Genomic DNA, 144179 nt, shown 5'->3' on the forward strand with positions numbered 1-144179 from the left:
CTGTTGCTAGGGGACAAATGGGAGGCCGTGAACGGCAACAGCCCGAGTGGGGATGCGTGTAAGCGGAGGGCGCGAGCTCGAGGCTGGCCTAAAAAGGGTGATGGCTAGTCAGCGGGAGGGGGGAGGGTGTTGGAAGCCCCCCCGTTCAGGCTGATCACATGGAACGTGAGAGGACTGAATGGGCTGGCCAGGAGGGCTCGCGTGTTTGTGCATTTGAAGGAACTGAAGGCGGACGTGGCAATGCTCCAAGAGACACACCTAAAGGTTAAAGGCCAGACGAGATTGAGGAAAGGGTTGGGTTAGCCAAGTGTTCCACTCAGGACTGGACTCAAAGGCCAGGGGTTAGTGATCTTGATCAGCAAACGAGTGGCATTCGAGGCAGGGAGAATCGTGTCAGACAACGGGGGTTGGTACATAATGGTGAGTGGGAAGCTGGAGGGGGTACAAATGGTACTTGTGAACATATATGCTCCGAATTGGAACGACGTGGAATTTATGAGGCGGGTCTTAGGTAAGATCCCAGACTTAGAGTCATATAACCTGATCATGGGAGGGGACTTCAACACAGTCATTGATTCGGAATTGGATCGGTCAAAATCCAGGACAAGGAGGAGGCCGGCTGCGGCAAAGGAATTGAAGGGTTTTATGGAACAGATGGGGGGGGGGGGGGGGGGGGGGGGAATAGACCCATGGAGGTTTGCACGGCCGAGGACGAAGGAGTTTTCCTTTTTTTCACATGTCCACAAGATATACTCTCGCATCGACTTCTTTCTTCTGAGCAGGACGCTAACACCGAAGGTGGTGGATACTAAGTATTCCGCAATTTTAGTGTCGGATCATGCCCGGCCCTGTGTGGATCTGCGGGTTAGTGTGGAGAGAGGGCAACACCCGCTGTGGAGACTGGATGTCGGGTTGCTAGCGGATGAAGCGGTCAGTGGGCGGGTTAACAAGTCCAACCAGAACTACCTGGAAACAAATGATACGGGGGAGGTCTCTGCAGCAATGGTCTGGGAAGCTTTGAAGGCAGTAGTCAGAGGAGAATTAATCTCGATACGGGCCCACAGAGAAAAGGTGGAACGAGCTGAGAGGGATAGAATAGTGGAGGAGATACTCCAGGTGGACAGAAGATACTCAGAGGCCCCGGTCGCAGGGCTACTGAGGGAGCGGCAGAGTTTACAGGTGGACTTTGGGCTGTTGACCACAGGGAAAGCAGTGGAACAGTTGAGGAAGGCAAGGTGGGCGATTTATGAGTACGGGGAAAAGGCAAGCAGAATGTTGGCGCACCAGCTCAGGAAAAGAGAGGCGGCTAGGGAGATAGGTAAAGTTAAGAGTGGAGACGGAAATACTGTCCTGGACCCAGCGGGGTTGAACGAGTAAATTATATGAGTCGGAACCCCCGGCTTGGGTGGAGGGGATGAGGCAATTTCTGGATCAGTTGAGATTCCTGAGGGTGGAGGAGGACCTGGTGGAGGGGCTGGGAGCCCCAATTGAGATTGAGAAAATAATCAAGGGATTGGAGGGCATGCAGTTGGGCAAGGCCCTGGGGCCTGACGGATAGCTGATGGAATTCTATAAGACGTTTTCAGAGATATTGAGCCCACTGTTGGTGAGGATATTTAACAAAGCAAGAGAGAAGGGAGTCCTCCCCTCAACAATGTTGCAGGCCTCGATTTCATTAATCCTGAAATGGGAGAAGGATCCAGAGCAATGCGGGTCATACAGGCCGATTTCTCGACTGAATGTGGATGCCAAACTGTTGACTAAGATACTGGCCACAAGGATAGAGGACTGTGACCCGGGGGTGATAGGGTAAGACCAGACGGGATTTGTTAATGGCAGGCAACTCAAGGCCAATGTTCGAAGACTTCTAAATGTTATGATGATGCCCTCAGAAGGAGAGGAGGCGGAGGTGGTGGTATCGATGGATACGGAGAAGGCTTTTGATTGGGTGGTGTGGAATTACCTGTGGAAGGCGCTGGGAAGGTTTGGGTTTGGTGAGGGCTTTATTGACTGGATGCGGTTGCTCTATCAGGCACCAGTAGCGAGTGTGCGTACGAACCAGCTGACGTCGGTGTATTTTGAACTACACCAAGGGACGAGGCAAGGGGGCCTGCTCTCCCCGTTTCTGTTTGCTCTGCCCATAGAGCCACTGGCAATGGTGTTAAGAGCCTCTAGGAACTGGAAAGGTCTGGTTTGGGGAGGGGGGGGTGGAGCACCGTGTCTCACTCTACGCAGATGACCTGCTCTTGTACATTTTGGACCCGTTGGAAGGGATGGGGAAGTACTGTGAATCTTGGGGGAATTTGGCAATTTTTCGGGGTATAAATTGAACACGGGGAAAAGCGAGTTGTTTGCGATCCAGGCAAGCGGATAGGAGAAGAGACTGGGAGAGCTGCCGCTTAAAATGGTAGGGAAGAGCTTTCGATATCTGGGAGTCCAGGTGGCCCGGAAAAAGGAGGTACTGCGCAAGTTAAACTTATCCCGGTTGGTAGAACAAATGAAAGAGGACTTTAAGAGATGGGACATGCTCCCGCTATCACTAGTGGGGAGGGTACAGACCACGAAAATGACGGTCCTCCCCAGATTTCTGTTTGTCTTTCAGTGCCTCCCCATCTTCAACCCCAAGGCCTTTTCCAAGCGGGTGAATAAGATTATTTCGGGCTTTGCGTGGGCGAGCAAAACCCCACGAGTAAAGAAAATTTTGCTGGAGCGCAGTCGTTGGAGGGTGGGTTGGCGCTGCCGAACTTCTGCAATTACTACTGGGCGGCTAATATAGCCATGATTAGGAAGTGGGTATTGGGGGATGGGTCGGCATGGGAGTGGATGGGGGCGGCGTCATGTAAAGACACCAGTCTGGGAGTGCCTCTGCCGTTCTCACTGGCCTGATACTCCACAAGTCCGGTGGTAGTGGCGGCTCTGAGGGCAATGGAGGAGATATAAGGGAGTGGAGAGAGCATCGATCTGGACCCTGATTTATAATCACCACAGGTTTGTACCGGGTAGGCTAGATGGCGGGTTCCGGGGTTGGCAGAGGGGAGGAATTGGAAGGATGGGGACTCTATTTATAGACGGGAGTTTTCCCAACTTGAAAGCTTTGGAGGATAAATTTAAATTGCCAGCAGGGAATGGTTTTAGGTATTTGCCGGTGCGAGACTTCCTGAGAAAACAGGTGCCGGCCTTTCCGCTGCTGCGGAAATAGGTCGGGGCCTCAGAGTATTTTCTATCGACTTCCAGAATGGAGACCACTAGCTGTTGTGTGGCCACCCTCTCTTCCCTATCTGTGCTTATCGTGTAGGCTATGATCTCTCCTCTGATCAAGGCCTTCAGTGTTTCCCAAAACGTGAAGGGTGAGACCTCCCCATTTTGGTTGTTACTAACGTAATCGCCTATGGCCCACGATATTGTTTGGCAAAAGGCCAGGAGGTATGTGTCTCGCCTCCACGTGGGACGCTGGGCCCGGCTTGACTCCAACCTTGCATCCATACAGTGTGGAGCGTGGTCGGAGATAACGATCGTGGAGTACTCCATTCCCGTTATCCCTGGAAGCACCGGTTTCCCCACTGCAAAGAAGTCGATACGGGTGTATACCTTGTGCACCTGCGAGAAGAACGATAACTCCTTTTCTCCCGGGTGCAGGAACCTCCACGGGTCTTGGGCAACTTTCTTTGAGGCCATGTCCAGGGTTGTGGGAGTGAGGGTGCAGTTGTGCCAAAAAGTGGTGGTCTTCGGTACTTCTGCGGCCGAGGCAGATGCTACCAGCCTCGTGGAGAGGGATGTAGGTGCACCCACATTGCTGTTAGGAGGGGAGTTCCAGGATTTGACCCAGTGAGAGTGAAGGAACCGTGATATATTTCCAAGAAAGGATGGTGAGTGACTTGGAGGGGAACCTCCAGGTGGTGGGGTTCCCAGGTATCTGCTCCCCTTGCGCAATCTAGATGGTAGTGGTTGTGGGTTTGGAAGGTGCTGCCTAAGTAGGTGCTGAGTTCCTGCATTGCATCTACTCCTCTGTATCATTCCAATTTTGGTATATGTGCTGCCGAGGTGAGCACTTTGTAATGCATCTTGTAGATGGTACACACGGCTGCTGCTGTACTTCAGAGGTTGAATGCTTGTAGAGGGGGTGTCAATCAAGCTGGCTGCTTTGTCTTGGATGGCGTTGAGTGTTGTTGGAGTTGTACCCATCCAGGCAAGTGGGGAGTATTCCACCACCATGCTCTCAAGGGCATCTGGGATGGGCAATAAATGCTGGCCTAGCCAGCGACACCCACGATCCTTGAATGAAAAAAACAACAGCCAGGACAATGGTAATTAAAATCATTAGTATAGATGGATTTAAGGAGAAATAAGCAACTGAGGAGAAAGAAGTAGAAGGATATAATGATAGAAGTGCCAACTCTGGTTGGACATATCCTTGGCAATGTCGTCACGTGAACCCTTGCACCAACTGCCCCAACCCTGGGCTTCCATCATTGGTCACCTGACACATCCAAACTCATGGTGCATGGCCAATTGGAAAGCAGTTCATGACTCGATTGGATGATTCTTGACCGTTTTCCCCTTTTCCATATATTTTAAAACTAGTAAACAAAAGTGCACAATGTTAAAAAGGAACAGCACTGAGTTTTCTCCTGGGTTGTCCAGTAGATTTAGCTGTAATTTCTGCAGAGGGCTGGCAAGAGGTTAGTGCAGAGCATAAACACTGACCGGTTTCTGTTCTACGGAATCCTGTGGATTTGTGCATGTGAATGAGAGCTGGAGGGTGAGAGAGTGAGACAGAAATGAACTTATATTTGTAAATGCAACACAGAGTTGTAGAAACAGAATAAAAACTGTGTGAGTGTGGGTGTGTATTTGAGAGTACAGGAAACAAAAGCAAGTGAATCCCGCAGAACAAATTTCACTGTGAGATGTTCCATTTGTTTTAAGGGAGGAAGGCCAATAAAAATCCTGGGTTGAATTTCCCAGCTGATCACACCGGCGGGATATTCCACTTCCATCGACGTTGCACGGGTTTCCTGGCGACGAGGGGTGCAAGCCAACGGGAATTACCGTTGACAATGGTGGGACCGGAATATCGGGGCCGCTGAAGAACATGCGACGAACTGCGTGGTAAATCCCGCTCCCTATAACTGGTAAAAGCAAAGGACAAATGCACAATGGTTAGTCAAGTGCAATGAAATAGTTTAGAAAGATTAACATCCAATTGGAAAGTTAAAACCAAATCCAAAGTTAGAACCAAGTTGCTGCTCCAGAGGTGGAACTTAGGGAGATGTTGAACATGCTGAACAATTGCCTTGCCTCAGTATTTACAATTGAAAAGGGGGATAACTTGCTGGAAGTCCTGAAAAAAAATTAACAGTCGATAGACGATAGGGACTTCATCCAATTAACATAGGTTCAGCATCAGTGACTAGGAAATTAATATAACTAAAGAGTGACAAACCCCAGGACAGACGGTTTCCATCCGAGGGTGTTAAAGGAAGAAGGGGAGCACATTGTCGATGCCCTAACTATAATCTTCCAGAGTTCCCTAGATTCAGATGCAGTCCCTCTGAATTGGAAAATTGCACATGTCCTTCCCCTTTTTAAGAAGGGTGAAAGGGACAAATCAGGGAACTACAGACCTGATCGCCTAACATCAGTGGTGCGGAAATTGCTGGAGTCTATAATCAGGGATGGGGTAACTGAACACCTCGAAGGTTTTTGGTCGATCAGGGAGGGACAGCATGGATTAGTGAAGGGAAAGTCATGTCTGAGTAACCTTTTGGAATTCTTTGAAGAGGTGACTAAGACGGTGGACAGGAGACTGCCTATAGATGTTATTTATATGGACTTCCAGTAGGCATTTGATAAAGTCCCACATAAGCGACTGTTACTGAAGTTGGAAGCTCACAGAGTTGAGGGCAAATTATTGACATGGTTCGAAAATTAGTTGAGCGACAGGTGACAGAGAGTGGGGATAATGGGTAATTACTCTAATTGGCAGGAGGTGACTAGTGGTATACCACAGGGATCTGTGTTGGGGCCTCAGTTATTCACATTATTCATTAATGACTTGGATGATGGCATAGAAAGTCATATATCCAAATTTGTTGATGGTACAAAGTTAGTTAGCATTGTAGTCAGCCTAGGTGGTAGCATAAAATTACAAGGAGATATTGACAGCCTAAGTAAATGGGCAAATCTGTGGCAGGTGGAACGCTAAGGATAGAGCAGAGTACATACTAAATGGAAAGACGTTAGGTATAGTGGGTGTCCAAAGAGACTTGGGAGTTCAGGTGCATAGATCCTTAAAATGCCACAAACATGTGCAGAAAATAATCAAAAAGGCAAATGGAATGCGAGCATTTATATCTAGAGGACTGGAATATACAGACACAGATGTTATGCTGCAGCTATACAAATGCCTGGTTAGACCCCACTTGGAGTCACTGTGAGCAGTTCTGGGCATCACACCTTAGGAAGGATATTTTGGCCCTGGAGGGAGTGCAAAGCAAGTTTACTGAAATGAAACCTGGACTCCTGGGGTTAAGTTAGGAGGAGAGGTTACACAAACAATGCCCATTTTCACTAGAATTTAGAAGGTTAAGGGGTGATCAAAGTGTTTAAGATATTACCAGGGACGGGCAGCACGGTGGCGCAGTGCTGCCTCACAGCGCCGAGGACCCGGGGCCGGGCCATGTGGAGTTTTCACATTCTGACCATGTCTGTGTGGGTCTCACTCTCACAGCCCAAAAAGGTGTGCAGGCTAGATGAATTGGCCACGCTAAATTGCGCCTTAATTGGAAAAAAAAGAATTGGGTACTCTAAATTTATTTTAAAGAAAGATATTAACAGGGAAAGACAGGGTAGTTAAAGATAAACTATTTCCACTAGTTGGAGATTCTAAAACTAGGGGGCATGGTCTCTAAATTAGGCCTGGAATGTTCAGGAGAGATGTTAGGATGCACTTTTTTTGTAAGAGGCACGGAGAGTCCACACCGCGTTGTTTGAAAACAAAAACTTACTTTATTTTATATTTTACTATCATGCACAGCTCCAGTGGTCCCCTACAGGGCCTTCTCTAGTTGGTTCCTTACTGGATGACTCTATTTATACAAAGCAAACATTGTTAAGGATCCCCCACCCCCTTATCGGGGAAGCTCATATTCTGCAAGATTCACGGGGTAGTTAATCATCCCTACCCCGTAAGACCCGTGCGGGTTATAACACACTTTTTCACTCAAGGTGATAGAGGTTTGGAAATCTCTCCCTCCCACACACGGGCAGCATGGTAGCACAGTGGTTAGCACTGTTGCTTCATAGCTCCAGGGTCCCAGGTTCGATTCTCGGCTTGGATCACTGTGTGGAGTCTTCACATTCTCCATGTGTCTGCGTGGGTTTGCTCCGGTTTCCTCCCACAAGTCCTGAAAGATGTGCTGTTAGTGAATTGAACATTCTGAATTCTCCCTCCGAACAGGCGCAGGAATGTGGCATCTAGGGGCTTTTCACGGTAACTTCTTGCAGTGGTAATGTAAGCCTACTTGTGACAATAAATATTATTATTAAACTGCAATTGAAGCTAGAACAGTTAATTTTAAATCCGAGACAGAGACTTTTTTCAGCAAAGATATGAAAGGATATGGGTCAAAGGCAGTTCTATGGAGTTAGGCCACAGATCATTCATGGTCTCATGAAATGGTGGGACAGGCTCGAGGGGCTGAATGGCCTACTTCTGTTCCGGGAATGTTCCTCATAAAGTACATCATTCGACTTTCAGCGATAAACGTGTAGATGCTACGCAATAAATCAAACTGGAGCAATGGCACCATCTGCTGGTGAGCAGATTACTCTGCAGTTTGCACGGCAAAAGCATGTTGTATAATAGTTGATGCCACAGAGAGAATTGTCCTTCTGAAGTTCAGTACTGGGTTTTGCCATGTAGTGAAGAAGCTCAGTTATAACCCTGCACTGCACTGCACTCCAGCAGAGGGTGTCATTGCCTCAGGTCAAGTTATTTTGTTGCATGTATAAATTTCAAAGGGAGCAAAAGCATATACTGCATGGGAAAAGGGTGCCAAATGATTGACAAGTCGACTTGCATGGATTTCCAGAAAGCAATCGATAAGATTCCACAAAGAGACTGCAAAGGGATATAGAAAGGCCACCTAGTGGACAAGAAGGTGGCGGCAGGGATATTACTTGAGAAAATGTGAAATTGTGCATGTGAATGAGAGTTGGAGTATGAGAGCGTGAGACAGTTAGGAAGTTAGATTTGTAAATTTGCTAGGAGGATTAGAAAAGCAGAATATTTTTTAAAAGGTAAGGTGCAAAGAAAAATTGGCTACGTGTTGGGACTTCGATGTCCTTGGTCTTAAATAATAGAAATTGAATGTGCATGCATGTCATGCAATTGGGAAGGCAAATGGTATGTTAGCTCCTTTTGCAAAGGGTCTGAAGTATAAAAGTAAGGATGTCTTGCTGCAGTTACATTGCACTTTGGTGTGACCACATCTGGAGAACTGTGTATAGTTTTCCTTTCGGGGAGGATATACTTGCCTCAATTAAAACTTTTCACCAGTTCTGATGATATGACATTAATTTGGATTGTTGACTCTGTTATTTCTCTGCAGATGCTACCAGGTTATAATATTTTGTTTTTTTTTTATTTTTGCCTCAGAGCAGACATGACAAAAATTCCTTGGATGAGATCTTTGTCCTGTGACGAAATGTTGAATAAAGTGGCCCAAGATTCGTTAATATTTGATGGAATGAAATGAATGGTGGTCTCATTGAAATGCATGAAATTCTTAGAGGGCTTGACGAGTACTTTTGGGAGGCTATTTTCTCCAGTTGGAATATCTATAACCAGAAGTGATAGGCCCCTTTGCAGATGACATTGAAGGTGGTGAGGATGTAAAGTAGTGTGGGGTTGGGGCTCCTGGAAACACAGGTTTCTAATATAAGGTGGATCTAGTTCAGATGAATGTAAATATAGAAGGGGACGCTCACTCATGTGGTTAGTCACACTCTTGTGGCTACACACCTGCCTCACCCTCCACAACGGAGCAGCCACCATGCTGTCCTGCCGGACCCCCCCTCTTCCATTGGTGTCAGGATCATAGAGATGGGATCTCACTGCTGGGCCCCCCTTATCCTGTGGGAAAAATTAGAAGAATGTCAGTTGCCCCAAAAGAACAGGCACAATGCCTACGTAGCTGGTACCCCAGGTATTGACTTTGGCTATTTGAATGTGTGTGGCGTTGGACTGTTCTGGAGCAGGTTCTGCAAGAGATACCACTGGCAAACTCATGCACTTTGATTAAGCTGCATCAATTCCTTCCCTAGGAGATCCTGCAGCCTGACCCCATTGTCACTAATGAATTTGATTGAATTTTTCGAGGAGGTGATTGGGCATGTAGATGAGGGTAGTGCTATTTCATAGAATGTGCAGTGCAGAAGGAGGCCATTTAGCCCATTGAGTCTGCACTGGCCCTTGGAAAGAGCACCCTACCCAAGCTCATGCCTCCATAACTCAGTAACACCACTTAACCTTTTGGACACTAAGTGACAATTTAGCATGGCCAATCCACCGAACCTGCACCTCTTTAGACAGTGGGAGGAAACCGGAGTACCTGGAGGATATCCGAGCAGTCACGGGGAGAAAGTGCAAACTCCACACAGTCACCAGAGGCCGGAATTGAACCTGGGACCCTGGAGCTGTGAGGCAGCAGTGCTAACCACCATGCCACTGTGCCACCCAGTCCATGTGGTTCATATGGATTTCAGCAAAGCCTTTGAAAAGGTCCCACATGGACGACTGGTAAAGCAGGTAAAAGCATGTGGGATACAGGGTAACACGGCAAGTTGGATCAAAAACTGGCTTCATGGTAAAAGACAGAGGGTGGTGGTAGAAAGCTGTTTGGAATAAATGGGTCCTTTTCTGTTTGGCAGCTAGAAACTAGTTGGGTAGCACAGGGATCTGTGCTAGGACACCAACTGTTCACGTTATGTATTGATGATTTGGATGAGGGGACTAAATGTATTATTTCCAAATTTGCAGATGATACAAAGTTGAGCTGTAAGGAGGATGCAGAAATGCTTCAGCGAGATATGGACAGGCTGAGTGAGTGGGTATATGCATAGCAGGTGCAGTATAATGTGGATAAATGTGAGGTTACCTCTTTGGTCGCAAAAATAGGAAGGCAGATTATTATTTGAATGGGTGTAAATTGAGAGAGGTGGATACACAGCGAGACCTTGGTGTCCTCCAACATCAGTCCCTGAAAGTAAGCTCGCACACAGCAGGCAGTAAAGGCAAATGGTATGTGGCCTACATAATGACAGGATTTGAGTTTAGGAATAGGGATATTTTACTGCGATTGTATAGGGCATTGGTGGGGCCACACCTGGAGTATTGTGTGCAGATTTGGTGTCCTTATCTGAGGAAGGATATTTTGCAATGGAGGGAGTGCAGTGAAGGTGAACAGGCTGGTTCCTGGGATGGTGGGACTGTCGAATGAGGAGAGATTAAGTCAGTTAGGATTATATTAATTGGAGTTTAGAAAAGTGAGAGGGGCTTATACAAACGTATAGAATTCTAACATGTTTAGACAGGGTAGATTCAGAATAAATATTCCTGGTGGTGGGGAGTCCAGAACGAAGGGATAAAAACCTTTTAGGACTGAGGTGAGGAGAAATGTTTTCACCCAGAGAGCGATGAATCTGTGGAATTCACAACCACAAAAAGTAGTTGAGGCCAAAGCTTTGTGTAATTTCAAGGAGTTTGATATAGCTCTTGGGACTAAAGGGATCAAGAGATATGGTGGGAAGGCTGGATCAAGGAATTGAATTTGATGATCAGCTACGATCATAATGAATGATGGAGCAGGCTCGATGGGCCGAATGGCCTCCTCCTGCTTCGATTTTCTATGTTTGTTTCTATGCATGTTTGTGTGACTGTAGGCCAGCATCCTGTGGCATACCTTATTCTTCGAGATATAGATAAACGATATGGAAGTGAATGTTGCACATCCATCTCAGATAACTCAAAAAAAAATTGATAATCTGGTGGATCACATTCGTAAAGAAGTAACAATAAGTGATTATTATTATTATTAGATGAGGGATAGGACTTTGGCTTTGGGTGATTAGGATCGTTAGGACAGAATATTGTGTTCTGGATTATAATCGTCATTATAATCTTAATTGTCGTATGGTTGCTGTTTAAATGTTGCGCAGGGTACTGTACGAACATGGGAACAACCGTGGCCGCATTGCGTCCTTGGTACCAGCCTCATAACATGCAGGGAACTGTCATACATCCGTTCCCCTTACATTATAACCCACCCTTCTCTATGGAGGAAACAATAATGTACCAAAAGTGTTATTCAAAAGGAGGGAATTGTGGATGGGAACTTAATGTGAGGATTAGTTGCCCGCTGAGAGAATACATGAATATTAGTTGCTATTAAAGAAAAGAAACTTGCTAAAGTATGATGGGAATGCTTGACTATATTTTGACACTACTTTTGAACAAAACTTAGAAGGTCGGGTAACGTCAACAAAATACTGCTTTGAAACAGTATTTTGGACTTGGCCTTTTTGTGATGATGAGTTGTTTTAGAGTTGTTTTAGCAGGGGCAAGAAATCTATACCAGATAATGATCCAAGAGCATTCTCAAGGTTTGTTTAACATAAACACAGCCAACCAGATGCTGCTAACATCTTTAGTTGTTTATTTCAGACGAGAAAGATGATGGTTTCTGCTGTGTAACTGCAGCCTCTCCACAGTATTGGGTTAATCCTAAAAGGAAGCTCTAAGTCGCTGTCGAATCATTATTTCAGCGACAGATGCTTTATGGCTCTGGAGTTGCGGATGGATTCACTTTGGTGCACCCATGATGCTGAGAAAGTCATGGATAGTACATTCAGTGAGTTGGTCACATCGCAGTTAGAAATTACTGAGGGAGATAGGAAATAGGTGACCACCAGACAGAGGAAGAGTAGGAAGGCAGTGCAGGGGTCCCCTGCGGTCACCTCCCTCCAAAACAGATATACCGTTTTAGATACTGTTGGGGGGAAATGGCTCACCAGGGGAAGGTGGCAGCTGCCAGGTTCATGGCACCATGGCTGACTCTGCTGCGCAGGAGGGCAGGAAAAAGAGTGGCAGAGCTATAGTGATAGAGGACTCAATGGTAAGGGGAATAGACAGGCGTTTCTGCAGACGCAAACCAGACTCCAGGATGGTATGTTGCCTTCCTGATGCAAGAGTCATTGATGTCTCTGAACGGCTGCTGAACATTCTGGAGGGGGAGGGTGAACAGCCTGCTGTTGTGTTGCATATAGGCACCAATGATAAAGGTACAACATTTTATGATGTCCGACAAGCTGATATTAGTGAGTTAGGAGTTAAACTAAAAGATAGGACTTCAAAGGTAGTAATCTCAGGATTGCTACCAATGCCATGTGCTAGTCAGAATAAGAATGCCAGGATAGATAAGATGAATATGTGGCTTGAGAGATGGTGCAAGAGGGAGGGATTCAAATTCCTGGGATATTGGAACCAGTTCTGGGGGAGGTGGGACCAGCACAAACCGGACGGTCTACACCTGGGCAGGACTGGAACCAATGTCCAAGGGGGAGTGTTTGCTCGTGCTGTTGGGGAGGGTTCAAACTAATAAGGCAGGGGGATGGGAACCAATGCAGGAAGTCGGAGGGAAGTAAAGCGGGGACAGAAACAAAAGGCAGTAAGAGGAAAAATGAAAGGCAGAGAAATCAAAGTCAAAGGTCAAAAAGGGCCACAGTACAGAGTACAGAGACTGTGGAGAACTCAGTCAATGGATCCAGTAAGGCTCAGAGAAATAAAATGCAGGGCGAGTGTACAAAACGTGACCGGATAGATGGTCTGAGAAAGAAGGGCAGAGAGCAAGGGAAGTCTAGATTAAACTGCATTTATTTCAATGCAAGAGGCCTGATGGGCAAGGCAGATGAACTCAGGTCATGGATGGGTACATGGGACTGAGATATTATGGCTATTACTGAAACATAGCTCAGGGAAGGGCAGGACTGGCAGCTCAATGTTCCAGGGTACAGATGGTACAGGAAGGATAGACCAGGAGGTAAGAGAGGAGGGGGAGTTATATTTTTGATTAGGGAGAATATCACGGCAATACTGAGAAAGGATATATCTGAGGGTCCGCCGCTGAGTCTATATTGGTAGAACTGAAAAATAAGAAGGGTTATCACTTCGATTGGACTGTTCTATAGGCCCCCAGATAGTCAGTGGGAAATTGAGAAGCAAATATGTAAGGAGATTACAGATAGGTGCTGGAAGCATAGGATGGTAATAGTTGGTGACTTTAACTTTCCCAACATTGACTGTGACAGCCATAGCACTAGGGCTTTGAATGGAGAGAAAATTTGAGTGTATTCAGGAAGAATTCCTCATTCAATATGCGGATGGCCCGACTAGAGAGGGGGCAAAGCTTGACCTCCTCTTGGGGAATAAAGAAGAGAAGATGACGGAAGTGTTAGTGAGCGATCACTTTGGGACTAGTGACCATTCATTAGTTTTAAGATGGAGAATGAAAGGTCTGGCTCAAAAGTTAAAATTCTAAATTAGGGCAAGGCCAATTTTGATGGTATTAGACAGGAACTTTCAAAAGTTGATCGGGAGAGTCTGTTGGTAGGCAAAGGGGTGGCTGGTAAGTGGGAGACTTTTTAAAATGTTTTAACCAGGGTTCAGGGTAAGCACATTACTGTTAGAGTGAAGTGTAAGGCTGGTCGATGCAGGGAACCCTAGATGACTCAGGATATTGAGGCCCTGGTCAAAAAGACGAAGGAGGCATATGACATGCATCAGCAGCTGGGATCAAGTGGATTCCTTGAAGAGTATAGAGGTTGTCGGGGTAGAGTTAAGAGAGAAATAAGGAGGGCAAAAAGGGGACATGAGCTTTGACAGATAAGGCAAAGGCAAAGAGCTTTTACAAATTCATAAAGGTCGAAAGAGTAACTAGGGAGCGAGGAGAGCCTCTTAAGGATCTACAAAGTCATCTATGTGCAAGTCCACAACAGATGGGTGAGGTCGTAAAAGGATATTTCTCATCGGTATTTACTGTTGAGAAAGGCATGGACATTAGGGAATTTGAGGAAATAAATAGTAATGTCTTGAAGAGTGTACATACTGCAGAGATGGAGGTGCTGGAAGTCTTAAAGTGTATCAAGGTAGATAAATCTCGGGACCTGATGAAATGTATCCTAGGATGTTATGGGAGGCTAGGTAGGAAATTGCGGGTCCCCTAGCCAAGATATTTGAATTGTCGACAGCCACAGGTGAGGTGCCTGAAGATTGGAGCGTAGCAAATATTGTGCCTTTGTTTAAGAAGGGCCACAGGGAAAAGCCTGGGAACTACAGACCGGTGAGCCTAATGTCTGGGTAAGTTGTTAGAAGGTATTTTGAGAGACAGGATCTACAGGCATTTAGAGAGGCAAGGACTGATTACGGACAGTCAGCATGGCTTTGTGAGTGAAAAATCATGTCTCACGAACTTGATAGAGTTTTTTGAAGGGGTAACCAAGAAGATAGATGAGGGCAGTGCAGTCGACATTGTCTGCATGGACTTTAGCAAGGCCTTTGACAAAGTACCACATGGTAGGTTGTTGCATAAGGTTAAATCTCACGGGATCCAGGGTGAGGTAGCCAATTGAACACAAAATTGGCATGACGACAGAAGACAAAGGGTGGATGGAGAGGGTTGTTTTTCAATCTGGAGGCCTGTGACCAGCGGTGTGCCTCAGGGATCGGTACTGGGTCCACTGTTATTTGTTACTTATGTTAATGATTTGGATGAGAATGTAGGAGGCATGGTTAGTAAGTTTGCAGATAACACCAAGATTGGTGGCATAGTGGACAGTAAAGAAGGTTATCTAGGGTTACAACGGGATCCTGACCAATTGGGCCAATGGAGCCGGTGAATGGCAGATGGAGTTTAATTTAGATAAATTTGAGGTAATGCATTTTGGTAGATCAAATTGGGGCAGGACCTACACAGTTAATGGTAGGGAGTTGGGGAGCATGATCGAACAAAGAGATCTAGGAGTACACGTTCATAGCTCCTTGAAAGTGGAGTCGCAGGTGGACAGGGTGTTGTAGAAGGCATTTGGGATATGAGGTTTCATTGGTCAGTTGGGATGTCTTGTTGAAGTTGTACAAGATATTAGTAAGGCCATACTTGAAATATAGTGTACAGTTCTGGTCACCCTATTATAGAAAGGATATTATTAAACTACAAAGAGTGCCGAAAAGATTTACTAGAATGCTACTTGGATTTGACGGTTTGAGTTATAAGGAGAGGCTGGATAAACTGGGGCTTTTTTCCCAGGAGTGTAGGAGGCTCAAGGGCGATCTTATAGAGGTCCATAAAATAGATAAGGTAGGTAGTCAACATCTTTTCCCAAACGTAGAGGAGTCTAAAAGAGGGCATAGGTTTAAGGTGAGAGGAGAGAGATACAGAGGTCCAGAGGGGCAATATGTTCACACAGAGGGTGGTGAATGTCTGGAACAAGCTGCCAGAGGCAGTAGTAGAGGCGGGTACAATTTTGTCTTTTAAAAAGATTTAGACAGTTATATGGGTAAGATGGGTAATATAATAATAATCTTTATTGTCACAAGTAGGCTTACATTAACATTGTAATGAAGTTACTGTGAAAAAGCCCTAGTCACCACACTCCGGCGCCTGTTCGGGTACATAGGAGAATTCAGAATTTCCAATTCACCTAACAGCACATCTTTTGGGACTTGTGGGAGGAAACCGGAACTCCGGGAGGAAACCCACGCAGACACTGGGAGAATGTGCAGACTCCGCTCAAACAGTGGCGCAAGCCGGGAATCGAACCTGGGACCGTGGCACTGTGAAGCAACAGTGATAACCACTGTGCTACCGTACAGCCCATAGAGGGACATGGGCCAAATGTGAGCAATTAGGACTAGCTTAGTGGTAAAAACTGGGCGGCATGGACAAGTTGGGACAAAGGACCTGTTTCCATGTTGTAAACCTCTGTGACTCTGAGATTTAGAGGAAATTTGAGGAAAAATGTTTTCATCCAGATGGTGGTGAAAGTCTGGCATGCGTTGCCTGGGAGGGTAGTAGAGGCGGGAAACCTCACAACTTTCGAAACGTATGTGCATGGACACTTGGAATGCCATAACATTCAAGGTTGTGGGCCAAATGCTGGAAAGTGGGATTAGTGTAGATTTGTCGGTGCAGACTTGATGGGCCGAAGGACATCTTCTATACTGTATGACTGTATGACTCTATGATGAGATCCTACTCACTAGCAGTCACATTCTCACACATATCCATTTGCTGATTCGGAAGCAAATTGAGATGTGGGGAACGGAGAAGGCCATTGACACATATGCAGCAGGGCAGTCAGATTCTCCAGACACCCCTACAGCTACTGGCCTCCACTGTGATCCCTCTAACACCATTTCCTCCATTATCTCCGTATCCCTTGATGCCATTAGAAATTTATCATTTTTAGTCTTAAACATGCTCAATGATTGACCTTCAACACCTCTTTGGGGTAGAGAATTCCAAAGATGCATCACCCTCTGAGTGAAAGAATTTTTCCTCATCGCAGTCTTGAATGGCCTGCCTCTGATGAATTAACTCATAGTTCTGAATTTTTAGACATAAATGCTCATGAAGGGCAAATGGGGTCTGTAGAACTGTTTGGCCAAGTTATTTAGGTGTGGGGTGGGGGAGGAGGTGGTGGTGGTTGTGGGGGAGGGTGGTCTGGGGGCGGGGGGTGTGGCTGAAAGTTCATAGTTTGATTTGCAGCTGAAAGATTATTAAAGGCTGTTGTGCAGTTATGAATACAAATATTTGTTTTATAAAAGGTTAGGTACTTGAGGGGTTTTAAACAAATTGAATGGCTTTCATTCACAAGCGTGTATTTTTGTATAGTGAATCTGAGATAGATATCTAGATCTTTATTTAATTTAATCTCAGCATGACCCATGTGGCTGACCATCGAGACACATGGTGGCTGACCATCAGGACCCATGGTGGCTGACCATCGAGACCCATGGTGGCTGACCATCAGGACCCATGCTGGCTGACCATCAGGATCCATGGTGGCTGACCATCGAGACCCATGGTGGCTGACCATCGAGACCCATGGTGGCTGACCATCGAGACCCATGGTGGCTGACCATCGAGACCCATGGTGGCTGACCATCAGGACCCATGGTGGCTGACAGTCGAGACCCATGGTGGCTGACCATCAGGACCCATGGTGGCTGACAGTCGAGACCCATGGTGGATGACCATTAGGACCCACTGTGGCTGACCACCAGGAGCCATTGTGGCTGACCATCAGGATCCATGGTGCCTGACAGTCGAGACCCATGGTGGATGACCATCAGGACCCATGGTGGCTGACAGTCGAGACCCATGGTGGATGACCATCAGGACCCACTGTGGCTGACCACCAGGAGACATTGTGGCTGACCATCAGGACCCATGGTAGCTGACCATTAGGATCCATAGTGGCTAACCATCAGGACCCATGATGGCTGACCATCAGGATCCATGGTGGCTGACCGTCGGGGCCCATGGTGGCTGACCATCAGGATCCATGGTGGCTGACCATCGGGACCCATTGTGGCTGACCATCAGGATCCATGGTCGCTGACCATCAGGACCCATGCTGGCTGACCATCAGGACCCATGGTGGCTGAACATCGGGACCCATGCTGGCTGACCATCGTGGCCCATGCTGGCTGACCATTGGACCCATGGTGGCTGACCATCAGGACCCAAGCTGGCTGACCATCAGGACACATGCTGGCCGATCATCGGGACCCAAGCTGGCTGACCATCAGGACCCATGGTGGCTGGCCATCAGGTCCCATGGTGGCTGACCATCAGGACCCATGCTGGCTGATCATAGGGAACCATGGTGGCTGACCATAAGGACCCATGGTGGCTGGCCATCAGGACCCATGGTGGCTGACCATCAGGACCCATGCTGGATGACCATCAGGACCCATGGTGGGTGACCATCAGGACCCATGGTGGGTGACCATCAGGACCCATGGTGGCTGACCATCAGGACCCATGGTGGCTGACAATCGAGACCCATGGTGGCTGACCATCGAGACCCATGGTGGCTGACCATCGGGACCCATTGTGGCTGATCATCGGCGCCCATGCTGGCTGACCATCAGGACCCATTTTGTCTGACCATTGGGACCCATGCTGGCTGGCAATCGGGACCCATGCTGGCTGACCATCGAGACCCATGGTGGCTGACCATCAGGACCCATTGTGGCTGATCATCGGGACCCATGCTGGCTGACCATCGGGACCCATGGTGGGTGACCATCAGGACCCATGGTGGGTGACCATCAGGACCCATTGTGGCTGACCATCGGGACCCATGGTGGCTGACCAGCGAGACCCATGGTGGCTGACCATCAGGACCCATGGTGGCTGACAATCGAGACCCATGGTGGCTGACCATCAGGACCCATGGTGGCTGTCCATCGGGACACATTGTGGCTGACCATCAGGACCTATGGTGGCTGACCATCAGGATCCATGGTGGCTGACCGTCGGGGCCCATGGTGGCTGACCATCGGGACCCATTGTGGCTGACCATCAGGATCCATGGTGGCTGACCATCAGGACCCATGGTGGCTGACAATCGAGACCCATGGTGGCTGACCATCGAGACCCATGGTGGCTGACCATCGGGACCCATTGTGGCTGATCATCGGCGCCCATGCTGGCTGACCATCAGGACCCATTTTGTCTGATCATTGGGACCCATGCTGGCTGGCAATCGGGACCTATGCTGGCTGACCATCGAGACCCATAGTGGCTGACCATCAGGACCCATTGTGGCTGATCATCGGGACCCATGCTGGCTGACGATCGGGACCCATGGTGGCTGACCATCAGGACCCATGGTGGGTGACCATCAGGACCCATGGTGGGTGACCATCAGGACCCATTGTGGCTGACCATCGGGACCCATGGTGGCTGACCAGCGAGACCCATGGTGGCTGACCATCAGGACCCATGGTGGCTGACAATCGAGACCCATGGTGGCTGACCATCAGGACCCATGGTGGCTGTCCATCGGGACACATTGTGGCTGACCATCAGGACCTATGGTGGCTGACCATCAGGACCCATGCTGGCTGACCATCGGGACCCATGGTGGCTGACCATCGAGACCCATGGTGGCTGACAATCGAGACCCATGGTGGCTGACCATCAGGACCCATGGTGGCTGTCCATCGGGACACATTGTGGCTGACCATCAGGACCTATGGTGGCTGACCATCGGGACACATTGTGGCTGACCATCAGGATCCATGGCGGCTGACCATCAGGACCCATTGTGGCTGATCATCGGGACCCATGCTGGCTGACCATCGGGACCCATGGTGGCTGACCATCAGGACCCATGGTGGGTGACCATCAGGACCCATGGTGGGTGACCATCAGGACCCATGGTGGGTGACCATCAGGACCCATTGTGGCTGACCATCGGGACCCATGGTGGCTGACCATTGAGACCCATGGTGGCTGACCATCAGGACCCATGGTGGCTGACAATCGAGACCCATGGTGGCTGACCATCAGGACCCATGGTGGCTGTCCATTGGGACACATTGTGGCTGACCATCAGGACCTATGGTGGCTGACCATCGGGACACATTGTGGCTGACCATCAGGATCCATGGTGGCTGACCATCGAGACCCATGGTGGCTGACCATCGAGACCCATGGTGGCTGACCATCAGGACCCATGGTGGCTTACCATTGGGTACAATGCTGGCTGACCATCAGGACCCATGGTGGCTGACCATCAGGACCCATGGTGGCTGACCATCAGGACCCATTGTGGCTAACCATCAGGACCCATTGTGGCTGACCATCAGGACCCATTGTGGCTAACCATCAGGACCCATTGTGGCTGACCATGAGGACCCATGGTAGCTGACCATCGGGACCCATGGTGGCTGACCATTCGGACCCATTGTAGCTGACCATCAAGACCCGTGACAGCTGACCATCAGGATCCATGGTGGCTGACCATCAGGACCCATAGTGGCTGACCATCAGGACCCATGCTGGCTGACCATCGGGACCCATGCTGGCTGACCATCGGGACCCGTGCTGGCTGACCATCGGGACCCATGCTGGCTGACCATTGGACCCATGGTGGCTGACCATCAGGACCCAAGCTGGCTGACCATCAGGACACATGCTGGCTGATCATCGGGACCCATGGTGGCTGCCCATCAGGACCCATGGCGGCTGACCATCAGGACCCATGCTGGCTGACCATCGGGACCCATGGTGTCTGACCATCAGGACCCATGCTGGCTGACCATCAGGACCCATTGTGGCTGACCATCGGGACACATGCTGGCTGACCATCAGGACTCAAGCTGGCTGACCATCATGACCCATTGTGGCTGACCATCGGGACACATGCTGGGTGACCATCAGGACCCATGCTGGCTGATCATCGGGACCCATGGTGGCTACCATCAGGACCCATGGTGGCTGACAATCAGGACCCATGGTGGGTGACCATCGAGACCCATGGTGGCCGACCATCAGGACCCATTGTGGCTGACAATCAGGACCCATGGTGGCTGACCATCGGGACCCATTTTGTCTGACCATCGGGACCCATGCTGGCTGACCATCAGGACCCATGCTGGCTGACCATTGAGAACCATTGTGGGTGACCATCAGGACCCACGGTGTGTGACCATCAGGACCCATTGTGGCTAACCATCAGGACCCATTGTGGCTGACCATCAGGACCCATTGTGGCTAACCATCAGGACCCATTGTGGCTGACCATGAGGACCCATGGTAGCTGACCATCGGGACCCATGGTGGCTGACCATTCGGACCCATTGTAGCTGACCATCAAGACCCGTGACAGCTGACCATCAGGATCCATGGTGGCTGACCATCAGGACCCATAGTGGCTGACCATCAGGACCCATGCTGGCTGACCATCGGGACCCATGCTGGCTGACCATCGGGACCCGTGCTGGCTGACCATCGGGACCCATGCTGGCTGACCATTGGACCTATGGTGGCTGACCATCAGGACCCAAGCTGGCTGACCATCAGGACACATGCTGGCTGATCATCGGGACCCATGGTGGCTGCCCATCAGGACCCATGGCGGCTGACCATCAGGACCCATGCTGGCTGACCATCGGGACCCATGGTGTCTGACCATCAGGACCCATGCTGGCTGACCATCAGGACCCATTGTGGCTGACCATCGGGACACATGCTGGCTGACCATCAGGACTCAAGCTGGCTGACCATCATGACCCATTGTGGCTGACCATCGGGACACATGCTGGGTGACCATCAGGACCCATGCTGGCTGATCATCGGGACCCATGGTGGCTACCATCAGGACCCATGGTGGCTGACAATCAGGACCCATGGTGGGTGACCATCGAGACCCATGGTGGCCGACCATCAGGACCCATTGTGGCTGACAATCAGGACCCATGGTGGCTGACCATCGGGACCCATTTTGTCTGACCATCGGGACCCATGCTGGCTGACCATCAGGACCCATGCTGGCTGACCATTGAGAACCATTGTGGGTGACCATCAGGACCCATTGTGGCTGATCATCGGGTCCCAAGCTAGCTAACCATCGGGACCCATGGTGGCTGACCATCAGGACCCATGCTGGCTGACCATCGGGACCCATTTTGTCTGACCATCGGGACCCATGCTGGCTGACCATCAGGACCCATGCTGGCTGACCATCGGGACACATGGTGGCTGACCATCAGGACCCATGCTGGCTGACCATCAGGACCCAAGCTGGCTGACCATCAGGACCCATGCTGGCTGATCATCGGGACCCATGGTGGCTGACCATCAGGACCCACGGTGTGTGACCATCAGGACCCATTGTGACTGACTATTGGGACCCATGATGACTGACCATCGGGACCCATGGTGGCTGACCATCAGGACCCATGGTGGCTGACCATCAGGACCCATGGTGGCTGACCATCGGGACACATTGTGGCTGACCATCAGGACCCATGGTGGCTGACCATCGGGACACATTGTGGCTGACCATCAGGACCTATGGTGGCTGACCATTGGGACACATTGTTGCTGACCATCAGGTTCCATGGTGGCTGACCGTCGAAAACCATGCTGGCTGACATCAGGACCCATGGTGGCTGACCATCAGGACCCATGGTGGCTGACCATCAGTATCCATGGTGGCTGACCATCAGTATCCATGGTGCCTACCAGCAGGACTCAGGGTGGCTTACTGTCGAGACCCATGGTGGCTGACCATCAGGATCCATGGTGGCTGACCATCGGGTACCATGCCGGCTGACCATCAGGACCCATGCTGGCTGACCATCAGGACCCATGCTGGCTGACCATCAGGACCCATGCTGGCTGACCATCAGGACCCATTGTGGCTAACCATCAGGACCCATTGTGGCTGACCATGAGGACCCATGGTAGCTGACCATCAGGATCCATGGTGGCTGACCATCAGGACCCATAGTGGCTGACCATCAGGACCCATAGTGGCTGACCATCAGGACCCATGCTGGCTGACCATCAGGACCCATGCTGGCTGACCATCGGGACCCATGCTGGCTGACCATCAGGACCCAAGCTGGCTAACCATCAGGACCCATGTGGCTGACCATCAGGACCCATGGTGGCTGGCCATCAGGACCCATGTTGGCTGACCATCAGGACCCATGCTGGCTGACCATCAGGACCTATGCTGGCTGACCATCGGACCCATGGTGGCTGACCATCGGGACCCATGGTGGCTGGCCATCAGGACCCATGTAGGCTGACCATCAGGACCCATGCTGGCTGACCATCAGGACCTATGCTGGCTGACCATCGGACCCATGGTGGCTGACCATTGGGACCCATGGTGGCTGACCATCAGGACCCAAGCTGGCTAACCATCAGGACCCATGTGGCTGACCATCAGGACCCATTGTGGCTGACCATCGGGACACATGCTGGCTGACCATTGGGACCCATGGTGGCTGACAATCAGGACCCATGGTGGGTGACCATCGAGACGCATGGTGGCCAACCATCAGGACCCATTGTGGCTGACCATCAGGACCCATGCTGGCTGACCATCAGGACCCATTTTTTCTGACCATCGGGACCCATGCTGGCTGACCATCGGGACCCATGCTGGCTGACCATCGAAACCCATGGTGGCTGACAATCAGGACCCATTGTGGCTGATCATCGGGACCCATGCTGGCTGACCATCGGGACCCATGCTGGCTGACCATCGGTACCCACGGTGGCTGACCATCGAGACCCATGGTGGCTGACCATCAGGACCCATTGTGGCTGACCATCAGGACCCATTGTGGCTGATCATCGGGACCCATGCTGGCTGACCATGGGGACCCATGCAGGCTGACCATCGGGACCCATGGTGGGTGACCATCTGGACCCACTGTGGCTGACCATGGGGACCCATGCAGGCTGACCATCGGGACCCATGGTGAGTGACCATCGGGACCCATGCTGGCTGACCATGGGGACCCATGCTGGCTGACCATCGGGACCCATGGTGGGTGACCTTCAGGACCCATGGTGGGTGAACATCGGGACCCATGCTGGCTGACCATGGGGACCCATGCTGGCTGGCCATCGGGACCCATGGTGGGTGACGTTCAGGACCCATGGTGGGTGACCATCGGGACCCATGCTGGCTGACCATGGGGACCCATGCTGGCTGACCATCGGGACCCATGGTGGGTGACCATCGGGACCCATGCTGGCTGACCATGGGGACCCATGCTGGCTGACCATCGGGACCCATGGTGGGTGACCTTCGCACTATGCCAGCTGACCTTTGCAACATACCATTTTCGCTTACCTTTATTATGACAGGTGAGCCTGCTAAGTCCCCATGATCTCACTCCAACCAGGTTCATAGGAGGAGAGTGCAATCGGTGCAAAGTTCAGCTGGTTCCCATGTACCATCTTCATCTTTGTGAGGATGGAAAATCTAAATTCGTACAGATAGGTCGTTGTGAAGGGTAATAGCAATAAAATGCTTGTTTTACTCAGCACTGGATACTCCTCGGAGGCGCTATTCCAGAATGGTGTCAACCTCATGGACGTTTTTTAATAAAAAGTATTTTTATCCCACAAATTTACAATTTACATGAACCCCACAAAACCGGCTGAGTGGTTGGCTCCTGGGCGACACGGGTTATCCGCTGCAGTTGTGGCTGATGATGCTTATCTGGAGGCCACAGCCTGACGTGGAGACCCGCTACTATGATCCCCATGCCACGACCACTGCCATGATCGAGTGGCGCATAGGCATCCTGAAGATGCGGTTCGGGTGGCCGGACTGCTCTGATCATCTAGCAGCCCGGCAATGCTGTCGGTGCCCACAGCCATGACCCGTTGTGACTGGGCCAAGCGCCGCTGAAATGTTCGGGTGGCCCTGGTACATAGCTGTCTGTGACTGGGCAGCCCTGACCTGTGCCTCAGCCACCATCCCCACTTAGTGCCCCAGCTCTTGGACATCTTGACCCATGGCCGATACATCTGCCGCCAAGGCCTCCACCACAGAAGCCATTCGTGCAGTGTGGGCCTGGGCGGCTCGCATGTTTGGTAAAGCCTCCTGCCCTTGCAGGCAGTTAGACTCCTCTAACTGCAACTGCAGGCATTGGATGATTGCTGACAGCCCCTCATGCAGACCCCAGCTCTGGGGGTGGTGTGGGGCCGAGGGTGGGGGTGAGGGTGGCGTGGGGTGAGGGCGAAGCTGGGGTGGTGGGGGGGGGGGGTGAGCATGAGGGTGAGGGTGGTGTGGAGGTGAGGGTGGTGTGGAGATGATGTGGGATGGTGTTGGGTGGGGGTGACACATGTGTTACGGGGACCTGCAATTCAGCAGGGTCTCACTCCCTTGCCCACGGCTCACCTTTACCCCGGCGATCTCGTCTTTCTCTGGGCCACCGACCATGTCCAGTGCCCTCTGCTCTGCCATGGTCAGGGGGCGCAGGTCCGGGGGTGGTGAGGAGGATTATAGGGGGGGGGGCGCTATCTGGCAGGCCGGTTTCGCATGCGGTTGGCGCCATGTTGTATGGCGCAACCACTGCAGGTTTCCGCTGTGCGCATCCGCGGCCACGGACACGGCAATTCTACATCCGAACCTACAGGTAAAGCCGGGTAATATTGACTAACTGCAGTTTGCATGACGAGGAAAAGTTGCAGCAGGGGGCAGACATTTACCCCGCACCAACACTCAGTACGTTCAAATCAACTTTTTTTTTTTAATAAATGTTTTTTTTATTGAGTTTTCATATTTTATATATGACAAATTACAAGTTATTAGAGAGAGAGAAAAAAAAAGGAAAACACAAAAATTTAACATGAATATTTACAGGTAAGCATCTTCATAACAATAATTGTGGCTGCCCCCTTTAGCCAGCATACATATTTTACATTCCCCAATATGGCCGAGGCACATGTTTATAGGCATTTATTTATAGTTTGGTTTTGGGCCTTGGCTTGCCATCAAACCCCCATACCGAGCCCGTAGCCCCCCCCCCCCCCCCCCCTCCCCCCGGCTACCTTCCCCCGATTCCCGCCCATTTTCCCCTGGTTCTTCGCCACCCGACTATTCTTCCTCATGTACGTTGGCCACAAACAGGTCCCGGAACAGTTGCATGAATGGCTCCCACGTTCTGTGGAAGCCGTCGTCCGACCCTCGGATGGCGAATTTGATTTTCTCCATTTGGAGAGATTCCGAGAGGTCGGACAGCCAGTCTGCAGCTCTGGGTGGTGCTGCTGACCGCCAGCCAAACAGGATTCTACGGCGGGCAATCAGGGAGGCAAAGGCAAGGGCGTCCGCCCTCCTCCCCAGGAATAGATCTGGCTGGTCTGAAACCCCGAAGACCGCCACTATCGGGCATGGCTCCACCCTCATCCCCACCACTTTGGACATCAAAAAGAAAATGCTGTGGAAAAGGAAAAATAAAGTACAAAATAATAATTTTATTCAGTTTCCAGAATGAATACCAGCAACAAGTATACAAATAATATACAAAGTCAAAACAGATATCAAATAATGGGTTTGGTTCAGTTAAAATAATTACAGATCATAATTCCAGAGCTAGAGTGTGAGCCCCAGTTTAAGAGAATATTAGGTGTGGAGAAGGTGGAATAATTGCCTAGTTTAACCTAACTTGCCCTTTGGGAAACTTGCAGGATTGCTCACAATGTTGGTTTTACACTTGCTGAATTTCATTCCCCATTGCAGTCAGTGGAGGGTCATCTTGAGCTGGATGTAAAACTGTTCCATGTGATAAGAACATGAGAACATAAGAACTAGGAGCAGGAGTAGGCCATCTGGCCCCTCAAGCCTGCTCCACCATTCAATGAGATCATGGCTGATCTTTTGTGGACTCAGCTCCACTTTCTGGCCCGAACACCATAACCCTTAATCCCTTTATTCTTCAAAAAACTATCTATCTTTACCTTAAAAACATTTAATGAAGAAGACTCAACTGCTTCACTGGGCAAGGAATTCCATAGATTCACAACCCTTTGGGTGAAGAAGTTTCTCCTAAACTCAGTCCTAAATCTACTTCTCCTTATTTTGAGGCTATGCCCCCTAGTTCTGCTTTCACCTGCCAGTGGAAACAACTTGCCCGCATCTATCCTATCTATTCCCTTCATAATATAATATGTTTCTATAAAATCCCCCCTCATCCTTCTAAATTCCAACGAGTACAGTCCCAGTCTACTCAACCTCTCCTCGTAATCCAACCCCTTCAGCTCTGGGATTAACCTAGTGAATCTCCTCTGCACACCCTCCAGTGTCAGTACGTCCTTTCTCAAGTAAGGAGACCAAAACTGAACACATTACTCCAGGTGTGGCCTCACTAACACCTTATACAATTGCAGCATAACCTGCCTAGTCTTAAACTCCATCCCTCGAGCAATGAAAGACAAAATTCCCTTTACCTTCTTAATCACCTGTTGCACATGTAAACCAACGTTCTGTGACTCATGCACTAGCACACCCAGGTCTCTCTGCTCTTGTGGGTTTCCTATCCAGGGAGTTAGATAAGTATCCCATAAGATTACAAGATAGGTATCCCATAAGATTAAAACAATTGTAACTTTTAATGTACTTCATAAAACCCCTCTCTGATCATTTAACACCATCTAGCTTAAAATAAATGGATTAGAGATTGTATTACAAGAGGAGACAGGGAAAGCCATAGAACCCCTGAGTAGTTACATTTGAAAAACTACATATGAATTTTAAAGTTATAATCAATGGGGAACAATTCCATAACGTCAGTGGGTATCACTCAGTATTGTGTTTACATTTGTGCAGCTGTTGGTGAGTTGGGATGGGTATACAGCATTCCACTGTTATGTTTTAGAGCAGTTGGAATCCCTCAATGTTCATTGGCCTCAGTCCCCAGCAGTAACCAGCTAAAACCCACCAAAATCAAAGCCTCCTAAATCAAAGCCTCCCAAATCAAAGCCTCCTAAATCCATGCCTCCGGAAGAGAGGTCTCCTGAACAGATGGCTCCTAAATCGAGACCTCCTGAATTGAGGCACCCTAAATCAATGCCGCCTGAACACAGGCCTCCTGAATAGGGGTCTCCTAAATTGATGCCTCCTGGATAGAGGCCTCCTGAATAGGGGTCCCCGAAATTGATGCCTCCTGGATAGAGGCCTCCTGAATAGGGGTCTCCGAAATTGATGCCTCCTGGATAGAGGCCTGCTGAATAGGGGTCTCGAAATTGACGCCTCCTGGATAGAGGCCTGCTGAATAGGGGTCTCCGAAATTGAAGCCTCCCGAATCAAGACCTCCTAAATTAATGCCTTCTGAACAGAAGCCTCCTGAATAGGGGTCTCTTGAATTGAGGGCCCCTGAATAGTGGCCTCCTAAATCAAGGCTTCCTGAATAGAGGCCTCCTAAACCGAGGCCTCCTGAATCGATGCCTCCTGAATCGATGCATCCTGAATTGACGCCTCCTGAATCGAGGCCTCCTGAATCGAGGCCGTCTAAATCAAGATCTCCTAAATCACAGTCTTCGCATTCGGAACATATATTCTTGAATATTTTGAAGCAACAGCAACAGCAATTGCGAGCACCAGATTTCTTCTGCCTCTTCTGTTTCCCATCTTTGCCTGCAGCCCTCAACTCATTGTTATTTTGCTTTGGTCTTTCTTCTTGCTGGCTGGTGCTGCCTCCCATATTTACTTAATTTAGCTGGATGAAGATATAAAACAAGGGTAAGTGTTAATAGAGTTATTGATTATATTAAGCTGTGAATTACTTTTCGTTTGACATAAAGTGACTGGGAGGTGAGGAAGGAAGAAGGAAAGGATAGAGAGGAGGTAAGATTAAATGTAAAAATCAACTTGGTAGCTGAGAGAAAGAGCAGTTCTGGTTTTCCTAAATTCTCACTTGATCCTTGCCGATTCAGGAGGAAGCCTGGAGGAGAGGGCCCACAGAATTAGTAGGAGTTGTAAAGAGGTGAGGGATAATGGTCTGAAAGGACTTGACCATTAATTTTCCATGTCTCCAAGGGGTAGGGATGGGGGAGGGAGCAAAGGGTCATGGCCTCAAACCAGAACCACAATGTGGTGGATGAGGCTGGGAAAGCACAGGGGACTGAAATTCCTTTGTGGATCACATTTAGAGACTAGGCCAAGTGCTTTTCAAAGAATTCTCTGTGCCGTGTTATTATTTCAATAAGTAATGAATCTAAAAATGTTAAAAGGTTTACGAACAGCAGCAAATATCAGCATCCAGGGAAATTTGCAGAGGAACATACAAAACTGAGAATCAGGAAAAAACAGTCGTGCCTCCCAGACACAATCAGGATGTGCGAAGCATTGGAATTAAAGAACCTCCTCCCTAAGCAGCCATGACATCACCTGGTGACTAACTTTTCACTTTGCTACTCGATACTGTGTGCCTGCCAGGGAATTTCCTGTGACTGGACAACTTTGTCTCTCCATTCACCTGATCTATCCCAGCAATATTACCTCAGGCCTTTGATCTCCTCCTGGGCCTGTCATCCCTCTCCCTTAGGCTCAGCTTCCCAGTGCCAACCTAACCCAGGGCAGGGGAATTTTATTGACGGCAGGGATACTGGATGAACTATTAGGTTTCTTCAAGGTACCAGTTTGTACCGACAAACATAACTGTGCAAAGTTGATTGAGTCCATCAATCAACTTATAGAAAATTGTAAAAATGCTTTCAAGTTCATGAAAGAAAATGGCACAAATATTAGGAGGCATTAAACACCAAAGGATGCTTTCAAATGCATTTTGGACGTCCAAATGGCTGAGAATAAAATTGGATTGAACATGGTAAGAGGAGTGAAGGATACTATTAATGATTTTTAGACGATAAAAACTAAAATGCTGGTATGATTGGGATCTTGGAAAGTGTGGTTGGGGGAAGATATGACAACTGATGGCATAAATCCTACAAAATTGGTAAATACGTGAAGTTATACAGTACCTCAATCATGAGTTATAGATTGCAGTAGTTTTCCGACAACAAATGTTCAGCTAATTTGTTTATAATTCCCCAGTTTCTCTATCTCAGCTTTCTTCAATAGCAGCAAAAGCTGTGCAGCATACTATTCTAAAGGTGGGATTCGCTATTGGCCGACGCCGAAATCGGGAAAGGCGATTGGGCGGAGAATCGGTTCCAACGCCAAAATCGTGGCAGACGTCCATTTGAAGCCAAATCACGATTCACTGTCACCTCCACAGCGGCATCAATGCATTCCGGAACACATGTACAGTAGACACCATTTGCATGTCATTAGCGGGCTTGAGCGGTATTCTCCAGGGCCTCCGAAATTCTATGCCTCCAATGATGGAGTTTAATGTGGAGAAGTGTGAGGTGATTCACTTTGGAAAGAATAACAGGAATGCGGAATATTTGGCTAATGGTAAAATTCTTGGTAGTGTGGATGAGCAGAGGGATCTCGGTGTCCATGTACATAGATCCCTGAAAGTTGCCACCCAGGTTGATAGGGTTGTGAAGAAGGCCTATGGTGTGTTGGCTTTTATTGGTAGAGGGATTGAGTTCCGGAGCCATGAGGTCATGTTGCAGTTGTACAAAACTCTGGTACGGCCGCATTTGGAGTATTGCGTACAGTTCTGGTCGCCTCATTATAGGAAGGACGTGGAAGCTTTGGAACGGGTGCAGAGGAGATTTACCAGGATGTTGCCTGGTATGGAGGGAAAATCTTATGAGGAAAGGCTGATGGACTTGAGGTTGTTTTCGTTAGAGAGAAGAAGGTTAAGAGGTGACTTAATAGAGGCATACAAAATGATCAGAGGGTTAGATAGGGTGGACAGCGAGAGCCTTCTCCCGCGGATGGAGGTGGCTAGCACGAGGGGACATAGCCTTAAATTGAGGGGTAATAGATATAGGACAGAGGTCAGAGGTGGGTTTTTTACGCAAAGAGTGGTGAGGCCGTGGAATGCCCTACCTGCAACAGTAGTGAACTCGCCAACATTGAGGGCATTTAAAAATTTGTTGGATAAGCATATGGATGATAAGGGCATAGTGTAGGTTAGATGGCCTTTAGTTTTTTTTCCATGTCGGTGCAACATCGAGGGCAGAAGGGCCTGTACTGCGCTGTATCGTTCTATGTTCTATGTTCTAATAGGCCGAGTTCCCAATGCACGGTTAACTTGTGCGTGAAACTGGCGTGGTGGCTGCTGAGGGAGTGAGACAGGAGGTAAGACACGGACGGAGTTGTTGCGGGTTAATGGGCCGGTCTTTGGCCTGGATGGCTGGAGTGGGGATGCCCAGCCAGGGTCGGGGGGCAGATTGGTGGAGCAGGCCGAGTGGCCAGGGTGACCCCCTCACGGGACTGGGATAGTATCCAGGCACAGACCAACATTATGGTGGCCATTTTGCTGCACACCCACTGACCAGCTACCTTGGCCCTGGTTCTACAATCTGACACCGGCCGTATGGGTGCCCCCACCCCCCCATCCCCGCACACCTACCCCTGCCATGTGACCCCCTGCACCAACCCCCTCATCTGGCCGTAACCCACTGGCAGCCCACCCAAGGCAACACTCACAGTAGCCTCTGGTGTCAGGGTTGGGCACCAAAGCCAGAGGTCTGCACGGTTCCGGACACCAACGGGGCCAGGGGTGTGGGAATGGCGAAGGGGGGAATGGACATGCGGGGACGTGTCCCACAGAGCCAACCTGGGCCACCATGTATCCCGGTGGACCTGGTTGGGCCCGGGGTATGTACCACGCTAACATATCGACATTTCACCCACTACAGACAATGGGTATTGGAATACAACCAGCAATGGTGGCCTTCCTGCTGGTCGCCGCAACTCTGGGTGATGCCCTGCAGCTGTACGAATGAGTGCTGCTCGAGGAGTAGGAGGAAGCTGCAGCAGCGAAGTGTGTCTCAGAGGGATAGGTGGCAGCTGCCCAGGATGGAGATCCAGCCGTCCAACAGGCCGAGGAGGAGGAGTTGCCATGGAGGTTCCGCATGAGGCGTCGTGTGTACCGGCCCCGCCTGTCATTCGAGGACCTGCTGGACCGGGCATGCCGTCACAGACCCCAGCTGAGCAGGGAGACTGTGCGACATATCTGCCAGATGATGGCACTACTGGCACCCCGGGTGTATGGGAGAGGACACCTGCTCCCAGTGGCAGTCAAGGTGACAGTGGCCCAAACATTTACATGTCGGGATCCTTCCAGGCGCCAAGTGGAGACCTGTCTGGGAGATCTGGGACGCAGTCAAGGAGGCCTTATATGCACAGGCGGATCAGTACATCTATTTCAATGTGGACTGAGCCCATCAGAATGTCTGGGAAGTGGGGTTCGGCGCCATCGACGCAATGCCTCGGGTCCTGGAAGTGATCAATGGGATGCATGTCCTCCTACGAGCACCAGCTGATGACAGGCCATTCTACAGCAACCAAAAGGGGTTCCACTCAATGAGCGTGCAGCTGAGCTGATATGTGACCATCAGCTGCGCATCATTGACCTCTGCGCCCAATACCCGGGCAATGTGCACGACTCCTTCAGCCTGGCACACTCAACGATTCTTAACATGCTCGTGATACCTGCAAACCCCAGCGTGTTACATATCAGCCGCACTACGAGATGGGGACCTGGGTTGGCAGTAACACCAGGTCGAAGAATGATGACAACCCTCTTTGCGATGAGCTTTGGTGCTCTACATCGTATGACGATGTCTGACTCCTGCCCACAGTAGCACTTTCCACCATCCACCTGGGTCATCCCTGCATGCGAGCTGCTCCCACACGGTCCCATCGAACCCCCGGGGTGATGGTGATGGGGACGGTAGGTGGCGGGGCGGGGGGGGGGGGGGGGGAGTTGGAAGCATGGGCCACCTATAGGATATGCCCATTCCCCCTCCATCCCCCCAACATCCACCCATTTCCCCTCCCCCCGGCCAGCACAGAACAGTCCACCCATCAGACAGAACACCAAAGCAGGTTGTAATGTTGGTAACAGTTGTCCTGGGCCTCGGCCAGCACCTGCACAGAATGCCCCAGGCCTCGGACATGCCGATCCATATTCAAAATTGGTGCCCCCAAAGGCTCCACCCCAGACGCCAGCTGTGCGGAGTTGGCCTGGGTGGCACGCATTGTCGTCACCATCTTCTGCTGCTGTACACAGTTGGACTCCTCCAACTACACCTGCAGGTACTGGATGCTCGTTGACAACCCCTTATACTGTCCCTGGCTCAGCGACTGCATCTCCACAATCAAAGTCCGAGACCCGTCTGGATGGCAGCTAGTTCCGAGGATTGGCCTGCCCTCCGATCATCTGCCCCCTCGGGAGTTCCTCCCTCCCTCTGCTGTGCCAGGAGCCTCTTCACTAACATGGCGAACTGAGGTGAGTGTCTAAGGGATGGTGGAGGGTCTTGGAGACAGCTATGATGGAAGGTCAGTGTCACGCTCCGACCTGAGCTCCGGAGTCTCCTGAGTCTCGGGCGGAGAGCTGTTGTCTGAGTTGCTCCCATCCCTGCTCGGCTCAAGGGGGTGGGGGGGCTCCGGCCCTGGTTGGGGACATCAGATGGACTGGCCCATCACCCGCAGTTCCTGCAAGACACAAGACAAAACGCATGATTCGGCCGCGGGCCGGGGTGGGGGGTGGGGGGGGTGGGGGGGGGGGGGGGGGGGGGTTGGGGAGGGGGGGGGAGGATAGTGGTGGTGTGGGGGTTGTGTAGGGTGAGGGTGTGGGTGAGGGTGAGGTGGTGTGCGAGTGAAGGTGGTGTAGGGTGAGTGTGTGGGTGAGGCGGTGGGTGAGGTGGTGTGGGGGCGAAGGTGGTGTGGGGGTGGTGTAGGGTGTGGGTGAGGGTGTGGGTGAGGTGGTGTGGGAGTGAAGGTGGTGTGGGGGTGAGGGTGTGGGTGAGGGTGTGGGGGTGAAGGTGGTGTGGGGGTGAGGGTGTGGGGGTGAAGGTGGTGTGGGGGTGGTGTAGGGGGAGGGTGTGGGTGAGGGTGTGGGGGGAAGGTGGTGTGAGGGTGTGGGTGAGGGTGTGCGGGTGAAGGTGGTGTGGGTGAAGTGGTGTGGGGGTGGTGTAGGGTGAGGGTGAGGTGGAGTGGGAGTGAAGGTGGTGTGGGGGTGAGGTGGTGTGGGGTGGAGTAGGGTCAGGGTGTGGGTGAGGGTGTGGGTGAGGTGGTGTGGGGGTGAGGGTGTAGGGTGAGGGTATGGGTGAGGTGGTGTGGGATTGAAGGTGGTGTGGGGCTGGTGTAGGGTGAGGGTGTGGGTGAGGGTGTGCGGGTGAAGGTGATGTGGGGGTGGAGTAGGGTGAGGGTGAGGGTGTGTGGGGGTGAAGGTGGTGTGGGTGTGAGGTGGTGTGGGGGTGAGGGTGTAGGGTGAGGGTATGGGTGAGGTGGTGTGGAATTGAAGGTGGTGTGGGTGAGGTGGTGTGGGGGTGGTGTAGGGGGAGGGGGAGGTGGAGTGAGAGTGAAGGTGGTGTGGGGGTGAAGGTGGTGTGGGTGAGGTGGTGTGGGGGTGTTGACACACGAGTCACAGGAAACCACAACTAAGCGGGGTCTCACTTTCTCCCCCGCGGCTGAGCTCCACCTCAGCGACCTGGCTTTCTTCCGGGCCGCCAACCCCATCCAGGGCCCCCTGCTCTGCCCTGATAAGGGGCCGCAGGTTCGAGGGTTCCCCTCCTGTCTTCTCCCGCTCCCGGCGGTCGTGCACGACCTTCTCCTGGGGGGAAACACATAAAACGACAGTGTTTGACAATCCGACGCATGCAACCCAGGGGATGGTAGGTGATGTCCTCAGTGGTCAGGTCACCCAGCCACAGCAGCCGGTGTGGGTACCCGCATGTGGTGCAGGGTGGGAGTTTGGTCGTCTGCTGGGCGGGGGGTGGCAGGGGCACACTGCAGCCGCCCTCGGAGGTCGTGCAGTTTTTTCCGGCACTGTTGGCCCGTCCGGATGGTGTTTCTGGTGGCGCACATGGCCTCAGCCACCTGTGCACAGGCACAACAAACGGCGGCAGCTGGCAGTCTCTTTCCCGGGCCGGGGTACAGGATCATCCGCTGCTCTTCCACTGTGCCCAACAGGATCTCCAGCTTGGCGTCTGTGAACCACGGGGCTGCTCTCCTCACTGCCAACTTGTTGGCTGGGGTGGTGTGGGTCGGGGGAGAATTGTTTATATGTGGCTGTAGCTTGTCAGCATTTGGGTGTCAATCATAAAACTGGTGAATCCAGCAGAGTTTCCCATTAGTATCGATTGCGCTCCACGTGGCGCCAGCTCTAGCCCCTTCACTGTAGCAGGATGGGTCCAGGTGCGGCACCAGTTTTTCTGGCGTAGAAGTCCACGGGTTCTGCGATGGCATCAACACGTAGGGTGGGATTCTCCGTCTGCCGATGCTGAAATTGCGAAATGCGGCTGGGTGGAGAATAGCCTTGATGCCAAAATTGCAGTAGGCACCGGTTTGATGCCAAATCGGGAACCTCTGGCACTCCGAAAATGGCCAAAGTGCATTGCTCGCTGCACAGCGTTTATACACCGTTGGCATATCATTAGTGGGGCTGACGCTCTATTCTCCGGGGCCTCCGCGATTCACTGCTGCTGATGGGCCGAGTTCCCAACGGCGTCATTCACTTGTGGTTTCAAAAATTGTGAACCTGGTATTGTGGCTGCTGAGAGAGAGAGTGAGAGAGGGAAGGAGGAGGTAGGACACGGAATGGAGTGACTGCGGGCTGCCGGCCTGGACACTGGTCATGCTGGCTGTGCTGTCTGGGTGGGGGCCTCCTACCAGGACCGTGCGGGGGGGAAGGGGGGGGGGGGGGACACATGCTGAGCAGCAGGTGCTCCCCCCTCACAGGACTGGGGCTATGCTCAGGCACCGACCGCCATTACTACGGCCACTCACCTCGGCACCTGGTTCTACACAGTGACGCCGGCCGTATGGGTGCGCCCATCTCTGAAACCCTCCCCCCCCGCCATAGCGCACCTCCCCCCAGACCTGAACACCCCGCCAACTGGCCACCACCAACTAGCAGAAGACTCAGGGCCACACCCACGTCAGCCCCCAATGAGGGCAGTGCAAGCCAACCGTATCCCTGGCAGTAGGGACGGGCGCTAGGACCAGGAATCCCACAGTCCCAGACACTGACAGGGCAAGGGTGAGGGGGATGGGGGTGGACATGCAGAGTGGGGGCCTGAAGTGCCACCCGGGGCCACCATGTAGCCCATGGAACCTGATTGGGCACGAGAGTATGCACCATTCTAACATGTTGGCCTTTCACGCCCTGCAGACAATGGCGTTTGAAATTCGACCAGCAATGGTCACCCTGGTGGTTGTCGCAGCTCTACGAGAGGCCCTGCGGGAGTATGCTGAGCTGAGCCGCTGCAATGTCCGAGTGGCTCTGGCAGATGGCTGCCTGTGAGAGGGCAACCCTGTCCTGGGCCTTGGCCTCCGCCTGCGCAGAATTCTCCAGACCCTGGACACTGTGGTCCAGAGCCGAAACCGTAGCCCCCAATGTCTCCATCTCAGACGCCACCCGGGGCACTCTGTGCAGGCGCTGGCCAAGGCCCAGGGCAGGGCTGCCCTATACATAGAACATAGAACATACAGTGCAGCAGGAGGCCATTCGGCCCATTGAGTCTGCACCGACCCACTTAAGCCCTCACTTCCACCCCATCCATGTAATCCAATAAGCGCTCTTAACCTTTTTTTTTTGGGCACTAAGGGCAATTTATCATGGCCAATCCACCTGACCTGCACGTCTTTGGACGACTGTGGAAGGAAACCGGAGCACCCGGAGGAAACCCACGCAGACACGGAGAGAACGTGCAGACTCCACGCAGTCAGTGACCCAGCAGGGAATAGAACCTGGGACCCTGGCGTTGTGAAGCCACAGAGCTATCCACTTGTGCTAACATGCTGTTATCTCAGGCAACCATGTATAAGAGCCACATGGAAATTGCAGTAGCACTCCTGGGCATGGTCCAGTCACAGCAGACCATGGCTGAGGACTTCGGTGGCATTGTCCAGGCACTGGCCGACGTGGCACAGGCACAGAGGGAGGTAGCCCAGTCACAGCGTGATGTGGCACAGTCCCAGACGGAGATGGTCCACTCCCTGTGCTCCATAGCCACGAGCATGCAGACCCTGATCGAGACCAGAGTGGGCCTCCAGGACTGGTAGCACCAGGTGGCGGGGTGCCTCAAGGGATAGCTCCGCTCGCAACCTCATCCCATGGATTACCCCTGGGGCCACTGGGCTCCTCGAGGGAGGAGGAGGTGATGGGGCCCATGCCGGTAACTCCTGCAGGAAAGTTGCCGGAAGACCGCTGCACCTTGGACTCCCCACCCCACCTCCTGTCCCTGGCACATCTGGTGGGCAGTGGGCACAACAGGGTGGCACCACGCCACCTGGGACACCCCGAGCAGCAGCCGGGCCTATCCAGGTTGCCCCAGAATATGGCTGCCAATGGGACCCAGGTCGCAGGGCGGGAATCACAGCAGGCCGCTTCCAGTCCTGATGTAACGTGTGGTGATCTACCTAGACGTTACATTCGGGCCCATGAGGCCAGAAAGTTAGACACCAGTTAGGTTGGCATGGGTGCAAGACATAGTGTAGTGACAGGGGCTAGGGCACGTGTATATATATGTTTGTTCACATTGTACACCTGTTCACACTGATACAATCTGTCTCGGTGCTCTGTCAGATTGGTGTGAGGGATTGGCAGATCTGGGCTGGCCAGATAAGGGCAGCAGGCAAAGTGGGAGGTGGGAATGGGTGGATGTGTTGGGTGGGCTCCCCACCCTTCCCCTCTACTGTCCTCACCGTTGCCACACGAGGGATTTGATGGCACCATGTGATGGAATGGCCAGCTCGCGTGCAGGGATCGCCCAGGTGGATGGTGGAAAGTGCTGCCGTGGGCAGGAGTCAGATGTTGTCAAACGATGTGGAGCACCAGAGTTCATCACAGACCAGTTGTCAACATCCTCTATCCAATGGACGAGACCCGCTGTTACTGCAAATCCAGAGCCCACATCCTCGTAGTGTGGCAGGTATTTATCGCAGAGGGGGTTGTAGGAGGAGGAAGGTGGGGGAGGGTTGTTGGGGTGGGATGAGGTGTCGGTGCCCTTGGCCAGCTTCCCACCCACCCCCTAGTTGGTGAACCTGGAAGCGATCAGAACATCCCATGCATGTTGGTCCTGGTGCACAAGTCGTGCGACCTCCCATGGCTGCCTGGGCACAATGTCCTGTCCATCCTCGCCTTTGCCCACATCCTCCTCATTGGACGAGGCCTGGCATTCATCCTCCACCTCCAGCACATTGTCCCTCTGCTGCACGATGTTGTGGAGGACGCAGCAAGCCGCCACAATGTGGGGGACCCTCCCAGCGCTATACTGGAGGGCCCTTCCAGAGCGGTCCAGGCACCTGAACCGCATCTTCAGGATGCCAAAGCACCGCTCTATGGGCACCTTTGTAGCAGTTCTTGGCATCGGTTGGTGGCCTACTGGTAGGCATTATTAGCCACGGCCGTAGTGGATAACCCCTGTCACCCAGGAGCCAACCGCGGGAAGGGGAAGGTGAGGGGGGTGGGTGGGGGGGGGGGGGGGGGGGGGGAGGGGGAGGTCTCAAAGAGGCCGGAATCGGCCCGTGTGCCAGAATGAAGGTGTGCACATTTCCTGGTTATTGGCACAGACATGCATGATTGTATAGGGAAGCCTGGTACCTGCAGCTGCTCGGAGGGTGACATGCATCCTGTCGATCACCCCTGGATCTGGGGCATGTCGGCGATGGCAGTGAATCCCGATGCCCAGGCAGCCTGGTGGGCTCTGCGCACATTGAAATAGATGTCTTGTGCCTGGGCATATAGGGCCTCCGTGGTGGTGCGATTGCACCCGAATAGTGAGCTCTGTGAGATCCTGGTCAGGTCCCCACTCGGCACCTGGAAGGACCCCGTGGTGTAAACGTTCAGGATGACCATCACCTTGATGGGCACCAGGAGCGGCTGTCCTTCCCCATTCTACCGCGGTGCCAGGTGTGCCATGATTTTGCAGATATGTCGCACTGTCGCCCTGCTCAGCCGCAGTCTTCAACAGCATGCCCAGTCGAGCAGGTCCTCGAATGATAGGCGCTGCTATATTATATGCTATATGAGGTGCCTCCTTCGCTCCTCCTCTTCCTCGATCTGTTGGCAGCCGACTTTCCATCCTCAGCAGCTTCCTCCTGCTCCTCGAGCAGCTCCAGCACATACAGCTGCAGGGCACTGCCAGGGCTGCGGTAACTAACAGGAAGGCCACCATTGTCGGTTAAATTCCATTATCCAGTGTCTGTTGGGGGTGAAACGGCGATATGTTAGCATGCAGCATACTCCTGTGCCCAACCAGGTCCAACGGGCTACATGGGACCCCTGGTTGGCACTTCAGACTCTGCCCCTGCATGTCACCCCCCTCCCTCCCATCTCTGCACCCCTGGCACCGTTGATGCCCAGCACCCATACAGCTAGTGTCACTCTGCAGTACAAAGCTCACAGTGGGTTGTCGGTTAGGTGCCTGGACACCTCACCAGACCCATGGGGGGTCTCCTTGGCCACACAACACATTCGCCTGTCACCCCCCCCCCCCCCCCCTCCGCCTCGGCCCTGGCAGGGCACCCCACCCCCACCCCAACACAGCCAGCCCGGCCAGTGTCTGGCCCGGCAGCCCATAGTCGCAGCTCTGCGTATCCTACCTCCTCCCTCTCCCTCATCAGCCACAACACTGGTTTCACGATTTTTAAAAGCACAAGTGAACCTTGTTGTCAAAATTCTCCCCAGTAGAGGTGGAGAATCGTGGAGGCCCCGGAGAATACCAGCTCGGGCGCACCAATGATACGCCAGTGGTGTTTACTGTGTGTGTGCGTTGTGGAATGCAATAATACCGCTGTTGAGGCACTGGAGAATTGCGACTTGGCATGAAATCGGTGCCCGCTGCGATTTTGGCGTTGCAACCGAGCCTCCGCTCAATCTTGTTACCCGGTTCTGGCATCGCTAACGGACAATCCCGTCCACGGCTTCTGAATCAAAATAACTTTGGAGGATTATAGTGAGGGCAGCTGTAATGTTCTCACCTACTTTCTTTAAATCCTCAGGATAACTATCATTTGGTCCTAGAAACGTGTCCCTCTTTAGCCCCATTATTTTCTTCATTGTTGTTATTTTGCCTACATTAATTCCTGTGATTCAGCCTTGGTTTTGCTGGGAGGTATGACATGCTAACCACATCCTCTACTGTAAACACAGGCACAGAGCAATTCTTTACCATGTCCACTACTTCTTTATTATCATTGACAGTATCCCTGTTGTCAGCCCGAATCACTGGTTTCCTTTGAGGGTGCGACAAAGGAGCTTGAGCAGGGTTGACGGTGGAGGTGATGGTCTTCAATTTCAATCAGGTCTTCAGTTCAACTGGAAAAGTTGGCACTGAAAATAAAGGAAGTGGAAATCAGTGAACATATTTATAGATGGATATGATCAAAGGAACTCAGATGGTGATGGGACAGGAATTGTCATTCGCCTGGGGAATCCACAGTGGGTTTTCACAGGGGTCTGCTTTGAGGCATCTTTTATTTTATGTCTTTACAAATGATCTGGAGCTTGGAGATGCAAACACAATGGCAACACTTTCAGATAATACACAGCAGAATGATTGAGAGGAGGGGAGTGATCATGTAAACTGAGCATGTTCGCACTGGAAATTAAAAGTTTGTGAATTGTATGATTAGAACATAGAACATCTAGTGCAGAAGGAGGCTATTTGGCCCATCGGGTCTGCACCAACCTAGTTTAGCCCTCGCTTCCACCCTATCCCTGGTTTTTGGTTTTAAGGTTCTATAAGCAGTAGATAATGGAGTTGGGATTCACTGAACTGGCTGTTGTTCAGGTCTTGGTTTGTGACAACTGAAAAACTCAGTCAACTTGGGAGGAAATCTTGAGAAAGAGAAGGGGCGGGATTATCCATCGGCCCAAATCAGAAAGGCAGTTTGGTGGAGAATCGCTTTTGACGCCGACATTGTGGCGGACTATTGCAGGTGTCCATATCCCTAATATTAAAGAAGGATAAATATCCGGAGCAGTGTGGATCCTATCGCCGTATATAGCTGCTAAATGTGAACGCCAAATAGTTGGCAAAGATCTTGGCCTCGCGAATTGAGCACTGTGTGGCGGGGGTGATAGGGGAAAACCAGACGGGGTTCGTAAAGGGGAGGCAACTATTGCCGAACATCAGGAGGTTACTAAATGTGATAATGATGCCCCTGGAGGGACAGGACATGAAGGTGGCAGTTGCAATAGATGCATAAAAGGTGTGTTTGATCGGGTGGAATGGGAGTACCTGTGGGAAGTGTTAGGATGGCTTGGGTTTGGGCAGGGGCTTGTAGACTTGGTCCGATTATTGTATAGGGCGCTGGTACTGGGCATGTAGATGAATCGGGTGAGCTTGGGGTACTTCAGGCTACACTGTGGGACAAGGCAGGGGTACTCACTTTCCCCATTGCTTTTTGCCTTGACAGTACAGCCATTGTCAATTGCGCTCAGACCGTCAAGGAGTTGGAGAGGGATTATGCAGGGGGTGTTGAGCACGGGGTTTCGCTATATGTGGAAGACCTGTTCTTTTATATCTTGGAGCCACTGCGAGGCATAGGGGGAATTATGAGTATTTTAGAGGGGTTTGGCTGGTTCTCCAGATATAAGCTAAACATGGGGAAGAGTGAGGTCTTCCTAATTGATGCCGGGAGGCAGGAGAAGAGGTTGAATGAGCTGCCGTTTAGGATGGTGGGGGTGAAGGGCCACACGGTGGTGTATTGGTTAGCATTGCATCCTCACGGCGCTGAGGTCCCCGGTCCGATCCCGGCTCTGGGTCGCGGTCCGTGTGGAGTTTGCACATTCTCCCCGTTTCTGCGTGGGTTTCGCCCCCACAACCCAACGATGTGCAGGGTAGGTGGATTGGGCATGCTAAATTGCCCCTTAATTGGAAAAATGAATTGGGTACTCTAAATTTATTTAAATAAAAAGATGGTGGGGCGAGCTTTAGATATGTGGCCATCTAGGTGGCATGGGGATGGAAACAACTGCACAGATTGAATCTGGCATGGTTGGTGGAACAGATGAGGGGGGATTTCAAGAGGTGGGATGTGCTGTCACTATCGCTGGCAGGGTGGGTGCAGACAGCAAAAATGATGATGCTGCCAAGGCTTTTATTTGTTTTTCAGAACCTCCCAACCTTCGTCCCAAAATCATTCTTTAGGAAAGTTAAGCTTTATTTTGGGGTTTGTGTGTGCGGGGAAAGCCCCACGGGTAAAAAAGGTCCTGTTAGAATGGGGGCGCGAATATTTCTGTGGTAAGGTAGTCGGTCGTAGGGGTGGGATCAAAGTGAAGGTGGATGGAGTCGGCTTCTTGCCGGGGTAAGAGTTTGGGGGCATTGTTGACGGCGCCTCTGCCGTTCTCAGCAGCCAAGTTCTCCACGAGCCCTGTGGTGGTGGCAGCCCTGGAGGTATAGGGACAGTGGCGGCTGCATTTGGGATTGGAAGGTGACTCGTTGTGGCCACCGATTTGCGGGAATCGTAGAATTGCACCGGGGGGGAGGGGGATGGTTGGATGCAGGGTTTCAGGGCTGGCGATGGGTAGGGATCAAGCGGTTTGGGGACCTGGTTGAGAGGGGCAGCTTTTCGGGCTTAGAGGGATGGGAGGAGGAATCTGAGCTGCCCAGTGGGAATGGGTTCCAATACTTACAGGTACAGGACTATGTGAGGAAGCAGGTGCCATCCTTTCCTGATCTGCCGCCCTTGGAATTACAGGATAAGGTGGTATCGAAGGAAGGAGGGGGGAGGGCAAGATGTCCGAGATTTAGAGGGAGCTAATGGACTGGAAGGGAGCCCCGATAGGGGAAGTCAACCAGGAATGGGAGGAGGAACTGGGGAAGGGGAAATGCAAGCTGGGTTGTGGGAGGAGGCTCTGAGGAGGGTGAATGCATCCTTGTCGTGTACAAGGTTTAGCCTTATCCAGTTTAAGGCTGGTTTAAGGTGGTTGATATGGCGATGGCCAGGATGATCAAGTTCTTTGAGGGGACGGAGGACAGGTGTGGGCGGTGCGCAGGGAGGCCTGGGAATCATGTCCACATGTTTTGGGAATGCCCAAAACTGAAGGGATTCTGGCAGTGGTTCGCGGATGTAATGTCCAAGGTGCTGAGGGTGAAGGTGGTCCTGAGTCAAGAAGTAGCGATATTTGGTGTGTTGGACGTCCCGGGAGTCCAGGGGGCGAGAGAGGCCGATGCTTTAGCCTTTGCCTCCCTGGTAGCCCGGAGAAGGATTTTGCTGGAGTGGAGGGACTCGGAGCCACCGAAGCTGGGAGTGTTGGTGAGCGGCCTGGCCGAGTTCATAAAGCTGGAGAAAACCTAATTCACCTTAAAAGGGTCGGTTGATGGGTTTGCCCGGAGATGGAAGCCGTTCATCGACTTCTTCAAGGGAAATTGAGATGTCAGCAGGGCGAGGGAGTTGGGGGGGGGGGGGGGGGGGGTGGATAAAGGGGTTAAAATGGGGAAGGCAGGATTGGAGGAGGGGAGCAGCAGGGGGGTTGGGCTGTTTTGGTGTTTCAAATGAGTAAAACCAGAAATACAAGGAACATTTTTAAAATAGCCTGACAAAGGAAACAAACATATCTGAGTGATGAAAGGCATCCTCAGAATTTTGGAGGTGTGCCATGGAGATTCTGATTGCATTCTCGGTACACATCCTGTGGACATTCGGGCAAACAGCTTAAAGCTAAAGAAGGGCCGGTAAGTTGGTCTACGGGGCACATCTGTGCACTTTACAGTCAAATTAAATAAATAAAGAATGAAAAGGTCAGGTAAACAAGTTACTAAAGGAAAGCGAAAGTGGCAGGAAAGCCACCCTGTACAATCACTGGGAACATAAAGTGTGTGATGGAGTGTTGCGACACCCTAAGCTAGTACGCAGTTAATTCCAGCCCCCGTTTGCCCTGGGGTCACAGCAGAAGTGAATTAACCAATAGTTCTCAGAAAAATACCCAAAGTCTTTGGCCCTTGGCTGCCCAATAATTACAGTCACCAAGTTAGTACATTTAAACACAGTTATTGTTTTTTTTATAAGAACTATAATGTAATATGCTGCAAACATAACTGGTTAACTATTATCTAATACCTCATTCCCATTTTAACTTGCCCCCCACCCTATACACAATAACACACACACACACACACAACAGGAAAACACAGAGGGGTGGAAAGGGGTAAAAATCCAAAGTAAAAGGAAGAAAGAGTCTGTGTTCCAGATGATAATGTTAACACACTTTTCTTCACAGCGAGCCCATGGATTAAAGTCTTTGGTTTGCAGCCTGTAATGATCTTCTCTGTAGATTCATTCATTCAGGTTCTCTGTAGTTAAGAAATACATTATTCACAGCTTTTCCTGGAGAGGCACCTTTTTTTGTTCAAACTTTGCTTTAAGTTTGAGGGTTGGATTCAGGCTTCCGTAGTTTCAGGAGAACAAAATTCTCAAGACATCTGGGCGGAATTTAATGGAACAATTTCTAAGTTCATATGTGGCGGGTTTTGCAGGGAGTTTCCCACCGGTCTGCTGGTCAGTTCCTGGGGGCAATGTGGGCGGGCAGTCCGGGGAGCGCGAGTGGCCGATGTGGGGCACTACTTTGGCAGTCCAGGTCCACAAGCCGAGTCCGCCATGGAGCATGGCGCGGCCACTGCAGACTGGAAGTGCTGGGGGCCGTATCGGCAGCTAGAGCTGCGAGCTCGACGTCGGCTCCCTGCTAGCCCCCAGCAAATCATGGAATCAGTGCCTTTTTGACATCAGTTTTCCTGGCGTAAAAGATCACAGTTTTCACGACGGTGTCAGCACATAATCTCAAAATCAGAGAATCCAGCCTGAAGTTCCTTATCAGCTTATAGGTTTGGGGCCTTCAAGCTGTCAGAAGTATCACCTGCTTGTCTTAACGCCCTGTGATTTCATTTGCAGTGAAGAAATAGCGGAGCCTTTTGATGTACTGCTCAAATCTTCAGCCCCTTGATCAAATGAGCCTAGTTTACCAATGATAGGCATTTTCATTTACGCTTTAGGTGTCATCTTTAATGGTTCCCAACTCTCATTCGTCTTTCTTTTCGAATGCTCCTTGATCCTCCCTAGAATCAGGAAGTTCTGCAGGCTGCGATCGAATCTTTTACCTTGTTGCCAATGCGGTGGCTCGAGACAATACTCTGCAGATTTCCAGTAGTAACAAAGGGGTTTATTAACTAAAGGCAAAAGAAAATATATACAGTGCTCTCAGTGGCTCCATCAGGACTGGAGAACATCTGGCCTCTGCAGCTTTCCAGAGGAAAGTGATGCCGTTTTCCACTGGTTTCCAGCTGTTTGTCACCCCACCCACCCCATCAGCAACATTAAAATCTCCCCCTCCAGGCAAGACATCTTCCAAACCTTTGCTAAAACCAGTGAACATCCAAGAGTGGTATGCATCAGATGGCACATTCAGCATGATCTTGAGATCCCAGTGCAAGTGTGCAGATAGATTTGTTCAACTACGTGTGGAGATGCACGGTAAATTCACACTGAGGAATCGGTCATAGACATGCTCAACTACTTGATAGCAGCACAACGTAAAATGGTTAATATCGCCAGTAGTGTGTGAAAACATTTTAAATCATCAAGGAATTGGCAACTATGCCTTGGAGAAACCAACTTTGAAACCATCAGGGAGGAGGGGCATAGAATTTAAATTCAGAAAATTGAAGACAAGGGAAAACTAACACTTAGCATAAACTATTATCACAGCGGTCTACATCCTACCCCAGGCAGAAGTGAGGAAGGCGCTGGATGAACTGTACACAGTCATAAACAACCATGAAACAGAACACCCGGAGGCTCTGTTCATTGTGGCCGGAGACTTCAACAAAGCCAACCTCAAGAGTGTACTGCCAAAATTCCACCAGCACATCTCCTGTACCACCCGGGGCGACAACACTCTTGACCACTGCTACTCAAAAATCAAGGGCGCCTACCGTTCCATCCCCCGACCGCACTTTGGGAAATCAGACCATAAGACTGTGCTCCTTCTCCCGGCTTACAAGCAGAAACTCAAGCGGGAGAAGCCAGCTAAGAAGGTTGTGCAGTGCTGGTCTGAGGAGACAGAAGAGCTCTTACGTGACTGCTTGGAGACAGTGGACTGGTCCATATTTAAGAACTCAGCGACTAACTTAAATGAGTATGTCACCACCGTCACAGACTTCATCAGCAAATGTGTGGACGACTGCGTGCCAAAGAAAGCAGTACGTACGTTCCCCAACCGGAAACCATGGCTCAACCGCGAGATTGACTCCCTACTGAAGGACAGATCTGGGGCGTTCAAGGCAGACGACCCTGTCCTATACAAGAAATCCAGGTACGACCTCCGCAAAGCCATCCGAGATGCCAAGAGAGAATATCAAACTAAGCTAGAGTCACAGACAGACTCTCGGCGGTTGTGGCAAGGACTAAGCAACATAACGGGCTACAAAGCGAAGCCGAGCAGTATCTCTGGCAGCAGTGCACCCCTCCCCGATCAACTTAACGCATTCTATGCTCGGTTTGAGCAGGTAACCAACAACCCGCTATCGAGTGCCCCAGCAACCCATAATTCACCCATACCCACCATCACAGTTTCCGAAGTCAGATCGGCCTTCCTGAAAGTGAACCCACGGAAGGCGATGGGCCCGGACGGGATCCCTGGTCGTGCACTCAGAACCTGCGCGGACCAGCTGGCAGAGGTTTTCACAGACATCTTTAACCTATCCCTACTCCACTCCGAGGTCCCCACCTGCTTCAAGAAGACCACCATCATACCTGTACCAAAGAAGAACCAGGCAACGTGCCTCAATGACTACCGCCCGGTGGCCCTGACGTCAGTTGTAATGAAGTGCTTTGAGAGGCTGATCATGAAGCGCATCACCTCCATACTCCCAGAACGCCTTGACCCACTTCAATTCGCATACCGTCGCAACCAGTCCACATCAGATGCCATTTCCCTGGCCCTACACTCATCCCTAGAGCATCTCGAAAACAAGGACTCCTACATCAGACTCTTATTTATTGACTACAGCTCCGCCTTCAACACCATAATCCCAGCCAAGCTCATATCAAAGCTCCAAAACCTAGGACTTGGCTCTCCACTCTGCAACTGGATCCTTGACTTTCTGACCAACAGACCCCAGTCAGTAAGAATGAACACCAACACCTCCTCCACAATAGTCCTCAACACCGGTGCCCCGCAAGGCTGCGTACTTAGCCCCCTACTCTACTCCCTGTACACACACGACTGCATGGCAAAACTTGGTTCCAACTCCATCTACAAGTTTGCTGACGATACGACCATAGTGGGCCGGATCTCGAACAACGACGAGTCTGAATACAGGAGGGAGATAGAGAACTTAGTGGAGTGGTGCAACGACAACAATCTCTCCCTTAATGCCAGCAAAACTAAAGAGCTGGTCATCGACCTCAGGAAGCATAGTATTGTACACACACCTGTCAGCATCAATGGAGCCGAGGTAGAGATGGTGAGCAGTTTCAAATTCCTAGGGGTGCACATCACCAAAAATCTATCCTGGTCCACTCATGTCAACGCTATCACCAAGAAAGCACAACAGCGCCTTTACTTCCTCAGGAAACTAAGGAAATTTGGCATGTCCACATTAACCCTTACCAACTTTTACAGATGCACTATAGAGAGCATCCTCTCGGGCTGCATCACAGCCTGGTATGGCAACTGCTCGGCCCAGGACCGCAAGGAACTTCAGAGAGTCGTGAATACCGCCCAGTCCATCACACGAACCTGCCTCCCATCCATTGATTCCATTTACATCTCCCGCTGCCGGGGGAAAGCAGGCAGCATAATCAAGGATCCCTCCCACCCGGCTTACTCACTTTTCCAACTTCTTCCATCGGGCAGGAGATTCAGAAGTCTGAGAACACGCACAAACAGACTCAAAAACAGCTTCTTCCCCACTGTCACCAGACTCCTAAATGACCCTTTTATGGACTGTCCTCATTAACACTACACCCTGTCTGCTTCATCCGATGCTTATGTAGTTACATTGTATATCTTGTGTTGCCCTATTATGTATTCTCATGTATTTTCTTGAATTCTGTTCAATTCCCTTTTCTTCCCATGTACTGAATGATCTGTTGAGCTGCTTGCAGAAAAATACTTTTCACTGTACCTCGGTACACGTGACAATAAACAAATCCAATCCAATCCAATCCAAACTATTCATGAGATGGATACAGGTTAGCAGAAAGCTTGAGAATCTTTTAAGGTCATACACGTTGTTTGAAATATGTGTACTTGCAATATACCTGCATTTTATAATTAGCTGCACTTCCCCAAAAGGATATCCCTGAGTGATCTGCAGGTAGACATTGATCATAGATCACATTATACTGGCAATATTTTCACCAAAGTAAAATAAATGATTATGCTATTTGTGAAAAAGTATATGATCATAGAATTTAAAGTGCAGAAAGAGGCCATTCGGCCCATTGAATTTCACCGCCCATAGAAAACAGCACCCTACCTAAGTCCATGTCTCCACCCTATTCCCGTAACCGAACCTAACCTTTTTGGACACTAAGGGCAATTTAACATGGCCAATCCACCTAACTTTTGACTGTGGGCGGAAGCCAGAGCACCCAGAGGAAACCCATACAAACACAGGAAAAGTGCAAATTTCACACAGAGTCATCCGGGCCGGAATTGAACCCACGCCCCTGGCGCTGTGAGGCAGCAGTGGTAACCACTGTGCCACCGTGCCGCCCTATGAATTACGATTCCCTCAGGATAGAATTGTAGGAGCCGGTATATTGAACACCAGACATAGTGCAGAATTTCCAACAATTCCAAGACAAAATTCATCAAATAATTAAAGAATCTAACAAAAGTGCGAAAAGAAAGATAATTATCAACCTGAAGCATAACTCTATTTCTCTCTCCACAGTTATTGCCCAACCTGCTGAGTGTTTTCTGTTTATATCCCTGATCCCATTTTCCTGCAGTAATGACCTCAACTGTTGTCTGCAACGCTCTCATACTTTGTTCATCATATTCCGCAGTTTCCGAGTTGCTTCCCTCAATTTCACTTCTCTCTCTCGGTTTGACAAACTCACGGTTCAACATATAATCCATATAATCTGTCATTCATCAAAGAAATCTGATGACAGTTTGCCTCTCGAAAGAAGCGTTAACTACTGTTTGCTGGGCCGCTGTTTTGAAATGGATATTCATGAAGGCCCTGCCTTTCTTCCTTGCCCTTCGCTTGAGGTGTGGTTAGGTTAAACCACCACCAGTAAACAATCCACCTAACCCACACATCTTTGGACTGTGGGAGGAAACCGGAGCACCCGGAGGAAACCCACGCACACACGGGGAGGACGTGCAGACTCCACACAGACAGTGACCCAGCCGGGAATCGAACCTGGGACCCTGGAGCTGTGAAGCATTGATGCTAACCACCATGCTACCGTGAGGCCCACAATTAGGACAATTTGTTGTCCTAATTGCCCTTGAATGGTTTGTTTAGCCATTGCAGAGTGCATTTAAGAGTCAATCACATTGCCGTGGGCCTGAAAATGCATGCAGGCCAAACCACGTAAGGGCATTAGTGGACTAGATGGGCTTTTTACAACAATCGGCAATGATTTCATGGCCATCATTAGACATTTAATTCCAGAACTTTATTGTATTCTAATTTCACCATCTGGCATGGTGGGATTCAAACCCGTGTCCCAAGACCATTATGCTGGGTATCTGGACTAATAGCTCAGTGACAATACCACCTTCCCTGGAAAGGTAACATTCAAAAACCGCCTTGTTTGATTCAAACTCACTGCTAACGTCCTGACGTTGTCCTGGGTTTATTCACTTTGAGGTCCCTTGGATCTCACTGCACCAACTCACAACATGCCTAATACAGTAACACTTACCTGTTGCAAATTCTCAATCCCTCGCTGAAGTTAACTTTACATATCTTGGAACTTGCTGCACCTACACTCTACTGTTTCTAAATCAACTGTGAACACAATGTCACTTTTTCTGCATTCCGGAGCAGAGGAAGCCCTGTCACAAAATCCTTAAATGGAAAACAGTGCATGATATGTGCTTGACTGACGCCTCAGAGAACCAATAGGCATTGCTGACTGTGGAATTGATGTATTGATTAGGCGCAACATACACAAACACAAAGTAACTTCAGTGAGTTGCGAGAATTCACCTTCTCTTAAATGATCAGTGGGTGGGGTGGCTCGAGTTAAACAAGCTGGAACAAATAAAAGGAGGGGTGGGGTGGGGTGGGGTAGGGATGGGGATTGGCACCAGAGGAAAATGACTTGTATATTGTAACCGACACATATATCCTTCCCGAATGTACAGTGTATAAAATGTAAAAACTTTAATAAGAACATTAAAAAAAACACGCTGGAGGCTCCAGTGTAAACCAAAGAGGTTTATTGTAGAAGACAAAAAGGCGAGTATGATACAGGCACAGAGCAACTATATACAGGGGTTAACTCCCCAGCTCCGGGTTACAATCTGCACAGACCCCCAGCTCCCTGGCTCTGTGCTTTCGCGCTTTTAAACGGAGATTGCACGCTTCTGTGCGACTTCACATGGCCCATTGAGTCCACGCATTATAGAGGCTGGGCCAACACAATTGAGAACCAAATCTCCTTCATCTACAAACTGGAAACCAAATTACCAAAGCACATCACTTCCGTCAGCAACTTTTAAATTGAACGATTAACAACATTTCTACAATAATTTTACACTCAGGGAACTGTGGGCTGAGGCAGAATCAGGGGTAGCTCTTCTCTTCTCTTGCGACGTCCCTCGGACGCCAGGGAAAGAGTTGGCCCATTAAAGGACAGGCAAGGGAATCTATGTGTGGAGCCAGAGGAAATGGGTGAGGTACTAAATGAATACTTTGCATCAGTATTCACCAAGGAGAAGGGATTGGTAGACGTTGAGTCTGGAGAAGGGTGTGTAAATAGCCTGGGTCACATTGATATCCAAAAAGACGAGGTATTGGCCGTCTTCAAAAATATTACGGTAGGTAAGTCCCCAGGGCCTGATGGGATCTACCCCGGAATACTGAAGGAGGCTGGAGAGGAAATTGCTGAAGCCTTGACAGAAATCTTTGGATCCTCACTGTCTTCAGGTGATGTCCCGAAGGACTGGAGAATAGCCAATGTTGTTCCTTTGTTTAAGAAGGGTAGCAAGGATAATCCAGGGAACTACAGGACAGTGAGCCTTATGTCAGTGGTTGGGGAAATTACTGGAGAGAATTATTCGAGACAGGATCTAGCGAAGGGCCTGTTCCTGTGCTGTACTTTTCTTTGTTCTTTGTTCTTTTTGTATTATGTCCCGAACCAAGTGAACACATTTTTCAGCGAGTCTGCTCCTAATTTGAGGTATTCTGGTAAAGAGTGAGATTGGAAGCTGGAATGTTGCTAAACAAGTTATTTCTTTTTCTATTTTGTCCACGCCTTCAGATTCTGACACATTGCAGTTCAAATGGTTGAGGATTTGTTTTTGTTCCTGATTAATGGGAACAAGTTAGTTTTGCAATATGACATGTGATTATCAAGCGAATGGTAAGCTATAACTCTATGAAAGCATTTACTATTTGCCCATGAAGTACACAAGACCAGAGATGCTTTTCATGGAGGATTTTATCAGCAGGAATCATGCACTAAATATTTGGGCCTGAATATATTTGGTTAATCATGTTGAGTTCCTGACTGCATGGAATAGAGCTGCTGCAGGAGTTTAAAGGATTTCAGCCACGGAATAGTTAATTTTGCTGAGAGACAGTTGGTGTTTATTCTTTTGCAACTGTGCCTGAGTGGCTAACAAGCCCAGGTCCAGCATATTGATCACAAAATCGCATTTGAGTGCTGAAGAAGTGCTGCACTGTCAGAGGTACCGTCCTTTGGATGGAACTTTAAACCGATCTCCAATCGACTATCTCTGATGAATGTGAAAGATTCCTCAGCACTTTATTATTCATTTTTCCCTCAGTAAATACCACCTTGCACACAGAGGCTCTTTGTGGATTACAGCTGTGCACAAACTGAATGCCGAATTAGTCGACATAGTGAATACAGTTCAAAAGTAACTTATTGGATGTAGAGTTTATTGGAATGCCTTGAGTCTGTGAAATCGCAACAATTTCTTTTGTTAAACTTGAATTATTTCTGGTTAGGCATCCATGTGTCGAGAACATGGCCTTTTCACTTCTTTACTGAATTTTCTATATTCAGTCTGATTTTCACTTGTATTATTAACCTGACATTGCCTTATGCACCATTCTTTTGCTTCATCTTACTCCCAATCATCTTTGTCACCTGGGGAGCTCTGGCTTTGGTTGTCATACCTTCCATCCCTGTGGGACTGTATGCCAATCATACCCAAACCATTTCTTCTTTGAATGCTGCTCATTGTTCTGCGACAGATTTTCCTGACAATCTTGGATTCTGGCAATGCCCCCTTCTATATTGGACCAGAAACATACTAATCAACAAAATTCTCCCGAACACATCTTTCCCCCTTTATGACCTTTATGCTATCTCTGATCCTGTCTACGTCGCAATAATTAAAACCTCCCATTATAACTGCTCTATCGATTTTGCACCTCTCTATAATTTCTCTGCATTGTTGGTTCACATTTTATTTCCTGTTAATCAGCCTCGCATGTACTTCCTGCTACCTTATTAAAGTGTCACATATCCATGTGTGTGCCTTGATGGTGCCAACATGCAATTTGTCCTCAGTGTCACAGTCAAGCACAATTCTGTTGTCATGTGCTGTCCATGTGTGTTCACCTTTAGTGTTGCTCATTGGACAGTGATCACAAACAGGAGCCAATTTTCATATCCTTATCTCACAGGTAATGAAACTAATTGCATTGTCCTTATTATTGTCCAATCAGTGAAGCTATAATTGAATCATTTCGCTTCCGGGTCTGAATTCTGCATCTGCTCATTGCTTAGGCCTGTTGAGCCATTAGGGAAGTTCTGAACAATACTTTCAATCATGAATCCAAAGAAACACATTTCCACTCCTAGTTTCACAGTGGTGCGAAGCTATTTTAATTTGTGTTGTCATTCCGATAAAGCATGTAAGAGTACAATAAGATGCAGGTAGATGTTTGTTGTTGAGAGATGCATTTAATAATTTTTCTGCCGTTTGGTGTTACATTTTGAAGTATATTTATTTTAATTTGCCAAATGGAATATAAATGGTGATCATCATTACTCTCTGAACGATAGATGAATAATTAGACTGAAGTTCACATTTTCGTACCCCACATGTTAGATGCAGAATGCAGTTGTAGACTTTAAAAAATATATTTTTAATTGGTATTTTCCAGTTTTTACAGAGTAACAACTCAATCTATGTTGTACCTGATATTTCCACAGAAAGTCATTTCTTATTCACTGAGATTTTTACATGTGGTCCCTGATGTGTTGGGTATGCTGGGTCTACTTGGACTGTGTTTGATGCAGTGTAGGGAGAGACAGGCTTCCAACACTTGAAGAAATGCAATCTGATTTTATCGATCAACTAACTATAATACATGCTTAACTGTGGGTTGACACTATGCAGACTTGACTGGGGACCTGAGGCTAACCTGACCAGACTATCTGACTACCACATGGTGTTTGTACTAGTTGCTGCTCACGAGCTCTGACTGTCTCAGAGGCTGCATCCCGAGAGAGCGGGAAAACTAGTGCCCTCTGGCTTTATAGTGGTTGTGTCCTGTCTGGTGATTGGCTGCTGTGTTCTGTGTGCTCAATGGTCATCCTGTGTGTCAATCACTACCTGTCTGCACTCCATCATGTACCTAGATGTATATTATGACAGTTCCCGTCTGCCTCCCCCCCACACACCTTCCTTTCTCCCATTGGTAGTCTAGTTTTCCCTCTGTGTTCTGCTCCTTTCTGTTGTGGTTTTAAGTTGTTGCCCTTGTGGGGTCTATGGGGGGGGCGCTACATGGCCCCTCCCCTCCTCCCTCTTCTCCCTTGCTTTGTTCTATGATTCCCTTGGGTTCCCTCCCATCCCTTTCCCCCTCTGCTGCTCTCCATTGTCTGTGTTATAGGGGGGTGTAGGCCTGAACATTGCGCGAGGCAATCGTCATAGAGAGCGCTAGCTTCTTTGTCTCTGCGAGATCGAGCGTGGCCCCTTCTAAAAGTCGCTGGCGTATGAGGTCCAACCCAATCCCCATAACAAAGCATCCCGCATAAGGAGGTTAGAATGTTCAGTGGCCGTAATGGCCTGACAGTCACAGTCCCGGACTAGTGGGATTAGGGCCTGCCAGAAGTCTTCTATGGTCTCACCAGGGAGTTGAGAGCTAGTGGCGAGCACGTGCCTGGTGAAGAGTGTGTTCGTCTTCTGGGCATAATTTTCTTTAAGTAGCGGCATGGCTTTGGTGTAGTTTGGCGCAACCTGGATCAGCGGAAAGATGTTGGAGCTCAACCTCGAGTACAGTATCTGTATTTTCTGAGCCTCAGGAACAGGGCTTGGCGCCGAGTTGATGTACGCCTCGAAACACGCTAGCCAGTGCTGAAAGTCCTTTTTGGCATCGCTTGATTGCGGATCCAGCTGCATGCGATCCGGCTTGATACGGAGGTCCATCTTCTGAAAAACTTAGAGCAATAAATTGATGCACGATCAATTGCACAAAGACGAGAGTTGAATACAACTGAGGCTTTATTGCTCTAAGATGTGTGGCCTCCCACAGCAGCTGGTGAAATGGCTGCTGCACGGAGGACACACATATTTATACTCTGCCTACTGGGCAGAGCCAGCAGGCAGGGACTACCGTCGTATCTGTAGTACAGGTCCTACCATACATCACATAATGTAGGTGCAACAGTGGTTTACCACAAGGATGTATATTCTGCTGTTTGTCTGCAGACATGGATTCTGCTTTCTGTACAGCATTTGTCCTCTTAAAATGGAATATATCCTTTCCAATTTTGCCCAGTTCATTTTTTTTAGCTAATGAGTTGCTATAACTTACAATATCAACCACATAGAATCATAGGATTTACAGTGTAGAAGACGGCCATTCGGCCCATCGAGCCTGCACCAGCTCTTGGAAAGAGCACCTTAATTAAGCCCACCCCTCCACCCCATCCCTGTAATCCAATAACACCACCTAACCTAAGGGCAATTTAGCAGGTGGTGTTACTGGGTTACTAGGATAGGTTGGAGGTGTGAGCTTAAGTGGGGTGCTCTTTCCAAGGACTGGTGCAGACCTGATGGGCTGAATGGCCTTCTTCAGCACTGTAAATTCTATGATTCTATGATACCTGTCCCTGTACCTCCTAATGTCTCACCATTCAAGGCCCCAAGAACTAATTTCATGGTAAGCAGCATTTTGCTTGCACCTCTTCAATTTGGTCCACAGTATTCACTGTTCCCAATGTTGTCCCCTCTACATTGGGGTAACTAAATGCAGACTGAGTGACTGCTTTGTGAAACAACTTTGCTCAGCCCACAAACATGACCCGAACCTTCCTTGTCCTGCCCATTTCAACTCAACATCTTGTTCTCACTGCCCACATGTCCATCGTTGGACTGCTGAACTGATTCAGTGAACACCACACAAGTAGAGGAGCAGCATCTCAGCTTCTGATTGGACACATGACAACCCTTAGGACTTAACATTGAGTTCAACAACTTTTGCCTGTGACCTTTCTCATCCATCTTTTTAATTTTAAATTTAGAGTACGCAATTCATTTTTTCCAATTAAGGGGCAATTTAGCATGGCCAATCCACCTACCCTGCACATCTTTTGGGTTGTGGGGGCGAAACCCATGCAGACACGGGGAGAATGTGCAAATTCCACATGGACAGTGACCCAGAGTCGGCATAGAACCTGGGATCTCAGCACCGTGAGGCAGCAAGCCTAATTACTGTGCCACCGTGCTGCCCTCTTTCGCCGCCATCTTGATCATTAAAAAAATCCAGATTCTTTTTTGCCTCAATGCAAAACCCTCCCTTCCCTTCCCTCACTGGGTCATCTGTCACTTGTTCTTTAGCTTTGCTGTCACTAAGCACTGAAAATTGTTCTCCCATTAACCCTAATATTTTGATATCTTACCTTTATGCCAATACTAGCACCTTCTATAGCCCTTCGCACTGCCATTAACACTTTCCCTGTTTCGGGCCCTGCATATCTTTGTTGCAGTCTCTTTGAGCTCCCACCAATCACTGGCCTTCTACTCTGCTCCACCCTCTCACATACAGTATATAATCCATCACATTTCTCCCTTGCTTTAACTCCGAAGAAGAGTCAGATGGGCTTGACACTCCTTCTCTCTCTACAGACGCTGCCAGACCTTTTGATTTCTTTCCAGCATTTTCTATTTTTGTTTCAGATTTCCAGCATCTGCAGTATTTTGTTTCTCCCCCCCCCCCCAGTATTGACAATAAACTGGTTTCATTCAGAGATGATATTTATTGAATGTGCTGTATTTCTGTTTATATTTAAACGCAAAGCAATCTCATACCTGCACCGTTAAGAATTCTTGTTTTTTTCCCCCAAAGTACCTTAGATACACATTATTTCAATGTGATTCTTTCATACAATAATATGTTGATTTGAACTTTGAATCATTTTTAAAAAAATTGTTCATGGGGCGTGGAGCCTGCCGGCTTGGCCAGCATTCATTGCTGATGCCTAATTACCCTCTTGAAGGCAGCGGTGAACTGTTTTCTTGAACCGCTGCAGTCCATTAGGTGCAGGGGATACGCAGGGCTATAGGGAGCCAATTCCAGGAACTTGACCTAGGGACATTGAAAGAATGGTGATATAATTTCAAATCAGGATTGTGGTGACTTGGAAGAGAACTTGCAGTTGATAGTGTTTCCAAGCATCTGCTGACATTGTCCTTCTAGTGGTAGAGGTTGTGGCTTTGAAGATGCTGTTGATGTTGGTGAGTTGTTGCAGTGCAACTGGTAGATTGTACATATTGCTGCCAGTGTACTTTGGTGGTAGAGGAGTTAAAGTTGATGGTGGTGGATGGGGTGCCAATCAAGTGAACTGCTTTTCTTTGGATGGTGTTGAGTGTTGTTGGCAGGTGGCAGACTAGGTTTGGGTACCTGCAGCTGAGTTACTTTCCACAGAATTCCCAGCCTCTGACCTATCCTTATAGGCACAGTATGTTAATGCTGGTCCAGTTCAGTTTCTGATTCTATGCCGACTCTGGGTCACTGTCCATGTGGAGTTTGCAGTAACCCCTGGGATGCTGATATTGGGAGTTCAACTATGGTACTGCTATTAAATTTCAGGGTAAGATGGTTAGATTCTCTCCTGTTGGAGATGATATTTGCATGGCATAAGTGTGACGTGAATGTTACTTTCCACTTATCAGCCCAAGCCTAAATCTAGACCAGCTCCTGCTACATATGGACATGGACTGCTTCAGTATCTTAGGAGTTGCGAATGGTGATGAACATTGTGTAATCATCCGTGAACATCCCCATTTCTGACCTTACAATGGACGGGAAGACTTTGATGAAACAGCTGAAGATGGTTGGGCTTAGGACACTACCATAAGGAACTCCTACAACAATATCCCGGGACTGAGATGATTCATCTGTAAGAACCGCAACCACCTTCCTTTGTGCTAGGTATGACTCCAATCAGTGGAGTGAGGAGATCAGGAGCTGAGTGGGCCTGACAGAACCTAAACTGTCCGTCAGCAAGCAGATTTTTGAAGAATAAGTGTCATTTGATAGGACTAGCTATCTCACTTTCTATCACTTTGCTGATGATTGAGAGTAGACTGACAAGGCAGTAATTGGCCAGGTTGGATTTGCCCTGCATCTTGTGGACAGGACATACTGGGGCACTTTTCACATTGCTTGGTAGATGCTAGTGGTGTTGCTATACTGGGACAGCTTGTTTAGAGGTTCAGCTAGTCCAGGAACAGAAATCTTCAAAGTTATTAGCAGAATGTTGTCAAGGCCCCATAGCCTTTGCATTATCCAGTACCTTCAACAGATCCTTGAAATCACTTGAGTGAATAGAATTGGCTGGAGACTGGCATCTATGATGCTGAGGACCTCAGGAGGAAGCCCGATGCATGATCCACTCAGTACTCTTGGCTAATGTTGGCAAATGTTTCGGCCTTATCTTTTGTAATAATGTGCTGGACTCCACCATCATAGAGGATGGGGATTTTGAATGCTGTATTTTGAATCAAATTCTTCACCTGCAGCAGAGCTTTGTCCTTAATCCTTCATTTTGGTTTCACTGTTAGCTCGGTCTGTCTCCAGCAAAGTGTTAACTTGTTTCAATTCTGTAACTGTGCAACTCTTGTCTTTGTTCTAGCAGCTTGGAATGCTTGACCTCTTTCCCTTTAATCTGCGTCAGCTGGCTAAGCACTGCTACCTGCTGTTGCAGTTTGGGTAATGTGTTAGCATTTCCAAAAAGATCTATGACCATGCCTTCTGGTTGCCTCTCCACCTCCTCTTTCAACTGCACAAAACTTTTTGGGCTGTGTACTCCATTACACTGACACCATCTTGTAGTTTGCTTGAGTGTTGTCTTTTTCCCTTCTGCTGCTTTATTGGGGATGTTCTAAACCTTTTTTTAAGGTCTACGCTCGCCATAATTTGGAGTTGAAAATAATTGTCAAAGGCTTTTAATATTTCACCTGAGCTGGTTATGAATTCATCAATGCCTTGCATTATTATTACTTCAGTATGTAACAAATAAGTAAATAAATGTATTAATCTGGACTTCTTCTGATTTCCTACTTGATCCTGATGTACTCCAGTATCTGAAAAATTTTCTTCTCCATGACGCCCAATTTTGCATTTGCTGTGAGTCTGGTGGTAATGCCACTGATCAGGTAATGTGAAGGTTTTTATGGCGCAGTGCATAGCATCCCTGTCTCTGAACCAGAATCTTCAGGTTTGAGTCCAACCTCAAAATCTGATGACCAAGGAAGGTGCAAACAGATTGAATGTTAACCTGTAAATTTCTTCTGACATGCCAATGGCAGGCGGTAAGAATGGGAGAGACTCTTGGTCAGCCATGCTTGATGGTGAGTGATGCCCCTTCAAGCTATGAACCTCTGACGACAGACTAGCGACCTGTTCCAGGAATAATTAGCTTTCGAAACAGATGAAAGTCTAACTTTCACTAAAGTTAGACACTAGATGCGGAAGAGAATTGGAATGGACAAATAATGCAGAGACCCAGGAGCATAGGTTCAAACCCAACAGGGCAGCTTACTTAATTAATTAAATCTGGAATTAATGGTTATCATGAAACAATCATCAATTGTTGCAAAATTCCAAGTTTACTAATGTCCTTTGGGGAATGGAATCTGCCGCCTTTACCTGATCAGGCCAAGATGTGACTCCAGACCCACAACAGTATGGCTGACACTTAACTATCCTCTGAAATGGGGTAGCATGATGGCGCAGTGGTTAGCATTGCTGCCTCACGGCACTGAGGTCCCAGGTTCAATCCCAGCTCTGGGTCACTGTCCATGTGGAGATTGCACATTCTTCCCGTGTTTGCATGGGTTTCGCCCCCACAACCCGAAGATATGCAGGGTAGGTGGATTGGCCACATTAAATTGCCCCTTAATTGGAAAAAATGAATTGGGTACACTAAATTTATATTTTTAAAAAACTATCCTCTGAAATGCCCTAGCAAGCCATTCAGTTCAAGGGCATTTAGGCATGGTCAACAAATGCTGGCCTTGTTAGTTTTATCAAAGTCAAAGAGGAAATAATTCCCATCCCACTCATGGACTCTGCTGTAGATCAGCTATTAACCTCTCTTTCTGCATCTCTCTAGATTTAGAACAGTACAGCACAGAACAGGCCCTTCAGCCCTCGATGTTGTGCCGAGCAATGATCACCCTACTTAAACCCACGTAACCCGTATACCCGTAACCCAACAATCCCCCCATTAACCTTACCCTACGGGCAATTTAGCATGGCCAATCCACCTAACCCGCACATCTTTGGACTGTGGGAGGAAACCGGAGCACCCGGAGGAAACCCACGCACACACAGGGAGGACGTGCAGACTCCACACAGACAGTGACCCAGCCGGGAACCGAACCTGGGACCCTGGAGCTGTGAAGCATTGATGCTAACCACCATGCTACCGTGAGGCCCTACCATGCTACCGTGAGGCTAGAATGTGTGTTTACTTGTGAATTAAGCCCATGTCATCCATGAATGTATTTTCAGTGACATCATGGTCTAGACCAGGAGTTCTCAACCTTTTTTAACCCATGGACCCCTTTTCCCCTTAATTGTTTTTTGTGGACCCCCATAGCCATTCCACAGAAAAAAAAGCTTCTTATATGCGTGGTAAACTAATCCTAAAGTCCATCTACCTTACCGTGAGGGTTGGAAACGGATTAGCGGTATTTTCGTACGTTGCCAAACTTATTCTAATATGAAAAGTAATGAAAAAAACTTTTTACTGACTAAATTGAATTAAATTACTCTACAAATAACCAATTCATATCAAATATACACAGTTTCTAGTGATTACTGTGTTAAATCATTCATTAAACTTGTCAAGGAGAAACGTGGCATAAGCGTCAGGTCAACCGTGGGTATTTAATAAGCTGCTTCTGTCATTAAAGGTCCTCCGGGCTGTTCCTAGGGGACAATAGACTCTAGACAAAGACACAGTTGAGGGTTAATGTCCCCTTAATAAAGCTTTCCTGCCTCATCATACCTTGCATCAGTTGCCATGCTTGATGTGGCAATGATTTAGTCTTATTTGTAAATTGCAGCACTAAGTGTCTCTCTCTATTCCTCTTGGCAAATTCTCCTCCTTTGAGCGTCTCACCTTGTTCCACCCTTCACGCCTCTCATTTAAAATACTTCATTCTGTACCACCCTCCCAAATATCAGTCCAAATTTCTCGCCAACATTTCCTCTGTTTCTCTCCTTCATCCTCTGCACTAAGCAACTACTCATGCTTGGTGATTTCCATTGCCAGCTCAACTCTCATGCTCTCTCCCCTTGGAACTCACTGCCTTCCTTCCCTCCCTAAATTCTCCTCCATATAAACTCTCCTACCCATATTTAAAGTCACCACCTCAATCTTGTCATCTCACATGGCTTTGCTACCCTTATCATTGCAATTACTGTTGAGACAATCTCTGATTATTTCCTGGCCCACTACCCACAGACACCTTCCCCCTCCCAACTCTGCTTTCTCCATCCCTGCTGAACTCTCCCTTGAGTATGTCGAGATGGGGGCAGAGTTTCAGGGTGACGAACAGATGATTTAGGAGACAAAGATGTTTTTTCAAAAGGTGATGAATCTTTGGAATTCTCTACCCCAAAGGATTTTGGATGTGCCATCATTGAATATTCTCAAGGTAGATTTGCATGGATTTTTGGTTTCTCAGGGAATCAAAGGATATGTGGGGCGGATAGGAAAGTGGAGTTGAAGCTGAAGGCAGCTATGATCATACTGAATAACGGAGAAAGCTCGATGGGCCATGTGGTCTTCTCTTGTTCCTATTTTTTATCTCCATTTGACCAGTCACTCCACCAGCAAGCTCATATCAACACAAAATGGAATAGAAAGGCAAGCTGAGATGAGGTGGATAAAATGGAAGGTGTCTGATAGATAGATAGAATTTACAGTGCAGAAGGAGGCCATTCGGCCCATCGAGTCTGCACCGGCTCTTGGAAAGAGCACCCTACCCAAGGTCAACACCTCCACTCTATCCCCATAAACCTGTAACCCCACCCAACACGGGCAATTTTGGACACTAAGGGCAATTTATCATGGCCAATCCACCTAACCTGCACATCTTTGGACTGTGGGAGGAAACCAGAGCACCCGAAGGAAACCCACGCACACACGGGGAGGATGTGCAGACTCCGCACAGACAGTGACCCAAGCTGGAATCGAACCTGGGACCCTGGAGCTGTGAAGCGATTGTGCTATCCACAATGCTACCGTGCTGGTGTGGGTTATAAACACCAGGACATATTAGTTTGAACAGGTGACCAGCAGCTTCTGTGCAGCAGATTCTATGTAATTTTCACTAACTGCAGTTTGCATGACATGGAGAAGATGCAGCAGGAGGCAAACATGTACCCCACACCAACACTCAGTAACTTTCAAATCAGCTTGACCAAAAAGAAACTGCTGTGGAAAAGGAAAAATACAGCACAAAATAATAATTTTATTCAGTTTACATAAAGGGTACCAGCAACAAGTTCAAAATCAAGTGATTTTATACAATGTACAAACAAGGCAAAAACAGGTAACAAATAAATCGGTTTGATTCTGTTAAAATAATTAAAGATACTCCGGAGCTAGGGTGTGAACCCGAGAGTAAAGGAATATTAGATGTGGGAAAAGTGGAACAAGGAAGAGTACAAGGATAACATTACAATTGCACAGTTTAACCTAACTCACCCTTTGGGAAACTTACAGGATTGCTCACAATGTTGGTTTTATACTTGCTGAATTTAATTCCCCATTGCTGTCACTGGAGGGTAATACTGAGCTGGATGGAAAACTGTTCCATGTGATCTTGTGGGTTTCCTATCAAGGGAGTGGTTCACAATATCCCATAAGATTAAAACAACTGTAACTGTTAATGCACTTCATACAACTTTGCTCTGATAATTTAACAGAGATGCCAACAAGCTTAAAATAAATGGCTGACATTGTATTACAAGTGGAGACAGAGAAAATCCACAGAACACCCGAGCAGTTACATTCTAAAAGCTATTCCATAATGTCAATGGGAACGATGCCAAGGGATAAAACAGGGAAAATATTCTGCTGCTATAAAAACTCAGGTGGGTGGAGAAGGTAAATCCAAAAGAGGTTTAATTTGACAACAAAAGTAAATGCCACAAGGCAGTCTTACAGCTGCAGGTGCCAACAGGATTACCGTTCCCAACCTGGGCTGGCTTTTATGAGGCGATTTCTACAAGCCCAGCTGATGAGCCTCTGCCCGCTGATGGGAAAGCTCATATTCCACGAGCCCCACATGGAGGTCAATTGGGGTGCCCCCTGGATCTCGTTATTATAGCTGCAATAATTGCAAAACAGTTTGACCTTTGTTCATTCAAAGCATTTTTGGACTGAAATCAGTGATTGAACTGACAATATGAATCAAGTAACAATGGATTAAAGGGAGTGGTCCATATTGTTCTGATCATTGCCTCAGATGTTATCTGTCGCAGACACTAATGGTCTTAGTTAATAAATTGTTCGTAGCTGATCAGGCTATTTTAATATGAGGAGAGTTTTACTTTACTGTCAGACATCTGAGAGTGAGATTTCCCAGCAGCAAATGTGCTCTGTGTTTTTTTCTTTAAACAAAATTTTAAAATGCAAAATAGACTGTCATTCATTGATCTTTTTTGCCTGTTTGGAGACGATGTCCATAGGGAAATGTAACTTTGAATGGGTGACAATAAGTAGGTAACTATTCAGAATGCTTGGATCAGGTGGTCAAGTGATGTGAGTGCAGGAGCTGCTGCATTTTGGCCAGCTCTGGCTCTGTTCGTCTTTTAATCCTTTATTTTCTCCAGTGCACATTTCATTTATCTCTTTTTTGCGACATGTGCTTTGCAATATGTTTCTGGAGGATCCTGATTAGGGGTTTGCAATGAGGAGCTATGTTTAAGTGTCAAGACTACACGTGTTAATGAGGTGTCGGAGCTGGCTGGGGTGGGACCCAGCTTTCTGCGGCATTGTTGCTGGGGTGGGACCCAGCTTTCTGCGGCATTGTTGCTGATGAATAGGCCTGTGCTGTGCGCATCGGGATGATGGCCATCTCTGAGAGTTTTATTCTGGATGATGGTTCTGGCTCCATGTCGCAGGTTTTTGATGTTCACCTTGAGAAACTGTGAAATATTCTCGGGGGGAATTGTGGAGGTGCAGGAGAGAATCTGGGCATTAGATGGAGAACTTTCCCTCGTGAGGGCCTGTCTTTGGTTCATTGAGATCTTTCTGCATAATGCGTCGCATATCCTGACGGGTTCAGGAGGTAGGGGAAGGACCAGAAATGTCTGTGTGTCCGGTCGCTGGTGGGAAGCTAGAGATGATATCTTGATTGAGTTTGAAGATTGGCTGACATGCTTTAGTAACACCGTCTCTTCTGGATGTTACGGCCTTATGATTATGCTGTTGACTATTTGTTGTCTTTTCTCCTGCAACCGTGTGTGAGGTGTGAGCACGAGGACAAAGGTCAGCTAGTGCACTGTTTGACCAAAACCATATTAAGTTGATTATGTGATATGTGGTTTTGTGCACCGTTCTTATTTTCTCGTGTGCTGTTATCCTTATGGCTATAGGAAGGGATGGTATTTAGGACGTCCTTCATCTCGTTGATAGTGAAGATGAGTCAGCCACAGCAGGGTGATTGGTGGATGGTTTGTGTGGTGTTGGGGCGTAGGGTTATTCGTCATCAGTGAGATTGAGGGTAGCCCCTCAGTTAGAGCTAATCATGTTGGTTTTTATTTTCTTGTTGTTATTTTGAATTTAAGAATCTGTGCCTATTTCAATGGCCTCAGCAGATTATGCATCCTGGAGAGCACAGGGTTTGGTCTCTCTCTCTTCCATGAGGTTGCTGTTTTTTAGGATATGAATGGCGGTGGTTGATGTTTGATTATTACACGGTCAGCTCCGACATTTTCCCCTTAAGGGGTGTTTTCTTCTTCGCTTCATCTGGGTGAGCAGTGTGCTGTTTTAAATCCTGTTTTGGTTCAGTGCTCCCCTTATTCTACCGGGAGGAGGGAGTCGGCCCTCCCCCTTTAGGGTAATCAAATATTGGGGGTGGAATTCTCTGCTCCCGGGAAAAATCGGGAGGGCCGTCGTGAACTCGGCCGAGTTTCACGACGGCCTCAGTGGCCGCTCTTCGCCCCCTATTCTCCCCTCCCGGCGGGGCTAGGAGCGGCGCTCCGTAACTCTCGGCCGCCGGACGGCACGCCGAGAGTGACGCGACGGCGGCGCCTATGTGATGTCAGTCGCGCATGCGCAGGTTGGCCGGCTCCAACCCGTGCATGCGTGGTGGCCGTCTTTCCCCTCAGCCGCAAGACATGGCGGCTTGATCTTGCGGGGCAGCGGAGGGGAAATAGTGCGTCCGATTGAGACGCTGGCCCGATGATCGGTGGGAACCGATCACAGGCCTGTCCCCTCCCGAGCACAGTCGTGGTGCTCATTCCCCACCAGGCCCCCTACAAGCTCCAAAACGGGCATCTCACGACTAATTTCATGACCCTCTGGCGCCCCCCGCGATTCTCCCACCACCCGCTCGGAAGAATTGCCGCTCGCCGTTTTTCACGGCGACCGGTGATTCTCTGACCCGGATGGGCCGAGCGGCCTGCCGTTCACGACCGGTTCACGATGGCGGCAACCACACCTAGTCGCTGCCATCGTGAAAACTCCGTGAGATGCCCGTTTGGGGTTTGTAGGGGGCCTGGTGGGGAATGAGCACCACGACTGTGCTTGGGAGGGGACAGGCCTGCGATCGGTGCCCACCGATCGTCGGGCCAGCGTCTCAATCGGATGCACTATTTTCCCTCCACCGCCCCGTAAGATCAAGCTGCCATGTCTTACGGGGCGGCTGAGGGGAAAGACGACCACCGCGCATGCGCGGGTTCGAGTTGTCAGCCGTCGTGACGCCAGCCGCGCATGCATGGGTTGAAGCCGGCCAACCTGCGCATGCGCGGCTGACGTCACATAGGCGCCGCCGTCGCGTCACTCTCAGCGCCACTCTCGGCGCGCCGCCCGGCGGCCGAGAGTTACGGAGCGCCACTCCTAGCCCCGCCGGGAGGGGAGAATAGGGGGCGAGAAGCGGACTCCGAGGCCGTCGTGAAACTCGGCCAAGTTCACGACGGCCCTCCCGATTTTTCCTGGGAGCGGAGAATTCCGCCCCTTCTCTTCGGTGATCGGGACTCCCCAGTTGGGGTTGACGTAATCTTTTTTTTTAGTAGCAGTGGGGGAGGTGCACTGTCGTGTGTGTGGTTTAGGAGGTGCAGGACCAGCTGATGTGTGGGTTTTGGGTTGTGTTAGAGATCCTGGGGAGCTGACTTTTATGTATCAGAATGTGCTGGGCTAGGCCAGGTCCTGTGCTGCAGTTGATATCCTGTTGCCCCCTTGAGCTTGGGTTAACCCTTTTCGAAGGCACATATTAGAAGGCACATAGGGGCAGCAGGGTAGCATGGTGGTTAGCATAAATGCTTCACAGCTCCAGGGTCCCAGGTTCGATTCCCGGCTGGGTCACTGTCTGTGTGGAGTCTGCACGTCCTCCCACTGTGTGCGTGGGTTTCCTCCGGGTGCTTCGGTTTCCTCCCACAGTCCAAAGATGTGCGGGTTAGGTGGATTGGCCATGCTAAATTGCCCGTAGTGTCCTAATAAAAGTAAGGTTAAGGGGGGGGGGGTTGTTGGGTTACGGGTATAGGGGTGGATACGTGGGTTTGAGTAGGGTGATCATGGCTCGGCACAACATTGAGGGCCGAAGGGCCTGTTCTGTGCTGTACTGTTCTATGTTCTATGTTCTATATTAGGGACATTCTGAGAGGACTCCTATGTGCACAGGGGCCTTGGATTGAGCTCAGTCCTGCACCTTTGTTCCTATTCCTATCCCTCATGGTCGGGATGCTTTTTTATATGAGTGAGCAGTTTTCTTTCTCTTCCTCATCAGTGGTGGTGAGGGTGCGCGAGCAAAATAAAGACCCATGGTTGGGTCCTAATCCTTTGTTATCCCGTGATCCACTCCTGGTAATTCTCCAACCCTTTTTCTGGGAGGTGTTGGTGACACTGATCACAATCTGTATATATAATCGCCGGTCCATTCTGTATAATTGTATAGAAAGATGTCTTGATCCTGAGACTGGGGCTATGTTGGGTTGTGTCGTATATAAATGTAACATCCTTTTAGAACTCGTGTTCTTGCTTATTTTCTTTGTTTTATTTCACTTGTGGGGCTAAAGAATGTGCGATTGGATCCTGCAGGGGTAGAGAAGGGTCCGATATCGGAGGGAAGGACGTTGCGGTGCATCATTGATGCCTCTGGCACTGCTGGCGTGGAGGGAGATATGTATTGGTGCGTGCCCGAACATGGCATGAAAAATTTATCCTGAACACTCATGCTAATTCCTAACAATTGTGGCCTAAGAAGGTGCGCGCTCACCTTCACTCACCTTCACGCGCTCACTGTGTTTTTGTGGCTTTATCCTGTTTCTCCCTTCTTTTCTTGTGCGGATTTTAGAGATATCAAGTTATGTCTAATGTTTGTATTGACCCAGTTGTACTGCTGTTCTCCTGTTCCCCTCTATATTCATGTATGTTGAGACTTTACTTTTTCTTGCAGTGCTGGACCGTTCTTGTGGTTTCGTTTAACTGTTTGTTAAAATGTCAAACCTCAATGAATATAATTTTTTTTTAAAATTGCATGATAAAATTCCATTGCCAGCCATTCTACTGGGAGCAGCAGTGCAATTAATACAACTGGCAGGATAAATAGAGCCTTATGTTATTAAAATCAATGTTTAGACCAGAAAGTTGAAATGTAACCCAGGAGAAAGACGATATATCGCTCTTAAAGCATATGGTGAGATTTAATAATCTTTTATTGTCACAAGTACTAAGTTACTGTGAAAAGCCCCTCATCGCCACATTCTGGCGCCTGTTCGGGGAAGCCGGTATGGGAATTGAACCCGCGCTGCTGGCCCTGCTGCATTACATTACAAACCAGCTGTCTAGCCTGCTGAGCAAAACTGGCCCTTTTTGCTTGAACAAGGTATGAGCTCAATGACAAGAGAGGCCAGTAAGGTAATAGGACCACGGGGGGGGGGGGGGGGGGGGGGGGGGGGGGCATGTAAGAGATTGTGAAAGCTGATGTACAAATGCAAATCTTTAAAAAAGCACGACAAACTCTTCATAATAGGTGCATGTGTTTTAGAGCTGTTGGAATGCCCAAGTCTGCTGGCCTCGATCTCCAAGTGTAGGCAGTTAAAACCCAACAAAATGGAGGCTTCATCAGTCGAGGCCTCCAAAACCTCATTCTCCCTAATCACAGTCTTCACCAAAGCAACACCCAAGATCAAAGCATCCAAAAAAAGCACCATCCTCTGATTCTTCATCGCTTTTCGCTTCAGACTCTTCTGTTTCATCACCTGTGGCATAAGAAAATAAACGTCTACATTTTCTCAAACAACAGCCACAGAAATTGCGTACACATTTCTGACGCTTGTTTGTCTTGTTGCTCCTCTGCTTCTTCTCCTTCTCATCTTCGCCTGCAGTCCTCTGCTTCTTCTCCTTCTCATCTTCGTCTGCAGTCCTCTGCTTCTTCTCCTCATCTTCGCCTGCAGTCCTCTGCTTCTTCTCCTCATCTTCGCCTGCAGTCCTATGCTTCTTCTCCTCATCTTCGCCTGCAGTCCTCAACTCATTGTTATCTTGCTTTGGTCTTTCTTCTTGCTGGCTGGTGCTTCCTTCCATATTTACGTAGTTTTGCTGAATGAGATTAAAAAACAGGGCCAAGTATTATAATCAAAGGATCTCTACAGTGCAGAAGGAGGTCATTGTGCCCATCGAGTCTGCACCGACCCTTGGAAAGAGGATCCTACCTAGATCCACGCCACAACCCTATCCCCGCAACCCAGTAAACCTACCTAAGCTTTTGGACACAAAGGGCAATTTATCATGGCCAATCCACCTAACCTGCACATCTTTGGACTGTGGGCGGAAACCGGAGCACCCGTAGGATACCCATACAGAACGGGGGAAAAGTGCAAACTTTTTTGTTCCGTCACAGTAAACCTTTGTGATCAAATGATGACTATTATGTCTGTACATAAAGGGTTGGCCGTCTCCGGACATATCGTTTATAACTAACCGGTCTACAGCTCGTAATTAGTGGGTGGTGACACCACGCTTGGAAACCCAGCACGGTAGCATAGTGGTTAGCATAAATGCTTCACAGCTCCAGGGTCCCGGGGGGGGGGGGGGGGGGGGGGTTGTTGGGTTACGGGTATAGGGTGGATGTGTGGGTTTGAGTAGGGTGATCATTGCTCGGCACAACATCAAGTGCCGAAGGGCCTGTTCTGTGCTGTACTGTTCTATTCTATTCATACAGAGAGTCACCGGAGGCCGGAATTGAACCCAGGTCGCTTGCGCTGTGAAGCAGCAGTGCTAACCACTGTGCCACCGTGCCGACCCTTAATATAATTATTAATTATATTAAGCTGCGCATTCTTTTTTCTTTAATATAAAATGACTGAGAGGTGAGAAGGAAGAAGGAAAGGACAGAGAGAGGTAGACCAATGTGGAGGAGGTAGGATTAAGATTAAAAAAACACCTTGGTAGTTGAGAGAAGAAGCAGTTCTGGTTTTCCAGAAGTCTTGCTGATCCTTGTCTATGTGGCAGGATGCCTGGAGGATTATCAGAGTTGTTAAGAGGGGAGAGCTAGGGCAGCACGGTGGCCTAGTGGTTAGCACAACCGCCTCACGGCGCTGAGGTCCCAGGTTCGATCCCGGCTCTGGGTCACTGTCCGTGTGGAGTTTGCACATTCTCCCCGTGTCTGAGTGGGTTTTGCCCCCACAACCCAAAAATGTGCAGAGTAGGTGGATTTGCCACGCTAAATTGCCCCTTAATTGGAAAAAATAATTGGGTAATCTAAATTTATGAAAAAAAAAGAGGGGAGCGATAATGGTTTGAAAGGACTTGACCGTTAACTTTCCTTCTCTTCAAGGGAAAGGGATGGGGAGGGGGCAGAGGTTCATGGCGTCAAACCAGAACCACAATGTGGTAGGTGAGGCTGGGAAAGCACAGGGGACTGAAATTCCTTTGTGGGTGACGTTTAGAGACTAGGCCAAGTGCTTTTCAAAGAACTGCTGTGCCGTGTTATTTCAATAAGCAACAAATCCAAAAATGTTAAAAGTCTTACTAACAGCAGCAAACATCAGCATCTAGGGAAATGTGCAGAGGAACATACAAAACTGAGAATCAGAAAAAACAATCGAGCCTCCCATACACAATCAGGATGTGCAAAGCATTGGAATTAAATATGCAAGGCTGAGATAGACAGATTTTCAATCAGCAAGGGAATCGAGGGTTATGGGGATAAGGTGGGAAAGTGGAGTTGAGAATTATCATATCAGATCAGTCATGATCTCGGGTGTGATTGAACTAAATGGGAACAAAGTCCCATAGTGAGCACGCTTAGCCGAGTGTTTCCTGGCACTCGCAACGCTGAGAAATACAACGCTATCGAATGGCACTCGGGTTAGATAGGGGGCCTCAGCGGGGAACATGTGGCCAAGGTTGCACATAGCCCCATTTTCGACACAAAGGAGCTGCACTCGCCGGAACACCTCAGTGTGGCAAGAGATGGGGACGCCATTTTAAATGCCAAGGTGTCCAAGGCGAAGGGGTTGGGTGCCTCGGGAAATTGCATATTAGCCTGAGGCTACCTGTCCCACTCTAATATGCAGATTTGCCAAAAGGTGATCCTGCCCACAATGGGTGGGATTTACATCGCAAAATTGCGTTAGATCTTGCGAAGCATTGCAAGCTGGGTAGATCCCGGAGAGGGTTCCTCTGGCTTTTATTGGCCACGTTGCACTGCTGCGGTCTGCTTTTTGGGTGCAACGTGGATGTTTGATCAGGGCCCTCATTGGATGGTGGAGCAGACTCAAAGTCCACCAAGTAACTTACAGATAATGAAAAAATGCATTAAAGTTCATGAAAGAAGATGGCACAGTTTTGAGGATGCATAAAACAACAAAGAAATGTCTGGAGTGGATAATGGGTTTCCACATTGAAGAGAATAAAATTGGATTGAACATGGCAAGAGAAGTGAATTTTTGAGTGATGTCCTGAACTTTGGAGCCCCTGACACTCCCCATGTCCCAGCTCACTATGAGGGGGTACACCCCCTGCACTCCCCCCATAGCCCAGGCAGGGCACTCCCACCCCCCTCCCCCCCATAGCCCAGGCAGGGCACTCCCAATCCAATTGCCACTGCACGGGAATTGTCAGCTCACTATAACTGGCAGTGCCCCTGCAAGTGCCACCTGGCAATGCCAAGCTGGCACTCAGGTGGCACTGCCAGGGCACCCATGTGGCATCAGCAGTGCCAGGATACCACCCTGCCCAAAGGGCATGTACCTCTGACCTCCAATTCCCTTGGAGACCCCCATGAGTGCCATTCCATCTGGTTCCTGTTTGCGGAGACCAGTGCTGAACACCACTTGCCCAAGGTCTCAGAGGTGAAGCGGATAGATCCCAACACCTGAGGTGCCTCGGGAAGCTGCATATTAGAGTGAGACTAGCTGTCTCGCTGTAATGTGCAGATTTGTCAAATAGTGATCCTGCCCACAATGAGCGGGATTTACAATGCAATGTTTCGCAAGGTTGCGTTGGATCTCGCAAGGCGTTACGAGCTGGGTAGACCCCGGCAACGGGGTCTCCTGGCTTCTGTTGGCAACGTTGCGCCATGGCTAGCTGATTTTCAGGCACAGTGTGGCCATTCGATTGCGCCCCTCATTGAATGGTGGAGCAGACTTAAGTTCATGAAAGAAAATGGAAACTTTCTGAGGGGGCATTAAACAACAAAGGAATGTCTGGATTGGATATCGGGCCCCAAGCCCAAAGGAGGAACAGACCACCTGACCATCAAGCAATAACACATCTGCAAGGGGGTCAACAGGGTAAAAATGGGGCCCAAGGCCCAGAAGGATATCCTTCGACCCTAGTTGGTAAAGGGGAATCCCATCCAAGAGAGGAGGGGGCTGTCGGGGCATCCCTCCTCCTCCCCCGCACCACACCCAGAAGATAAAAAATAAACATGGTGGATTCAGTGGAATCTTTAAAAGTGTTGTTGGGGGAGGATAAGACCACTGATGCTGCAAAGTCTTCAAAATGAGTAAATTAGTGAAGATGTACAGTCTCTAAAAAGTGTTTTATAGTTTATAGTAATTTTGCAACAACAGATGTTAGCCTAATTGGTTCATAAATTCCTGGTTCCCTCTCTCCGCTTTCTTAAATAGCGGAATGAGCTGTGTAATATTCCATTCCAAAGGCATGCCTTCTGAATCAAGAGATTTGGAGAAGATTATAGTACGGGCACCTCACCTACTTCCTTTAAATCCCCAGGGTTCAAACCATCTGGTCTCAGTGCCATTATTTTCTTCATTTTTAAAATTATATTTTTTCCAATTAAGGGGCAATTTAGCCAATCCACCTATGCTGCACATCTTTGGGTTGTGGGGGTGAGACCCACGCCGACACGGGGAGAATGCGCAAACTCCAGACGGACAGTGACCCGGGCCGGGATAGAACCTGGGTCCTCGGCGCTGTGCTGCCCCCTATTATTTTCTTCAATATTGTTATTTTGTCTACATTAATTGTGCTGAGTGCCTGCTTACGATTCAGTCTTGGTTTTGCTGGGAGGTATGGCACGCTAACCACATCCTCTACTGTAAACACAGGCACAGAGCAATTCTTTACCATGTCCACTACTTCCTTATTATCATTGACAGTATCCCTGTTGTCAGTCCGACTCACTGGTTTCCTTTGAGTGTGCGACAAAGGAGCTTGAGCGGGGTTGACGGTGGAGGTGATGGTCTTCAATTTCAGTCAGGTCTTCAGTTCAACTGGAAAAGCTGGCACTGAAAATAAAGGAAGTGGAAATCAGTGAACATATTTATAGATGGATATGATCAAAGGAACTCAGATGGTGGTGGGACAGGAATTGTCATTAGCCTGGGGAATCCACAGTGGGTTTTCACAGGGGTCTGCTTTGAGGCATCTTTTATTTTCTGTCTTTACAAATTATCTGGAGCTCGGAGATGCAAACACAATGGCAACACTTTCAGATAATACACAGCAGAATGATTGAGAGGGGGGGAGTGATCATGTAAACTGAGCATGTTCGCACTGGAAATGAAAAGTTTGTGAATTGTGTGATTGTTAGCTTTAAGATTCTATAAGCAGTAGATAATGGAGTTGGGATACACAGAACTGGCTGTTGTTCAGGTCTTGGTTTGCGACAACTGAAAAACTCAGTCAATTTGGAAGGAAATCTTGAGAAAGAGAGGGGGCGGGATTATCCGTTAGCCGATGCCGAAATTGGGAAAGGCAATTGGGTGAAGGATCGGTCTTGACGCCAAGCGGCCACTCCTGGTTTATGCCAAATTGTCATTCTCCTGTGCCTCGATAGCGGTGTCAATGCGTTCCATTCTGCACATACAATCAACGCTGTTTGAATATCATTAACGCACCTGAGCTGGTAGTCTCCGGGGCCCCTGTGATCCTCCGCATCCCCTGGAGAAGTTTCCTGGTGGCGACCTTCATTTGTGCTTTTAAAAATTGGGAAGCAGGCGCCGTGGCTGATGAGGGGAGGGACGAGATAGGACACAGAGAGGAGAGATCATGGGCTGCCAGCACAGACACTGGCCAGGCTGGCTGGAAGGGTACCCACCAGGGCAGGGGGGTATGCAGTGGTGGGAGTGACCAGGGGATGGGTCGTGAAGCTGAGGTGACTCCCCATGGGACCGGAGTATTCAGGCATGGACCACCATTGCTACGGCCTGCAAGGCAGCCATCTTGCTGCACACTCTACTGACCAATCACCTTGGTCCGTGGTTCTTCAGAGTAACTTTGGCCTTTTGGGTGCCCCCATTGCACCACCCCCGCACCCTACCCTCTGCCATGTCTGCCCCAACTGGCTGCCACCCGGCAGCATGGCATCAATGCCCATAGGAGGGTGCTGGCATGGTCTGCGGAATGTACCACTGCCAAGGGCAGCACCAGCCGACGGTACCTTTGGCAGCAGGGTGGGCACCAGGACCAGAGGCCCCCATACTGCCAGGCACCAATGGGGCATGGGATGCGGAGATGAGGAGGGGAGGGGAACATGCGGGGGTAGGGTCCCCAATGCCAACAGGAGTGACCGGGTAGCCCATTGAATTTGTTTAACATAGAATTTACAATGCAGAAGGAGGCCATTCGGCCCATCGAGTCTGCACCGGCTCTTGGAAAGAGCACCCCACCCAAGGTCAACACCTCCACCCTATCCTCATAACCCAGTAACCCCACCCAACACTAAGGGCAATTTTGGACACTAAGGGCAAGTATCATGGCCAATCCACCTAACCTGCACATCTTTAGACTGTGGAAGGAAACCGGAGCACCCGGAGGAAACCCACGCACACACGGGGAGAATATGCAGACCGGTCCGCACAGACAGTGACCCAGGCCGGAATCGAACCTGGGATCCTGGAGCTGTGAAGCGATTGTGCTATCCACAATGCTACCGTGCTGCCCGGAGGTACGGAGGTACCCACCATGCTAACATGTTGGCCTTTCACCCTTGCAGACACTGGATATTGGAATTCAACCAGCAATGGTGGCCTCCCTGCTAGTCGCCGTAGCCCTGGGGAATGCCCTGCGGTTGTATGAGCTAGAACTGCTCGAGGGGGAGAATGCTGCAGCAGTGGACCTTGGCCAGAGGGACAGGAAGCATCCAGTGAGGATGGAGATTTGGCCGCCCAACAGGCCGAGTTAGAGGGGGAGGTGCAAAGGGGGTGCCACATGAGGCCTTGAGTGCACCAGCAGCGCCTGTCATTTGTGGACCTGTCAGACTGGGCATGCCGTCGAAGACTCTAGTTGAGCACGAGGTCAGTGCAACATATCTGCTGGAACATGGTGCACCAGGCACTGTGGGAGTATGGGTAGGACACCAGCTCCCGGTGATGGTCGCCCTGAACCTCTACGCCTTGAGGTCCTTCCATATGCCGAGGGGGGACCTGTCCAGGATCTCACAGAGCTCGGTGCACAGGTGCATCTGCACCACCACGGAGGATCTATTTGACCAGTCGGCACAGTACATCCATCTCGGTGTGGACCGAGTCTACCAGGACGCAGGTTTTGCCACCATGCCGAGATGCTCTGGGTCCAATCGGTGATCGATGGGATGCATGTCGCCCTATGAACACTTGCAGATAACAGGCTGCTCTTCACAAACAGAAAGGGGTTCCACTCAATGAATGTGCAGCTGGTGTGTGACAATCAGATGCACATTATGCATGTCTGAGCCCAATACCCGGTTAGTGTGCACAATGCCTTCATAGAACATACAGTGCAGAAGGAGGTCATTCAGCCCATCGAGTGTTCACCGACCCACTTAAGCCCTCACTTCCACCCTTTCCCCATAATCCCTCCTAACCTTTTTCGTCACTAAGGGCAATTTATCATGGCCAATCCACCTAACCTGCACGTCTTTGGACTGTGGGAGGAAACCGGAGCACCCGGAGGAAACACACGCAGACACGGGGAGAACATGCAGACTCTGCACAGACAGTGATCGAAGCCAGGAATCAACCTTGGGACCCTGGAGCTGTGAAGACACAGTGCTATCATCCTGGCATAATCAACGGTTCCCAGCCTCTTTGTCCCTGGCTTGGGGGCTTGGTTCCTGAGCGACAAAGGTTATCCACTGCAGTCATGGCTGATGAAGCCTATCTGGGGGTCACAGACTGACGCGGAGACCCACTACAATGTCGCCCATGCAGCGACCCAGCGGCTTGATCGAGCGATGATTTGGCCTCCTGAAGATGCGGTTCAGGTTCCTGGAATGCTCTGGAGGAGCCCTCCAGTAAAATGCTGGGAGGGTCTCCCACATTGTGGCAGCCTGCTGCATCCTCAACAACATCACGCAGCAGAGTGTCTATGTGCTGGAGGAAGAGGATGAATATCAGCCCTTGTCCGACAGGGAGGATGTGGAGAAGGGTGAGGATGGGCAGGACATGGGGACCGGGCAGGTATGGGAGGCCGCACAACAAATGCATCAAAGCCGATGTGCATGGATGCTCTGATCACCTCCAGGTTCACCGACTAGGGGGACTGGATATTGACATGGATATTGCATCAGACAAGCCCATCCCTCACATCCATCTGACAGAGTACCGAGGCAAGTTGTAACAATGTGCACCGGTTTTTAATCTGAACAAAAATATGCAGGTTTGTGTCCTAGCCCCTAATGCTATACTGTGTCTGCATCGTGCCATCTTAACTGATATCTAGGTTCTGGTCCTACGGGCCCTCACGCTACATCCAGGGTGGTACTTAGAAATAGAAGTGACCTGCTACGATTTCTGCCCTGTGACCTGGGTCCTCTTTGACAGCTTTCTTCCAGAGCGACTGCACCTGGATGGGCCCAATTGCTGCTCAGGTATCCCACGTGGCGTGGGACCACCCTTTCTGATTGCTGTCCATGTGATGTGCCAGGGACCGGAGGGGGAGTCCGAGGCGCTGCAGTTTCCGGCATCTCCCCTGCAGGAGTCACCATCACCTCCTCCTCCCTTGGGGTGCCCAATGGCCCCCCAGCCTGCTCCATGGGTCAGGTGTGCGAGTGTAGCTAACCTAACGTTGCCCCGCTACCTGACGCTGCCAGTCCTGAAGGCCCGCCCTCACCTTGACCAGGCTCACAGCCATGGAGCACAGGGAATGGACCACCTCCATCTGTGACTGTGCCACATCACACTCTGACTGTGCCACCACCTTCTGGTCTGTTCCACATTAGCCAGTGACTGCGCCACCTCCCTCTGGGACTGGGCCATCTCCGCCTGTGCCTGTGTCATGTCGGCCAGCACCCGATCAATACTGCCGACGCTCTCAGCCATGGCTCACTGTGACTGGGCCACGTTCTAGAGTGCCGCTGCAATGGCAAGGTGGCTCAGGTACATGGCTGCCTGTGATAGCGGCTGCACAGATTGCCCCATGCTTCGAACATGTTGCTCCATGGTTGAAAGTGTCACCCCAAGGCCTCCACCATTGACGCCACCCATGCATTACTGCTCCCCCTGTACCCCCTACACTGGTTGAGGTAATGAAGGACTGCTGAATAGATGGGAAAATAAAAGTGAGTGATCATCCAGGCAAAAGCTGCAACACAGCTAAAGCCCAAAACTGGAGATAATAACAGTAAAAGCAAATGACTGTCGATTAGGCCCTAATGCTAGATTTTTGACAAAGGGTACAGGCCTGATCCTGGATTGTCTGCCGATTGGTTCGGGCCTGTTCCTGGATTGTGACCTATCAGTTAGCGTCTGATCCTGTGATTGAGGTAGTCTATTTTTTAATGCAATATAAAGATAATTTTTGTCCTCTTTTGAAAAATACTTTGTTTTGATACCCAAACTGCTTTTCTCATCAAGTTAAGCATTTTAAGCTATGTGAAAATGAAAATGAAAATCGCTTATTGTCAGAGTAGGCTTCAATGAAGTTACTGTGAAAAGCCCCTAGTTGCCACATTCCGGCGCCTGTCCGGGGAGGCTGGTACGGGAATCGAACCGTGCTGCTGGCCTGCTTGGTCTGCTTTAAAAGCCAGCGATTTAGCTATGTGGCAGTCGTTCTCAAAGTGTTTGCAGTGATAATTTGCCATCTCTTGCAAAACATTCATTTTGTAACCAAATTGCTTTTCTCAATGCGTTGAGCATTCTTAGTTATTTGGCACTTGTTAACAAGGTGCTTGTAGTGATAATTTACTATCTATTGCTACATATTAATTTTGCAATGAATGTTCTTTGCTCAAAAAGTTAAGATATTTTAGTTATTTGGCAGTTGTTCTCAGACTGTTTGTAATAATAATTTATTATCTCTTGCTAAATAGTTGCAAAATGAATATTTAACAAGGGGTAATAAGTTGGGTAATATGAGTTTGGTTCAATTGTGAAATGTATTTTTACAATTTACCTGAAATGGCGCAATTACACTCATCTCGGAATGTTTTGCTTCACCCTCTTGCAACCATGTAGAGAACGTAACCCTTCCACTGACAATCTTTTTCAAAAATTAACTTACTGCACAACAATCTTTGCTTCAGTTGGCCGGGATTACATTTTAACCTTTTAAATTAACAGATATATTTGGACAAATTAACCTCTTGGTTTCTTCGTCTTTTTTTTAAACAGGTGACCCTAGTTTTCAGTTCTCCGTGGGTGTGGATAGATCCAACAGTTTAAGTAATGTAAGGACTGATCTGCAGACACTACAAGTCAAAGCATCCTGATGATTTGGACAAAGGCTTTGCCTTTCATTGGTGGGTGTTATGTATCAGAGTGACACCATTGGCTGGTGTAATGTCACGTGTTAGGCAATGACCGCCATCAGAGAGTTTCATGGGCTTTTGTGGAGTTCACCATTTTACCTTGTTTGAGCAGCATCTTGTAAATAAACCTCTTGCACAATGTCATACAAACCTGATGGGCACCACCTCTGATTCTCTCTCTTTGCGGCTACAACAAAGAACATACCAAAAGAGAAACAAGTCCTCGGGACAAAAAAAGGGAGAAAAACAACTGGCGACGAGCATTATGTGAGCCCAGAAGAATCATAGAATTTACAGTGCAGAAGGAGGTAATTCAGCCCATCGAGTCTGCACCAGCTCTTACAAAGAGCACCCTACTCAAACCCATGTCGCTACCCTATCCCAGTAACCCCCACTTAACCTTTTTGGACACTAAGGGAAATTTAGCATGGCCAATCCACCCTAACCCGCACATCTTTGGACTGTGGGAGAAAACCGGAGCACCCGGAGGAAACCCAAGCAGATATGGGAAGAGCGTGCAGACTTTGCACAGACAGTGACCCAAGCCGAGAATCGAACCTAGGATCCTGGAGCTGTGAAGCAACTGTGCTAACCACTATGCTACCGTGCAGCCCGAAGAAGGAATCATCGACAGAGATCCAGGCCCACACACCATCGAGAGTGATGTCGGGAGAAATATCGCAACTTGCAAGGCAAAATCATTTTTGTGGCAATTAGAATGAAATCTCAAATAAATACTTTGAGCACCGTGCTTTTGTAGCAGGGCGTCGCGAATCATCCGGTCAATTGCGATAGCTGCTACTGCAAGTAAACGGGTTTTAAAACAAAGATATCGGACAACTGCGAGTTACTGGGGGATTACTTCAAACAGGGGATTAGAGTTTTCAGTACACTTAACGTTGTGGTGGGTAGAGCTGTGGAAACTACACATGAGGCACTGAAACGGGCCACAAGAACATGAACCTATGGGGCTGTCAGATCTGTAAACCTTCTGCCCAGGAATCAATATTGAGGCAAAGAAACAGCCAGTCTGTTGGTGCACGTTGAGTTTGTCTGCTTTAAACAGAGAGGAAACAAATGGCAGAGAAGACGGGCTGAAAGCTGAGAGCACAGATCATGTCTCTCTGTCTTAAAGACACTCAGTGATTTGGCCTCCACAGCCTTCGGCAGCAAATGGTTCCACAGATTCACCACCCTCTGGCTGCAGAAATTCTTTCACCTCTCTATTTTAAAGATTCGTCCCTTCGGCCTGAGGCTTTGCCCTCGGGTTCTAGTATTTCCTACAAGTGGAAGCATCCTCTCCATGTCCACTATATCTAAGCCTCTCAGTATTCTGTAAGTTCCAATAAGATCCCCCCTCATCCTTCTAAGCTCCAACGAGTACAGACCCAGAGTCTTCAACCGTCCCTCATTCATTCCAGGGATCATTCTTGTGAACCTCCTCTAGACCTTTTCCAGGGCTCATAATACTCCATATGGGGTCTGACCAGATCATTATACAGCCTCAGAAGTACATTTCTGCTCTTGTATTCTAGCCCTCTTGGCATGAATGCCAACACTGCATTTGCCTTCCTAACTGCTGAATGCACCTGCACGTCAACCTTAAGAGAATCTTGAACTAGGACTCCTAAGTCCCTTTATGCTTCTGATTTCCGAAGCCTTTCCCCATTTAGAAAATAGTTTATGCCTCCATTCTTCCTACCAAAGTGCATAACCTCACACTTTTCCACATTGTATTCTATCTGCCACTTCTTTGCCCACTCTCCTAACCTGTCCAAGTCTCCTACAGCCAGCCTGCTTCCTCAATACTACCTATCCCTATGCATATCTTTGTATCATCTGCAAACTCAGCAATAGTGCCCTCAGTTCCTTGTTCCAGATCGTTAATGTATATTGTGAAAAGTTGTGGTCCCAACACTGACCCCTGAGGCACACCACTAGTAACTGGCTACCATCCTGGAAAATACCCCTTTCTCACCACTCTCTGCCTTCTGCCAGTCACCCAATCCTCTATCTGTGCCAGGATCTTACCCTTAACACATGGGCTCTTGTGCCTCATATATGGCATCTTGTCAAAGGCCTTCTGAAAATCTAAATAGATCATGTCCACTCGTTCTCCTTTGTCTAACTTCCATTTTACCTCCTCAAAGATTTGTCACACATGACCTCCCCTTGATGAAGCCATGCTGACTCAGTCCTATTTTACCATGCACTTCCAAGTGCTTCACAATCTCATCTTTAATAACAGACTCTAAAATCTTACCATGACCAAAGTCAGGCTAATCGGCTTATAATTTCCCGTCTTCTGTCTCCCTCCCTTCTTAAGCAGGGGTGTGACATTAGCCATTTTCCAATCCTATAGTGATGGCTACTATACTCACCTCTGCCCCCTGTTTCTCCTGAAGTTCTGGTATCCCACTGGTGTCTTCCACCGTGAAGACTGATGCAAAGTAACTGTTCAGTTCCTGTCCCATTTCTTTGTTTCCATTACTACTTCTCCGGCCTCATTTTCCAGTGGTCCAAAGTCTATTATTGCCACTCTCTTAACTTTTAAATACTTTAAAATCTCTTGCTATCTTCTTTTATATGACTAGCTCGCTCACACTCATATTTCATCTTCTCCCCCCTTTAGTGTTTTTTTTAATTGTCCTCTGTTCATTTTAAAAGGCTTCCCAATCCTCTGGCTTCCCACTAACCAGTACCAACAAAATACTGCAGATGTTGTGGGCCTGAAATAAAAACAAAGGGTGCTGGAATATCTGAGCAGTTGTGGCAGCCTCTGTGGAGAGAGCAACACAGCTAACGCTGTGAGTCCAACATGACTCTTCTTCAGAACTGAAGAGAGGGAGAAATGTAATGAGTTTTATGCTGTTGAAAATGAGGAAGGGCGGGTGGAATAAAAGAGGAAGTCAGGCATAAGTAAGAGGGTGTGGTGGTGGTGGTGGTTGGTGGGTGGGGGTGGGGGTGGGGGAGGGTGGGGATTAAACTACCAAGATGTCATTGAACCAAAGGCAAAGAGAGTGGTGATTATAAATATTAACAAAATGAATAATTGATCTAGAGGAGGTGTTAATAACAAAATAAAGGTCAGCACTGTCTGAAAGCGAAGTAGCAAAATATGCTAATAACAGGATAAAGGTCAACGCTGCCTGGATCGGAGCACCTGCTGTCAGTACGATTATTTTTTCGATTTGAGAAATGACTGGGAGGTGAGAAAAGAACAATTAGATGACGGAAAGAATGAAGGGGTGGCCAGAGTGGAGGAGATGGAAAGTCAAAAACGAATGTCACGAGCAGAATTAAGGCAAAGGAGAAGTATTGGTTTTGCAAAGCTTTTACTTCCCCTTTGTCTATTCAGGAGGATGGCTGGATAATAGGACACACAGCATAGGTAGCAATTGTTAGACGTTGAGTGATGATGGCCTGACAGGACACGGAAGTTTATTTAAAACATAAAAGAATGGAAGGAGAATCACTCAGACTGGAAATAAAAACTTTCTCCATAGATACTGTCAGACTTGTTGAGTCTGTCTAGCATATCAGTTTTTATTTCAGATTTCTAGTATCTGCAGTATTTTTCTTTTACTTGACTGTTAATTTTCCTTCTCTCACAGGGAAAGGGGAGGAGGCTGAGAGTCATGGCCTCAACCTGGAATCACGATATAGTGGGTGAGGCTGGGAAAGCACGGGGATGAAATTCCGCTGTGGATCAGTTTTAGCGGGCCGGAGAATTGCTGCTGGGGGCCCGCCGACTGGCGCGGCACATCCTGCCGAATCTCGGGTGGTGGAGAATTCGGGACACAGCGGCGGCGGGATTGATGCCGGCCCTGGGCGATTCTCCGACCCGGCGGGGGATGGGAGAATCTCGCCCCTGAACTTACAGCTGAAAGTCGCTGATCAGCTGGGGCTGCCGGTGTAATAAGGAACAAAAACGATGGAGACTTTCGGTGAATGTGAACTTGAGCTCTTTGTGGATGACATGAGGTACATGTTACTGTTTTATATTGTAGACATGTAAACTGAGTCCATCATAGGAGCGGATTCATGTGAATCCCTGAACTTAGTTGAGCGACTGTGTGTCCCAGAAGGTGGCTGGCCAACAGAATACTACAGATCCCGACAATTTATCAGAGTGTGAACGTTTGATGTGGATTCAGAAGAAATCCAGGCGGAGGATGACGAATCAGACAAAGAGACGGAACAGCCAGCGAGCATTCTGCAATTCTGGTTAACAGTCTTCAAGACTGTGCATGTGCTCTGTGGTATGATACAGAAGCATGACGGGCCCGTGTTAAAACATCAACAAGATGTGAATGTTAAATAGTAAGTATGAGAAGCCGTGGAACTTCACTCTGGAATTTAAGTTCAAGCCCAATAGGTGTTTCTCAATGAGGTGATCACAAAAGTATATCAGATGGATTTGCGGCCGCTTGAATCAATCTTTGATGAGCCAGAACTCAGGGGGTGCACAGGCTGCATGATGGACTGGAGGGAGGGCAAAAATGTCACGTTGAAAACAGTTAAAACGAAACCGAAGCATAAAGGTCGAAGCACTCGCAGAACAGTTATGAAATAAGTACCAATTGAATCATTCTTTAATTTCTTCAGTCCTCCTGAAGTTCCACAGCGTGGAATGTTAAGGAAAGATTTGGCAGCCGAACTAAGGGCTGACTTTGAATTGCGTGAACACATAATTCCTGTGCAATATTGTATTTTACAGAAGCCATTGCAGACGATGATTAATCCGATGAAGAGTACTCCGAATATATGTTTGAAGACTTCGAGAGGATGCGGAAAGTAATAGTGTGGAAGGTGAAAGAGGCAAAGACGAGTATGAACTGCTCGTAGATCCTTTTCGCAGGAGCAAGGACAGGCTTAATGAAAAGGCCCAAGAAGCACCACTCTGGTGGTTTGGAAGGAATGATGAGATGGTCACGGGGGACGCCCAGACTGTGCTGGACACTGAGAAGAGTGGGAGCCCTGAATGGCACACTTCAAAATAAAAACTGAGATCAAAGTTGCTAAAACCACGGAGGACCAGCCACTGAACAAGCTAGAAACAGACAACATCGTCCCAACCTTAGAGAAGCTTGCTCCAGAGGTACTTGGTGAATCGTTTCAGGCATCTGAAATAGTTCCAGTAGTCGACTCCCTGATCCTCGAGGATACTGAGGATGAAAGGGAAGACATTGATGATGCATACGATGATAGCAACTCTCATGTCAAACAGATTGATGACTCCGAGAGTGAAACAGTGGAGATCCTCTAGAATACTGAGGATAAGTGGGAAGACATCGATGATAAATATGATGATGGCAACTCTGATGTTGAAGAGATTGACAACTCCGAGAGTGATACAGCAGAGCAGCTGATGACTATCTCGTTACACAGCTCAACTGATCAACCATATATTATTGAACAAGACTATGATGACCCAATGCAAGGATCATCAGAGTGTCAGCATAGCTGTTTTGAAGAGGAGCCAGTGAGTGATACAGTGAGCAATAGAAGGGGCGGCACTGATGCCGTAGATTTAACCTCCACCCTGGCACCAGAAAGCGAGGCTCTCCAACATTCCGTTGAGACTGTAGAAATGGCCAGTCGCTCCAGGAGAGTTCACCGAATTCATTCAGTAACTTTGTCAGTATAACAATCTGTTAGTTGCCTTTCCACATGTTCGCTAATAAATCATCATTCTAGTTAAAAAACTAGATATTCTGCGTACATCATAACAACAGTGGGATTACACAACACAACAAAGAGGAGCAAATATCAGCAGCCACGGGAATTCGCAAAGGAACATTCAAAACTGAGAGACAGGAGAAGGCCATCGACCCTCCTACACACAGCCAGGGTGTGAAAAGCATTCGGATTAAAGGACCTCCTCCCACAGCAGCCAAAACATTTCCTCAGTGAGACAGCAGAAAAAAATGTCCAGGCCAATTAGCGAAAATAATCTGGAGAGATCCTCCCAGACCCCTCTCGGTGATCACAAACTAGACCAGGAGAACAGTCCAGCCATGCTGAGGCTGCCTGATAATTAACCCGCCTTCTATAATTAAATCAAATAAAAAAGTCTCTGTTCCCACCACACAGGGGTATTATTTCATTTTGACATAGCATCTGTATTAAATGTACCAAATAACCCCCATAGTGAGTAACACAAAGTGCCCTTGTGGTAACTTGCTATCTCAGTCATCCACAAAGAGCTCAACTTGCTATTTAAATTCATGTTGAACTGGAAGTCAATCTTCAAAAGGTGCCGCATTGTAATTCACCCCCTAACTTTCCGATGCTCCCCCAGAGTTGAGTCACTCTGCGACCACTCTGATCTCATCGACAACACACCAGGCACATTGACACTGACCCACTGCAGAATTCTCGATCCCCAGGCAAAGTTTAACTTTGCTCTTCTTGGAACTTCTTGTCCACAAGCTCAACGGCTGCCAATTTTATTCTGTTTCCTGTTTTTAGGGTGGCACGGTGGCACAGTGCTTAGGACTGTTGTTTCACAGCACCAGAGATCCGGGTTCGACTACCGGCCTGGGTCACTGTCTGGGCAGAGTCTGAACATTCTCTCTGTGTCTGCGTGGGTTTCCTCCCACAAGTCCCGAAAGACGTGCTGTTAGGTGAATTAGACATTCTGAATTCTCCCTCAGTGTACCCGAACAGGCGCCGGAGTTTGACGATTAGGGGCTTTTCACAGTAACTTCATTGCAGTGTTAATGTAAACCTACTTGTGACACTAATATAAGATTATTATTATTTTGAGGACTGGAGGGGGATCCAAAAGGGCGGCAGAGAGCACAGAGTCTCACTCTATGCAGATGATCTGTTCCTCTACATTTCGGACCCACAAAGCAGCATGGACGGAACCATCGCGCTCCTGAAAGAGTTTGGTGCCTTCTCGTGCTACAAACTCAATATGAGCAAAAGCGAGATCTTCCTGGTACACTCACAAGTAGGTGGGGCAGCACTAACGGGACTGCCGTTTAAACAAGCCTGACACAAATTGTGCTACTTGGGGATCCAAATAGCCCATGACTGGAAAGGGATCCACAAATGGAACCTCACCAGCCTGACGGAGGAAGTAAAAAAGGACCTGCAAAGATGGAACACACTCCCACTCTCCCTCGCGTGGAGAGTCTAGATGATCAAAATGAACGTACTGCCCAGGTACCTCTTCCTATTCAGGTCCATCCCGATCTACATCCCCAAGGCCTTTTTCAAAGCACTGGACAAACTAATCATGGCGTTCGTATTGGGGGGTTGGGGGGGGGGGGGGGGGAGGAGAATGCTAGGATCCCAAAGAAGGTCTTGCAAAAAAACAAAATCCAGGGGGGGCTTGCCCTCCCAAACCTACAACTCTACAACTGGGCGGCGATGGCTGAGCGTGTAAGGGGATGGATCAAAGAGCCAGAACCCGAGTGGGTGCGCGCGGAGGAGACCTCCTGCAGGGGGACCTCCCTCCGGGCCCTCGCCACGGTGGCACGCCCATCCCCACCCAAACAACACTCCAGCAGCCCGGTGGTAATAGCCACCCTCCAATCCTGGAACCAATTACGGCAGCATTTGGCCTGACCAAAATGTCAGACAAAGCTCCCATCTGCAACAACCATAGGTTCACACCAGCACTGACTGACGCCACCTTCAAAAGGTGGAGGCAGGACGGAGGGACACTGACAGTCAGGAACCTATACACGGACGGCAGGATCGCAACACTGGGCGAACTGACAGAGAAATTCCAGCTAGCCAGGGGGAACGAGCTAAGGTACCTGCAGTTAAAAAACTTCCTACGAAAGGAGACAAGGACATACCCACAACCACCACGACAGACACTACTGGAAGAGTTACTAGACGCAAGCATATTAGATAAAGGAAACTGTAGCGACATGTATGACCGACTGATAGAATGGGCCGACACCGTACTGGATGCAACAAGAATGAAATGGGAGGAGGACCTGGGGATTGAAATAGGGTGGGGAATCTGGAGCGAAGCACCGCATAGGGTCAATCCACCTCCACGTGCGCAAGGCACAGCCTGACGCAACTAAAAGTGGTACATAGAGCCCACTTAACAAGAACCCGTATGAGTAGGTTCTTCCCAGAGGTGGAGGACAGATCTGAATGATGCCAAAGAGGCCCAGCCAACCACGCCCACATGTTCTGGTCTTGCCCCAGACTTGTGGATTACTGGACTGCCTTCTTCGAGGCTATGTCCAAAGTGGTGGGGGTGAGGGTGGAGCCATGCCTGAAAGTGGTGGTCTTCGGGGTTTCAGACCAGCCAGATCTATTCCTGGGGAGGAGGGCGGATGCCCTTGCCTTTGCCTCCCTGATCGCCTGCCGTAGAATCCTGTTCGTCTGGCGGTCAGCAACACCACCCAAAGCTGCAGACTGGCTGTCCGACCTCTCGGAATCTCTCCAAATGGAGAAAATCAAATTCACCATCCGAGGGTCAGACGACGGCTTCCACAGAATGTGGGAGCCATTCACCCAATTGTTCTGGGACCTGTTCGTGGCCAACAAACAAGCAGGAGAGCAGCCAGGTAGCCAAGAAACGGGAAAGTAGCCAAAGCAGGAGAGGGAGAGATAGACCGGGATAGGGGGGGAGGGACAGCTAAATCTAAGAAGAAGGAAAGGCGAACCACAGGGCTGGGGGGGAGGGGGGGGGGGGGAGGCGGGGGAGGAGGGCAGAAGCGGGGAGAGGGGGTGGCAGAGGGAAGAGACAGGGAACAATAGAGAAGCAAGGGACAACACCACGAACGGATGCCGACATATGTGTGTAAATAACTTTGCCAAAGGTACAGAGCTGCTGCTGTTGAGCGGGGGCACAATACCGTCCGCTGACTTCGCAGGGAAAATTAAAACATCAGCAGCAGCAGCGACCCATGGGGGGTGGGGGGGTGGGGGGGGGGGGGGGGGGGGGGGGGTGGGGGTGGTGTGAGTGCCCCGATGGGAGGGGGTGGGAGGACTGAGGCGCGTGGGGTAACGTCTAGTGGATTGCTGATATATATTCTCTTTCTGCACTATGTTAATGTTCACTAATTTGCTGTGTTAAGATTATTACTATTCAATATGGAAATTTTGCAAAACCTTAATTTAACAAAAACAGCAACAGCAACCTTGGGGGTGGGGGGGGGGAGGATTTATTTTCCTTTTTGTAAGGGGCGCATGCTCTATCCTGTTTTGAATTGGGTGTTAATTTGCTAAACTGTTTATCGTTTAGAGGGTTAAGTTGTTCTGTTCCGTTGGCATGTTGCCCTTCTTTCTTTGTATTATTTTCCTTTTTGGAGGGTTTTGTAAACTTATTGAAAAACTTTGAATAAATACATTAAAAAATATATATATTATTTTGAGGAGCAGAAGAAGCCTCTGCTGCACCTAATGAGGAAAAGACAGATAGATCACACTAGGATTCTTCAGTCTGCCAGCTGCGCTTTCCTGGGCAGCTCGCCTTCGCCAGCAGTGGCATTATCCATTCCCGCCACCTGCCAATGGGATTTGCCACCCCACACCACTGGTGCAATGGAGAACCCCACCAGCGGAGAGTTCCAGAAATTAGTGCAGGATCGAAGCAATGGCTGGGGGTGACCAGACACTCAGAACAAATTCTGAGAGCTGGGAAATCCCTCAGTGCTGACACAAATCTCCTTCATTAATAAACTGGGAGCAAAGTTACCAGAGCACCTCACGCCTTTCAGCACCTTATCACCAGCAGAATTAGGAACAGCTCTTCCATATTATTTTTCAAGGTGACTGAATTGAACCTAGTTTCAGTGCTTCTGTCAGTCACCCCTCATTTCCTGAACACGCTGATTATTACTGTAGCAACAATCGTCCAAATTCAAGTGTGAGCTGGACAACTCTTGGTGGACCATTCAATCTAAAGGTGATCTTTGCAGTCAAACTGTGTTCCGCCATCATTTCTTTCAAACCGAGTTCACTAAACAATGATTGTGAGCTGGAATCTTGGCCGACCTTATTTGCCAGGCAGCTTGAGAATGACATGAATCGCTGCTGCTTCAGCTAAGATCAGGATCGCTGATCTTTTTTGCCCGGGATCCATCTTTACCAGCCGGCCACCTTCGGAACCCACGCTGGCCAGCCTTTGCGACCCACACTGGCCGGCCTTCACGACCCACTCCACCAACCTTCACGACCCACCCCACCCGAACTTCACGACATGCCTTTCTCGCTTACCTTGAATGTGATACTTGAGCCTGCTTGGTCCTCACGATCTCACTTTTCTGATTATGAGAAAAATCAAGAGGTTTGTCCTCGAACACACTATGCTTAGTCTTGAAATGCCTTTGAGGTTTTGAGGGTTTTAGTCTTTTATTTACCAGTACTTCCCCACATATAACACACACAAACTTTACATCCTGATTTTCAGTGACACAATTAATAAACCCATACCTCAGGAAATCATTCTTATGCAACTTTGTTCCTGTTTTCAGCTACTTCTACATGGGTTGCTCATCAGAGGCCTTGGAGCCCACACCAGCATTGCTAGCAGCTACAAAATGGAGGAATCCCTCTTGCGCCCAGAACACGTGATGCCAGTGACCTGCTCTCTGCCGCGGCTTCTGGAGAAAAGCTCCGTCGATTTTAAAAAAAGAATCTGCTCTGGGCCTGCGCGGAATGGACTGCATTATGAAAGCCGGTCACAGCCGGCATTTTAAAAAGCCTATCATGGCCATTGGGCACTTCTTCCCACGATTGGGAATGCTGCGACCGTTGGCCCGACGACCCTCCTCACACCTCCCCGTGACCCACCCACGGGTCATGACCCTGACTTTGAAAATGACTGACCTAGCACACTGGGCAAAGTCAAGGAGAAAAAATTGAAACTGAAGAAGCCAGATATAGTATAGACATGTGAAGGTTTGAAAGGAGCCATGGGAATTATGTATTTTATTTTGCCATACCCTCAGGTACAAATTGGAGAAGGGACTTGAAGCACCAGGTGGGGATCTCCAGGGTTGTTGGTGCACGTTGAATGTTTTAGTGACTTTGATTATTTGTTCATGGGATGTGAGCATCATGGGCAAGGCCAGTCTTTATTCGCTATCCCTAATTACCCTGGAGCCAGGATTAGCCAGTGCTTTCCATAAAGACAGTGGCAGTTCTCGGAAATAAAAAGAGAACACGCAGGAACAATTCAGCAAGTCTGGCAGCATCTGTGGAGAGAGAAACATGGTTAATGTTTTGATGCATATGACTTGTCAGAACGCTGAAGAAGTATCATACTGACTTAAAATTGAATTGAAGAGCATAAGTTGGGAACATAGGCTGTCAGGGAAGGACACAAGTGAAATGTGGAACTTGTTCAAGGAACAGATACTGCTTGTCTTTGATATGTATGTCCCTGTCAGGCAGGGTAGAGATGGTCGAGTGAGGGAACCATGGTTGACAAGACTATGCTTAGTCTTGAAATGCCTTTGAGGTTTTGAGGGTTTTAGTCTTTCATTTACCAGTACTTCCCCACATATAACACACTCAAACTTTATTTCCTGATTTTCAGTGACATAATTAATAAACCCATACCTCAGGAAATCATTTTTATGCTGCTTTGTTCCTGTTTTCAGCTACTTCTTCATGGGTTGCTCACCAGTGGCCCTGGAGCCCACACCAGCATTGCTGGCAGCTATAAAATGGAGGAATCCCTCTTGCGCCCAGAACACGTGATGCCAGTGCCCTGCTCTCTGCCGTGGCTTCTGGAGAAAAACTCCGTCGATTTTAAAAAAGAATCTGCTCTGGGCCTGCGCGGAATGGACTGCATTATGAAAGCCGGTCACAGCCGGCATTTTAAAAAACCTATCATGGCCATTGGCCACTTCTTCCCACGATTGGGAACGCTGCGACTATTGGCCCGACAACCCTCCTCACACCTCCCCGTGACCCACCCACGGGTCATGACCCTGACTTTGAAAATGACTGACCTAGCACACAGTCTGGGCAAAGTCAAGGAGAAAAGATTAAAACTGAAGAAGCCAGATATAGTATAGACATGTGAAGGTTTGCAAGGAGCCATGGGAATAATGTATTTTATTTTGCCATACCCTCAGGTACAAATTGGAGAGGGGACTTGAAGCACCAGGTGGGGATCTCCAGGGTTGTTGGTACACTTTGAATGTTTTAGTGACTTAGATTATTTGTTCATGGGATGTGAGCATCATGGGCAAGGGCAGTCTTTATTCGCTATCCCTAATTACCCTGGAGCCAGGATTAGCCAGTGCTTTCCATAAAGACAATGGCTGTTCTTGGAAATAAAAAGAGAACACGCAGGAACAATTCAGCAAGTCTGGCAGCATCTGTGGAGAGAGAAACATGGTTAATGTTTTGATGAATATGACTTGTCAGAACGCTGAAGAGGAATCATACTGACTTAAAATTGAATTGAAGAGCATAAGTTGGGAACATAGGCTGTCAGGGAAGGACACAAGTGAAATGTGGAACTTGTTCAAGGAACAGATACTGCTTGTCTTTGATATGTATGTCCCTGTCAGGCAGGGAAGAGATGGTCGAGTGAGGGAACCATGGTTGACACGAGAGGTTGAATATTTTGTTAAAAGGAAGAAGAAGACTTATGTAAGGCTGAGGAAACAAGGTTCAGACAGGGCGCTGGAGGGATACAAGATAGCCAGGAAGAAACTGAAGAAAGGGATTAGGAGAGCTAAGAGAGGGCATGAAAAATCTTTGGCGGGTAGGATCAAGGAAAACCCCAAGGCCTTTTACACATATGTGAGAAATATGAGAATGACTAGAGCGAGGGTAGGTCCGATCAAGGACAGTAGCGGGAGATAGTGTATTGAGTCTGAAGAGATAGGAGAGGTCTTGAATGAATACCTTTCTTCAGTATTTACAAACGAGAGGGGCCATATTGTTGGACAGGATAGTGTGAAACAGACTGGTAAGCTCGAGGGGATACTTGTTAGGAAGGAAGATGTGTTGGGCGTTTTGAAAAACTTGAGGATAGACAAGTCCCCCGGGCCTGACGGGATATATCCAAGGATTCTACGGGAAGCAAGAAATGAAATTGCAGGGTCGTTGGCAATGATCTTTTCATCCTCACTATCAACAGGGGTGGTACCAGGGGATTGGAGAGTGGTGAATGTCGTGCCCCTACAGGCCAGTTAGTCTTACTTCGGTGGTAGGCAAAGTAATGGAAAGGGTACTGAGGGATAGGATTTCTGAGCATCTGGAAAGACACTGCTTGATTAGGGATAGTCAGCACGGATTTGTGAGGGGTAGGTCTTGCCTCACAAGTCTTATTGACTTCTTTGAGGAGGTAACAAAGCATGTTGATGAAGGTAAGCAGTGGATGTAGTGTACATGGATTTTAGTAAGGCATTTGATAAGGTTCCCCATGGTAGGCTTATGCAGAAAGTAAGGAGGCATGGGATAGTGGGAAATTTGGCCAGTTGGATAACGAACTGATTAACCGATAGAAGTCAGAGTGGTGGTGGATGGCAAATATTCAGCCTGGAGCCCAGTTACCAGTGGCGTACTGCAGGGATCAGTTCTGGGTCCTCTGCTGTTTGTGATTTTCATTAATGACTTGGATGAGGGAGTTGAAGGGTGGGTCAGTAAATTTGCAGACGATACGAAGATTGGTGGAGTTGTGGATAGTGAGGAGGGCTGTTGTCGGCTGCAAAGAGACAAAGATAGGATGCAGAGCTGGGCTGAGAAGTGGCAGATGGAGTTTAACCCTGACAAGTGTGAGGTTTTCCATTTTGGAAGGACACATATGAATGTGGAATACAGGGTTAACGGTAGGGTTCTTGGCAATGTAGAGGAGCAGAGAGATCGTGGGGTCTATGTTCATAGATCTTTGAAAGTTGCCACTCAAGTGGATAGAGCTGTGAAGAAGGCCTATGGTGTGCTAGCGTTCATTAGCAGAGGGATTGAATTTAAGAGCCGTGAGGTGATGATGCAGCTGTACAAAACTTTGGTACGGCCACATTTGGAGTACTGTGTGCAGTTCTGGTCACCTCATTTTAGGAAGGATGTGGAAGCTTTGGAAAAGGTGCAAACGAGTTTTACCAGGATGTTGCCTGGAATGGAGAGTAGGTCTTACAAGGGAAGGTTGAGGGTGCTTGGCCTTTTCTCATTAGAACGGAGAAGGATGAGTGGCGACTTGATAGAGGTTTATAAGATGATCAGGGGAATAGATAGAGTAGACAGTCAGAGACTTTGTCCCCGGGTGGAACAAACCATTACAAGGGGACATAAATTTAAGGTGAATGGTGGAAGATATAGGGGGGTGTCAGAGGTAGGTTCTTTACCCAGACAGTAGTGGGGGCATGGAATGCACTGCCTGTCGAAGTAGTTGAGTCGGAAATATTAGGGACCTTCAAGCGGCTATTGGATAGGTACATGGATTATGGTAGAATAATGGAGTGCAGATTAATTTGTTCTGAAAGGCAGCACGGTAGCATTGTGGATAGCACAATTGCTTCACAGCTCCAGGGTCCCAGGTTCGGTTTCGGCTTGGGTCACTGTCTGTGCGGAGTCTGCACACCCTCCCCGTATGTGCGTGGGTTTCCTCCGGGTGCTCCGGTTTCCTCCCACAATCCAAAGATGTGCAGGTTGGGTGGATTGGCCATGATAAATTGCCCTTAGTGTCCAAAATTCTATGAAATGTTAACTGTTTCTCTCTCCAAAGATGCAGCCAGTCCTGCTGAGATTTTCTGGCATTTTCTCTTTTTTGTTTCATAGGAAACTATGTTTTTTAAATGAAAATACAGGTCTTTTCATTTTACAGGAAAATGAACAGGTACAGCACAAAACAATAGTAATTTCATAATTGGGAACAAACACGATTGGATTAATCAGGAACATAGGGTGGGATTCTTTGATCTCACCTGCCCGGTGACCAGAAGTTCCAGCCTAGGTCAACGGACCTTTGCATGGTCCGCGTCCTGTCCCTGGCGATCTTACGGTAGGCACGGTTGAAGAATCCAGGCTGAAATCCCCAACAACTTCCTTCCATGGAGAAATGGGGCTGGATTCTCCGAAAACCGGCACGATGGCCGGGACCCGGAGCCAAAAACGGCGCGGATCACTCCGGCGTCGGCCCCCCCCTAAACGTCGCAAAGTCTCCGGGCCCGAATGGGCTAGCAGCGGTGTGAACGCGCCGCGTCACCGACGCTGCGCGATGTAATCAACGTTGCGCGGCGTCATAGCACAAAAGATGCGCCCCCCCGAAAGACCCGCTAATATGGCCGCCCGCCGCGCAGCCCCGAGGTTCCAGGAGCGCGACATCGAGGCACTCCTCGACGCAGTACAGGAGAGGAGGGAGGCCCTCTACCCCGGACATGGTGGTTGCTCCACGCCTCAGCCGGCGCCTGTGGAGGGAGGTGGCAGAGGCCGTCAGCGCTGTGACTGTGACACCGAGAACAGGCACCCAGTGCCACAAGAAGTAGAACGAGCTCGTCAGAGCAGCCAGGGTGAGTCCCCCCCCGCCCCCTCGATGTGCGGCACACCCCCAGGTGCAACAAACCATAACGCTAACCCAACTCTAACCCTAATGTGCTGCGCACTTCTGCCAATATACGCGCAACCTCTAGCGTGCATTCGTATACCTGTCTAACACTGTTGCCCTTTACTCCTGCCACCCACCCGCCCGCCCCCACAGGAGAAGCGCGCACATAACAACAGGGAGTATGAGACGACTGGAGAGGGCCCAGCTTATGACAGCCCACTTACCGTTCATGAGGAAAGGGCCCTGTAACTGGCAGGCGGACCTGAGGACGATGCAGAGGTCGGGTTCCCGCCAGCAAGTGAGCCACCCATGGCCCATCCCCATTCCCCCATATCCCCTCTCCCCATATCCCCCCTCCCCCATATCCCCCCTTATTCCATATCCCCCCTCCCCCATATCCCCCGATCACCGCCCGCGTGCCTAACCATGCTGCTGTATTGTGTATTGCAGGACCAAACGTCGAGGCACCCGTCCCCGCGGATGCCGACCGCCCGCAGGATACCCCAGGGCGGCCACGAGAGAGGGAGAGACTGGGCCCCTCTGGCATGCGACACCCGCAGGACGCCCCAGGGCGGCCACGAGAGAGGGAGAGACTGGGCCCCTCTGGCATGCGACACCCGCAGGACGCCCCAGGGCGGCCATGAGAGAGGGACAGACACAGAGCAACAGGGAGACGACTCCCCCGTCTTGTGCGGGTGCGGCGATGCAGGTGTGTGACACCCAGCGACGAGGGGAGCAGCCACAGGCCCCTGTCGCAGCCGAGCCAGGACACCACTACTCAGGACAGCCCTACTCAGGACTGCCCTACCCAGGACACCCCTACCCAGGACAGCCCTACCCAGGACACCGACACACATGACACCGAAATACAGGACACTGACTCACAGTCGACGGGTGGAGACGAGGTGCCATCCCAGAGTACCATGGACTTGGGAGTCGGACGATGCGCACGACACAATGCCACTGCTTTATCCAACACACTCCACCATCGCAGAGACACTCATCTCGGTTGGGCACTTTAGTGATGAGGCGTCTGGTACACTCACTGGTGCGCACAACACAGCCGTACCAGTACAGCAGGTGGAGGTAGGAGCAGCCGAGGGGCCGGGAGGTTGGAGGGCATCCTTGCGCAAGCGAACATCTGCAGCCCAGATGGGTCCCGGGTTCCTGGAGTTACCACACCCACCCATAGACCCGATGCAGCCACCAAACCTGGGACGAAGGAAGAGGATGATGGCTGGCTTGCAGCAGCTGCAGACGCAGGTGGAGGAGTCCACCCGCATCCAGGAGCTGGGAGTGGTGCCGGTCATGCGTGCCACCCAGGCCGCAACCGCACGGGAGGCGTCCGCAGTGGAGGCAATGGGTGCGACGGTGTCAGACATGGGGAGCAGGATGCGAGGCCTGGGGCGTTCCGTGAAGGCGGCCTGTGTGGCCCAGGACTTGGCTTCCCTCTCACAGGAAGCCATGAACCAGAGCCAGCGGTGTCATAATATAGATCCATGTATATAATGGAGTGCAGACAGGCAGTGATTGACACACAGAGTGACCAGTAAGCACACAGAACACAGCAGCCAATCACCAGACAGGACACGACCACTATAAAGCCAGAGGGCACCAGTTTTCCCGCTCTCTTGGGATCCAGCATCGGAGACAGTCAGAGTTCGCTAGCATAGCCAGTGAAAACACCATGTGGTAGTCAGTTAGTCTGGTCAGGCTAGCCTCAGGTCTCCAGTCAAGTCAGCATAGTGTCAACCCACAGTTGAAAATGTAAAATAATTAGATGTTAAATAAATCGTGTTGCATCTCATCAAGTGTTGGAAGTCTGTCTCTCGCTACACTGCATCAAACGCAGTCCACATAGATATCCTGATTGGCTCACTTCGCATTCCCCAACCCTGGGCCTCTTATTACCCAGCATCCTTCTCACCATCCTCTGCACGAGGCATCCCTCCCCCCTTCCTGGCCATGCTTTGCTCAATTCCTTTGTTCTCTGTCTGTGAACTCACTACCATCAGACCGGCACTATCATCTACATTATTCTAACTAATAATCCTACTGTCTATCACATTTGTTGTTCAATTCCTCAGACCCAGCCTGCCCAACACATCATGGTACCAGTTTTGGATGCTGAGAATTGACAGACCTACCTTGAGTTAATCAGCATTGACGAGCAATCAGCCATCCGGTGACATGGACAACGTCCGCCCTCCTCCGCAGCTCCGCATCGCCGGCAACCTCGGTGCAGACTGGAAGATCTTCAAACAGAAGTTCCAACTCTATCTCGAAGCCACCGACCTCGAGGCCGCATCAGACGGCAGGAAGATCGCACTGTTCCTCTCCACAGCCGGGGACCACGCCATCCACATCTACAACTCCCTTGCATTTGCTGAAGGCGAAGACAAGACAAAATTTAAACAGTCCTGCTGAAGTTCGACAGCCACTGCGACATTGAGGTGAATGAGAGCTTTGAACGGTACGTTTTCCAGCAGAGGCTTCAGGGTAAGGATGAACCTTTTCAATCCTTTCTTGACCTATCTCTGCATCCTCGCGCAGTCATGTAACTATGACTCGACAACTGATTCCACGATCCGGGATCAGACCGTCTTCGGGGTCCACTTCGATTCCCTTCGCCAGCAGCTCCTGAAAGTCAAGCAGCTCACCCTCACCATCACCATTGAAACGTGCGTTCTCCACGAACATGCGAACAACCGGTACTCCCACATCAGGGCAGCAGAAGTGGCAAAGCTAAACCCTCATGAGGCAGAACGGGTGCAGGCCATGCACAAATTCAGGGCCTGAGTCTTGATGAGAGTGGCCATTTGGCGCACTTTTCCCGGGCTCCAGCGCATGCATGCCACGACCGAGGGGACGGCGAGACCGATGACCAGCCTGCGCAGGTGCGTACGTCATTTGACCACACAGCGCATGCGCGTTGGCGCATGGAACGCGCTGACGTGGGCGGCATGACGTGTCCGAATTGTGGCTCCGCCCTTTAAAGCAGTAATGTCCGGTAAAATTGTGACGCTGTCTACAGTGTGGCAAGCTTGGCCACTACGCAGCCCTTTGCAGATCTGCTCCACTGCCCAGCATCCAGCGATCCCAGCCACGGCACAGAAGCGTCCATTCGATACAGCAGGCCGTGCCAGACTCCGACCCCGACAGCCCAACAGATCCTGACGCCGAGTGCCTCAAATCCCCATTCCGGGTGGGCATCATTACTAAGCATGCGCTGCCTTTCTCAAAGATGGTGAAACTCCTCCCAATCCTAAGTGTGGATCCTGACGATGAGTGGTGTGCTGTCCTCACAGTTAACAAGGCTCGCATCCGTTTCAAGCTGGACACCGGCGCATCAGCGAACCTCATTTCGAAATCCGATCTCAACACCATCCGCGTCAGACCAAGCATTCTTCCACCGGCCTGCCAGCTCCTTGACTACAATGGCAATGCCAACTCAGAGTTTCTAATAGGTCACTTAAAGTGACGCTGCGATTTGAGATTGTAGGACCTCACAGAGCATCCCTGCTCGGTGCTCGGGCCTGCAAACTCCTGAACCTGGTTCAGAGAGTCCACACCATGTCATCCTCACAGGCGACGGCCTCACCTGATGATAACTTCCAGGCTCAAATTGATGACATCATAGCGCAGTACCATAGCGTGTTCGAAGGAATGGGCACACTCCCATACCGATACAAAATCCTGCTGAAACCATACGCCACCCCTGTGGTTCACGGTCCACGTTGGGTGCCAGCAACCTCAAGGACTACCTCAAGCAGCAGTTGCAAGACCTCCAGGATCAGGGCGTCATATCAAAGGTCACAGAACCCACGGACTGGGTTAGCTCCATGGTGTGCGTCAAGAAGCCGCCCAGGGAGCTTCGAATCTGTATCGACCCCAAAGAATTAAACCGCAACATCATGAGGGAACATTACCCAATACCAAACGAGAAGAGTTAACCAGCGAGATGGCTCATGCCAAATTCTTTGCGAACCTGGACGCCTCCAAGGAGTTCTGGCAAATACAGCTGGACGCATCCAGTTGCAATCTGTGCACATTCAATACCCCGTTCGGTCGCTACTGCTGCAACCGAATGCCCTTCAGCATCATCTCCGCCTCAGAGGTATTTCACCGCATAATGGAACAGATGATGGAGGGCATCGAGGGTACGTCGACGATGTCATAATCTGGTCCACAACTCCTCAAGAACACATCGATCGCCTCAAGCGGGTATTCCACAGGCTCATTCGGTCAATCAGAAATCAAATTCCTTGGCGACCATATCTCGCAGCAAGACGTACAGCCAGATGCTGACAAGCTTTCGGCGATCAACGCCATGAAGACTGCAGAGGACAAGAAGGCGGTCCTCCGCTTTCTAGGGATGGTCAACTTCCTTTGGAAGTTCATTCCCAACATGGCATCCCACACCACAGCCCTCCGCCATCTTGTCAGAAAGTCGACGGAATTCCAGTGGCTGCCCGCTCATTAGAAAGAATGGCGTGAGCTGAGGGCAAAACTCATCAAAGCCCCAGTGCTGCCGTTTTTCGACTCCGCCAAGGAGACAAAAATATCCACTGACGCGAGCCAGGACGGGATTGGGGCAGTGCTCCTTCAACGGGATAGCTCCTCCACCTGGGCCCCAGTTGCATATGCCTCCAGAGCCATGACGCCCACTGAGCAATGGTATGCTCAGATTGAGAAGGAATGCCTGGGCCTCCTACCGGGAATCGACAAGTTCCACAACTATAAATATGGCCTCCCTAAATTCACGGTCGAGACGGACCACAGGCCATAGGTCCACATCATCCAAAAAGACCTCAATGACATGATGCCGGGGTTACAACGCATCCTTCTCAAGCTACGCCGCTACGATTTTGATCTGGTCTACACCCCAGGCAAAGAGCTCATTGTTGCAGATGCCCTTTCCAGGTCTATTACCACACCGTGTGAGCAGACTGACATCGTATGTCAAATCGACGCGCAGGTGCAATTCTGTGTCTCCAACATTCCGGCCTCTGATGAAAGGGTCATTCAAATTCGTGAGGAAATGGCCAGGGATCCTCTGCTCCAGTGGATGATGCAGCACCTCACAAATGGCTGGCAGAAGGGACATTGTCCCCAGTTTTACAACGTCAAGGATGGTCTGACGGTGGTAGACGGCATCCTCATGAAGCTTGACTAATTGTGATCCCGTAGAGCATGCGAGCTATGGTGCTCAGCCAACTCCACGAGGGTCACCTGGGGCTTGGGAGGCAGACTACTGACCGGGCATCAGCCAGGACGTTGCCAACACGGTCCTCAATTGCCCTACATGTCAAAAAGTTCAGGTCAACTCAACCTGAAGAAACTCTGCAGCAACATGAGACAGTGACCTCCCATGGTCCAAAGGTCAGTGTCGGCCTTTTCCACGCCAAGGGGCGTGACTATGTCCTCCTGGTCAACTACTTTTCCAATTACCCCGAAGTGGTGAGACTGTCCGACCTCATGTCGGCGGCAGTGATTAAGGCATGCAAAGAAGGGCAGCACGGTAGCACAGTGAATAGCATTGTGGCTTCACAGCGCCAGGGTCCCAGGTTCGATTCCCCGCTGGGTCACTGTCTGTGCGGAGTCTGCACGTTCTCCCCGTGTCTGCGTGGGTTTCCTCCGGGTGCTCTGGTTTCCTCCCACAGTCCAAAGACGTGCAGGTTAGGTGGTTTGGCTATGATAAAATTGCCCTTAATATCTAAAACGTTTAGGAGGGGTTATTGGGATAGGGTGGAAATGAGGGCTTAAGTGGGTCGGTGCAAGACTCAATGGGCCGAATGGCCTCCTTCTGCACTGTATGTTCTATGTAATTCTATGTAAAGAAACATTTGCCAGACATGGGATACCACTCACGGTGATGAGTGACAACAGCCCCTGTTTTTACAGCCAGGAGTGGTCTGATTTTGCCCGGCTATACAACTTTCGGCACGTCACATCCAGCCCCCACTTCCCGCAGTCAAATGGGAAGGCCAAAAAAGGGGCCCACATCGTCAAACGATTACCATGTAAGGCTGCAGACTCAGACTCCGACTTCAACCTGCCGCTGTTGGCATACAGAGCGACCCCGCTGTCTACTGGATTGTCTCCTGCGCAGCTGCTCATGAACCACACTCTGCGAACAACGGTTCCAGCCATCCACATTCCAGACCTTGACAACTTCCCGGTCACACAGAAGATGCAGCAGTCTCGGGCCCAACATAAATCAGCATACGCGCTCGTACCACGGATCTCCCCGCGTGGGTCCCAACTGATCGTGTTTGTGTACAGCTGCCTGACGGTGGTCAAGCAAGTGGTCCCGAGATCATTCCTCATTCGCATGGCTGATGGCTCTTTCCTACGATGCAACAGGCGGGCGCTGCTCAGACTTCCACGCCCACCACCCGACCGTGATGCCCCACCTCACACGCTGCTTCCTCTGGACGCGCCCTGCCACGAGGCCACCTATCTATGAGCAATCCTGCCGACCTCTGCGACCACCGCATCCAAGTGCAGGCGGCCCCTGCTCCAACCTTGAGGTGGTCAACCAGAATTCATTGCCCGCCACAGAGTTAAACTTATAGACTGAATATTTGCGCAACTTGTCACCTCATCGTTTTGACATCTGTAAATATTGTTTTTTACGGTTTCATCTGCCCCCGCGACACCTTCCTATGTATATAAGTCAATTTTAGCATATTCCGTATATAGTAACGTACATATACACATCTTCACGCACATGCACCTTAATATTTATTATCTGAAATCAAACTTCAACAAAAAAAAGGGGGCGAGATTGTCATAATATGCACCCATGTATATAATGGAGTGCAGACAGGCAGTGATTGACACACAGGCTGACCAGTGAGCACACAGAACACAGCAGCCAATCACCAGACAGGACATGACCACTATCAAGCCAGAGGGCACCAGTTTTCCCGCTCTCTTGGGATCCAGCCTCGGAGACAGTCAGAGCTTGTGAGCGTAGCCAGTGCAAAAACCATGTGGTAGTCAGTAAGTCTGGTCAGGCGAGCCTCAGGTCTCCAGTCAAGTCAGCATAGTGTCAACTTACAGTTGAACATGTATAATAGTTTAGATGTTAAATAAATCGTGTTGCATCTCATCAAGTGTTGAAGTCTGTCTCTCGCTACACTGCATCAAACGCAGTCCACATAAACCCAGCCTGCCCAACGCATCAAGCGGCAGATGGCAGAGGCGCTCAACGCCGTGGCCCAGTCTCAGTAGGCCATGGCCTAGTCTCAGCAGGTAATTGCTGAGGGCATCGGCGCCATTGCCCATGTGCTAGCCGGCGTCGCATGGTCACAGACAGGGATGGGCAACTCCCTGAGCTCCATGGCTGCAAACCCGCAGACCCTTGTCGATACCAGCACGGGCCTCCAGGACTGGCAGCACCAGGTGTCGGGGGGGGGGGGCGTCGTATGGTCGGTCCGTTCGCACCACCGACCCATGTAGAGGCCCGGGGGCCATCGGGCACCCCGAGGGAGGAGGAGGTGCTGGGCCCCGTCCCGGGTCCCCCTGTAGGGATGGGGCCCTGCCGCCAAAGGGATCCCAAGTCAGAGGGCAGGAATCGCAGGAGTCCACCTCCAGATCTGCTGTACCATCTGGGGATCCATCGAGGCATAGTCAAAGGGCCCGTAAGGCCAAACAATTAAACATTGTGTAAGTTGGTATGGGTGCAGGGCACAGACGGGTTATAGGGAATAGGGCACGTATATGGACAGTTTGTAATTAAAATCACTTTCACACCTACAGAAGCTGTCTTTGTGCTCTGTCCGAAGCGTGCGGGGGTGTCATGTACGTTGAGTGCCAGTGTGTGTGTGAGGGGTGGTCTTACGTCGGTACCAGGAGAGTGTGCCCCCCCTCCCCCTGGGCCGCCCTCTCCATCCCCCTGGGCAGAGGACGGGACCGTGCAGTGTCACGGCCGCATGCAGGGATGGTCCGGGTGGATGGGGTACTGTGGCCATGGGTCAGACATTGTCCAACGATGTGGAGCCAGGAGCTCATCGCAGAGCGGGTCGTCGTCATCCTCCATGGCCTGCAATAGACACGCTTCCCACGGCGACCATGTGAGCCTGGCCCGTTGTGCTGCAGGTGGATCTGCAATGGAGGGGTGATGTGAATGCAGGTGGGGTGTGTGTGTTTGGTGGGTGTGTGGGGGGGCGGTGATGGTGTTGGTGCTGGATGGGTGAGGGGGGGTGAGGGTGTTGGTGCTGGGTGGGTGAGGGGGATGAGGGTGTTGGTGCTGGGTGGGTGAGGGGGGTGATGGTGTATGTACTGGGTGCATGAGGGGGGTGAGGGCGGTCGGATGTTGCCATGGTGTGTGGTATGTGGCCATACTCGCTGATTCGCACGCCCCCTAGTCAGTGAACCGGGCGGCTATTAGCCTGTCCCGTGCCCGCTGGCCCAGTCGGTAACTGTGGGCAGCCACCCGCCCATGTCCAGCCCTTCTGCCCTGACCATTGACCCCTGCTCCCTCATCTGGGGAGGTATGCGCCTCTTCCTGCTGCTCCTCCACTCGCCCCTCCTCTGCCTGTGGCACATCACCCCTCTGCTGGGCTACGTTGTGCAGGACACAGCACACCACAATGATGAGGCCGACGCTATCTGGCAGGTACTGGAGGTCCCCCCCCAGAGAGATCCAGGCACCTGAAACGCATTTTGAGCATGCCAAAGCACCTCTCTATCACACCCCTGGTCGCTGCATGGGTATCGTTGTACCGGTTCTCCGCGTCAGCACTGGGGCAGCACGGTAGCATGGTGGTTAGCATAAATGCTTCACAGCTCCAGGGTCCCAGGTTCGATTCCCGGCTGGGTCACTGTCTGTGTGGAGTCTGCACGTCCTCCCCGTGTGTGCGTGGGTTTCCTCCGGGTGCTCCGGTTTCCTCCCACAGTCCAAAGATGTGCGGGTTAGGTGAATTGGCCATGCTAAATTGCCCGTAGTGTCCTAAAAAGTAAGGTTGGGGGGGAGGGGTTGTTGGTTACGGGTATTGGGTGGATACGTGGGTTTGAGTAGGGTGATCATTGCTCGGCACAACATTGAGGGTCGAAGGGCCTGTTCTGTGCTGTACTGTTCTATGTTCTACAACTCGTATGAATCATGAACACTGCCGGGTACCGGGCGCAGATGTGCAGGATAATCATGTGGTGGTCGCAGACCACCTGGATGTTCAATGGAATAGGTCCCCTTCCTATTGGTGAACTCGGCCCTGTTATCTGCAGGTGCCGCACAGCGACGTGCATCCATCGATCGCCCCCTGCACCATAGGAAAACCGACCACGGCAGAGAAGCCCACAGCTCGGGCATCCTGGTTCGCCCGGAATTCCACAGGGAAACAGATGTACCGGTCCCACAATGGCATGTGCGCCCGCTGGACGTCTGTCACTGCCCAGATGCACCGGTGCAACCGATGTCTGCGAGATGCTGGACAGGTCCCCACTCATCACCTGGAATGACCTCGTGGCAGAAAAGTTCAGGGCCACCGTAAGCTTGACGGACACGGAGAGAGGGTGTCCTCCCCCAGTGCCACGCGGTGCCAGGTGTGCCAGCAGGTGGAAGATGTGTGCCGCGGTTTCTCGGCTCATCCGGAGTCTCCTCCTGCATTCCCGGTCCGCGAGATCCTGGTACGACGAACGGGGCCAGTACATACGGGGCCTCCTCCGACGTATCCGTCGCCGTGGCGCCACGACGTCCTCCTCCCTCACCTCGTGCTCCTTCTCCTCATCGTGCTCCCCCTGCTCCTCCTCCTCCTCGTCCTGTCTGGCGAGTGGCCCTCCAGCGTGGGGAATCTGCCGTCTGCCCCTCTGCAGCATGCTCCTCTGCGGCAGACCCCCTCCCCGGCACTCGCTCTCCTCTCCCCCTCCCTGGCACTCGCTCTCACTCCCCCTCCCCGGCACTGTTCCCCCCCCCCCTCCGTGGCACTCCCTCTCTAACCCGCTCCCCGGCACTCACTCTCTCCCCCCCCCTCCCCGCACTCACCCACCCTCCCCGGCACTCATCCCCCCCCCCTCCCCCCTCCCCGGCACTCGCTCTCTCCCCCCCTCCCCGGCACTCCCTCTCTCCCCCCCCCCCGCTCCCCAGCACTCGCTCATCTCTCTCTCCCCCTCCTGGCACTCGCTCTCACTCCCCCTCCCCGGCACTGTTCCCCCCCCCCCCCCCCCCCTCCGCGGCACTCCCTCTCTAACCCGCTCCCCGGCACTCGCTCTCCCCGCCCCTCCCCGCAGTCACCCACCCTCCCCGGCACTCCTCCCACCCCCCCCTCCCCGGCACTCGCTCTCTCCCCCCCCCTCCCCCCCGGCACTCGCTCTCTCCCCCTCTCCCCGGCACTCGCTCTCTCCCCCCCTTTGCGGCACTCCTCTCCCCCTTTGCGGCACTCCACCTCACTCCCCGGCACTGTCCCCCCCCTCCCCGGCACTCACCCCCCCTCCCCGGCACTCGCTCTCTCCCTCTCTCCCCGGCACTCGCTCTCTCCCCCCTTTGCGGCACTCCTTGCCCCCTTTGCGGCACTCCACCTCACTCCCCCTCCTCAGCACTCGCTCTCACCCCACCTCCCCGGCACTTGCTCTCACCCCTCCTCCCCGGCAGTGTCCCCCCCTCCACGGCACTGTGCACCCCTCCCCGGCACTCCACCTCACTCCCCCTCCTCAGCACTCGCTCTCACCCCACCTCCCCGGCACTTGCTCTCACTCCTCCTCCCCGGCACTGTCCCCCCCTCCACGGCACTGTGCACCCCTCCCCGGCACTCACTCTCCCCCCCATCCCCGGCACTCACCCCCCACCCCCGGCACTCACCCTCACTCCCGGAACTCTCCCCCCCTCCCTGGCACTTGCTCTCTCCCCCCCTCCACGGCACTCACCCCCCCCCCTCCCCGGCACTCAGCCCCCCTCCCCGGCACTCACACCCCCCTCCCCGACACTGACCCCCATCTCCGGCACTCAGCCCCCCTCCCCGGCACTGTCCCCCGCTCCCCGGCACTCAGCCCCCCTCCCCGGCACTCACTCTCACCCCCCTCCCTGGCACTCACCCCCCCCCCCCTCCCCAGCACTCGCTCTCTCCCCCCCCTCCCCGGCACTCTCCCCCCTCCCCGGCACTCCTCGCCCCCTTCGCGGCACTCCCCCCCACTCCCCGGCACTGTCCCCCCCCTCCCCGGCACTCACCCCCCTCCCCGGCACTCTCCCCCCCCACTCCCCGGCACTGTCCCCCCCTCCCCGGCACTCACCCCCCTCCCCGGCACTCTCCCCCCCCCCCTCCCCGGCACTGTCCCCCCCTCCCCGGCACTCACCCCCCCCTCCCCGGCACTCACCCCCCCTCCCGGCACTCGCTCTCTCCCGCCCTACCCGGCACTGTCCCCCCCTCCCTGGCACTCACCCCCCCATCCCTGGTACTCAACCACCCTCCCCGGCACTCACCCCCCCTCCCTGGCACTCAACCCCCCTCCCCGGCACTCTCCCCTCCTCCCCGGCACTCGCTCTCTCCCCCCCTCCCCGGCACTCCCCCCCCCCCCCCCTCCCTGGCACTCGCCCCCCCCCCCCCCCCCCCCTCCCCGGCACTCGCTCTCTCCCCCCCTCCCGGCACTTTCACACCCTCCCCTCCCCGGCACTCACCCCACTCCCCGGCACTCACCCCCCATCTCTGGCACTCAACCACCCTCCCCGGCACTCAACCCCCTCCCTGGCACTCAACCCCCCTCCCCGGCACTCTCCCCCCCTCCCCCCGGCACTCGCTCTCTCCCCCCCCTCCCCGGCACTCACCCCCCCCCCCCTCCCTGGCCCTCGCCCCCCCCATCCCCGGCACTCGCTCTCTCCCCCCCTCCCCGGCACTCACCCCCACTCCCCGGCACTCACCCCCACTCCCGGCACTCTCCCCCCCTCCCCGGCACTCCCGCTCACCCCCCCCTCCCCAGAACTCGCTCTCACCCCCCCTCCGCGGCACTCGCTCTCACCCCCCCCCCTCCCCGGCACTGTCCCCCCCTCCACGGCACTGTCCACCCCTCCCCGGCATTCACTCTCACCCCACCTCCCCAGCACTCACCCCCACCACCCGGCACTCACCCCCACTCCCGGCACTCTCCCCCCCTCCCCGGCACTTGCTCTCTCCCCTCCTCCACGGCACTCACCCCCCCCTCTCCCCAGCACTCAGCCCCTCTCCCCGGCACTGTCCCCCCCTCCCCGGCACTGTCCCCCCCTCCCCGACACTGTCCCCCCTCCCCGGCACTCGCCCCCCTCCCCGGCACTGTCCCCCCTCCCCGGCACTCTCCCCCCCTCCCCGGCACTCAGCCCCCCTCCCCGGCACTCGCTCTCACCCCCCCTCCCCGGCACTGTCCCCGACTCCCCGGCACTGTTCCCCCTCCGCAGCACTCAGCCCCCTCCCTGGCACTCACCCCCAGCCCCCCCCACAGAGCCCCTCCCACAGAGCCCCTCCCACAGCCCCCGTCACAGCCCCTCCCCTCCACAACCCACACCCCCCTCCCCACACACACAGACTGCGGCCACACCGTCACTTCTCGTGTGGCCACCCCCCACGCCGTGACCTCCCTCCACACTGTACGGCGTCAACCATCAGCACTGGTTGTCGCCATTATATAGGTGTTTTGATTTACGCCGACGTGACCACGGGTCACATCTGCAGGACTTTGGCCCATCCAGCCGGAAGAATTCGGGCAGCCCCGGGGTCCATAGCATCATGGTGGCATCCGCCATTCTCCGAAGCGGGCGGCGGGATTGACGCCTCGCAGACTTTTTACCGGTTGGAGACTTCGGGAGATGGCGGAGGCGGGATTCACGCCGGCCCCCGGCGATTCTCCGAGCCGGCGGGGAGTTGGAGAATCCAGTCCCAGATCTGTCGACAACCAAACAGGATGCAGGCAACATTATAGACTTACATCTCACCCATAGCTCCAAAATTAAATGACACAAGAAGAAAACAATACCCAAGGACCCCGGTGCTGAAGGGATGCGTGGGTTTCCTCCGGGTGCTCCGGTATCCTCCCACAAAGTCCTGAAAGACGTGCTGTTAGGTAATTTGCACATTCTGAATTCTCCCTCTGTGTCCCCGGACAGGTGCCACAATGTGGCCACGAGGGGCTTTTCACAGTATCTTCATTGCAATGTGAGCCTACTTGTGACAATAAAGATTATTAAATTATTAAAAATTGACTGACTCTTGCAGTGTAATTTAAACTCTTAGAACATAGAACATTACAGCGCAGTACGGGCCCTTCGGCCCTCGATGTTGCGCCGACCTGTGAAACCATCTGAAGCCTATCTGACCTACACTATTCCATTTTCATCCATATGTCTATCCAGTGACCACTTAAATGCCCTTAAAGTTGGCGAGTATACTACTGTTGCAGGCAGGGCGTTCCACACCCCTACTACTCTCTGAGTAAAGAAACTGCCTCTGACATCTGTCCTATATCTACCACCCCTCAATTTAAAGCTATGTCCCCTCGTGTTGGTCATCACCATCCGAGGAAAAAGACTCTCACTGTCCACCCTATCTAACCCTCTGACTATCTTATATGTCTCTATTAAGTCACCTCTCAGCCTTCTCCTCTCTAACGAAAACAACTTCAAGTCCCTGAGCCTTTCCTCATAAGGCCTTCCCTCCATACCAGGCAACATCCTAGTAAATCTCCTCTGAACCTTTTCCAAAGCTTCCACATCCTTCCTATAATGTGGTGACCAGAACTGCACGCAGTACTCCAGGTGCGGCCGCACCAGAATTATATACAGCTGCAGCATGACCCTGTGGCTCCGAAACTCAATCCCCCTGTTGATAAAGGCTAGCACACCATATGCCTTCTTAACAGCCCTATTAACCTGGGTGGCAACTTTCAGGGATTTATGTACCTGGATGCCGAGATCTCTCTGTTCATCTACACTACGAAGAATCTTGCCATTAGCCCAGTACTCTGCATTCCTGTTACTCCTTCCAAAGTGAACCACCTCACACTTTTCCGCATTAAACTCCATCTGCCACCTCTCAGCCCAGCTCTGCAGCTTATCTATGTCCCTCTGTATCCAAAAACATCCTTCAGCACTATCCACAACTCCACCGACCTTCGTGTCATCTGCAAATTTACTAACCCATCCTTCTACACCCTCTTCCAGGTCATTTATAAAAATGACAAACAGCAGTGGCCCCAAAACAGATCCTTGAGGTACACCACTAGTAACTGAACTCCAGGATGAACATTTGCCATCAACCACCACCCTCTGTCTTCTTTCAGCTTGCCAATTACTGATCCAAACCGCTAAATCACCTTCAATCCCATACTTCCTTATTTTCTGCAATAGCCTACCGTGGGGAACCTTATCAAACACCTTACTGAAATCCATATACATCACATCAACCGCTTTACCCTCATCCACCTGTTTGGTCACCTTCTCAAAAAACTCAATAAGGTTTGTGAGGCATGACCTACCCTTCACAAAACCATGTTGACTATCGCTAATCAACTTGTTCTTTTCAAGATGATTATAAACCCTATCTCTTATAACCTTTTCCAACATTTTACCCACAACCGAAGTAAGGCTCACAGGTCTATAATTACCAGGGTTGTCTCTACTCCCCTTCTTGAACAAGGGGACAACATTTGCTATCCTCCAGTCTTCCGGCACTATTCCTGTCGACAAAGACGACATAAAGATCAAGGACAAAGGCTCTGCAATCTCCTCCCTGGCTTCCCAGAGAATCCTAGGATAAATCCCATCTGGCCCAGGGGACTTATCTATTTTGACATTTTCCAAAATTGCTAACACCTCCTCCTTTTGAACCCCAATTCCATCTAGCCTGGTCGACTGAACCTGAGTATTCTCCTCGACAACATTGTCTTTCTCCAGTGTAAACACTGACGAAAAATATCCATTTAACGCTTCCCCTATCTCCTCTGATTCCACACACAACTTTCCACTACTATCCTTGATTGGCCCTAATGTTACTCTAGTCATTCTTTTGTTCCTGATATACCTATAGAAAGCCTTAGGGTTTTCCTTGATCCTATCCGCCAACGACTTTTCGTGTCCTCTCCTCGCTCTTCTTAACTCTCCCTTTAGGTCCTTCCTGGCTAACTTGTAACTCTCAAGATCTTCTCAAGATCCAGGCCGCCTTCCTATAGCTTTGAGATGACAAAATAACAAAAACAAAGGCAAAGAGAGAATTAGGCACGACCAAACCGTAAAACTCAGCCAAGGGTCTTCCGTAGAAGAAGTAAAAAGAGAGCGAGAACAAGAGCAAGAGTCTGAACTTCCACCTCCCAGCCCAGATCAAAGGACAAAATAGATCACGGGACCATTAACACCAGTCCGTGCTGGCCTGGATGAGTTCCTGTTACACTCAGAGGCAGTACCCAGAATGAGTGGGAACCGTGGTGCCCTCTGCCTTTATAATGGGTGTATTCTAACTGGTGATTGGCTGCGGTGTTTGTACATGTTGATTGGTCCATGTGTGTGTCCATCAGTGTTTGTCTGCACCATGATATATTGGTATATATTATGACATCCCCCCTTTTATAAAAAAATTTGATCTAGGCATGTGCTAATAAATAGTGTGGGTGTGTGGAGAATGTGCCTACCTACGTGTGAGGTGCAAAGACATATGTACAAGGCTATATACAGGGAACAAAACTATTTACAGAGGAAGGTGCCTGGTGCAGATGACTACCATGAACAGGAACAACCAATGAATCTATTTACAAATCACTGGATAACGAATGCAACAACAAAGAATATGGGAAAAAGAACATTTCAAAAAGTCCACGTGTGCAGAGTTCATAAGTTCAGTCTCTGAGGTGGGCGACGAACTCTGGTTGACCGCCTCAAGGGTGAGGTAATGGCTGGCGCCTCAGGAGCCGGGAGGGCTGCAGCACTGTCAGGGGCAGGCAGAGTGACCAGAAGCACCACACAGTCCACGGTGGGATCAGTAGAAGAGCTGGTCGGAGGATCCCGTGACGACCCTGGAACCAGGCGAAGAGCACGCTTGTTGCGGCGCCGAATGGATCCATCCGGTAAGCGGACCAGGAAGGAGCAGGGGGCCACCTGCTTTAGAACGACCGCAGGCGCAGACCAGCCACATCTGGGAGGTGGATGTGAACCTTGTCGCGTGGATGGACGGATGGTAAACGGACCAGGAAGGTCAGCAGCCCGTGAGTCGTATGAAGTTTTCTGCTGTAGTCGAGACATGTGCATGCGGTGGAGCACAGGGACATGGTCGAGGTTGGGAGCAAGAATTGATGGCATCGTCGTTCTGAGGGTGCGGTTCATTAGCTGCAATCCTGTCCTCGTCCGGACGCACCCCCTGGTGGGAGATGTGATCCCCCAGAAACTTGATACTTGACTGGCCGAAGGAGCACGTGGCCCTACTGAGGCGGAAGCCGTGTTCGTGGATGCGCCTAAAAACATGCAGGCGATGTATTCCTGCGGTTTGGTTGACCAGACGATAATATCGTCGACATATACCCAGACGCCGTCGATCCTCTCCATCATCTGCTCCATGATGCGGTGGAAAACTTCGGACGCAGAGATGATGTCGAACGGCATCCGGTTGTAGCAGAACTTGCCAAAGGATTGGTTGAACGTACACAGCTTCCTGCTTGACTCATCTAGCTGGATCTGCCAGAAGCCCTTCGAGGCATCCAGTTTTGAGAATAGCTTGGCGTGGGTCATTTCGGACGTGAGCTCCTCCCGTTTCGGAATCGGGTAGTGCTCCCGCATGATATTCTGATTTAAATCTTTAGGATCAATACAGATCCCCAGCTCGCCGGACGGCTTCTTGACACAGGTCATGGAGCTTACCCAGTCTGTGGGTTCCGTGACCCTAGAGATGACTCCTTGGTCCTGGAGGTGCTGGAGCTGTTGCTTGAGGCGATCCTTAAGGGGCGCTGGGACTCTGCGAGGTGCGTGAATGACAGGCGTGGCGTTGGGCTTGTGTAAGATTTTGTACGTGTACGGGAGCGTGCCCATGCCTTCGAAGACATCACGGTATTGTTGGATGATGGAGTCGAGCTGCGCCCTGAAGTCTGTGTCAGAGGATGCAGACACATCGCTTGAAGAGAGAGAGTGTACTCTCTGCACTAAGTGGAGCAGCTTGCATGCCTGCGCACCAAGCAAGGAGGCTTTTGAGGCAGCAACAATCTCGAACGGGAGAATGACTGTGTGAGCACGATGTGTCACCTCAAGGCGGCAGGAGCCCCTGGCGGCGATGGCATTGCCATTGTAGTCGAGCAATTTGCACGCGGATGGCAGGACAGCAGGCTGTACGCAGAGCTTGTGAAAATCAGACAACGCGATGAGATTGGCAGAAGCGCCAGTGTCCAGGCGGAACCTGACGGGACCGGTTCACCGTAAGGGTGGCACACCACTCATCATCCTGGCTGACGCTGTGGACGTGGACGGGTTCAGTGCCACGCTTGGGGGACATCCTGTTCGTAGTAATGACGCCGATGTGGAACGGAACCTGTGGGTCATTGCAGGCATATTCGGAAATGAGGTGTAGAGTAGGTTCATTGATGGCAGGCTGGATAACCCTGACATCTCTGTGGGGCTGGGTGGACCTTCGAAAAGCAGCAGGCAGGGAAGATCTGCACATTGCAGCGTAGTGGCCTCATTTGCCACACTGCAGACAGCGTCGGGACTTCGCGGGACATTGTCACTTTAAGTGGGCGGAGCCGCAGTTGCCGCATGCCAGAACGTCGGGACGTTCGTCGCGCCACCACGCATGCGCGGGGCGGTCCAGCATAGTGTGCACCTGCGCGAAGCGGTCCGTGACGTCAGCGCGCTCGCTGCGTGTGGGCGCGGGACTCCGCGAAAAATGCGCAAAATGGCCTCCATCATTCAGGTCCAGACTGAAAAGATTTTATCATCTGGACCCGTTCTGCCTTGTAGGGGGCTAGCCGCGCTGTTCCAGCAGCCTGGATGCATGAGTAGCCCGCGGAGGCATTCTCAAGAAGCACACAGGTCTCAATGGCCGTAGAGAGAGTCGGCTGCTTTACTTTTAGTAGCTGCTGGCGCAGGGGCTCAGATTGAACACCAAAAACAATCTGGTCACGGATCATGGAGTCAGAGGTGGACCCGTAGTTGCAGGACTGCGCAAGGACACGGAGGTGGGTAATAAAGGACTGGAAAAGCTCATCCTTACCCTGAATTCGCTGCTGAAACATGTATCTCTCGAAGCTCTCGTTAACCTCAACCGCGCAGTGGTGTCGAACTTCAGTATTATGGTCTTGAACTTCGATTTGTCCTCCCCCTCATGAAATGAAATGAAAATCGCTTATTGTCATGAGTAGGCTTCAATGAAGTTACTGTGAAAAGCCCCTAGTCGCCACATTCCGGCGCCTGTCCAGGGAGACTGGTACGGGAATCGAATCGAACTCATCGAAGGTGAGCGAGTTGTAAATGTGCAGAGCATGGTCACCGGCTGTGAAGAGGAAGAGAGCAATCTTACGTGCGTCCGAGGCAGCTTCCAGGTCCCTGGCTTCGAGGTACAGCTGGAAGCGCTGTTTGAAAAGTTTCCAGTTGGAGCCCAGATTCCCGGCAATGCGGAGAGGCAGCGGCGGGCGAACGCATTCCATTCCGTAGGATGGCTGGAGACTGGTGGAAGGCAGCTCACTGAAAGGTAGGTCTCAGAAGTGCGAGCATTCCTCAACTCCTGATATCATGATGTGTTTACTTGTGTAGGTTTGAGAGATGAACAGACACTTCCAACACAGATGAAGGTTCAACTCAATTTTATTAACTACTTCCAACTAACTAACACATGATGACTGTGGGTCTAAATAATACTAACTTGAACTAGAGACCTAAGCCTTGTCCGAACCAGTTGATTCTCTCAGCACGTGTTGTAAGTCTGTGCTGGGCTGAATAAGTTCCTGTTACACTCAGAGGCAGCACCCAGAATGAGCGGGAACCGTGGTGCTCTCTGCCTTTATAGTGTGTGTAGTCCAACTGGTGATTGGCTGCGGTGTTTGTACATGTTGATTGGTCCCTGTGTGTGTTCATCAGTGTATGTCTGCATCATGATATATTGGTATATATTATGACAGGGAGGGAAGGTGGGAGGGATGGGGAAGTGAGGAAGGGTGATGGGGGGAAAGGTGGGGAGGGTGGCAGGCAGTCGGGCGTCCCGCCTATTATGTCTGGATGAGAATCGGCCAACCAACCATCAAGTGGTTGCTTCTGCACCCCCAGACAAAAATAATAAGGATAACTGGACACAAACATCAGACCTTTCCCCAATTTCTATCTCTCCAGATGTGGACCTACCCACATCAGACTCTCCCACGACACCTCCAAAGGAAGAAGCAATAGGATATTGACTGCGATGCTGAGCCTGACATAGCCCAACACCACCACAGATAAAAAAAGACATAACGGAGAACTGGCTCCAAAGATTCCCATGGTGCAGGACATGACACCTCTCCTCCCCACCAAACACTCCAACAAACATACCAACAAGAGGGTCAACACCCCACACCCTAACAGGAGATGACAAGAGAAAAAAAAAACCCTCTTGGGAGGAACACCCCACTGGAAACACAACTTAAGCACCTTGTAAAGGATATTCAAACTGGCCTCAGTCACAAGAGCTCTGACAGCAGTTAGACAGAAAAAGAGGGAGACCCACATCAGGTGAAATGACTGACTTCCCCCTGAAGGGGAGTCCTACAAACCACAATCCCAGTCCTCAATAGGGTAATACACAATCCGCCTGGTGCTGAATAAGAAAAGGTGCAGCTAAAATATTTTTTTAATGTTCTGACGATGGGGGATCTTCCTCGAATGTAGTGAGGATATAACTAACCTTTCCACCCACACCCTCCACCCCTCCTCTGCTTCGGCTCTGCCACCCTTCCCCCATGGATATACTAGGGTAATGAAACTGTACCATAGCACAATGGTTAGCACTTCTGCCTCACAGCATCAGGGCCCCGGGTTCGATTCCAGCCTTGGGTAACTGAAATTTGCATGTTCGCCCTATGTCTGTGTGAGTTTCTTCCGGGTACTCCGATTTTCTCCCACAGCGCAAAGATGCGCAGGTTGAGTGGATTGACCATGCTAACTTGCCCCTCAATGTCCAAAGATTGACAGGTTGAGTGAATAGGCCATGTTCAATGCGAGGATTTATGGGGATAGGGAGTAGGAATGGACTGAGCTAGGGTGCTCTTTCAGAGGGTTGGTGCAGACTCGATGGGCCTAATGGCCTCCTTCTGCACTGTAGAGATTCTATGGATTCTAAATCCTGAAATTAATATTCAGCTTAATATGATAAAACCTTATTAAATCAGGATAACCAAAGGTGCAGGAGGACAACACTCCCAAAATATTTACTTCCCTGCAAAATGACATAGTTAATGGACAACAATATGATTACCAGGGAGTATAGTCGAGGGTCACAACTGAGAATTGAGGCAGTCATCAGGATAAAGACCACTCTATTGGCACACAGAGAAATGAGACATTTCGGATGAGGCAGAATCTGAGACAGCTCGCACTGTTCAGGATCTTTCAAGGATTCCAACGATTGGAACACGAACCTCAGTACTTCCAACATGCTGACTCGACTGAGCCCCGGCTGTCAACTACTTCAGCTCTAGCAGGGTGGGAATGGTCCGGCCAGCTCAGGCGACGTCAACCCCTCTCGACTGATAATCGGTACAAAACCACACAGACTCAGAGGCTGGAAGGCGACTCAATTCCAGGCCTTGGAGACAGGATTAAATGGGCTCCATCAAATTTGTGCTGTCCAGCCTTCAGATTGAGATTCCAGAAACATGGCAGACAGTTCTCAAACTTGGCTGGGAACCTCTCCACCAACTCACCAGAGACACCAGGCATGTTGGGCTCCTCACCAGTCCCCCTTCATCCTCAGCCAAATTGGATGGCAGGTCATACAACTGGAGCCCAACTGTCCAGAAGCAGGCTTCCACCAGAGACAGCGCTCTCCTTGCTACAAGAACCTCCTCGTGCGCTGCCACTGCCTCCATAAAGACATATTCCATCTCTTTAAATTGGGCTTTAACATCCTGCACCATGGAGCCAAGAGTATCAAATGGATCACCTTCAACGAAAACAGTCACCAATGACAAGTCCCCACCCCAACTCCCCCCGGCTATCATGAACCAATGTGGATTAAAACATTCTGGGCAGATTCGGCTTCCGGTGGGAGCCAAAGCAGAGGGATAAGGGGCACCAAGAGCAGATGGGGCAATGTGCGAGCCCGTTCAGACGAGATGATAGGCGCACAAAGCGGCGGAATGGAAGGTTTGCCGCAACAAAAAGAACTGGGCAGACAAGAGCATTTTCCCCCTGTGCCGGGGGGAACTGGAACTGGAAAGCAGCCTTTGCCGAGACGCTGAGGTAACATCAGCAGGAAAACAAAGCAGAGGCGAGGGCACACATAGAGGCTGCAGTGCAGGCAGCAATGGCCAAGGCCCTGGCGGAGGTGCAGCTCGCCCTTGGCAGAGCAGAGAAGAAACTGGAGGCCCAAGAGGGGAAACTGGAAGCCCAAGAGGCGACCATGAAGGAGCTGGAGAAAGCTGCGACTGACGTGAGCGACCGGATCATGGCCCTGGAGAAGGAGGTGGCGAGACTGGGCACAACACAGGGGAGCCTGAAGGGCAGAGTGGACGATCAGGAAAACTGCTCGAGTAGGCAAAATGTCAGGATAGTGGGCCTACCAGAGGGGATCGAGGGTAGAAACCCTACAGCATACGTGGCCGAGATGCTGGGCAACTTGGGGGGAAACTTTCCCAAACCCACGAGAAATGGACAGAACACACCGGTCACTGCGCCCGAAGCCCAAGGCAGGGGACCACCCGAGAGCAGTTATAGCTAAACTGCACCGGTACCAAGACAGAGAAACAATCCTGCGCTGGGCCAGGCGAAACAGAACCTTCAAATGGGAAGGACACTTCATTAGAATTCACGAGGACATTGGGGCAGACCTAGCCAGGAGACAGGCCGAATACAATAGAGCGAAAGCAGCTCTTCACAAGAGCAATGTGCTTTTTGGTATGCTGTACCCAGCAAAACTCTGGATCACATACCAAGAAAGAGAATACTTCTTCACAGCCCCCGCCGAAGCAAACAAGTTTGTCGAGGAACATGGGCTGGAAAACCAACAGCTAGGGTAGAAATAAGGGACCCTGGCAAAGGGCAACAACACGCTGACTGGGGGGGGAACGGGTGAGGCAATGCCAGGCCCCCCCCCCCGCCCCCGCCACGGCAAACTACTGACCGAGGGACCGCTTCAGGTGGGAGACCAGGCTCCAGCACGAGGGAACGAGAGTAGCAGAGAAGGGAGAGCAAGCAAGAGGAGTGCAGGGTAAGATGGGGGAAGAGCGGGAAGAAAACCGCAGAAGCCGGGCAAGGGAGAAGTGAGACAGTATCTCCCGAGAGGGGGGCCACCACACTAGCAGGAAAGCTAATGCCGGGGACATGCAACAAAGCAGGGCCGCAGCGCACCCCCGACAGGGGGAAGGCGCCAGGCAGGGGGTGGGGTGGACCACTTAACAGAGGTGGGAGAGCAAACGGCGATAGGGACAGGGGAAAGTGGAACAAAGGAGGGTTATATGGGAGAGGGGGGGGGGGGGGAAAGGGGTGAAAAGGGTTCGGTGAATCAGAGTAGCGTAATTCACACTGTATTACACATGTTGTACTATGGCTCTGTAAGCTCGGCACACGAGCAGTTGCGCTGCTCTGCCACTAGGGGGAGATGCACTGGGAGTGTATGAGAGTTTGCACTGGGCTCCATCCTTTGCTCCCCCTAAACGGAAGTATAAAGGTTGATGCTGAGAGCCTGCCTGCCAGTTCATTTGGAATTCAACTTGTCGGAGGCAGGCTCTGTTGTAAGACGATTAAAACCACTGTTCACTTCTAACCACGTGTCGCGTGAATTGATGATCTCATCAATTTAATTGTCTTAAGAAACAGTAAGGAATGACCATGGAATCTGCCCTCAAGCCTAATCAACTGGAACCCGACCTGCAGGATGCAGAGGCGAAATAAATCTTTTTGCATTGGCTCCGATGTTTTAAGACCTACCTGGCTGAAGCAAGCACCACAAAAACGACGGAGGAGCAGAAACTCAGTCTACTGCACGCAAGGGTGAGCCATCGTATATCTACTCAGCTAAACTGTACCGGCTCATATACAGAGGCCCTGGCCCTACTCGATAGAATGTACGTGAGGCTTATCAATGAGGTCTACTCATGCCACGTTTTTACTACTCGCCACCAGCGCCCTACAGAATTGCTAGAAGAATTCTTCAGAGACTTAAAAGCCTTATTCGTGGACTGTAATTATCAGGCTGCAACTGGTGCAGAACATGGAGAACTTGCTGTCCGCGATGTCTTTGTTGCAGGCCTTAGATCGAATTACGTGAGCCAGCGCCTGCTCGTATCCTCACCTCGTTTCCTGCCGACTGCGCGACCCCGTTATGGGTCCCCGACCAGTAACTCCCCCAGGCCTGCGCTGTGCGGCCACCCAGCCACCATGCTGCCCCAGCCTGCCACTTTAGTGGCCAGCCCCAGCACCCGTGGCAGCACTGCCCGGCCCGCAACGCGACCTGCAGCAGCTGCGGGCGAAAAGGCCACTACGCCAGAGTGTACCTGGCAAGGAAGGCGCCAGCCCCTAAACCTCCAGCGGGACAAAGTGATCGCCCTCTGCACTCGCAGGCCCACAGGCCCCGGAATGCAGCGGCCTATGCCCCGACTCCGCCCCCACCCGCCACGTGCGAACCATGGGGGACGCCATCTTGGGGGACCCCCACCACGCGGTCCACCACGGGCGACTCATGGGGGCCGCCATCTTGGATGCCATCTTCCTCGCCACCCGCCACGTGTGATCCACGGGGGTGGCCATCTTGGGCCCCATCCTCTCCATACTCTGAAAACTCGATTGAAGACTGCTACCTCAGCGGGCACTCATCGCGGGCCATCCCAGCGCAGCCGACCGAGCCGCCGACTACCCGCAACTCAACGCAGTCACACTGAACCAATCGCGCCCAAAGCATCTCCACAACTCTACGACGACGGTCCAAATCAACGGGTACAGTACACCGTGCATTTTCGACTCCGGGAGCACTGAGAGCTTTGTACACCCAGATCTGGTAAGACGCTGTTCGCTCCCCGTTTTCCCTGCACGGCAAACTATTTCCCTCGCTTCGGGTTCCCACTCTGTCCATTTCCAAGGGTGCACCGTCGCAACTCTAACAATCCAAGACGCTAGCTTCTCTAATTTCCAACTATACGTCCTGCCCGAACTCTGCGCTCCACTCTTATTGAGACTCGACTTTCAATGCAATCTCAAGAGTCTAACCCTCAGCTTCGGCGGACCCCTACCCCCCACTCACTATCTGCAGCCTAGCCACGCTGCGAATCTCCCCCCCCTCCTCTCTTTGCGAACCTCACTCCGGACTGTAAACCCGTAGCCACTCGCAGCAGGCGGTACAGCCTACAGGACAGGGTGTTCATTCGATCCGAGGTCCGGAGGCTTTTATGTGAGGGGATCATAGAGGCCAGTAACAGTCCCTGGAGAGCTCAGGTGGTGGTCGTCAAGACCGGGGAAAAAATCCGCATGGTCATAGACTATAGCCAGACTATTAATCGGTTTACGCTCCTCGACGCGTACCCCCTCCCCAGGATTGCAGACATGGTGGATCTGAAGTCTGCACACCACCAACTCCCAATCCGCCCGGAGGACCACCATTTCACGGCGTTTGAGGTCGATGTCCGCCTCTTCCACTTCCTCCGGGTCCCCTTTGGCGTCACGAATGGGGTTTCGGTGTTCCAACGAGCAATGGACTGAATGGTGGACCAGTATGGGCTACGGGCCACGTTTCCGTATTTGGATAACGTCACCATCTGTGGCTATGACCAGCAGGACCATGATGCCAACCTCAACCGATTTCTCCAGACGGCCCAGAAGCTTAACCTCACATACAACAAGGAGAAATGCGTTTTCCGCACAACCAGACTAGCCATCCTCGGCTATGTCATGGAAAACGTAGTCCTGGGTCCCGACCCGGACCGTATGCGCCCCCTCTCAGAACTCCCTCTCCTTCATTGTCCCAGGGCCCTCAAACGGTGCTTGGGATTCTTTTCGTATTACGCCCAGTGGGTCCCCCAATATGCGGACAAAGCCCGCCCACTCTTTAAGGCCACATTTTTCCCCCTGTCAGCTGAGGCTCGCCCAGCCTTCAACGGCGTCAAGGAGGACATCGCCAAGGCTGCCATGCGGGCAGTGGATGAATCCGTCCCTTTCCAGGTTGAGAGTGATGCCTCAGAGGTCGCTCTTGCAGCCATACTAAATCATGCAGGGAGACCAGTCACATTTTTCTCCCGAACCCTCTCCGCTTCAGAACTTCGACACTTCTCAGTTGAAAAGGAAGCACAAGCCATTGTGGAGGCTATTCGTCACGGGAGGCACGACCTCGCAGGTAGAAGGTTCACCCTCATCACCGACCAAAGATCGTTTGCCTTCATGTTTGACAACTCGCGAAGGGGCAAAATTAAAAATGACAAGATTCTGAGATGGAGGATCGAACTCTCCATCTACAAATACGATATTATGTATCGACCGGGGAAGCTCAACGAGCCCCCAGATGCCCTGTCCCGCGGGACGTGTGCCAGCGCACAGAGCGACCGCTTAAAAGCCATCCACAATGACCTCTGTCACCTGGGGGATCACCCGGCTCCCCCACTACATTAAAGCCCAAAATCTGCCTTTCTCCACCGAGGAGGTAAAAGCCATCACCAGGGATTGCCCGATCTATGCGGAGTGCAAACCGCACTTCTACAGACCAGACAGGGCCCACCTGGTCAAGGCTTCTAGGCCCTTTGAACGCCTCGATATCAATTTCAAAGGGCCACTCCCCTCGACTAACAGGAATGTGTACTTCCTGAACGTCATAGACGAGTTCTCCCGTTTTCCCTTTGCTATCCCGTGCCCCAATATGACCTCCCACACAGTCATTAGGGCCCTGCATAGTATCTTCACCCTGTTTGGTTTCCCCAGCTATGTACACAGCGACCAGAGTTCGTCCTTTATGAGCGACGAGCTGTGTCAGTACCTGCTCGGCAAGGGCATCGCCTCGAGCAGGACTACCAACTATAACCCCAGGGGGAATGGGCAGGTGGAGAGGGAGAATGCGACGATCTGGAAGACCATCCTACTGACCCTCTGGTCCAGGAATCTCCTGATCTCCCATTGGCAAGAAGTCCTCCTCAACGCGTTCCACGCTATTAGGTCCCTCTTATGTACCGCCACCAACCAGACCCCTCTCGAGCGGCTCTTTATTTTTTCCGGGGGAGCTACCACGGGGGTTTCGCTCCAGTGAGACACCGGGCCAAGTACTCCCCCGGAATTGATTTTTTTACAGGGGGTGAATGTGGTGAATCACAGTAGCGTAATTCACACTGTATTACACATGTTGCACTATGTCTCTGTAAGCTCGGCACACAAGCAGTTGCGCTGCTCTGCCACTCGGGGGAGATGCACTGGGAGTGTAAGGGAGTTTGTACTGGGCTCCACCCTTGGCTCCACCCACAGCTCCTCCCCCTAACTGGAAGTATAAAGGTTGATGCTGAGAGTCTGCCTGCCAGTTCATTTGGAATTCATCTTGTCACAGGCAGGCTCTAAACACTCGCAATCGATTGGGTGTCTTCCCAATCGATTGATTTGAATTTCCCCAATAACGGGGCAGTCCCTCGATCACTGGCCGGTTCTTGGGGCTTATTGTTTTGGACTTCTCTTGGCGCCGAGAAGTCTGGCCTTCTATTCACTGTAGCAATTTGAGTTAACTTGTCTCCATTGTACCTGGGAATCACCCAGTATCGCCTCATTAGTTTGCTAACTTGTTTTCTTTCACAGTGCTGTCTGGTTTCTGCAGCAGTCAGAATACACAAGCGCTTTTGCAAGCTGCTTGCTTTTGCAACATGTCCATTTTCCCTGCATTCTTTGTAATCTTCCATTTTGTGTTGGGCAGTGGCCACCCCAGGTGGCTACAGATTCTGAAGCGAAGCACTGCACAAGGTCAACTCCACGTCCACAGATGCAAGGCTAAGCCTAATGAGGCTGAAAGTGGTACACAGAGCTCACTTAACCAGAACCCAAATGAGCAGGTTCTTCCCGGAGGTGAAGGACAAATTTTAATGGTGCCAAGGAGGCGTGGCCAACCACGGCCACATGTTCTGGTCTTGCCCCAGACTAGTTGGGTACTGGACAGCCTTCTTTGAGGCGTTGTCTAAGGTGGTGGGAATGAGGGTGGAGCCATGCCCGAGAGTGACAGTCTTCAGGGTTTCAGAACAGCCTGATCTCTTTATGGGGAGGAGGGCCGACACTCTTGCCTTTGCCTCCCTAATAGCCCACCAGTTAATCCTGCTTGACTGGCGATCATCTAAAGCTGCAAACTGGCTATCTGACTGTTGGAATTTCTCTGAATGGAGAAAATTAAATTCAGCTCCGGAGGTCGGAAGAGGGCTTCCACAAAACGTGGGAGCCATTCACCAATCTGTTCCAAGACCTGTTTGTTCGCTAGCAGCCAATAAACCAGAGGGATGGAGGAGGGGGGAGCAACTGAAGAACCACAGATACAAATGAAAAGAAAGGGGGGAGCTGTTGGGGGGGGGGGGGGGGAAACAAAGAGGCATGGAGCACAACCATGCCCAACACATAACGATATACATAGCACAATGGCTCCCCAAGGAATAGGTTGGAGGACCCGATGAATGAAGATGGCATGCCAGACGACAGAAAATGGAGGGGGATCAGGAGGAAAGGATGGAGGGGGGAGCAGGGGATCTAACTAAAACTAAGCACCTGCTTAAAAACAAGCAATTGTAACTGATGTGTATAGCGAAAGATAACCGGTGCATATATTTTCTGTGAATGTTCACGCACATCTTTCCTCTGTATAATAAGAAAAACCCTAAATAAAAACATTTTTAAAAATGCAGACCATTGTAAATACTTATGAATAAATCTATCTTATGTTTACCATTGGGGCCTCCTCTGCGTCATTATCATAACCTTGGCGTTGGTTGCATAACATGACAGCAGTAATAGTTTTAACCATGAAAAGTTATTCGGGAGGAAGTAGCCTTTAAAATGAAGGTTGCTTGGATACTTGGAATTTGTTAGCCTAGGCCCTGGACAAAAGACAAGGCCGAAAAATGTGTCCAGACTAGCCCACAGTGGATGTGAGCCCTATAATTAGAGGTATATAGGTGTCAGTCACTAGGATGCTAACTAAGGACAGGAGATTACAACACATAGCACTTATTATAAAAGCAATTGAAGGTAATGAGGTGGAATGCCAAGGTATTCAGCAGAACAGGGCAATTAATCTCAAACACTGTGCATTTATTGTGTTAGAATGTGAGCCTATGTGACCAAAAACACGCCCTCAATCATGTGAGGACAGGAACTTTATGTATAAAAGACAGCGCAATAACTCTGAGATTGGAGTTCTGATTTAGGTTTGACTGAGGCTCGATCGTAAACCGAGTCTCCGAGGTGTTTGATTTTGGCGCAGTCAGCACTATACTCCCCAGAGGACCTGGGGACGGCACTGCAAGACGGGTGAGTACATTTAAATTGATCACCTTTGGATAGGGCAGTTAGCCTGACTGGATTGATGTGGGTGAGTATCAAAGGACCAAACTGGAGAACTCAGGACGGTAAAAGGGACGTCAAAGAGTCATTTCGGCGCTGGTAGAGTCTGAAACCGCACAGGGAGGTCACAACCCAAGGTTAGGACCATGTGAATCAGATACTCAAGGGACGTCAGAACATGTCTGACTAATCACCACCCCCACTGTATTCCCCGTCCACCGACTCCCTGTGCACCTCGACATTCCAGTGAATTAACCTGCAGTTGCTGTTACAGTAAGTGTTAAGGGTTATAGATCCCCTATCTCTTGCTTACCATTCTAGTGACTGACACCTGTAAACCTCTAATTCCTGTGGACTAGTTTTTGTGTTATGTTCTTTGTTTAGCATCTAGCCCTAGGCTAACAAATGTTAAGTATCCCAGCAACCTTTTCTTTACTTGCTCCTACCTCATAACTCGTCATAGCGAAAAGTACTACTGCTGTTATGCGATACTACCAAACACCTAGTTACCTTTGCTAACAAATGAAAGACACCTTATACACTCCAACAGTAGTTATAGCCAAGACATGATGATGAATGAAACAATGACCTCTGCGGTGTGCTGAATAGATTTCTGGAATGGGGGCATTTCTATTTCAGTTAATTGTCTTATAAAAGCCGAGTAAATTATAAGATTGCATAACCATGGCTAATTGTTCTCCTGGATTTGTTTGCGATCACTGAGAGGGATCCCAGAAGATTTCTCCAGATTATTTTCATTGATTGGCCAGGGTATTTTTTCTGCCTTTTAAAAAAAATTGTTCAAGCATCGCAGGCTGTGCCAGTGTTTATTGTCCATCCCTAATTGCCCTTGAGGGGCAGTTAAGTTTCAACCCTATTGCTGTGGATCTTGTCAGACCAGGTAAGGATAGCAGATTTCCTCCTCTAAAGGACATTAGTGAAACAGGTGGGTTTTACGACAATCGACAATGGTTTCATGGTCATCACTAGGCTTTTTAAAATTTCATATTTTTATTGAATTCAAATTTTACATCTGCAGTGGCGGCATTTGAACCTGGGACCCCTAGTCCAGTGACAATACCACTACAACACCGCCTCACCCTCACCCAGGAGATGTCATGCCTTCTGTCAGAGGAGGTTATTTACTTTAGTTTGCACATTCTGACCGTGTGGGAGACTCAATAGCATTTTCCTACCTCTCAATTTTGAATGTTCCGATACAAATTCCCATGGGTGCTGACATTTGCTCCTCTTATATCTTATTAAAGAAACACAACACCACAATTAGTTATAAAGCACTTGGTCCAGTTTCTAAAAAGCACCTACAAAGTAACTTCACACCCCAATGCTTTCCTAGCCTCGTCCAACACATTGTGGTTCTGGGTTGAGGCCAAGACTCTCTGTCCCCTCCACCATCCCTTTCCCTGGAAGAGAAGGAAAATCAACAGTTAAGTAAAAGCAAAATACTGTGGATACTGGAAATCTGAAGTAAAAATATGCTTGAAAAACTCAGCAGATCTGGCTGCATCTATGGAGAGAAACAGAGGTAACGTTCCGGCAGTCAAGTTGTGTCAGGCCAATATCCCTCACCTTTTAACAATTGCGACCAGTGTTGTGGGACCTGCCCACCAGACATCCTCCTGCATAGTCAAGGAGGAAATCAGACCTTACTAAAGTCAGAACTGCTCCTTTGACTGAAATTTAAAATGTGTGTCCCCGGTTGAATCAGGATGGAAAATAAATACATATCTGTGTTACCGGGACTACTCTGTAACTTTCATTTTTTGTTTAATGGACAAGACTCAATGACGAGCAATCATGAATTGCAGAGGAATTTCTTATCTTCCAAAATGAGCTAGGAGCTCATTATTTTAAAAAGTGCTAAAGTGTGTTACTACTCACAATCGAATTCCAGAGAATTACATCAGTTGTTTCTGCATTTCTAAGGGAAAATTTCAGCTGGAGACAGTCGCCAGGAATTTCCGTTGACAGGAGCTATCAATCATAAAAATAACATTTATAAACATTGCAGTCAGGATTATTAGAGGGCACTTCAGATGCATTCAAGCATGAAGGGAAAGCTAAATAAACACACCTCCAGCCTGCTGTGCTTAAACCATTAAGCTGTAAATCAACAGCAAGTTAAAGGTACTGCACTGTGCAATTGAATGAATGCTTAGCTTTTCAAAGGGGAATTTGAAACCTTTTACGGTACCACGATAGCATAGTGGGCAGCACTGTTGCTTCACACCTCCAGAGTCCCAGGTTCGATTCCTGGCTTGGGTCACTGTCTGTGCGGAGTCTGGATGTTCTCCCCGTGTGTGCATGGGTTTCTTCCGGGTGCTCCAGTTTCCTCTCACAGTCCAAAGATGTGCGGGTTAGGTGGATTGGCCATGCTAAATTGCCTTTAGTGTCCAAAGAAAAGGTTAATTGGGGTTACTGGCTTAAGGGGATGGGGTGGAGGTGGTGTGGGCTTGAGTGGGGTGTTCTTTCCATTGGCCAGTGCAGACTCGATGGGACGAATGGCCTCCTTCTGCACTGTAAATTCTAGGATCTATGATCTACCTACTGTGGGTTTTCTCGGAAGGCTCTACACTCCGAAAAGCAGCAGTCTCAAAAGAATAGGACTGACAGAGCAACTGCAAGGAAAGGGAACATTTTCCTGGCTTGATTCTTCACTGAACTGCTCGGTCTGCTCAGCAACTGTCAGGCAGAGCAATTCATAATGAGACCACTTCAGAGTTTAAACAGGTCAGAAAATAATGATAATAACCTTTTATTGTCACAAGTATGAAGTTACTGTGAAAAGCCCCTAGTTGCCACATTCCGGCGCCTGTTGGGTAAGCTGGTACGGGAATTGAACCCGTGTTGCTGGTCTTGTTCAGCATCACAAACCAGCTGTCTAGTCCAGTGAGCTAAACCAGAAAAGGATGATGGTTTTGAACAGAGGGCTGCCTGAGATCACCATGCTAAGAGTGATCTTCAGGTTGCCTAGGGCTGGAAAGGGCAGTTCAGGCATGGGGCCCCATCCCAGGGTGTGGTCTCAGGGTCAATTCCTTACTTATAGCCCCAGCACACCCAACCCCCAGGACCTTTGTGGGTCCTGGCAGAGCAGAGCGACACATGAGCCATGGGTTGACCACCCCCCCCCCCCTCGAAGTCCACCATGCCGGACTAGGAAGTCACTGCCAGGGCTCAGTGCCGGGGTTCCAGGGGGCAATGCACCATAAGCAATGTCAGGGGTGGAGATTGAAGGGTGGGACTGAAGTGGAAGTCTGGGGGGAGGGGGCTGAGAGTTCAGAGGGTCTTGTGGGGGAGAGGGGGTTAGGTCACCCTCATGCGTGTGTGGTGGTGGGGGGGGGGGGGCTGACAATTATTCCTGTGGTGGGGGGGAGGGGGGACACTGGGATCAGGATGCCCAGTCAAAATGGCAGCATTTCCCCGGCAACTGTATGGAAACCAGCGTTTTCGGTGCTGGGCATATTTTTGCATCGCCAAGCCATGGGAATCCCACCCCAGCAATGCTGCTAGCACCAGCGGGACACAGTCCGATCCTCCTCTAGCGGGTGCACTCAGAACCTGGAACAGAGAGGCTGTCCCAGCTAGCCATGAGGAAGGGAAGTTATTTGTAACTCCTAATATCTGAAGGTAGTGTTAATGGTCTGACTATTACCTGCTCCCAATTTTAATGGGTGGGATTCTCTGTCCCACCACACCAGTTTTCTGGTATTGCGCTCCCTTGTCGGCTGCGGGATTCTCCGTCCCACCAGCCAGCCAATGGGATTTCCCATTGTGGGTAGCCCCATGCCGTCAGGAAATCCCTGGACGTGGGAGCGCTGCCAGTGTAATAGAGAATTCCAACATCGGAGAATCCAGCCCAATGGCTTTCAACCATTGGGCTTGTTTGGTCAACACGCAACTAGTGTCACGTGACCGAGATGTGTGCTGTCTGAATTCCTTTAAGTAATAGCTGTTGGAAGTTATCTCAGTTCTTCATTTAAGAGAATAGTAACTCCAGACCTCAGCCTGCCCTGCCGACCATCTCATCATCAAACAAATAGAAAGAGTTCTGTCCAGGCACAATTGCCTGGCCCTCATCTACATTGTTAACCACTGGAACAATGGACCTGGTGCCTTCAAGCTCAATTCAACTGTACATGCCTTCTCTTCTTATGGAAGATTCGCTTCTGGAAAGATGGATCACCCTGTGACAGACAGCTACCTACCCTCAGAAGAAACCCTCCATTAGACGGTTAATTCTGGACCTCCCAGTCATTTCTCAAATTAAAGCAATAGCAACACTGGCATTCAGATAACACAGATCTTTAATGTTCTTAACACATTTTGCTACTTTGCTTTCAGACTACGCTGACCTTCATTCTGCTATTCACACCTACTCTGGGCCAATCATTACTTTCTTTAATATTCCCAGTACCATTCACTTTGCCTTTGGTCTATTGCATCTTTGTCATTAAATCTCCCCCACCCTCTCACATATCCCCAGCCTTCCCTATTACTCCACCTCCCCAAATTGTCAGCAGCATAAAACTCATGCATTTCTACCTCTCTTCATTTCTAAAGATGACTCTTCCAGACTCAATGTTAACTTGGTCACTCTCTCCCAGATGCTCCCAGGCCTGCTGAGATTTTCCAGCACCTTCCAATTTTATTTCAGGTCTCTAGCAACTGCAATATTTTGTTTTTATATGATTAATAATGATGTTAACACTTAACCTTGTTTTTGTAACCTCATTTAGGAATATTAAGATGGGAGCCATCATCAGTAAAAAAAGAGAAATGGCGAAGAAAGCTAATGATGAATTAAAGAAGAAGAAGCAGATGCCCAACATGAGTAAATTCAAAGGTGCATTCAAATTATCAACATTTGGGGGGCTCATGGTAAAATCGTGAGAACTGTCTCAGAGACCAGTCAAGCAACCACCTGACATAATCTCGCTGACGGAATCATACCTCAAGGATAATGTGCCGGACACCATCATTACCGTCCATGGGTATATCCTGTCCCACCAGCAAGACAGACCCAACCAAGATGGCGGCACAGTGATATACTGTCGAGAGAGAGTTCCCTGGGAGTCCTCAACATCAACTCTGGAGTCCAGGAAGTCTCCTGGCATCAGGTCAAACATGGACAAGGAAACCTCCTGCTAACTATCACTTCTAACTATCCCTCTCAGCTAATGAATCAATACTCCTCCATCTTAAACACCACTTGGAGGAGGCACTGAGGGTGGCAAGGACGCAAAATGTACTTTGGGTGGGGAACTTCAATGTCCATCGCCAAGAGTAGGTCTGTAGTAACACCACAGAATGAGCTGGTTGAGTCCTGAAGGACAAAACTGTTAGATTGAATTTTTAGCAGGTGGTGAGGGAACCAACAAGAGGGGGAAACATGTTTGACCTCATCCTCACCAACCTGCTACACAGTCCTTGTAGAGACAAAGCCCTGTCTACACATTGAGGATACCCTCCATCTTATTTTGTGGTCCCACCAAATTGCTAAATAAATAGGAAAGACTTCGATCATATCCATGAGGCACTGTTGGCCATCAGCAGCAGCAGAATCGTACTCAACCACAATTTGTAACCTCATAGCCCAGCATTTCAGCCACTCCACCATTACCACCAAGCCATGGTTCAATGGAGAGTGCAGGAGAGCATGCCAGGAGCAGCACCAAACATACCTAAAAATGAGATGTCGAACTGGTGAAGCTACAACACAAGACTACTTGTGTGTGAAACAGCAAAAGCAGCAAGTAACACGCAGAGCTAAGCGATCCCACAACCAGTGGACCAGATCAAAGCTCTGCAGTCCTGCCAATTCAAGCCTGAATGGTGATGGACAATTAAATAGCTCACTGGAGGAGGAGGCTCCGCAAATATACCAATCCCCAGTGGTCGGTGAGCACAGGACATCAGTACAAAAAATAAGGCTATAGCATTCATAGAATCACTACAGTACAGAGAGAGGCCATTCAATCCATCGGGTCTCTCTGAGAGAGCACCCTACCTGCTCCAACAACACTCTAGAAGCTTGATACCATCCAGGACCCATGCCCCTACTCTATGTCCCTAACTCCAACCACACTTTAGGACACTAAGGGGCAATTTTGTATGGCCAATCTACCTAACCTACACATCTTTGGACTGTGGGAGGAAATAGGAGCACCTGGAAGAAACCCACGCAGACACAGGGAGAAAGTGCAAACTCCACACAGACACCCAAGGTCAGACTTGAACCCACGTCCTGGTGCTGTGAGGCAGCAGTGCTGACCACTGTTGCACCGTGCTGCGCTAAACAATTCAAAACAATCTTCAGTCAGAAGAGATGAGTGGATGATTCATCTTGGTCTTTTCCTTAGGTCCCCGGCAACACAGATGCCAGTCTTCAGCCAATCCGATTCACTCTATGTGATATCTAGAGATGGTTAAAGGCACTGTATATTGCAAAGGCGCTTATAATATTCCAGCAATAGTGCTGGAGATTTGTGCTCCAGAATTTGTTGCGCTCCAAGCCAAGCTGTTCCAGTACAGCTACAACACTGGTGTCTACCCACAATGGGGAAAATTGCCCAAGTATAGCCTGTACAAAAAAAGCAGGACAAATCCAACACAACCAATTACCGCCCTATCAGTCTACTCTCGATCAAGGCAGCATTTGACCGAGTGTGACAAAAAGGAATTCTAACAAAACTAAAGTCAGTGGGGATCAGGGAGAGTTCTCCATTGGTTGGAGTGATACCAGACACAAAGGAATATGGTTGTGATTATTGGAGATAAGGCATTCCAGTTCCAGGTCATCACTGCAGGAGTTTCTCAGAGTAGCATCCTAGATCCAAACATCTTTACTTCTTTGATGAAAGGCCTTCCATCCATCATCAGGTCAGAAGTGGGGATGCTCGCTGATGATTGTTCAATATTCACTACCATACCTGACTTCTCAGATACTGACACAGCCCATGTCCAAATGTAACAAGGCCTGCATAATATCTAGTGTTGCAATCACAAGTGGCAAATAACATTTACGCCACACAAGTGCCAGGCAGTGACCACCTCCAACAAGAGATGATCTAATCATTGCCCCTAAACATTCAATGGCATTACCATCACTGAATCTCCCACCATCAGAATTCTGGGGGCCACCATTGACCAGGAACGAAACTGGACTAGCCATATAAATACTGTGGCTATAAGAGCAGGTCAGAGGCTAGCAATCCTGTAATGAGTAACTCATCTCCTGACTTTCCAAATTTGTCCACAATCTACAAGATACAAGTCAGAAGTGTGATGGGATAGTCTCCACTTGCCTGGATGAATGCAGCTCCACCAACACTTGAGAAGCTTGATACCATCCAGGACAAAGCAACACGCTTGACTGGCAACTCTTCCATAAATATTCACTCCCTTCACCAGTAACAAACAGTGCATCCACAGGATGCACTGCATGAACTCACCACGGCTCCTTAAGCAGTACCTTCCAAATCCATTTCCACCAATATCTGGGACAAGGGCAGTAGATACATAGAGTACCACCACCTGGAAGTTCCTCTCCAAGCAAACTCACCACCCTGACTTAGTAATATGTCACCGTTTTTCACTGTTGCCTGGGTCAAAATCGTGGAACCCCCTCCCTGACAGCACTTTGAGTGTACCTACACCACATGGGCTGCAGAGGTTTAAGAAGACAACTCACGAACCGTCTTTTCAAGGGCAATTAGGAATGAGCAATGAATGCTGACCTAGCTAAGGAAATTGCATCAATTTTAACATAACTATATCTGATTGTTGTTCAACAGATGCTCATTCAGCTGCAAAGAAATTTTCAGAACGTTTTGATGCAGGAGGTTTTGATGCAGAAGGTTTTGATGCAGGAGGCCTTGATGCAGGAATCGGCGATGTAGGAGGCGGCGACTAGCTACTGTTGGTGACCATGGCCAATAGACTTTAAAGGATTCTAACTGCTCTGAAGCATAACAGCTGAAGGGACCTCATGCCCATTTAACTTTCGAGACTGACAATTCACAGATTTGCCCACAATACCTGAATGATACAGAATAACCCCAGTCTGTGTTGTAAACAAGGTGGAAGCACGTACTGGGACTGGTTTAAACACTCAAATCCTGAACACATGCACCCATTCTGGACAACAAGTCAGGAGCACTAATAGAAAATTAATGTTTCACTCTCAGCTGACAAAAGCTTGTCAACAGCTTGATAAAGATTAGTGTTTGTACCGCACCTTCCACAGTCCAACCCAAACGCTTTACACCCAATGAAATACACGTAGTGTCTCAAATTTGGCTATCCAAAAACCAGCAGTGTCCGAAAACTAGAAAAATTTTGAAACTTTCATGCATTCATTCTATTTCTATAATATGTTTAAAATAACATTCTGGCTTGTTAGGCTGGGTGCTGCATTAGTTTGGTGTTGTGCAGACTAGTTATTGGCTTTGCACAACTGTCCTTCCCTGTGGTACAAGTGACTCTTGATCCCACCCAGTCTGATCCACGAAAACCCAAACCAAAAACCGGCAAGATCCAAATTCCAGCACGGACTCGGTCCCAAAGTTGCTATTTTTGAGACAGTGCAGCTGTATTTATGAAATCGCTTAGCCTTTAGGGAATGGTGTCTTGAATGAGAAAATGGATGACCACAGCAAAAAATTAACATGATCAACAACAAAGGGACTCATGCAAGTGTGGTTCTGAACTACCAGTGGATCAACATTTGCCCTCCCCCTCCATTGACCTCTCAGTCATTGGCCTCACACAGTGTTCAAGCAAAGCTCAGAATATGTTCAAAGAGCATTATCTCACCATTCCTCTGGGGTACCATTAAATATTCTGGTCTAAACATTGTTTTTAATAACACAAGGCTCTAGTTATTCTTCTGTCCATTTATTTTAATTGCCCGGTTCCTCCCTGTCGAATAGCTGGCAAAGGTCAGTCGAGATAAGTGGGAGTCACCCACTTATTGTCACAATTTCAAAGCTTTTTTTTCCCTTTGGATGTTCTTCCTGGCCAGGCAATAAAGTCAATTAATGACAGGCAGTTTTACACGTTTGCCGCTGGGAGATTTCAGTCGCTCGTGTTTGTCAGTAACATTAAACTGTCTTAATGTTAAGACATCCTGATATTTAACGAAGACCATCAGTGTCAGCTGAGGCAGTTATCAGAACTATACAGTCAGCTCCCTTCAATTTAAAAAAAAATCAATTCATATTATCTGTTCAACCACTTTGATTAATCCAAAAATTATTTTGAATTAATAAGTGTTTCATAAAATTCTTACAGTGCAGAAGGAGGCCACTCAGCCCATCAAGTCTGCACCGACCCACCTTAGCTAGGCCCACTCTCCTGCTTGATTTCCATAACCCCATCTAACCTTTGGACATTAAGGGTGGGATTCTCCAGGCGCTGAGCAAGTGCCAGACATTCCTGCCTGAAGTCAATGAACCTTTACATGGTCCCAGTCCCATCCGTAGCAATCTTGTGGCGGGCTGGCAAAAGAATCCAACACTTGAGGGGCAATTTAGCATGGCCAATCCACTTAATCTGCACATCTTTGGATTGTGGGAGGAAACCGGAACACCTGGGGTAAACTCACGCAGACATAAGAGAATGAGCAAATGCCACACCGTCACCCAAGGTCTGAATTGAACCCGAGTCCCTGGTGTTGTGAGGCAGTAGTGCTAACTACTGTGCCATCATGCTGGCCACATATCTGTCTGGTATTAGTTTTTGGCATCATTTGCATTGAGTTTATGGAATTGTTCCCTCTTGATTTATAACTTTACAACTGTGTATAAATGTTTATAACTGTGTAGCATTTAGAAAGCAATTATGCTGAATTGTATGATATTCTCTGCCTCCTAAAACTTGAACCCATTTCTTTTAAGCTGGTTAATGCCTCTATTAAGATATTAGGGAGATGTATGAAGTGCATTAACAGTTACAGTTGTTATAATCTTATTGGATATTGTGAACTTAACTCCCTGGAGAGGAAACCCACAAGATCACATGGAGCATTTTATATCCAGCTCAATATTACCCTCCACTGACTGCAATGGGGAATGAAATTCAGCAAGTGTAAAACCAACATTGTGAGCAACCCTGTAAGTATCCTAAAGGGCAAGAGTTAGGTTAAACTGTGCAATTGGAATGTTATCCTTGAACTCTTTCTTTTTCCACTTACATCTAACATTCTTTTACTCTGGCGTTCACACTTCCCGTACCAGCCTCCCCGAACAGGCGCCAGAATGTGGCGACTAGGGGCTTTTCACAGTAACTTCATTTGAAGCCTACTTGTGACAATAAGCGATTTTCATTTAATTTTTTTTCATTTCACACTTTACCTCTGGAATATCTTTAATTACTTTAACAGAATTAAACCCATTATTTATCATCTGTTTTGACATCTATTATATCTAAATAGTCTTTGATTTATACACTTGTTGTTGGTATTTTTTCTGGAAACTGAATAATATTACTACAGTATTTTGTACGGTATTTTTCCTTTTCTGCAGCCGAGTATTTCTGGTCAAGGTAATTTGAAAGTAACTGAGTGTTGGTGAAGAGTAAAATTCTCTCCACTGAATTCTGGGAATTAGCACTGAGTTCAGCTCCCATTCATGAGTTTGAAAAGGGGCTAATTTTGCGATTGGCTGTCCCAGTTGGTCAATAGTGATTGCAGGGAGCTTACTTCAACAAAACATAGAAACCACAGACTGTAAGAAAGTGGCTAAATGCATCTGGCTAAGAGCTGACTTTGGAATTCTGACTTTGGCTCGATAGATACCAGCTCATGTATGCTCCAGCCTGGCAGAAAATTTCCATTTTCTTTATTTGTCAATGTGAATTTGTGTCTTTGAGCTGGCTGATATTTGTGTTTAGAATTGCTTGTATGAGGCTGCACTGCCATTCAAGATGGCCATGAATTCAATTGCTTTTCTGTGTTATGCTGTGTCTCTATCCTGCGAACAGTTTGTGTCTCCTCCCCCTGCCTAATTAGTTTAAACTCCTCCCAACGGCACTAGTTGGGATTTCAGTCCCACTCTGGTTCAGATATAGACTGTTCTCCTTGTACAGATCCCATCTTCTCCAGAAACAGTCCCAGTGATTCAGGAATTTAAAACCCTCCCTCATGCACCAATTCGTAAGCCACACATTCATCTGTGCTATTCTCCTATTTCTGTACTCGTTAGCACACGGCACTGGGGGTAATCCAGAGATTACAACTCGAGAGGCTTTGCTTTTTAAATTGCTGCCTAACTCCCTGAATTCTTTATGCAAGACTTCATCCCTCTTTCTACCTATATCATTGATACCAACATGTACCATGACCTCTGTCTTATCACTTTCCCCCTTCAGGATGCCCTGCAGCCGTTCAGTGACACCCCCGATCCTCGCCCCGGGGAGGCAACACACCATCTTGGAGTCACATTGACGGCCACAGTAGTGCCTATCTGTTCCCCTGACAATAGAATCCCCGAATACTACTGATCTTCCTCCCCACCTGTACAGGCAGGTTATTTATGATGCCAGATGTTTGGCTCTATCTGCATTCTCTCAAGGAACTAATGCCTTCATCAGCCTTCAAATGGAATACCGATTTGCAAACTGGTCCCCACGGGATTCCTGACGCCCCTGCCTGGGAGTTTCTCTTTGACTTCCTGGTGGTCACCCATTCCCTTCTTTTAGCTGCGGTGTGACCACCTCCATAAATGTGCTATCCACGAAGCTCTCAGACACGCAGGTGCTCCACAGTCTCTTGAGTCGTCATTCTAGCTCTGAAATCTACATCTTCCAGGAGCTGCAGCTGGACACACTTCTTGCTCACATACAGGTCCTGGGCACTGGAAATGTGACCAGCTTCCCACAGACAGCAGGGGGAGCTTACCGAAACCTTGAGCTCTCCTGCCATGACCAAACGGTTTAAATTTAAAACTTTAGAACATTAAAAAAAATATAAGTAAAATAAGTCCCTATCCTTGCGTAAACAATGACATAATTTAATATAGTTTGAAAATACCCACCAGGGCTAACCCAGGGCTCCTGTTGGCCCCATGTCACTTTCTGAATTGTCCCTGTACAACGACAATTTATCCTGCCGCTGTTACCTCTTCAGGATTTCTTTGTCTTGACTGTACAAACAGTTCAAAATTGCATTAACTCTTGATTCTCAGACATTATTAAAAAGACATCAAACTTTTGGTTTATCTCTGGAGTCTGCTTTCCCACTTTAGCTCTGGTTACTGCAACTGTCTCTTTCACTCATAACACTTTGTCTGTTTCTCTCTTTCTTCTGAACAATACCTGGTTCTCTGTTCTCTTAACTTCAGTCTTCTTAAGACATTTGTTATGCCCCTAATTATCTGGACTGTATTGAGTTCTTCGTGACGTCTGCCTCTCTGCAGCTCCCATGTCCTGTCCAGCTTCTCCTGACAGAGTTGAGAGATGTTCACTTCTCAGTATCCTTCTTCAATGGCAAACAAATTCAGCTAAAAACTAAATTCAAGAAGTCTTCCTATCTTAAAAGGCTCCTAGTTGCTAACGACTGCTACATCTGCCAGCGTCTAATTGCTTTTCATGCTGTAACCCTCTCTGAGCACAATAAGAAACACAATTAAAGCTGAACCAACCCCCACACACAAAAACACCTTTGTCCAGCATGAGTCTAACTATAGGTTTTACCCTTCCTTACACAGAACCATTAAATTAAACCCACTTAAAAGCATGTTATTTCTAATGTTTTCCAATAGTGTTTTCCAAAAATAATCTAAAAACATTATAAGCAAAATTGTGCATATTTTGTGATTTAAAATACAGCACATGATTTGAGATTGAAATCAATAATTTCTTATATTTTAACAACATATTGATATAATTTATATCTGGACTGTTTTAGAAAAACAACAAGAATCCTAATGTGAATATATGCGATATGATGTTGAATGGCAGAGCGGGCTCAAGCAGCAAAATAGCTCTGCTCCTACTTCAAATGTTCTTGTAATCATATTAATCATTTAAAACATTTGTCTTTTATTTTTCCCTCATCAACTGGAGGGTAAACAGACTTGTTCTAAATCAATTGGCTGATTCCTGATGCTGTTAAACTGTCAGTTTTCAAATCACCATTTTTTAAAATCACTAATAAATGGAACTGATTAAAAAAAGCACTGTTCTTAATGCCCCTTTGAATTTTCTGCTGAGTTGCTCACAACACTGTCCTGGAGATATCCCTGAAGACCCCCGGATAATGCTGGAGGATGCTAACCCTAAGCCCTCTGCCAGTAATAAATCATCATGGTTAATTATCAGGTGTTTCCTTTCATTTTTCTCATGATTAAATATATTTATATGTGGAAGTGTGTATTTTTTTACCCTCAGAGTGTTTTATTCAATTTTAATAACCCAGCAGCAAGCTTTTGTGTATTAAAAATGAAGATGGTTACCTCATTTCTCACACACTTCCCCTGGAAGTTAATGAAAATGTGATGCCACACACTAACAGATCACCCACACTATCATACACACACAGAAAAGTAAGATATTGATGAAGATAACTGTGATTATAAAATTGAAATTTAACTCGGACTCGTTTTCAGTTCAGGCCTGATATTTCTCAGTTGAGTTTATGCTTTGATTGAAGTAAAGATCTTGAAAATACAGAGATTACTCAGCATCTGCATTGGTTCCTATAGTTAATCTGATTTCTCAGGTGAGTTTGAAGATGGGACAGGTTAGAGGAGAGAGAGTCCTTTTTCCTCTTTCAATGTACTGTAAAGTCCCGACATTTATGGAGGTTAGGTTCTTGCAAACCATTGCAAATTCGCAATAATGAACAATTTTTTAAAAAGTATTTTTATTAAAATGTTTCATTTGTAACAAACAAGATTCACAATGGCAACATGTTAAAAATGGAAATTTACAAAGTACAGTACTAGAATATAGGAAAAAAACAGAAATTCAACAGGTTGCAGGGCAAAGTCACAGTAATACACTTGTCAGCACCCGTACCAAGGGTGTAGTGCAAACACTTTACTTTTTTTCTGGTGGTGTGGATGCTACCCCACTCCCTTCACTCCCCCCCAGTCTCTCTCCTCCCTCTCCTGACTTTTTCTCCCCCCTTCGCACCTTGACTGTGGCCCCAAACCCTTAGCTCCCCCCGGCTTGTGGCGGCAAGTGTTCATAGCGACGCTGCTTTTAGGTGCTTCGATGTCGGCTCTTCATATCATTGTGAAGCAGAATTCACCAAGCATTGGATTGTTCACCCACTAATAGGTAATGTGAGTTGGGATTAGACCTTTGTGAGGCGGGGTAGTTTTACCCTATTGATGTTCACTTCTGATGTCTCCTCCCGGGGTGGGGACATGAACATGTTCAACAAGTGTCTGATGTTTGCCATCAGCTGTTTGCCCTTGACAAACCTGGTCCAATCTTCCGCAATCACTTCTGACACGCAACTCTCCAGTCGTCTCGTTGGAACTTTCACCAGGACTTTAGCAGCGATGTTTAGGAGTGAATGGGTCTGTATGACCCACATTCCACCGGGTATTTGTTTTTCTTTGGGATCAGTGAGATCAAGATCTGTACCACCATGGGCTGCAGGGCCCACCTCGATAATGAGTCGTTGAAAATCTCCCACAGGTGCGTGGTCAGTGATGCCACAAATGTTTTGTAGCGCTGCATCAGGAACCCACCAGGTCCCAGTGCCTTCCCTGATTGTATGGAATTGATGCATTCCAAGACCTCGTCCAGACCCAGCAGTGCTTCCAGTCCCTGTCCCTTTTCCTCACCCACAGCTTGGAGGTCCAGCCCATCCTGGAATTGCTTCATCTTCGAGTCACCCTTCGGGGGCTCAGGGGTGTACAGTCCCTGGTAGAAGGCCATGAAAACTATGTTGACCTCCTCTAGGGCCATGACTTCCCATCCCTTATCGTCCCTGGCCAGCGCTATTTCTCATGCGGCTGCATGTTTCCTCAGCTGGAGTGCCAATTAGGCACCTGGACTTGTCCCCAGGTCCAGAAAGGTTCCCCGTGTCTGGTGGAGCTGGCTCACTACTTACCAGTGGAGAGCAACTCCATTTGCAATGTTTTCTTCTCCACTAGCAGCTCTATGGTTGGGACCGTAGAATACCGCCTTCTGTTTGGTTACAGTGTGGAACAAGGCCAAACAAGAGCAGCATAGGGCGTTGTGAATAGTGTTCTTACAGGGAACAGATCAGTCGAAGGGAGCATCGTTGAGGAGCCTCGTAACTGCGGGGAAGAAGCTGTTCCTATGTCTGGAGGTGAGGGTCTTCAGACTTCTGTATCTTCTGCCTGATGGAAGGGTCTGGAAGAGGGCAAGGTCTGGGTGTGAGGGGTCTCTGACAATGCTGTCTGCCTTTCTGAGGCAGTGGGAGGTGTATACAGAATTAATCGGAGGATGGCAAGCTTGTGTGATGCGTTGGGCTGAGTTCACCACACTCTGCAGTTTCTTGTGATCTTGGGCCGAGCAGTTGCCATACCAGGCTGTGATGCAGCCGGATAGGATGCTCTCTATGGCACATCTGTCGAAGTTTGTGAGAGTTGATGCAGACATGACAAATTTCTTTAGCTTCCATAGGAAGTAGAGACGTTGTTGGGCTTTCTTGATTGTTGCATCAACGTGAGTAGACCAGGACAGACTGTTGGTGATGGTGACCCCCAGGAACTTAAAGCTAGCGACCATCTCTACTTTGGAGCCATTGATGTAAATGGATGTCGTGCTACGCATCCTGAAGTCAATGATCAGTTCCTTTGTCTTTCCAACATTTAGAGAGAGGTTGTTTTCGGTACACCATGCAACCAAGTGATCTATCTCCCTTCTGTAATCTGATTCGTCGTTGTTTGAGATATGACCCACCACAGTCATATCATCTGTAAACTTATAGATTGAATTGGAATTTAATCTCGCCACACAGTCATGTGTGGAAAGGGAGTACAGTAGAAGACTGAGCACACATCCTTGCGGGGCCCCGGTTTTGAGAGGACTATTGTGGAGGAGGTGTTTTACCTATCCTGACACATTGAGGTCTGTTGGTGAGAAAGTCAAGGATCCAGCTGCACATGGAAGGGTCAAGTCCAAGGTTGCAGAGTTTGGTTATTAGTCTTGTTGGGATAATGGTGTTGAAGGCGAAGTTGTAGTCTATGAACAGCAGTCTGACGTAGGTGTCCTTGTTGTCAAGATGTTCGAGAGTTGATTGTAGGGCCAGTGAGATAGCATCTGCTGTGGATGGATTGCCGCGGTAGGCAAACTGTAATGGTTCGGGACCATCTGGGAGCCTGGCATTGATCCGCCTCCTGACTAGTATTGAAGCATTTCATGATAACAGACGTCCGGGCCACCGGTCGGTAGTCGTTGAGGCACGCTACTTAGTTCTTCTTTGGTACTGATATACGGTGGTTGTCTTGAAGCAGGTAGGGACGTCGGAGAGGAGAAATTAGGTGTTGAAGATATCTGCGAATACACTGACCAGCAGAGGCTCTGAGTGCTCACCCAGTTAGAACCTAGCGCTTTCCGCGGGTTTACTTTCAAGAAGGCAGCTCTTAGCTCTTATCTCCGAGGCTGTAATAGTGGGTATGGGTGTGTCCAAGGCTGTTGTGGTGGGTGGCATTGATGTATTGGCTGACTGTTCAAAGCGGGCATAGAACCTGACCGCCTCCACCTTCCTCTTTCCACCCATCTCCACGTGTGACCATCTTTCTACCCGCCCCCTCCCCTCCCCTTCAGCTTCCCAGACCCCCTGAATCCCTCTGATCATGCGATCCCCTCCCTTTCCTCCAGCGTCCCTCTCACCCTTCCTTTGTTACCCCCCTCACCCTTCGAGCCCTGCCTACACCCAGCCTGCTGGCTTAACCCCCCCCTCCCCCTGCCAAATGGTCCCTCCCTCTTGGGAGACCTGCGTGACCCCTTGCGTTACTCCCGTTCACCAGCATGTTCACCAGTGCATTGCCCCCCCCCCCCCCAATCCCACCCCACCCCCCCAGCCACCGCCACCGGAAAAGGAACTCTATGATCCCGATCCATCTGGTTTCCCTTCCAGCCCTGGCCCTTTGCCTTCCCTCTTTAGTGTTGCCCTTTCTGGGGCTTGTGGAAGTGTGGTCCTGGTGCTCAATGGAAAGTGCCAGTCCTCTCCATGTCCCACTGACCTGAACCTTCTGTGTGCGGGTTCCCGCCACATGGCTCGACCCCCCGGTGTTCCTGAGCTCCTTGTGCTAATTCACGACAACCATACCTATGGTGCTTTCCCATTCAACGAAACATGGACAGTTGCCCGCCCACAGGGCATAAGTTCGCAGAGATAGGCACGACCGAAAGGATCTAGAAGAGCGAGCCAAAACACGACCAAGTAAGAAGCCAAACCCAATACAAAACCAGCCAATAAAAAAACGAAAAAAGAAAAGGAAACATTCCCAAAGACAATGTGCACCTCCCCCACTGTTCAGCGAGGCCCATAGTTTGTGCCTTCCTGATTATTTCTTACCAAGTCCCTTCCTCTGCACAAAACCATTTGCTTCTTCCGACGCGTTAAAGAAATGGTCTCTGTCTTTGTAAGTGACCCAAAGTCTCACCAGGTATAGCATGCCGAATATCTCCTTGTTCTTAAAGAGTACAGCTTTGGCCCCATTGATCTCAGCTCGGCTCCAATGTCCTGATAGATCCGGATAGTGTGCTCCTCCCATTTTCACGACTCCCTTGCCCAACTCAGGACTCGCTCCTTATCCTGGTACTTTTGCAGTCTTATGGTTATTGCCCATGTTGGTTCCCTCAATCATGGCTTTTGGCAGAGCAACCTGTGGGCTCGGTCTACCTTTGGAGATTTGGTGAAGCCCTCCTCGCCACCCAGTTTTCTAAGCACTATATATATGAATTTGGTGGGCTCCTACCTTCTGTGCCCTCTGGTCGTCCAATGATCCAGAGGTTCTGCTGCCAAGACCTGTTCTCCTGGTCATCTACCCTGGCCTTCAGTGTCTTTTGGGTTGCTGCTAACATCGTTATCTCAGCCTCGAATGAGGTGATCCATTTCTTCTGCTTGGTGGTCGTTTTCTCCACTTCCTGGATCGTCGCTCCTTGGGACTCCAGTTGTCACTCCACCCTGTCCATCGCTTCCCGTTTGGGAGCCAGCTTGGTCCCGATTGCCGACTTCATCACCAACATGAGGTCCTCCCTATGCTTCTGGAATTCTGTCGAGATGAACTCCATCAGCTTCTCCGTCAGCGACTCTGCTGTCCATGTTCAAGTTCGCGTTGCCAAGCGGGTCCATTAGCTCCAAGGTTGGGGTCTTTCTCTCTCTGCCTTTACCCCACTTGCGATTTGATTGTTGGTCTGCCAGTATCCCAAATCGGGTGAGGAGTTGACGGGGAGGTCAACTGGATTGGTTTTCTGCAGGTTTGGTGCTCATTCATCGAGACCAAAAGGTCAAAAAAGAAGTTCCCAAGCGAGAACCAACTTTCGTATGACAGCTCATGGCTGCCACCGAAATTAGATATGATCCAGCAATGCGAGGGCAGCATTGTTTTGTGCTGTTACTGTACAGCAAGTCATGGTACCTGTAGAAGACAGACGAGGGAGCCTCTGACCAATATAAAACATATTGAAACATTTAAAAAGAGGCAATCCTCATTGAAGAAAAAAACAAATCATTTCACAAGTGGCAGAGACAATTAGTGAACATTTCAAAATTGAGTAGAGCCACAATTGGAGCGAGAGATTCAGACATTCCACAGTTAATCTGTCCGCTGAGACTACCCTTCAGCTGTAATCATGCCAGGCAACACTCCCCACCTATGTGGTAAAGGTGCTTAAGTTAATTTTTCTTTTTAAAAAAAGTTTCTATTGGGTTTTACACATGATATACTTACAAATGTACACACAGAGAAACAAAAGCAAAACAAAAATAACAGGAAGAATATAAAAAAAAAGAAAAAGTTCACAACACGTAGCAGTAACGGGGTCTTCCAACGCCCCCCCTAATTCTTCTCTTTTTTTAATACAAAACAGGCAAAACAAAACCTGGTGGAAGGGGCACCTGGGTGGTGCCCCTGATGTCACTTGCATCTCTTGGTCATTTTTTTTGTTTTTGTCCATTTGTCTCAGCTTCGGCCATTTGTCGTTCCTTCTTCTTGTTCTTTCTTTCTCCCTTTCGCCTTGCTGTGCTTGTTGAGGTCATTGTTTTTGTGTTATGTACTCTGGGGTAACACAGGCTGCAACTGGATGCAGCTTTAACCAAAAGATACTCCAGACCTTGAAGTTAGTTCAATCTGATTCATTGAACCAGTAGCACAGTTAGCACAGTTCTCTATGAGTGCGACTGTCTGCTAACCTAAGTGTGGTTACTCTGTCTGACTGAATCAGACTAGCTCTTAGCCATGTGCTGGAGGTGTGATACTGTAAATATACCCTGACTCACTCTGTAGATGCTCATCAGTGGAAAGAGGTGGAGTGTGAATGACTCGTGCCTTTCACAGTGAGATACCACCCCTGAGTTTCATGCATGATGTGTTGGGCAGGTTGGTTCGATGTGGACTGCACTCGATGCAGGGAAGTCAGAAACAGACGTCTAACACTGGAGAAGATCCAACACGGTTTTATTCAATGATAGAACTGATAAACATATTCAGCTGTGGGTCGACACTATACTGATCTGACTGGACACCTAGTAGTAGCCTGACCAGACTTACTAGCTACTGCATGGTGTTTGATCTTGCTGGCTCGTGGACTGTCTCAGTGGCTGGCTCCAGAGAGAGCGGGAAACCTAGTGCCCTCTGGCTTTATAGTGGTAGTGTCCTGTCTGCTGATTGGCTGCACTGTGTTGTGCGCTTACTGGTCATCCTGTGTGTCAATCACTGCCTGTCTGCACCTCATTATATACATGAGTGGATGTTATGACATCTCCCCCCTTTTTTTTAGATAAATAAATATATATATATATGTCTGACTATATACAAAAGGTGTCTAAATGAGCGTATATACATAGGAAGGTGTCGATAGTGCAGATACATGGCAAATGAAACAATATTTACAGAGGTTAAATCGATTAAGTCACAAAATGTACAAAAGTTCTGTCTACAGATTCAGTCTTTGTGGTGGGCGACGAATTCTTGTCGATCGCCGCAGAGGTGGATCAGGAGCCGCCTGCACGTGGATAGGCGGGATAGCTGGCATCGCGGTGGTCGCGGAGGCCGGCAGGATTGCTGGAAGATCAGTGGAAGAATGTTTAGTCTGGCGTGGATGGTGTCGAGGTCGGATTTTGAGATGAGGTTCGTCGATGCGCCGGTGTCCAGTTTAAATCAGATGCGAGCCTTGTTAACTGTGAGGACAGCACACCACTCATCGTCGGGATCCACACTGAGGATCGAGAGGCATTTCGCCACTGTGGTGGAAGGCAGCGCATGTGTAGTTATGATGCCCACCCGGTATGGGGACTTGAGGCACTCAGCACCAGGGTCTGTTGGGATGTCGCGATCGGAATCTGGTATGCCTTGTTGTATTGAGCGGACACGTCTGCCCGCAGGTGGGACCGCTGGCTGCTGGACGGTGGAACAGATCTGCAAAGGGCTGCGCGTGGCCAAGCTTGCCACACTGTAGACACCCACATCTTTTTGCCAGACATTGCCGCTTTAAGTGGGCGGAGCCACAATTCGGACACGTCATGACGCCGACATCAGCGCATTCCGTGCATCCGGTGCCGGAGAATTCGGCGGCTGGCAGGGGCGGGATTCACGCTACCCCCTGGCGATTCTCCGACCCGGCGGGGGGTCGGAGAATCGAGCCCCAGATCATCTGTTTTAGAGACGTTGGATGAGGGATAAATATTGTCCAGTACAGTGGGAGAAAACATGGCACCTCTGACAGTGCAGCACTTTTCAGCACTCCAATGAAGTGTCTCTGAGATTTTGTGATCAATTTGCTGGACCTGGACTTATTATCCACTCAGGCACAGTTACGAAAGCATAAACTGTAGTGATCTCTGTATATGTACATACATGACATACATGATTGGTTAATGTGCAGTCAGGACAGTCAGATGATCACTACATGCTCAAATGCATTTCAATCATGAAATAAGAGCAACACTACCAAAGATTCAAGTTGACAAGTCAGATTAACTGGGTGTGCTGAAAAAAATTCAACAACAACGCAACATGCAAAACATCATTATTACATTCATGCAAAGCCGTGGAGACCATTAACAGCAGATGACATTGTTTGAATACGACATCCAGAAGGAGGATGGTCTCGAACTGCTGTGGTAATCAGACAAGTAACACCACGCTCCTACGTAATAAAAACTGCAGATGGTGGATTGATTCGAAGAAATAGGCGTGACCTTTTAAAAGTACAAATTTGTCAACCTGTATTTCCAACTTTGAATATACGGCAATCTCAAAGTCAACAACATGTGAATGAAAGAAAACCAGCTGAAATTGAACAGCAGGACATTAACGTATCAACTTCTCCAACGAAATCGAGAAGATCAAGCAGACGACAACAGAAACCAAATTGTTTAAACTTATGAACGTTGGACTGATTGATTCATAACCTATGCACAATGCATGACAAACTGTATCATTTCTTTATGTACAATTTTCTTTATAGCATATAGAAAATATGTAACACAAAAAAGGGGATGCAGTAATCTCTGTATATGTAAATACGTGATTGGATAATGTGACGTCAGTACAGTCTTAAAGTATTAAAGTATTAAAGAAAAGAACTCACAAGTGTATTAATTTGTGATTCAACAAATAATTTGTCATCACTGGAAGACTTTGAGTGCTTATCATCAAAGTTAAATTTGACTCGGCATAACAAATGAGTAATATATATTACTCCCAAGTAATATAACATATATACCAACTGTCTATTAGCATAAAAATAACTATTGCCACGGTTTTAAACTCCTGCAGCATCTATTTAATTTTCTGCTTCCAAGCCTGTGAGCTCCTAATAGGCAGCTATTCAATGTAGACAGGAACTCAATATGATTAACCGAATATATTCAGGCTCAAATGTTTGCCGCACAATTCCTGCTGATAAAATCCTTCATTGTAAGATCTCTGGTCTTCTGTGTGTTTTTCATGAGCAAACAGTAACGACTTTCAGAGAGTGCGTGCTTACCATTAGCTTGCTGATCGCATTCCATATCCCACCCTAACCTGTCACAATTAGTCACGAACAAACAACTAACCCTCAACCCTGTGGACATCCATGTCCCAGAACTTGAGGGTGTGGACAAAATAAATTGTGTGTAGAAAGAGGAAGAGCTTGTCTGACAA

At 49.6% G+C, this 144179-nt stretch overlaps 1 protein-coding gene and 2 long non-coding RNA genes across 8 annotated transcripts; 1 reads left to right on the forward strand and 2 right to left on the reverse strand.

The window, feature by feature from the left end:
* Positions 1-27970: 27970 nt before the first annotated feature.
* On the reverse strand, positions 27971-49686 carry LOC119969431. Its single transcript, XR_005461350.1, has 3 exons — positions 49588-49686; positions 39870-40030; positions 27971-28321 (listed from the first exon to the last, which is right to left on the reverse strand). It is a non-coding gene; the product is annotated as an uncharacterized LOC119969431 (long non-coding RNA).
* A 17895-nt stretch (positions 49687-67581) lies between these two features.
* On the reverse strand, positions 67582-88006 carry LOC119969430 (protein PXR1-like). Of its 6 annotated transcripts, XM_038803062.1 has the most exons (4): positions 87950-87988; positions 82829-82917; positions 72213-72308; positions 67582-68151 (listed from the first exon to the last, which is right to left on the reverse strand). In XM_038803062.1, exon 4 carries the CDS (start codon positions 68134-68136, stop codon positions 67708-67710), a length of 429 nt encoding a protein of 142 aa, XP_038658990.1. In that variant the 5' UTR covers positions 68137-68151; positions 72213-72308; positions 82829-82917; positions 87950-87988; the 3' UTR covers positions 67582-67707. The 6 variants fall into 6 exon arrangements, with proteins under 6 accessions (XP_038658990.1, XP_038658988.1, XP_038658993.1 ...); XM_038803060.1 differs by lacking the exon at positions 82829-82917 and having other exon boundaries at positions 87950-88006; XM_038803065.1 differs by lacking the exon at positions 82829-82917 and having other exon boundaries at positions 72205-72308; positions 87950-87979.
* A 33687-nt stretch (positions 88007-121693) lies between these two features.
* On the forward strand, positions 121694-131277 carry LOC119969432. The gene is made up of 3 exons (XR_005461351.1): positions 121694-121827; positions 126618-126724; positions 129675-131277. It is a non-coding gene; the product is annotated as an uncharacterized LOC119969432 (long non-coding RNA).
* The last annotated feature ends 12902 nt before the right edge of the window (positions 131278-144179 follow it).

This window comes from Scyliorhinus canicula, chromosome 7 (assembly GCF_902713615.1).
Source record: "Scyliorhinus canicula chromosome 7, sScyCan1.1, whole genome shotgun sequence".
In the NCBI taxonomy this organism is placed as follows: Eukaryota; Metazoa; Chordata; class Chondrichthyes; order Carcharhiniformes; family Scyliorhinidae; genus Scyliorhinus; species Scyliorhinus canicula.

Bases quoted from the DNA above. Each gene is read 5' to 3' on its own strand.
- LOC119969430 (XM_038803060.1), bottom strand. From the start codon at position 68,136: ATGGAAGGAAGCACCAGCCAGCAAGAAGAAAGACCAAAGCAAGATAAC.